This window comes from Cnephaeus nilssonii, assembly GCF_951640355.1.
Source record: "Cnephaeus nilssonii genome assembly, chromosome: 5".
NCBI classification, from domain to species: domain Eukaryota; kingdom Metazoa; phylum Chordata; class Mammalia; order Chiroptera; family Vespertilionidae; genus Cnephaeus; species Cnephaeus nilssonii.
In genome coordinates this window covers 7,797,930-7,937,791 of record NC_137076.1, presented here as the reverse complement: position 1 = coordinate 7,937,791, position 139,862 = coordinate 7,797,930, and the positions used below count along the sequence as shown (strand labels likewise).

The window sequence follows — 139,862 nt, the reverse complement described above, 5'->3', positions numbered from 1 at the left end:
GCATATGCCCTTGACTGGAATCAAACCTGGGACCCCCCCAGTCCACAGGCCAAACTCTATCCACTGAGCCAAACTGGCCAGGGCTCTCCAGAGCCATTTCACTTATCACCTCTACAAGACCCTCGTGTGCTGTCTGCACAGTACGTGTCTGAGGTTTTGCCTGCGACTGTAAACCCCTCTAGGGCCTGCTGTGCCCTCTCCCACCCCTGTGCCGGGCATAGTGCCTAGCACACACGAGGTGCTCACTGGAATATGCCTTTTCTTTTTTTTCCCTCGTCCAAGAAGGGAATATATTGTTTCCATTGATTTTTAGAGAGAGTGGAAGGGAGGAGAGAGTGAGAGAGAGGAGAGAGAAACATTGATGTGAGAAAGAAACCTTCACAGAAGAGCTCCTGGCTCTTAGTAGGTGCTCAGTCAATGTTTGTTGAATGAGATCAAGCCCTGAAGACAAAGAAAAGATGCCTGAGATGTCTCCCATGCTCTCGGAACCAAACTGAAACCACATTGATTTTCCCTTTCTTGTAATATTTTTTTAATTGATTTCAGAGAGAGGAAGGGAGAGAGAGAGAGAGAGAGAGGGATAGAAACAATGATGAGAGAATCATTGATTGGCTGCCTCCTGCACACCCCCTACTGAGGATCAAGCCCAAAACCTGGGCACGTGCCCTGACCGGGAATCAAACCATGACCTCCTGGTTCATGGGTCAATACTCAACCCCTGAGCCACACTGGCCGGGCAGTTTTCCCTTTCTTTTGAGCACATACGAACACCACCAGCAGCAATAGCAGTGGTAACTGATTATGGCCGGATTGCCATATAGCAGGCATATTCTCTCTGATTTCTCATAGTAGCTCTAAGGAGAACACATTATGATCCTCTAGAAGGGGAAACGGAGGCTCAGAGAGGGGTCTACGTTGCACAGCTGCTGGGAGATGGAGTCAGGGTTCATGTCCGTAAGCTTACTCACCGTCCTGTGCTGTTTCCCAGGGGGTGGGTTTGCTGAGGTTCCCGCCATAGTCTGCAGTCCTGGGAGCAGCTCTGATCCCCAGGAAAGAAGTCCTCCCTGGACCTAGAAGGAGCCCCTGGAACCTACTGCTAAGGTGTCCCAAGTCTCACCAACTTAGACTGGCATCAGCCTTCACGCATCCTGGGCAGGAAGGGACCCCTGGCACCTTGGAGTTGGCTGGAGTCTGTTCTGACCTGGATTGTGCCCCGCAACTCATATGTTGAAGGCTTAAGCCCCGGCACTCAGAAGGTGACTCTACAGGCAGAGAGGGTCTTTAAAGAGATAACTAGGTCTTTGGGGGTGATGACTGCTATGCTGATACACAGAGGAAGCTTGCACACACACACACACACACACACACACACACACACACACACGAAAGACCATGGGGAGACGGGGAGAACATCACGTATGTACCAACAAACGCCAAGACCACCAGCAGCTAGGAGAGGGGCATGGGCCAGTCTCCCTCAAGGCCTGGTAAGGAACCAACTCTGTTAACTCCTTGATCTCGAACTTCTGCCTCCAGAACCGGGAGAAAATACATTGCTATGCAGCGCCCCCCGTCTGTGGTCCTTTGTTAGGGCAGCCCCAGCAAACTAATATAGAGCCCTTGGCTGGAGCCAGTGATGTGGATGGGTTGGTGTATCAGTCAGGATAAGTTACAGTAACAAATGACCCCAGAGACTTGAGGGCCTAACACAATTGATTTCTTGCTCTCAGGATATACCCATAACAGGTCACTTGGGAATTTTTCCCCACGTGCCCCACTCCACCAAAGTGATAAAGCAGCCACCACCTGGAATGGTTCAGGCCACCGTAGCAGGGGAAAGAAATCCCTGGGGAAATACTCTGGCCTGGAAATTATACTACCTTTCTGCTCTCTGCTCATTGGCCAGAACAAGTCACATGGCCCTACCCAGCCAGAGGGGGCCTACCCTACCAGTGTATTCCAGGAGAGCGATGTCAAGATTTTTTTTTTTTGATTTTTTTTTTAAAAATATTTTTTTATTGATTTCAGAGAGGAAGAGAGAGATAGAAACATCAATGATGAGAGAGAATCATTGATCGGCTGCCTCCTGCATGCCCCCCACTGGGGATTGAGCCCACAACCTGGGCATGTGCCCTTGACCGGAATCGAACCCGGGACCCCTCAGTCCGCAGACCGATGCTCCATCTACTGAGCCAAACCGGCTATGGCGCGATGTAAAGATTTATTCACATCATTCATGACTAACAGAGTCAGCTGGGTTTCCACTGGAGCTTCCAGGCTACTTCTCTCTGGTTCCAGAACTTGAGGTTCAGCTAATGCCAAGAAATCTTGGGGTTCCAGTGAGGGCCTGAGTTCTAGGTCAGAGGACCGCCCCCCGCATGCAACTCGCAGGAGTTGGAGGACTGACGGGGTCAGGCTCACAAGCGGGGTTGCTGGGTGTGTTTCTGGCCTGGTCTCTGGAAATGGCCATGTAGCGGTCAGACAGGAAACTGACAACCAGATCAGACCCCAGGATCTGGGAAGCTAAGTTAAAAGGCCTCTCATACATGGTGCTACCATAGGGCCCCTCAAACCACTCCTAGGTTTCTACCCAAGAGAAGTGAGAAGACCTGTCCATCAAAATCTTGTACTTGAAAGTTCATAGCAGCATTATTCATATTAGCCAATCAAATGCCTGTCAAAGGATGAATGGATAGCAAATGCCTGTCAAAGGATGAATGGATAAATTTCTACCCATACAATGGAATATTATTTAGCCATAAAAAGGAATGGAGTCCTGATACAGGCCACAAAGTGGATGAAATGTGAAAACATTATCCTAAATGTGCGGAGAAAAAGGAACCCTCGTGCACTGCTGGTGGGAATGCAGACTGGTGCAGCCACTGTGGAGAACAGTATGGAGTTTCCTCAAAAAACTGAAAATGGAACTCCCATTTGACCCAGTAATCCCACTCCTGGGAATATATCCGAAGAAACTAGAAACGCCAATCAGAAAGGATATATGCACCCCTATGTTCATAGCAGCACAATTCACCATAGCTAAGATTTGGAAACAGCCTAGGTGCCCGTCAGCAGATGACTGGATCAGAAAACTGTGCTACATCTACACAATGGAATACTATGCTGCCATAAAAAAAGAAGGAATTCTCATCATTTGCAGCAACCTGGATGGAATTGGAGAACATTATGTTAAGTGAAATAAGTCAGTCAATGAGAGAAAAATACCACATGATCTCACTCATTTATGGATAATAAAGAACATTATAAACTTGAACAAAAAGATAGATACAGAGACAGTAAAGCATCAAACAGACTGTCAAATTACAGGGGGAAGGTTAGGGAGAGGTGGGGGAGATAAGAGATCAATCAAAGGACTTGTATGCATGCATATAAGCATAACCAATGGACGCAAAACACTGGGGGGTGAGGGCATATATGGGAGTGGGGTGGGGGGGGCAATGGTAAGATATGTACACATATAATACCTTAATAAAAAAATTGAAAAAAAAAAACAAAACAAAAAAACATTATCCTAAATGAAAGGAGTCAGATACAAAGGCCACATATTGCATGATCCCATCTGTATGAATGATTTATTTGTGTGAAGTATCTAGAATGGGCAAATCCCTCGAGAGAGACAGTAGATGAGCAGCTGCCAGGGGATGGGGAGGGGGGATGTGGAGCGACTGCTAACATGTATAGGGTTTCTTTTAGGGGTGATGGAAATGTTTAAAAAATTTTTAAATATATTTTTATTGATTTCAGAAAGGAAGGGAGAGGGAGAGAGAAATAGGAACATCAATGATGAAAGAGAATCATTGATCAGCTGCCTCCTGTATGCCCACACTGGGGATTGAGCCCGCAACCCAGGCATGTGTCCTGACCGGGAATTGAACCGTGACTTCCTGGTTCATAGGTTGACGCTCAACCACTGAGCCACACTGGCTGGGAGAAATGCTCTTCTTTTCAGCTTTATTGCTGTATAATTGACAAACAAAACTGTATAATATATAAAGTGCACGATGTGATACGTATGCATTGTGGAAGGATCCTCCATTGAGTTAACACCTGTTTACCTTATTTTTGGTGAGTACATTTAAGTGATACTCTTAGTAAATTTCAATTACCCTACACAGTATTATCAACTCGTGTCACAATGGTTCACATCAGGTCCTCAGACCTTAGTCATTGTATAGCTGGAATTTGGTGCCCTTTGACCAACCTCTCCCTATTTCTCCCACCTACGCCCCAGCCTCTGGCAATCATTTTTCTATTCTCTGTTTCTATGAGTTCTACTTTTTAAAAAATGTTTTTATTGATTATTAGAGAGAGAGGAAGGGAGAGAGAGATAGAAACATCGATGGGAGAGAAACATGGATTGGCTGCCTCCTGCACGGCCCCCACCGGGGATCAAGCCCGCAACCCAGGCATGTGCCCTGACCAGGAATTGAACCAGCGACCTTGTGGTGCATGGATTGACGCTCAACACTGAGCTACACTGGCCGCATGTTCTACTTTTTTATTTTAGAGTCCATATGTAAGTGCTATCATGAAGTATCTACCTTTCTCTCTCTGACTTATGTCACTTAGCATAATGTCAGGTTCACCCAGGTTGTTGCAAATGACAGGATTTCCTTCTTTTAAGGCCGAATAATATTCCATGGTGTGTATATACCACAGCTCTTTCCCCATTCATCCAGCCACGGCTACTTCGGCTGTTTCCATGTCTTGGCCATTGTGAGTAACGCTGGAATGAACATGAGCAGTGGGCAGATCTCTCTGCGAGATGAAGATTTCATGTCCTTTGCCTCTGTATCTGGAGGTGAGATGGCTGGACCATCTGATAGTTCTGCTTTTAATTTCTGGAGGAAGCTTGATGCTGTTTTCCATAGCGGCTGCACCAAAGCACGTCCCCAACAACAGTGCACGGGAGTTCCCTTTTCTTCACATCCTGTGATGGAAACGTCCTCAGATAGCGGCGATGGCTGCACAGCTCTGTGAATACCGTGACACCTCTGAATTGTACACTTTCAGGGGGTGAATTATATGGATGGGACTTAGACCCACAGACAGGACAGGGAACTTTTGGGAGCAGAGCATTCAGAGATTAAAAACAGGCATCTGCCCTGACCGGTTTGGCTCAGTGGATAGAGCATCGGCCTGCGGACTGAAGGGTCCCAGGTTCGATTCCGGTCAAGGGCAGGTACCTTGGTTGCGGGCATATCACCAGTAGGGGGTGTGCAGGAGGCAGCTGATGGATGTTTCTCTCTCATCGATGTTTCTAACTCTCTATCCCTCTCCCTTCCTCTCTGTAAAAAATCAATAAAATACTTAAACACACACACACACACACACACAAAAAAAAAAAAAAAAAAAAAAAAATCAGGCATCTGGCCCTGGCCAGGCGGCTCGGTTGGTCGGCGTGTGGTCCTGTACACCAAAAGGTTACGATTTTGATTCCCGGGCAGGTGAGGGCACATACCTAGGTTTCAGCTTGATTTCTGGTCGGGCACTTATGGGAGGCAGCTGAATAATGTGTTCTCTCTCTCTCCCCTCACCCCCTCCATTCTTCTCTCTCTAAACATCAATTTTAAAAAACCATGCCCAAGGTTGAGGATTAAAAATAAAACAGGAACTTGGACTTTTCTCAGAGCTAGGGGACTCTGCCCTTGTCAGGTGGGTGACTCCGATGTCCCCCCTGTCTTTTATGTAATTCAATCCCCAACTCAAAGGGTTGCTTTGTGATTTAGATAAAATGAAAGAGATTCTTAGAGGAAGGGACATGAGCGCACACAGGCACGCACCCCTTCCTGGATGGCCACCAGGGAGCGATCCTGCTGTGGAGTTCGGGTAGGTTGCTGCAGAGTGGAGGTTGCAGGGAGTAGCTGTCTCCTGCGGCTGTGGAAGGGTTTAGTGTGCAGCAGTTGACTAACTCCTTGCTTTTTTTGTCCTTTAGGGTAAACAACATTTATTGGGGAGTAGGTAATGCTTTTTTTTTCATTATGTATTAAATGATTACCATGTGCTTAAAATAACATTTTAAAACAAAGCATAAAAGTAAAGGTAATATGTGTTCATTGGGAAATATATATTCACTAGAGGCTCGGTGCACAAAATTCATGCACTGGGGGGGGTGTCCCTCAGCTCAGCCTGCACCCTCTCAAAGTCTGGGAGCCCTGTGATCTATCGCCCTGCAGAGGGAGGCCCCGCCCACCCACCACAGCCTGCCGGTCAGTAGCCTGGGCCTCCCTCTGTGGGCCAATGGTGAGGCGATGGTGGGGCCCCCAACCAATCACATCGCACCCACCTTGGCTGGCCTGGCACCAGTGCATCATCCGGACAGTAGTTCTGCTGTTTGGCCATTTGGTCGATTTGCATATTACCCTTTTATTATTATAGGTGATGTATGTTCATTAGAACATTTGGAAAACAGTATAAAAACGAAAACAAGTCATCCAAATTTCACTGCCCAGACATAACTATTGCTATTTTCTTCTCTTTTTCCAGTTTCTTACTCTAGGTTCAGTTTAAATGTCTGGTTTTGCTTTTACTGAAACTCAGAGCCATGAACGGAAAGATGGACAGATCTGATGCCATGACAAAGACAAAAGACCGACAAAGCAACAGCCTGGAAGGAAATATTTGCAAAATAAATTATAGGCAAAAAGGTCAATAATTGCTCATGTTTATTGAATGCTTACTGTACACCAGGCAGCTGCTCTAGGTGCTTTATATATGCACAGTAATTTCATGTTCAATCCTTTGAGACAGATATCATTATTACCTCCATTTTACAATGAGAAAGAGAGACACAGGAGTTAAGTAACTTGCCCAAGGTTACACAGCCAGTAGACATCAGACCTTAACCCAAAGCCGCTTGGCCCCATGGCACATACTCCTAGTCCCCACGTCATTTTGGGGTCTTTATATGGCCTAGGTTGACACTGGAACTATGTAAACAGTAGAAATACAGACAATATGTAACAGTAAAAATACAAACAGCAAAAAAATAACAACAACATGCTCAACCTTCCTAGTAACCAGACATATTTTAGTTTTCTTTCTTTTAGTGTTTTTCTGTTTTTCTTTCCCAACTCTTAACTATAGTTTCCATTCTTTAATTAGGAAAATGTTAAAAATATTTAAAACGTCAAATTTTAACAGAGAATTGGATGAATGATCAGCATTGCCACACTGCTGGGTGAGGAAATGTAAATTGTTGAACCTCTTGGGAGGGAATCTGACTGTGGTTGAACAAAATATTTAAAGCACATCACTGATGCGGCCATTCTACACCCAACAATTAATTCCATTCATGTAGGTGCCTGATGCTGTGTGCTCACTGCAGCCTGGCCTGCAATGATACCAGTGCTTGTAAAACTGAAGCAGAGAAAACAGTCTCGATTATTGGCCATAGGGGCATAATTAGACAAATTAAGGCGCGGCATGCTATGGGAACACGCTGCAGCCATGAGAGAGAGAAAGAGGAGAGAGAGAGAGAGAGAGAGAGAGAGAGAGAGAGAGAGAGAGAGAGAGAGAGACCTAGCTGGTTTGGCTCAGTGGACAGAGCGTCGGCCTGCAGACTGAGGGGTCCCAGGATCGATTCCAGTCAAGGGCACATGCCCAGGTTGCGGGCTCGATCCCAGGGGGTGTGTGTGCAAGAGACAGCCGATCAATGATTCTCTCTCATCATTGAAAATAATTTAAAAAAAAAGAGAGAGAGAGAGAGACAGATTTACATTTCCTGACATAGAAAAATCCTAGGTGTATTGCTCCATGAGACAAAGAGCCAGGGAACACTGTGTACATGCTTACGTTTATGCTAAAAAACACGAATGACACACAAGTATATACACGCATAAGACGCCCTAAAAGTTTGTTCCAAACAGTCCCAGTGGCTCCTCCTTGGGAAGAAGTGGCAGGAGAGGGTTTCAGAGGGATGTTTGCATTTTCCCTTTTACAGTTAGATTGTATTATAGTGAGATTTTTTAAAGCCCCAGATATTCCTTTAAAGCATGCCTCCCTCTCTCTCCCGCTCCCATGACTGTGTCAGTACTTAACCAGTTCTTCCTGGCTGGGTGTTTAGGCTGTTCCAACTGTTCACCATTAAAAATTAAATCGGAATGAATACCCTTGTACATTAATCTTCGTGTGCCTTTCCGGTGATTTCTTTATGCTACCCCCAGATCCTTAGAAGAAATAAATGGACAAGCACATATTATAGGAAAAAAAATCTCAGAGGTAGAATGCTGGATCGAAGTGGTTCTGTTATAGTTCTCGATGCACGTGGCCATGTTACCCTGGGAGAAGGGGTCCCCACCCCCAGGAGTGGACGCAAAGTCCTGCTTCACGGAGCCCCGGGAAGCACCAGGCAGGACCGCAATCGTAAGACACCCACTGCTGCAGCCGAAACCGAAGGCGTGACCTCCACACAGGGTATCACAGGCCAGGCTCTACCCCAGGTGCGCCACACCTCCTCTATTCATTCCTTGCAACAATCTTCTGGAGCTCTTTGTAGGCAGAATGGCTTGAGGCTCTGAGCTCACAAGTACTCTAACGCTAATGTCTCCTCAGCTTTCTCTGTAAAGGGTCAGTAAGTACACATTTTTGGTTTTGTGAACCACACAGTTTGTGTTGTGACCACTCAGCTCTGCCATTGTACGTGACAGCAGCCAGACAATATGTAAATGAGTGGGTATAGCTGTGTTCCAGTTGAACTTTGTGTGAAATTGGAATTTCATATACTACCAGGAGCTGTCAAATATTCTACTTTTTTATTTCAAATGTTAACAGCACTTAAAGGGCTTTCTTCTTTTTTATTTTTATTTCATATATATATAGAGAGAGATTTCAGAGAGGAAGGGAGAGGGAAAGAGAGATAGAAACATCAATGATGAGAGAAATCATTGATGTGCTGCCTCCTGCACGCCCCACACTGGGGATCGAGCCCGCAACCCAGGCATGTGCCCTTGGCCAGAATCAAACCGGGGACCTTTCAGTCCGCAGGCCGACGCTCTACCCATTAAGCCAAACAGGCTAGTGATCTTCTTCTTTTTAAAAAAGCATTTTTATTGATTTCAGAGAGGAAGGGAGAAGGAGAGAGATAGAAACATCAAGGATGAGAGAGAATCATTGATCGGCTGCCTCCTGCAAGCTGCCTACTGGGGACTGAGCCTGAAACCTGGGTGATGCCCTTGACTGGAATTGAACCAGGGACCCTTCAGTCCCCAGGCAGATGCTCTATCCACTGAGCCAAACCGGCTAGGGCAAATATTCTACTTTTGATTTTAATAAATCATTTTAATAAGGCTAAGTCATTCTAGACTTGCAGGTCATACAAAAACAACTGGTGTTCCTGGCCTGTTTGCTCAGTGGTTAGAGCATCGGCAGCACACCAAAGGGTCCCGGATTCGATTTCTGGTCAAGGGCATGGACCTCGGTTGCAGGTTCCATCCCCTGCCCAGTAGGGGCATCAGTGGGAGGCAACAAATCCATATGTCTCTCTCACATCAATTCTCTCTCTCTCTCTCTCTCTCTCTCTCTCTCTCTCTCTCTCTCTCTCTCTCTCTTCCCCAACCGCCCTTCCACTCTATCCAAAAGCAATGGAGAAAAATGCTTTAGTTAGAGATTAAAAATGGCGGAAGCTACACTGACACTCTCCCAGGACCAAACTGGAAATACAAATAAATACAGAAAAGCCACCCTGAACAATCAACTGAAGACTCGCTGGAGAGGCCCTCGCTGGTTTGGCTCAGTGGATAGAGTGTTGGCCTGTGGACTGAAGGGCATGTACCTTGGTTGGGGGCTCGATCCTCAGTAGGGGGCGTGCTGGAGACAGCTGATCCATGATTCTCTCTCATCATTGATGTTTCTATCTCTTCCTCTCCCTTCCTCTCTGAAATCAATAAAAAAATATTTTTTAAAAAGAAAAGAAAAGACTCGCTGGAGAGAACGCTGGAAACCAAGGAAGGGAAGTGAAGACTGCACAGAGTCTGGTAGGAGGGGCAGAGACGCGAAAGGCTGGCCGGGCTCCCATAGGCAGCAGCTGAAGGTCCGGAGGGATATCTGAGCTGTGGGGGTTCCCACTGAGAACTCTGGGGTCTAAACCCCAAGCTGGGCTCCGCAGCCCAGAGAACCAGAACTGAGAAAGGTGCCCACATAACATCCGACTCTGAAAAGCAGCAGGGTTGTCTGCCTGCTAGAGACAGCTGGAAATTCAGGCACCCTCTTAAAGGGCCAATGCACAAAATTTCGTGTGCAGCCACTCACCTTGTGCTCTGGCAGAGGGAGGGCAGAGTGGACTGGAGCTGTGTGAGGAGAATCCAGAGTTGGGGGCCTTGGGGTTGGAGCTTGGAGGGCAGCCACCCCAGTTCCCCCTGCTGAGTCATTCCCTCTCACTGCCGAGGACATCCTTCTCTGATGGACCTTGGCTATCCAGGCGGGTTTTGCCTGGGGAGGGAAGGCAGTTGCCCCACCCTGTTGAAAAAACTCTCGCCCCACTCTGTGGTCAATAGCCTGCGGCAAATAAAAACTGAGTGTCAGCTGGACTGCAAACAGAGGCGGGTCTCTGGAGGCTTTGAGTCTTTGCCTGATCTCCTCTGGGCCCAGGGCTAGGAAAAGCAGACCCTGGTGCCCATGTTGGTCCTTTCCAAAGGCTCCCAGCCCCAGCAGAGGGATGTCCATACTACCCACGGCAATCTGCAGATTCAATGCCATCCCAATTAAAATACCAACAGCATAGTTCACAGGTCTAGAACAAACACTCCAAACATTTATATGGAATAAAAAAAGACCCTTGCCAAAACCGGTTTGGCTCAGTGGATAGAGCGTCGGCCTGTGGACTGAAAGGTCCCAGGTTCGATTCCGGTCAAGGGCATGTACCTTGGTTGCGGGCACATCCCCAGTAGGGGTTGTGCAAGAGGCAGCTGGTCGATGTTTCTCTATCATCGATGTTTCTAACTCTCTATCCCTCTCTCTTCCTCTCTGTGAAAAATCAATAAAATATATTAAAAAAAAAAAAAGACCCTGGATAGCTGCAGCAATCTTGAGAAAGAAGAACAAAGTTGGAGGGATCACAATACCAGATATGAAGTTATACTACAAAGCCACTGTAATCAAAACAGCCTGGTACTGGCACAAGGGCAGGCATATAGATCAATGGAACAGAACAGAGACCCCAGAGATTGACCCAAGCCATTATGCTCAATATTTGACAAAGGAGGCAAGAGCATACAATGGAGTCAAGACAGTCTCTTCAATAAATGGTGTTGGGAAAATTGGACACACACATGCAAAAAAATGAAACTAGACCACCAACTTATACCATACAAGGAATAAACTCAAAATGGATAAACACTTAAATGTAAGTAGTGAAACTATAAAAATCCTAGAAGAAACCATAGGCAGCAAAATCTCCGACATCTCTCACAGTAATATGTTTATGGATACATCTCCTAGGGCAAAGGAAACTAAGGAGAAAATAAACAAATGAGACTAACTCAAAATAAAAATCTTCTGCACAGCAAAACAAACCATCAACAAAACAAAAAGAGAGCCCACTGTATGGGAGAACATATTTGGCAATGATACATCTGATAAATGGTTAATATCCAAAATATATATGTAACTCATACAACTTCACAGAAGGAAGATAAACAGTACAATTTAAAAATGGGCAAAGGACCTAAATAGACACTTCTCCAAAGGGGACATACAGATGGCCAAGAGACACATGAAAAAATGCTCAAAGTGACTCATCATTAGAGAGATGCAAATTCAAATGACAAGGAGGTATCACCTCATATCTGTCAGAATGGCTACCATCAACAAATCAATAAATGATAAGTGCTGGCGAGGATGTAGAGAAAAGGGTATTCTAGTGCACTGCTGGTGGGAATGCAGACTGGTGCAGCCACTGTGGAAAACAGTAAGGAGTTTCCTTAAAAAATTAAAGATGGAACTGCCATTTGAACCAATGATCCCACTTCTAGGAATATATCCTAAAAAACCCAAAGCACCAATCAAAGAGAATGTATGCACCCCTATGTTCATAGCAGCACAATTTACAATAGCTAAGATCTGGAAACAGCCCACGTGTCCATCAGTAGACGAGTGGACAAAAAAAGCTGTGGTACATTTACACCATGGAATACTATGAAGCAGTACAAAAGGATCTCTTACCCTTTGAGACAGCATGGAGGGACCTGGAGAGTATTTTGCTAAGCGAAATAAGCCAGTCAGAGAAAGACAAGTATCACATGATCTCACTCAGATGTGGAATCTAACGAACAAAATAAAGTGATGAACACAATAGATCCAGAGACATGAAAGCATGGAACAGACTGTGTAATCTCAGAGGGAAGGCAGGGGAGGGTGGGTGGGAGGGAAGAGATCAACCAAAGCACTTGTATGCATATGTGCATAGCCCATGGACACAGACAATAGGGGGCTGAAGGTCTGGGGTGGGGTTTGGGGACGGGCTAGAAGGGGTCAATGAGGGAAAACAGTAATATGTAATACTTTCAACAATAAAGACTTAATAAAAATAAATAAATAAATGCAATAGAAAAATATCCTCTGATGAGGATTAAAAAAAAAAAAAAAAAGATGTCCATGACTTGGCCCTGGCTGTGGCTCAGTTGGTTGGAGCATTGTCTGGTACACGAAAAACAAAAGCCAAAAACAAGTAGTGGATGCCATTGGTCTATGAGCCATAGTTTGCTCATCTCTGTTTTAGTTATTCACTATATATCAACGATTTTAACCCATTGTGATTTATATTACAAATATTTTTATACCAGCTTATTTTATGGCTTCATTTCTTTTACTCGTGGTTCTTTTATCAATCTTGAATTTGTTTTTTTATATGATTTGTGGCAGGATTTTAAAAAATATATATTTTATTGATTTTTACAGGAAGGAAGGGAGAGGGATAGAGAGCTAGAAACGTCGATGAGAGAGAAACATCGACCAGCTGCCTCCTGCACACCCCTACTGGGGATGTGCCCGCAACCAAGGTACATGCCCCTGACCAGAATCGAACCTGGGACCTTCCAGTCCGCAGGCCGACGCTCTATCCACTGAGCCAAACCGGTTTCGGCTATTTTATTGATTTTTTACAGAGAGGAAGGGCGAGGGATAGAGAGTTAGAAACATCGATCAGCTGCCTCCTGCACACTCCCCGCTGGGTATGTGCCCGCAATCAAGGTACATGCCCTTGGCCAGAATCGAACCTGGGACCCTTGAGTCCGCAGGCCGACGCTCTATCCACTGAGCCAAACCGGTCAGGGCATGTGGCAGGATTTGAATTAACTCTTTTCCCAAATGGTCTACCAATTGTTCATGCCATATTTATTGAATATTCTATCCTTTCTCTACAAAGTTGAAGTGCTATCTTTATCATGAAATATTAAATACTAGAGGCCCGGTGTATGGCATTCATGCACTGGCGGGGGCGGTCCCTCAGCCCGGCCTGCTCCCTCTTGCAGTCCAGGACCCCTCAGGGGATGTCCACCTGCCAGCTTAGGCCCACTCCCTGCGCAGTCAGACATCCCCCGAGGGGTCTTAGCACTGCTGCAGAGATGGGAGAGGCTGCCACCACCGCTGCGCTCACCAGCCGTGAGCCCGGCTTCTGGCTGAGCAGCACTCCCCCTGTGGGAGCACACTGACCACCAGGGGGAAGCTCCTGCATTGAGCATATGCCCCCTGGTGGTCAGTGCATGTCATAGCAACCGGTCGTTCCACAGTTTGGTCAATTTGCATATTAGCCTTTTATTATATAGGACTAGAGGCCCAATGCACAAAATTCGTGCAAGAGTAGGGGTCTTTCTTCCCCTGGCTGCCAGCACTGGCTTCCCTCTGGCACTGGGGACCCGGGCTTTCCTCGCAGCCCCAGCTTTGTCCAGAAGGACAGCTGGAAGGACATCTGGTCTAATTAGCATATTATGCTTTTATTATTATAGGTTATTACTTTAATGTACTTTTATTTATTGATTTTGAGAGAGAGAAGGATTGATTCATTGCTCTATTCATCCATGCACCCATTGGTTGATTCCCTTATGTGCCCTGACCAGGGATGTAACCCACAATTCCAGTGCATGGGGATGACACTCCAACCAACTGAGCTCCCCGGCCAGGGCTGAAATATTAAATTTATTAAAATGCATAATACTACATATTATAGGTAAGAAGGATTCTAATATATATATATATATATATATATATATATATATATATATATATATATATATTAGAATCTGTGTAACCACATAAGAACTTCATTTCTATAATATGACTTTTTCCTTAATCCAAGCTAGCTTTGTCCAGTCCAATAGCACCAGGACTTGCTGCATGTCCATTTCCCTGGTTATTAAGCCCCAAGGACATCGGTTCTAATCAGTGCCAAACTGTCGTAAGAATAAAGCCTCAGGTCTGCTGGTCAAGGGACTAGAGTTCTGGTCAAACTGAAGATGACATCTTGACCTCAGCTGTGTTTCAGCCTCGGCCCTTGAAAGCTGAGCTGGCCCTACTGACCACACCCTCGTGAAACCAGACAGAACAACGCCATGGCTGACACCAGGACCTGACGCAATGATTACTCCCTACCCTGGCCCAACCAATCAGTAGAACCTCTGACCCCAACTCCCATAGTCCCATGATGAATGCTTTTCCCTGTATGTAATCTGTCCCCATTTAGACCACCAAGGAGCAGGGTCTTAGAGCACTAGCTCACCTGTGTATCGGGGCTTAGTGCCATTTCCTTAAATAAACCTTTACCTTTTTGCTGCAGACTCTTAATTTTTTTTTAAATCTTCACCCGAGGATATTTTCCCATTGATTTCTAAAGAGAGTGGAAGGAAGGGAGGTGGGGAGAGAGAGAGAGAGAAACATCGATGTGAGAGAGACACATCAATTAGTTGCCTCCCGCATGCGCCCCAACCGGGACCGGGGATCAAACCTGAAACTGAGGTACGTGCCCCTGACCGGGAATCCAACCCGGGACCGTTTGGTCCCAGGGTTGACGCTCTAACCACTGAGGAACGGGCCAGGGTTTTTGCTGCAAACTCTTGTTTGAGTTTTATTGGGCTTTGATGCACTCAAGCAAATGAACCCCTTTAGTTTGGTAACATCTGTTCTTTTCGTTTTTAATAGTACCACCCAATTTCTATTATTGTCATTTTATGGTACTGTCCTTCTGCTTTTCCGAAAATTTATTGTGATGTTCTGACCTCTTTATCCTTCCGATATTCCAGGTCAGTCTCCCAGGGCTTTCTCCAAACAGCTTCTCCCACGCCCACCGGAATTTTTATTTGAGAGTATTTTAAACCTACAAATCAATTCATAGAATATCAGCAACCTTATAATATAAAGTCACCCATCCAGTAATGGCTTTACTTCTCTATTTAACTGAAGCCTTCATTTATGTCTCTCATGATATCCTGTCCTACCCACTTCTTAATTTCATATTAATTTTTCTTACTATAGTGAATGAGCCTATATAAGCTGATCAATTATCACTGGCATTTAGAAAAACTATTGAATGTTCTACTTTTATTTTGTAGCTGACCGCACTTACTAGTTCTAATCATTTTCAGTTGGTTTTCTAAGCAGACAATCATGTCAATGATGAATCACCTCTGTTCCCCAATAACTGTATGTAATTTCTGATTCCTGCCTTATTGCATTGGCTAGCACTTGTAGAAACAACTGGACTCTACAGATCATGTTTATCATCATCATTATTATTATTTAATCTTCACCTGAGGATATGTTTTATTGATTTTAGAGAGAGGAAGAGAGAGAGAGGAGAGGGAAACATTGATGTGAGAGAGAAACAGCGACATTGCCTCCCATATGTACCCCAACTGGGGACCAAACCGGAAACTTAGGTCTGTGCCCTGATGGGAATTGAGTCTTAAACCAACCAAGCCCCCTGGTGATGCTGTTATTTCCTTTTAATTGTGGGAATTCACTATGAGCATGATGTTGCCTTGGATTTAAGAGTTTTTAATCAGGAAAAAGTGTTACATTGACGGGCCCTTTCCAAAGTGTGCGGACGGTACGGCAGGTGCGCTAGGCTGGCAGAGTTTCGTTTGAAGGTGGTCTTTATTACTCAGGGATCCGCTCACCTCTCATAGATTCTGAGAGCGGCCCCATCTCTCTGTGACAAATTTGGGATTGTCTCACTGAATGAATTTAGACCAGAATTTCCCAATCTGAATTCCTTATATTCTTTCTAGGAGTTAGGTAAAGAGGGTCCGTGGACCAGTAAGTGTATACAACTGGAGCTTAATTCGGTTCTCCTGATTCATTCAACACATGCTCACACCAATTAAGTGCAACTACTTAATTGGAATCTGTGGTTACAATGATGAGAAATTAAAAAAAATAGTCCCTGCCCTTACATTCCTGTGGGAAAGTGAAAGTGTTGTGTAAGATGATAGTGTATGTTTAACTTTGTAAGCTGCCAAACTTTTTTCAAAAGCGGCCACACCATTGCACATTCCCAGCAGCAATGTATGAGTAATTGCTCCACATACTTGCCAACTTTTGGTATTGTCATATTTTATCCTTTTCCTCCCTGTTCTCGTGGGCATGTAGTGGTGTCTTATAGTTTTAATTTGAATTTCTCTGATGACTAATTATGCTGAACATTTTTTTTCATATACTTATTTGCCATTTATATAATTTGTTTGGTAAAGTGCTCATTTAAATCTTTTACCCATAGTGGAAATGGGTTGTTTGTCATTGCTGATTTATAGGAGTTTTTAATATATTCTGGATACAAGTCTTTTATCATATACTAGTGGCCCGGTGCATGATATTTGTGCATGGGCGTGGGGGTGTCCCTCAGCCCAACCTGCACCCTCTCCAATCTGGGACCCCTCAGGGGATCGGGTCTAAACCGGCAGTCGGACATCCCTCCAGTTTTATACACTTACCGGTGGCTCCTAACTGCTCACCTGCCTGCCTGCCTGATCGCCCCTAACCACTTTGCCTGCCTGCCTGCTCACCCCCAACTACCCCCCCCCCACCAGCCTTCTTGCCCCCAACTGCTCCCCTTGCTGGCCTGCTTGCCCACAACTGCCCACCCCTGCCGGCCTGATCGCCCCCAACTGCCCCCCACTGTCGGCCTACTTGCCCCCAACTGGCCCCCCTGTCGGCCTGCTTGCCCCTAACTGCCCCTCCACCCCCCGCTGGCCTGATCACCCCCAACTGCCCTCCCTTCCTGGCCTGATCGCCCCTAACCGCCTCTGCCTCGGCCCGGCCACCATGGCTTTGTCCAGAAGGACGTCTGGAAGGTCTCCTGGTCTAATTAGCATATTACCCTTTTATTAGTATAGATGTGTTTTGAGAAAATTTTTCCAATCTCTGGCTTGTATTTTCATTTTCCTAACAGTAACATTAAAAGACCAAAAGTTTTATATTTTTATTAAGTTCAATTTGTCATTTTGAGTGATCTATTTTTTTTGTGTCCTACATAAGAAATATTAGCTAAACCTACAACATGGAGATTTACTCTTATGTTCTCATCTACACATTTTCTTGGTTTATGTCTATGATCTATTTTCAGTTATTTTTTTATACATGGTGGAAGGTAAGGGTCAAAGTTCTTTTTTTTTTTTTTTTGCATATACAGTAGATACATAATTGTTATACTATTTGTAAAAACTATCCTTTTTTTTTTTTTTTTTTTTTTTTTTTTTTTGCCCTAGCTAGGTGGCTTAGTTGGTTGGAGCATTGTTCTGTACAGCAAAAGGTTGCTGGTTTGATTCCTGGACAGGGTCTTAAGGGAAGATATTCCTCTCTCACATCAATGTTTCTCTCTCTCTCTCTCTCTCTCTCTCTCTCTCTCTCTCTCTCTCTCCAGCCTCTCTAAACATATCCTCAGGTGAGGATTAACAAAAATAAAAATGCTAACCTTTTCTCATTGAGTTATTTTGACACCTTTTCAAGAGCAGCTGATTGCTCAGTGGCAACTTGGCTCAGTGGTTAGAGCATCAGCCCATGGACAAAAGGGTCTCAGGTTCGCAGGTTCGATTCCCAGACAAGGGCATGTACCTCAGTTGTAGGTTATCAGAGATGATCTCTCTCTCTCTCTCTCTCTCTCTCTCTCTCTCCTTCCCCCTCCTCCCTCACTTCCACTTTCTCTCTAAAGATCAATGGAAAAAATAGCCTTGGGTGAGAATTTAAAAAAAGAAGAGCAACTGCCCTAACTGGTTTGGATCTGTGGATAGAGCTTCGGCCTGTGGACTGAAGGGTCCCAGGTTCGATTCCAGTCAAGGGCATGTACCTTGGTTGCGGGCACATCCCCAGTAGGAGGTGTGCAGGAGGCAGCTGATCCATGTTTCTCTCCCATCAATGTTCCTAATTCTCTGTCCCTCTCCCTTCCTCTCTGTAGAAAATCAATAAAATACATTTTTAAAAAGATTGCATTGTTGTCTGGTTTACCTGTCTGTGCCTCACCCTACCCCTGTTCCTCCCGGTGCACTCACCACAGCTGTAGTTAAATGATCGTGTCTTTAGCTGTTCAATGTCTGTGTCCCCACTAGAACAGAAGCTCTATGGGGACAGAGACTCTGTCTTTTTTATTTATTTATTTATTGTCTAAAGTTTTACATATGTCTCCTTTTTCCCCGATTGACGCCCCCCCCCCCCTCAGCCGTTCCAGGCAAGCCCCCACCGTCCCAGTGTCTGTGTCCATTGGTTATGCTAATATGCATGCACACAAGTCCTTTGGTTGCTCTCTAACCCCCCCGCCCCCCCCCCTGCCATTTCTCTCTGGATCTATTCTTGTTCATCAAATTATGTTGATCATTATATCCCACATATGAGTGAGATCATGTGATATTTCTCTTTCTGTGACTAGCTTATTTTGTGTAGCATAATGCTCTCCAGTTCCATCCAGGCTGTTGCAAATGGTAAAAGTTCCTTCTTTTTTACAGCAGCATAGTATTCCATTGTGCAGATGTACCAGTTTTTTAATCCACTCATCTGCTGATGGGCACTTAGGCTGTTTCCATATCTTAGCTATTGTAAATAGTGCTGCTATGAACATAGGGGTGCATATATTCTTTCTGATTGGTGTTTCTAGTTTCTTGGGATATATTCCTAGAAGTAGGATTAGTGGGTCAAATGGAAGTTGAATTTTTAGTTTTTTGAGGAAACTCCATACTGTTCTCCACAGTGGCTGCACCAGTCTGCATTCCCACCAGCAGTGCACGGGGGTTCAGACTCTGTCTTTGCCCAGGTTGTATCCCTAACCCCTCGCGCACAGCCGATGCTCTGCTAACCAAGGTGTCTAAACGAAAGCCTACGTTGCTCCACCCCGACAATTAACTCCATGTCTGGGGCACACACTCTCACAGGCAGGTTGAGAAATGAGGAGGGGGGCAGGGAAACAGATTCCACCAACCTGACCTGAGCACCTACGATAGGCGTGATTCTGCCCAAAGAACCGCCGCGTCCATCAGGTCTAGAGCGGCTGCTTCTCTCAGCCGTGGGCTCCCTCTTCCTGGGAAGAACCAGGCCGGGCGGGACGAGAGGAGGCCAAGGGGCCTGTGTGAGCTCCGAGTCAGGTTTGGACTAACGGGTGTGCTCTGCCCTTCATCGCCCACCACCTACAGCTCCCGGCAGGGCTGCGTTTAAGGCACAGTGCGAAGTAGAAGAGGAACGCCGAGGGCTGACCCGGGAGGCGGGACGGCTGGGTGCGGGAGAGGAGCTCGGAGAGAAGAGGAGGGACGCACGGCGGGCGGCTGGGGAGGCGCGAGGTCTCGGAGGGAGGTTTTCGGTGACGTTTCCCCGCCCTCCCAGCTTACTCGCTTCTTAGTCTGCCCCCTTCTTCAGCCCCCCCACCCCCACCCCCCGGACACACACTGTGGAGACTGCTTCCTTCAAGGTCACTACCGAGCACCATGTCCCTGTGTCTGCCCTGAGTGTTTGCTAGTATCTTACGAACCCTCCAGGCCAGTCCTGAGCCCCGGGCATCACTCCCACTTGGCAGACGCCCTCCCCGGGGCCCTGTCCTCGTTATCCAAGGGGCATCCGTTCCCTGACTCCCACGGGCCAGATCTGCACAGCCCAGGGCTCCGGAACCACGGGGTCCTGTCAGACCAAACCACCGTTTGTATGTGTTTTTATTTCCCCCTGTGTCCCTCCCTGCAGCCTCCGGATTGACAAGGGCCGGCAGGCACAGCGATGATGATTCCGGAACCTTCTTCTGTGTCAAGTCCCCACTGGCTTCACCAACATCACAGGAGCAGCCAGAAAACCCCTTCTCTCTACACCGCTTTCTCCCCCTCCTTCCCTACAGCCACCTTGATCTTGTTTTTCATTTTTAAATATGTTTTTACTATCTTAGAAAGAGAGGGAGAGGGAAGGGGGAGAGAGAGAAGCATCGATCGGCTGCCTCCTGCGTGTGCCCTGACTGAGGCTTGAGCCTGCAACCTGGGCACGTGTCCCAACCAGGAATCAAACCTGGGACCTTCCGGTGCGCGGGACGATGTTCAACAACTGAGCCACACGGGCCAGGCGGTCTTCCTTTTTGTCTTTGTTTGGTTTTTATTGATTTCAGAGAGGAAGGGAGAGGGAGAGAGCGCTAGAAACATCCATGAGGAGAGAGAATGCCCCATATTTGGCACCACGCCCACAACCAGGACATGTGCCCTGACCGGGAATCTAACTGTGACCTCCTGGTTCAAAGGTCAGTGCTTAACCACTGCGCCACGCTGGCCAGGCCTGTCTTCGTTTTTTATACTTGTGCAGTCACTGCCTCACTTCTCTCTGTCCACAGACCTCCTACCAGGGGGAGGACAGGGAGGACGTGGACAGGACATCTCTTCCCGTCGAGGACACCAAAGGAGAGAAATCTCTCCCTCGGCTGACACCAGGTCAGAGGACGTGCGTGCGTGAGTGTGTGTGTGTGTGTTTACAGCAGTTTCAGGTTCACAACAAAAGCAAGCAGGGCCGAAACCGGTTTGGCTCAGTGGATAGAGCGTCGGCCTGTGGACTGAAAGGTCCCAGGTTCGATTCCGGTCAAGGGCATGTGCCTTGGTTGTGGGCACATCCCCAGTGGGGGGTGTGCAAGAGGCAGCTGATCGATGTTTCTCTCTCATCGATGTTTCTAGCTCTCTATCCCTCTCTCTTCCTCTCTGTAAAAAATAAATAAAATATATTAAAAAAAAAAAAAAAAAAAGCAAGCAGGAAATGCGGAGATCCCCATCAGCTCCTGCCCGCACACGGGCCTGGCCTCCCCTTGTCCGCTCCCACCGACAGCGCACCTGTCAGCAGGAGGCGCCCTCACGCGCGGTCCCCTGGTCCGGGGCTGACGTCAGGCTCCCGGTGCTGCACACGCTGTGGTTTGGACAAAAGCATCCTGACACGTCCTCGTCATCACAGGGTCGGGCACACGCCTGGGTGGCGGGCTCGATCCCCAGGAGGGGGCGCGCAGGAGGCAGCCGATGGATAACGTTTCTCTCTCATTGATGTTTCTCTCTCTCTGAAGCTCAATAAAAACATGTTTTACAAGTAAAAATAAAAGTCCTCTGTGCCCAACCTATTCACCCCCCCCCCCCCGCCCGCCTACCCCCTCCCCTCCAGGCCCTGGCGGCCACGGATCCCTTTGCTGTCTCCTTAGCCCCACCTCCCGATGCCACAGCGTTGGAGTCACGCAGTGTTAGCCTTCGCAGACTGGCTTCTTTCACTGAGTAACTCACATTGACCTTCCTCCTCCAGGTCTCTCTGTGGCTGAGGGCGCATTTCCTTTTGGAGCTGAATAACGTCCATTGTCTAGATGTAGCCATTCACCTGCCGGAGGCTCCCGGTGGCTGCGTGGGAGAGGACCGCCGGGCTACCCTTGGGGTGCTGCACATCTGTGGGCGCCACAGGCACCTCTCATCACAGCGTGTACCAGGTTGTGAACTTCTGCTCTCCTCCTGGCCCTCTGGGACCTGAAACTCAACCTGTTCCAGGTGCAATGTATCCTCCTCCCTCCCTCCCCGACCTGTGTCCGCCTCAGCACAGGAACCACCACTTACCCAGGGGCGCAAGGTGGTGACGGGGATCTTCCCCAGCTCCTCCCTCCCTGTCCTTGCCTCCTGCCCTGACAATCAGCAAGTCCGGTCAACTCTGTTTCCCAAACACATTCTGGGTTCTGGGTTCTCTCTGTCCCCGGAGCCATGCCCAGGAGGGCCTCCTGAGGGCAGTTTCGCCCCACCCCCACCCCCAAGCTGGGTTGTCTTGGCCCCTGAAGGCAGCCCTGAAGCTCACAGATGTGCGTGGCTCTTTCCCGACCGACTCCACAGTTTTGAGTGTGTCCCCTGCACGTGCCATGGTGTCCAGCAGGGGATGGTTCAGCCGGCCCGGGGCAGCTGGCGACGCGGGAGACGTGGGTGGTTGTCACCGTGGAAGGGGAGTGCTACCAGCATCTAGTGGACGGAGGTCAGCGACGCCGCTCAGCCCCCTGCCAGGCACGGCAGCCCCACGACAAAGCATGGCCTGTGCCCTGAGGTCAGCAGAGCTGAGAGTGAGAGCCCCGTTCTAGAACTACTCAGCGGGATCCACAGACAGATGGGCCCCTGCCCACGGATTACCTGTCCATATGAGGCAGAAAGTAGTAAGTGCTGAGAAACTCTATAGTATCTTCTTTGTTGTTGTTAATCCTCACCCGAGGATATATTTCCATTGATCTTTTAGAGAGAGCGGAAGAGAGAGGGAAAGACAGAGAGAGACATGGATGGGAGAGAAACACATCCACTGGTTGCCTCCTGCACGTGCTCTGACCAGGGCCCAGGCCAGGGAAGAGGCTGCAACCGAGGTACATGCCCTTGACTGGAATCGAACCCAGGACCCTTCGGTCTGCAGGCTGATACTCTATCCACTGAACCAAACCGGCTAGGGCAAGAAACTTTATAGTATCTTAATACAGTCATTTTATGACTGTTGGGCTCATGTTTTGTATTTTTAAAAAATATATTTTATTGATTTTTTTACAGAGAGGAAGGGAGAGGGATAGAACGTTAGAAACATCGATGAGAGAGAAACATCCATCAGATGCTTCCTGCACACCCCCTACTGGGGATGTGCCCACAACCAAGGTACATGCCCTTGACCGGAATCGAACCTGGGACCCTTCAGTCCGCAGGCCGACCCTCTATCCACTGAGCAAAACTGGTTAGGGCATGTTTTGCATTTTTGAAAATTCTTTTTTTTATTCATAGATTTTTAGAACAGTTTTAATTTAAGGCAGTTTCCATATACTCCCTCCCCTAACACACACACACACAGGAGTTCCCCCTACTTGTAACATCGTATGCTAATTCAAGACATCTGCTACAATTTATGAACCAGTATGGATACATTGCTATTACGTAACGCCTATGCTTTATTCCCATTTCTCCAGTCTCCCCCAGTGTCTTTTTCTGGCTCAGGACCCCACACGCCCTTCGGGTGCCCTGTCCCTTAGGCTCCGGGCCGGGCGGGTTCTTGAGCTGCCCTGGTCTGTGACGGCCGTGGCGGTGCGGAGGCATGTCGGTCAGGTTCGATGGAGGATGCCTCCCTGAGGGACTCTTCCTGATTGTTCCCTCACGATTAGATTAGGGCTATGGGTTTGCGGGAGGAAGTTCACAGAGGCAAAGTGCCATCTTCATCACACATCAAGAGTATCTATTATCGCCCGGCCAGTGTGGCTCAGTGGCTGAGCGTCGACCTATGAACTAGGAGGTCACAGCTCCATTCCCAGTCAGGGCACATGGCCAGATTGCTGAGGGGCGTGCAGGAGGCAGCCCCCATCATTGATGTTTCTATCTCTCTCTCCCTCTCTGAAATCAATAAAAAATATACATACAGCCCTGGCCGGTGTGGCTCGGTGGATAGAGCGTCTGCCTTCGAACTGAAAGGTCCCAGGTTCGATTCCGGTCAAGAGCATGTACCTTGGTTGCGGCCACATCCCCAGTAGGGAGTGTGCAAGAGGCAGCTGATCGATATTTCTCTCTCATCGATGTTTCTAACTCTCTGTCCCTCTCCCTTCCTCCCTCTATAAAAAAATCAATAAAATATATATATTTTTAAAAAACTATATATATATATATATATATATATATATATATATATATATATTGAGTGGCCAGATTATTATGATCTCTGAACGCATAATAATCTGGCCACTCAGTGTACTTCTCTTGAGTACCTCATTTATTTGATATCAAAGATACTATAAATCATGCATCTGATCAGTTTTCCCCTTTGCACTGGCTGATAGAAAGCTAAGGCAAATAGGTGGTTGATCTCCAGCAAAAGTCTAGAATACTTTATTTTTCTAGGTCATTTTTATTTATTTTTAATTATACTTTTATTGATCTCAGAGAGAAAGGGAGAGGGAGAGAGTAGAATACTTTTGGTACCCATTTGAAGATACAAATACACTGAGTGGCCAGATTATTATGCGTTCAGAGATCACAGTAATCTGGCCGCTCAGTGTATATATATTATCAACCTGATTATGACTGTTGCTGATGACCTTCATCACCTCGCCAGGAGGCACAGCGTCTTTGTCAGGTTCCTCACTCTTTCCCCCCTCCTTTCGAACTGCACCTTTTGGGAGGAAATCACTGAACGAAGTTCCGCCCCTCCTTGAGGGTGGAGTGTTTACACAAAATGTTTGGAATTCCCTGCCCTTCAGGTGTGCCTCCCCTCCTTCACCTGTAATGCATTTGATCGTGTGTTGGCGCCCGCGGGGACTCACGGCTGGTTCTTCTATTCTTGGGGTCAGAGCCACCCTCTCTCGGAGCTGCTGCTCACGCGGCTCCAGCTCCGGCCACTGGGAGCTCCTGTCCTGGTGGGATGCTCCCCGCTCTCCGGCACTGTGCCTGTCTCTTTCATGTCTGTGCTCCTAGAAATCAATGTTCATTGCACTTAATGGATCCAGCGGGGGGTCCCTTCACTGGAGAGAAGGAGAGAAGCACTCCAGAACCTTCCAGCATCTCCCTCCATGCGCCTCCCTGTCCTCCAGCCGCAGTGGCCTACCCAAGGCAAGCTCGTACCTGCCCCAGGGCCTTTGCTCTTGCAGGTCCCTCTGCTGGAATGCGTCCCCTTCAACGGCTCCTTTTCACCATTCCTGTCTCTGCTCATCTCCCCTCCTCAGAAAGGCCTCCTCCTCCCAAACCCACGCAGCCCCGCCCGCCGGCCGTCCAGCCCCTGCTTTATTTCCTCCTCATCCCCGCGCCTGTTCCTCGCCGAAATGATCTCTTTTGACACATTTGTTTCTTGCTTCTAAAGGCAAGTGGCATAAGGACAGGGTCAGCCAACCCTGAGCACGTGCGATACTGCTAGTTCGTTTAATTATCTTGAAATATTTCAGAAATGTCTCCCAGCGATCCCTGGGGTCTGAGAGTAGACTTCCTCTACTCTGGCCAAATTTCAGAGAGGCCCCCACGGGACCCTGGGGGGCAGGGAGGGCCAAAACAGTGGCCAAACCTGGGTCCCATCACCGCAGCTCACTGCGGGCCGCAGGTATGGAGAGGGGACCCCAACCTCCGCTGTTTGGAGATCCCCACAACCACAGGCCACCCCCACCCCCGGCGGGGAGCTCAGGATGTGTAAAGAAGGCACAGCCTCCGAACGGAAGGGCAGCAGAGGGGTGCAGGGGCTCAGAGCCTCCTCCCGTTCTCCTTGGCTGGGGGTGTTGTGAGGGTTAAATGAGATTGGCTGGACAGAAAGCCCCTCAAAACTTGTTGCCTGTTAGTATGATTCCAGAAGTACACACACACGGAAGTGTGCCGACGATTTTGGAGGTGTTCATACACTCCCCCAAATCTATTCCTGAACGCTTGACCTACAAACACTCTGAATTATCCCCACATCCCCACCCCCAGCTGGTCCATGGCAGCTGAAGGAAGCCCCAGGCAGAGAGGAGGCAGGAGGCGCGGAATCAGAGAGGGCACAGGGGAGTTGGGGGGGGGGGGGGGGGGCGCTGGCTGGTGCACTCGGGGGGCTGGTGTGTCTGCACCTGCCTAGGCCCAAAGAACAGACCCCGGGGGCAGGTGGGACCTGCTCCTGGCAGCCCTGTGTGGGTGGGGAGGCCCTGCCCAGCCCGCTGTTCCAGTCGGCCCGGTGTGGGGGCTGGGCCCCAGGAGGCCCTTGATGCTGGCGCTGGCCCTGGCCCTGGCCCTGGAGAAGAGGGTAAGGCCCAGCTCCTGCTCCTAATGCCCCCAGGCCCTTCCGGCCCAGGAGGAGAGACGAGGGCCTGTGGACACTCTCCTGGGCTGGAACCTGTCTGTGTGTTTACCGCGCGTCCCCCTGCGGGTGGATGCTAGCGAGCAGGGGGCACCACCTTCCCCTGTGTTTGGCTTTTTGGCCCACAGAGGGCATGAGAACCTTCCCCGGAAAAACAAACACGCATATGAGCTGGCTGGACACGCCATGCTCATAAGAGGAGGAGGGCACGACAGTAGGCACACCGTCAGTGCCAGGATGCCTTCCCATGCCAGGAGCCCCAGGTCCCCCAATGGTGCCACAGAGGGGGAAACTGAGGCCCAGTGGGGAAAGGATTTGTCCGGGTCTTTCAGGGACAAGCGCTGGGGCACGTGTATCACACACCCTCACGTGTGCGCGAATGCACACACACTGGCCTCTTTGTGCGCCCACACCCTCTCCTGCACGGGCACATCCAGACAGGAGGGCCCACGCCCAGCTCCCCTCCCTGGGCGCACCCACCATGCCTGGTCACACACTCTGGACCTCACACACACATGTGTGATGTATGTCACAGAGACATGGGACTTCCTACAAAGGGTGGTGCTCAAGGACCCCATCTGGGCTGGGGGAGGGCAGGAGCTCGGGAGCTGGCCGGCTGTCATGGTTTTTCATCTCATAGAATGTCATCTAGTCAAGAAAACACTGAATGTTCTGTGCTGATGGAAACCCCTCTGTAGCTGTAGATACACCGACTCACACTGACATCCCCTAAGTGGAGTTCACCCACCCGTCTCACTTACATACGATGCACAAATGCATCCAGACACAGAAAAATACCCATAGACACCCACAGACATTCCAACACAACTCCCGGCACATGCATACCTACACACAACAACAGCTGCATATTCCCAACCAGGCACACCCAGGCCCCACAAACGCACTCATGTGTAAAGAGATGTGTTCAGATACTCGATTTGCATTCAGAAAACAGGTACCCATACATGTGCACCTTGTCACACACACACACACATGCAACATCCACAAATTCACAGATGTAAGCACCAGCTTCATATACACAAATACGCTCAGAAAGTGACACATGTCAACACTCATATAAACAAATAACATACAAGCCCTAACACATATGTATACTTATACATACACAATTACCCCCAGATAAACACACCTAGACATACAGGCCCACAAAGACCTAACACACAAACACTGTGCATTCACTATTGCACACAGCTAAGGGCACACAGCAGATGTTTTGACGTAAACACACAATGGAACCCACAAGCAAATATTAAACAAATATCCACAAATAGGAATATACCCAGACATTTAGAAATATACCCAGTAACACGCACCCAACTGCACTCTGTACACAACTATAGTCACACACACCTCCATGCTGACATACACAATCAGACTCATAGCACACACAAATATATTTACTCACAAATATTCAATTCCTAAATAAATATGCACACTAATAAATGCACCCAGAAATGGACATTCTTACACAGTTGTACCCACTTCCACAGTTTACATATCCTGTCACTCGGGGCTGACACCATATACGCAAGTGCAGTCACCCACAAATACACTCATGTGAATACACATAATGCATAAAAATACAGTCCCACATACACACGTATGTGTACACACAACACTCAAATACTCATATACAAATACACTTGGACACAAATACATCCCCATCTCCACACGATTGGAGCCTCAACAAATTCTGTTGATACCACAAATGCACGTGCAGATATTTGCAATTATACCCAGTAGCAGCCATTCAAATGCATTTATTGATACAAGTGGTCACAAGTACACACACTCTCAGTCCCTCAGATATTCCTTCATTGACCTTAATCAAACCCTTGTACAAAACACAAGTACATTTAGGTGTTCACAAATACACTCACAAAGCCACCGACACAGATACACACTCACCATCCTAGATCCTCAGGACACAGACACCTACACAGTACAGCTCCTCATACACACAACACACATGAAAAACCCCACACACCTATGCGCATCCACAGGCATCCTCAAATACACCCGATCAGCACCTAAACACATCCGGGGACACACACATGGGCACAGCACACACGTTTCTGTGTGCTCATGGCCCCCAGGCAGAAACAGGTGCACCCCGCAAGGTGCCTCCCGCGCAGGGAGACGGCCCGCACCAGTGCTCACACTCACATCCGAGGATGCACACTCGGGCCAGCTCACACACTCACAACAGAGGGCCCCTCATCCTCTCCAGTGCGCCCACAAGCACACACACAGGCGCGCACACGAGCGCGCGTGCACACTGCTCCGCAGCCTCCGCCCCACCCTGCGGCGAGGACCGGGCGAGGCGCGGGCACCGGGCCGGGGGCGGGGCGCACCTGGGCTCCGCCCCGGGGCGGGGCCGACGCAGCGTCGCGAACGCCGGCGGCCGCACCTGGCTGGGAGGCTGCGGCGGCGGCGGCGGCGGCGGCGGCGACCCGGGCGGAGCGCAGCGCAGCGCAGCCGAGCCGGCGCGGAGCGGGCGCCCGCAGCCCCGGCAGCGCCATGGTGGAGGCGGCGCCCCCCGGGCCCGGGCCGCTGCGGAGGACCTTCCTGGTGCCCGAGATCAAGTCGCTGGACCAGTACGATTTCTCGCGGGCCAAGGCAGCGGCCAGCCTGGCGTGGGTGCTGCGGGCCGCGTTCGGGGGCGCAGGTACCCGCTGGGGGCGGCAGGTGCGGAGGGCGGGCCTGGGAGGTCGGGGCCGTGGGAACAATGGCTTGGGCCGCCGGGGTCCCCGGGCCTCCGGCTGGCTGCCCGGCGCGGGCCGTGGACTTTGGCCGCCCGGCTGCGGGAGCGCGGTGGGGGTGGGGCCGGCGGCCCAGCTCCGCGCCCGGACCCCGGCCTCGGGGTCCCAGGTGAGCGGGGCGGTGTCTGCGCGCCGCCCGGGGTTTCCAGCGGGGCCTTGTCTTGCACGCCCTCCTCCCCTTTACACACTCGTATCACGCGCGCGAGGACCCCCCAGTGCACACCCCGGACACACTCCCGGAGGCCCGGACTCACACCCGCTTACGCCCTGCCTGCGACGCGGGCGACGCGGGGAGCTCCGGGAACCCCTTCTTTCGCCTCCACCGCCCAGGCCAGGCCCGGGCTGGCAGCTGTGACTTATTGCCCCATTTCTGCCTGGGAGGCCGGGAGCCCAGCGGAAGGGAAATGGCTTGTCCAAGATCGCCTGTGGCGGGGGCCCAGGTGCACTCAGGCCCGCCTGTGTGAAGAAGGCGGGCGGAGGGGGGCGGGGGGACGTGGGTAGGTCCCCAGCATTGGAGGCCCTGGGCAGGCTCCGTCAGGGCCACTGGCCAGAGCTGGGAGCCGGGGCCCGACCGTGGGGAAGAAGGGGTTAATTAAGGACCGGGCCTTCCTGTGGGGACGCCCTGCCCACCCACTTGCCCTGCCCACTGGTCTTGGCAGCAGTCGGGCACAGCCCATCCTCCCTCAGTGGCCTTCCCAGATCAACCTGTTCTGGGTGTGGGTCCCGGGGATCTCGGCCCCTCTCCTGGTTCCGCTCAAGCCTGCCTCCTTCTCCGTCTCTCTCCCTGCACCTGGCAGGAGGGCCCTCTCTGGGGCCTGCTTGCCCCCAAGGATCTGCTTGAGGAAGAAAGGTGGTTGGTGGAGAGAGACTCGGGTGGTCCCAGCCCCTCGCATCCCAGGGTATGAGGCCGTGGAGGGCTCACCTTGGGGGATCGGAGCAGGGTTGAGTCCTGGCTCCACCAGATTGTGGACAGATTCTCCCAGTCTCTAAGCTCCCATTCCCCGCTGTAACAGAAGGCATTCCTTCACTTATTTATCCATTTCGCAAATGTCTGTGGGACACCCAGGGCACCAGGACAGTGCAAGAATGATTGGAATCCCAGTCAGCACCTTCTTCACGGGGCGGCGGGGAGGCAGAGGCCCGGCCACCGGGTTCTTCGCTGTGTCTGGCGCACAGGCCGCTACCTGGGTGCTTGCTGCTACTGCTGCCGGCATCGTATGATGTTTTTATTTAATGATATCAGTGTTATTCATTGTCCCCTGGCCAGCGGACAGCAGACATTACTATCCCATTTCACAGAAAGGAAAGTGAGGTCCCCTGAGGAGGCGCACGACCCAGCTCCCTGCGCCCTGTGACACCTCCCGAGGTCTTCCCCACCCGCCTCCTCTAAGCAGAGGGCCGAGGAAGGTGGGGCGCCAGGCCCGGACGGGAAAGTGGGAACAGAACGCTGTCTGGTTCATGCGCTCTGGGACTCTACTGGTGCCTTTTGGGTGCCAGGCCAGTGCTGGGTGCTCGGGATGGATGGGGGCTTGGATGTGGGAGAGGGGGATGTGGTACATAAAACCGTATCATAGCTGCATTGAGTGATAAGTAGAGGGGGCAGCAGAGCTCAGGGAGGGGGAGATCCCTGAAATCCTCCTGGAAGGGGGAGGCGAAGGGAGGCCTCCTCAGAAGGAGGGCTTGAACCTTGAAGTATGCATAGGAATGTGCCACGGGGAGGAAGTCACACATGCTGAGGCACGGGGTATGGACCAACAAGGAGTTCTCCGAGAACATGGGGGTCCTGGCCGCCACTGAGGGAGGCTGAGGGTGGGGAGGCAGGGGAGACAGGAGGGCTCTCGGGCCCTGGGGGCGGGGATCTGAGGGCACTGGGGACTGATGAGATGAGGTCAGAAGCCCAAGTGCCCGGGGGGATGGTGGCCGGGGAAGGGGAAGTCTGCGACCCTAAGGCACAGGCGTGAGGAGGCTGGCAGCAAGGCCGGCAGAACTGGAGCTCGGAGATAAGACAGGAAGGGTGCCCTCTTTAAGCAAGTTTGGGAAACGGCACATGCAGTCCCATGAGCTGTATGTTGCACGGGAACTGGGTTTACGGCAGCTCTGCCGTTCATTAGCTATGTGAGCGTTGGCAAGTTCTGTCGGCTGCCGCGCCTTGGTTTTCTCACCTGCACAATGGGCATCAGAATGTAAGTCCTGTAAGGACTAAATGACCAAACGGACGAAGGTGGTCGTGGTGTAAATAAACGCTAGTGGTGCTCGGAGTCACTGTCCCCCGTGGCCGTGCGGAGTACGCGTGGCTGGGCTGAGCCACGTGAGCTGTAAAGGTAACATGCGCAGTGGCTTCCGAAGACTTGGTACAAAACACCCCACGCTGTGGCTCACAACATTGGTTCTGTGTTGACTACGTGTTGAAATGATAATGTTTGGAAGGTACAGGGGACCCTGAACAGCACAGGGGCTAGAGGCACGGCTGGGAATCTGTGGGTAACTTTTTGTTGTTGATCCTCACCCAGGGATATTTTTCCCCTTGATTTTTAGAGAGACCCGAAGGGAGAGAGAGAGGAGGAGAGAGGGAGAGGGAGAGGAAGAGGAACATCGATGGGTTGCCTCGGGCGGTGGATAACTTTTGACTCCCCAGAAACTGAACTGCATTAGCCTACTGTAGACTGGCAGTCTTACTGATAACATAAACTATCGAGTAACATGTATTTTGTGTGTTCTATGTATCACATATTGTATTCTTACAATACAGTGAGCTAGAGAAAAGAAAATGTTATTAATAAATCATAGGGAAGAGAAGATGCATTTACAGTATTTATTGAAAAAAAATCCATGTATACATGGACCCATCCAGTTCAAACCCATGTTGTTCAAGGATAAACTGTATATTAGGTTAAATATATTACTAAATTAATGTTGCTTGTTACTACTTTTTAAATATGGCTATTGGAAAGCGTAAAACTACATATATGACTTGCACTATATTTCTATGGGACAGCATGTTCTATAGTAAATGCTTAGTAAACATTTTCTAGCACAGAGCGGTGGGCCTCGGCCAGAGGTGGCGGGGGGGGGGCTGATTTCGGCTCTCAGGAGGGAGACCTTTGGCACTGTCTGGAGACGTTCTCGGTTGTCGCCACTTGGGAGGAAGGTGCTACTGGCATCTAGTGTGAGAGACCGTCTTCCAGCACAGGACAGCCTCCCCCGCCCCTCGCTGAACACAAAGAATTACCCGCCCCAAATGCCAACAGAGCGAGGTGGAGGTGCCCGGTGCAGAGGAAGTGCTTGTTAAACATCAGCAGTCTGCAGCAGTATCTCTCCTCATGCTTTCATTTTGAAGGAAAAGAAACTTGTTTAATTTTTGTTGATGGGAGCAGGAAATGAGTAGGAGCTGGAGAGACAGGGAGGAGGGTTTGGCTTTGAAAGATGCCAGGAGGTCAAGATTGATTGAAGGAAGGAGGGATGGTGATTTCTCACTGCAATGGGGACAGAGAGAAGGAACAGGTTTGAAGCAAGAAGCTAAGGATTATGGGAGATGCCAAGGCTACAGCAGGTGCTCAGATGGTAATGGAGGCCATCATAGTGTGGGGGTGTGGGGGGGTGGGCATGTCCATTCATTCACAGGCTGCCGAGACAGAGCTGTCAGGAGCTGTGCCCTGAAGGGGCAGGTGTGGAGGGGGCTCAGTTTGAGTGCTGGGGAACCGGGAGGCGCTGGGCAGCGGGGCGAGGCTTCCCGAAGAGGGAGGCCCTGGGCAGGGAGCCCAGGCGAGATATGGGCCCACGGGGGTGTTGGGTGGCCCGTGCTGGCCTTGAGGAGGCTGGGAGCTGGCAGGGTTGGAGCCAGATCAGGGAGGTTGGGTGGGGGTGAAGCCTGGAGAACTCGTCTTTCAAGGAGCTGAGCTGAGAGGGGCAGAGCACAGGCACAACTCTCCACAGAGGTGGGGCGCTACGTGGGGTCAAGTGTGATTTTAGGGGGCGGGGAAAGAGCCCTGCCCGGGAGGGACTGGAGGCAGGGATGCCCAGGTCCTGCGGATGGGAACCTCTGGGGGCACGGCTGAGAAGAGGCCAGAGGAGGGCTGACAGGTGCGAATGTTCTAAGCAATAGAATCCTGCCCCTGTTCCTTCAAACCCACACAGAACCCACCTCCCCACTCCCCACCCCTCAGAGCACATTCTCCGGTTGGAATAAGCCTTGGGCCTCCCTGGAAGAACCCCGTGAGGGCAGGCCCCCCCGCTGGCCTCTGGCACCGCTCCCCAGCCTGCTTGGGGTTTTCTGGCAGTTTATTCTGATCTGTCTCCTCTCTACCCTTGGGTCCTGCTTGAGGCCCACGTGGGGCTTCCTTAAGCCTCTCCCAACTCTGCTGTCTCACTCAGGGTTTTCGTGGCTCTTCCGTGGCCTGGTCTCCCTGTTCTGAGTCCCAGCCCCTCATACTCAGCCTCCTGTACCTCCATCTCAGTCACCACCCTCTCTTCCCCATCTTCCTCTCAGGCCCCTGGGGCCTGGCACCTCCTCTCCCTCCTCCCTTCAGTCTCCAAAGTCAGACCCCTGACACCCCCCCCCCCCCCCCCCCGCAAGGTGTCTACAGTCTGTCCACCTCCCCTGTTGGGTGCCCTGCCAGCTCACCCCACCCCAGCCTCCAAGCTGAGGTGCCAGTTCCCTCATTGCCAGCTGGGTGGCCTCAGGCTGGTTGCTGTTCTCGGTGCCTGGGTTTTGGAGTGCCCAGTGGCTCCCTGGCTGCTGGTCCTAGGGCTGCAAGGTGTGCAGGAGTCTGCAGGGGTGCTGTGGAGCACCCGGGGAAGGCGCTAAGCTTATTGTATTGTTATTGTCCTCCCGCCCCCAAGCCCCCAACAGACCCCTCCAGCCAGCCCTCCCCTGAGGCACTGCTGTCTTCCACCCCCCACCTGTGCTTGCATAGCCCCCCTCCTGCCGGGAACGCCGGCACCCCTTCTCTGGCAGACTCCTCCCACTGCTCTCCGGTCCCAGCCAGGCCCCCACTCCCTCTCGGTGCCATCCTCCCTACATTGGAGCCGGGTAATCACCTGTGTGTGTGTGTGGGGGGGGGGATCCCTGGCGGCCCTGACCTGCCCCCCCGCCCTCCTGCCCGCAGAGCACGTGCCCTCGGAGCTGTGGGAGCCCTTCTACACGGACCAGTACGCGCAGGAGCACGTGAAGCCCCCGGTGACGCGGCTGCTGCTCTCGGCCGAGCTGTACTGCCGGGCCTGGCGCCAGGCGCTGCCTCAGCTGGAGGCGCCCCCCGGCCCCGCCGCCCTGCTGGCCCTGCTGGCGCGGAGGGGCATGGTGCCCGCGCTGCCGGAGCGGCCCGTGCAGGAGGCCGACCTGAGACACCAGCCCGTCCTCATGGTAGGCCCCGCCCCCCGGGTCCGGCCACTCCCCGGGCCCCGCCCACCAGGCCTGGCTCCTCCCCCAAAGGCTCCTCCCCCCAGGCCAGGCTCCTCCCACCGATACCCCTCCCACCAGGCGTGGGTCCCCCCAAAAGATACTCCTGTGGCCCTTGAGGACTTGCCTACAATGCCCCCCCCCAGCCTAAGACCTAGCATATGACCTCACAGCCCAGCCCCCCGGAGTGGCCTTCCAGGACCCCGGACGTGGCTCCGCTCCTGAGGCCCCACCACCAGCCCCGGCCCTGCCCCTCAAGCCCCTCCCACTTCCAGATCCTTCCCCTTTATTCTGTCCGGTCTCACCTTCAGACCTTGTCCCCACAGGGAGCCCACCTCGCTGTCATTGACGCCCTCATGGTGGCCTTCGCCTTGGAGTGGACTAAGACGCTGCCCAGTCCTTTGGCGCTGGCCAGCTTGGAGCACAAGCTCCTCTTCTGGGTGGACACGGTAGGCGGGGCTGGGCCGGGATGGGCTGGGGGCCAGGGCTGCCCAGTGACCAGAGCACTGACCCCTCCTGGCCCCCCAGACAATCCGGCGGCTGCAGGAGAAGACGGAGCAGGAAGCGGCCCGGAGAGCATCGCCTGCGGCGCCTGCAGATGGGGTGGCCCCAGCGCAGCCCTCGGTGAGGCTCGGGCCATAGATGGACGGAAGGACAGACAGTCGAGGGCCGGGTGGGCAGAGCGGGCCATTCCTGCACTGAGGGTGTTAGAGGTGACTCTCTCTGTCTTCCTCCCTCTCCCTCCCCGCCCTCCCCTCCCCTGTGCCTGCTCCTCTCATCTCTGCCTCTCTGGCCTCAGTGCCCCACACGCTGGTACTGGAAGCTGGTTCCTGTAAGTGGGGCCCTCTCTGCCCCGTCTGCCTGCCCTGCTTGTCGCTCTGTGTCTGTCTGCCTGTCTGCTCCTCCTCCTACCTCCCCCCAGCTGTGAGCAAAGGAGGTGTGACCCCCAGCCCGGGGGGACAGAGAACCCTCTGTGAACCAAGAGAAGGGGGAATCTCTGCTGCTCACTGAGAGGGCAGACCCCTCCCATCAGTCAAAGGGTAGATCTCCCTCTGTTAGCTTGTCAGCCTGAGCTGAGGTGGGGGAGTCCTCCCGTGTTTCTGAGAGGCGGACCCAGCCCCTCAGACACACGGCCCTGACCCTAATGGGGCAGGCACATGGATGGGACCCCTTCTAGCGCAGGGGAAGGCCCACACCCAGAAGGTGGCAGGTCTTCCCGGGACTCCAGTTTCCTGGGGATAGATCTCAACCTTGGGGGTGGGAGGTGCCCATCCCTGAAGCACAGGGGGAAAGTGACCACTGAATGTGGGGGGAGGCCTTGGGCTGGATGGGGTCCCTGCCTTTTCTCACTCCAGGGCCTCTTTCCCCAACCTTGGGGTCTAGGTTGGGGGTTCCTCTCCTTATGCTTACCTGCTTCCTTTCCCTGAGCTGGGCCTGGGTCTTTTGTGGGGGGAGGATTCCCTGCATGGAGGCTGCTCTGTGGGGTCCCTTCAGGCTGGGAGGAGCTGGGGTCCCCAAAGCCGGCCAGAGTGCAGTCAGGGAGCTGGACGGCCAAGGGCTCAGGACTGGGCTCAGGGCTTTCCTCCCCCTGCTCCCGGAGGTGTGCTTGGGTGCCCAGCAAGTCAGCACCCCTCCCACCCCGCTGACGGCTGCTCCTCTCCCCCCAGCACGCAATTGCCTTCTGTTTGAAGGAGTCGGGGAGCAAACCCCCCATGGTAATGTATCCCCCACCCCAGGCCCCAGGAGCCCCTGCCCCAGCCCCCACTGCTGGCCTGGCTGCTCGAAGACACCTCCCTCTGCCTTGCTGCTGCCCTTCCCCCGCTCCAGGCTGGCCCTCACTCTGGCTCTGGGACCCCCCCGCCTCGTGGCGGAAACCCCAGTCTTCCCTGCCCAGCCTGCATGACCACTGACCTGAGGGCCAGCCTGACCTCTGACCTGACCTGACTCCCACCCGCAGATCCGGTATCGCAAGGACCGCACTGCGGCCCGATGTGCCCCCTGCTTTCCCACCGTGACTGGCCTGCAGGACCTGGCGAGTGGGGCCGCACTGGCCGCCACGATCCACTGCTATTGTCCCCAGCTGCTGAGACTTGAGGGTGAGTGACTAGGTCTGGGCCAGACGCCCTCCCCGGGGCCCAGCATCCAGGTGTCGGTTCCCCGAGTGGCGCAGCCACTACCAGTGCAGCTTCCAGAATCGGCAGACCTGGGTTTAACCTCTTCCCCTAATAGCTGTGTGACTTCCCATAAGTGTCTGAACTTGTCTGTGCTTCATATGATTCATTCCTGCAGCAAATATTTCTAGAGTGAACTGTGTGCCAGACTTCATTTTAGAGGCCAGGGATCCAGTGGCTCACATTCTAGTTTGGAGAGAAAGACAGCAAGTTCATCTGGGAGAACATTCCAGGGGTCAGGTGCCCGGAGAGTGCTGGGCAATCAGGAAAAGCTTGTTTATTTAAAGTTTTTAGAGAGAGAGGAAGGGAGAGGAAAACATGGATGCCAGAGTGAGACTCATGCACACCCACTTCTGGGGATTGAGCCCACAACCCGGGCATGTGCCCTGACCGGATGGAACCTTTCGGTGCATGGAGGACACCCAGCCACTGAGCCACACCAGCAGGCAGGAGTTGGGTTCTTGGGGAACTGGTGCCCTAGGTTTTGGAAGTAGCCAGGCAGAGACCTGTCCCAGTACCTGTCTCAGTACCCCCCTGGTGAAGGGTGCCTGGCCTAGACCCACAGGAGGCCTCCTTTTTCTGGGGCCCCTCCTCCTCATAGACCGGGCGTTCTGTCCCCACAGAGGTGTGCCTCAAGGACCCCATGTCGGTGGCGGACAGCCTGTACAACCTCCAGCTGGTGCAGGATTTCTGCGCCTCCCGCCTTCCTCGGGGCTGCCCACTGTCCCTGGAGGACCTGCTTTATGTGCCGCCACCCCTCAAGGTAAGGCCATTTCGGGCGTGTGGGCATGTGGGCATCCAGGACCGCGGGTCCCCTGGGCTCACCCTGCCTTCCGCTTCCAGATCAACCTCGTGGTGCTGTTGGCTGAGATGTTCATGTGCTTTGAGGTGCTGAAACCCGACTTCGTGCAAGCCAAGGACCTGCCTGACGGTCACGGTGAGGCCTAGCCCGGGGTCCAGGTGGGGGCTGGGGGCCGATCTCTGACTGACGCTCCTCTCTCTGCTGCAGCCGCCTCCCCCCAGGCCACAGAGGCCTCCACCCCTCAGAACAGCAGTGGCAGTAGGTACGCTTTTCCCATTGGGTGAGAGCCCACAGCCATGACGCTCCTCCTCCCGGCTGGTCACTGGGACCGGCTCAGGGATGCTCGCTGCGCCCCGGGAGAGGTGAGGGAGGGGTCCCATGGCTGACGTGCATCTCTTGGCAGTTCTCCTGTCTTCAACTTCCGCCATTCACTCCTGTCACCTGGTGGCCCCCAGTCCCCACTCCGAGGATCCACAGGTGAGTGCACAGGGATGTCCCTGCAAACCCCCGCCCAAAAGCCTGCCCCAGCTGATTCATGTTGCCACCTTTGACCCCTCCACTGGGTCTCTTTGGCACGTGGTAACACTCATTGACTGACTCAGTGGCTCAACAGGACTTCCTAGTAACATTAAATGGCCCCCCGCTATCCATCCACATAATGACCCATCGGTGACTCACCCAGTGAGACCCCCTGCCTATCCCACCCATGGCCCCCAGTGACCCCACCCCCCTAGTGGCCAGTGAGTGACCTCGCCCCCCCATAGTGACCACCAAGTGACCCCTCCCCAACCCTCCCCAGGCTCACTGAAGTCCTCCCCATCCATGTCCCATATGGAGGCCCTGGGCAAGGCCTGGAACCGGCAGTTCAGGTGAGTGCATCTCAAGGGCCTGGGCAGTGGAGAGGGCTGGGCCAGCTGGGGCTGGGGTGGGGCCGGGGCTTGACCCAGGGGCTGACCCCTCCCTCTGGCCGCCCAGCCGTCCCCTTTCCCAGGCTGTGTCATTCAGCACCCCCTTTGGCCTGGACAGCGACGTGGATGTCGTCATGGGAGACCCGGTCCTTCTCCGCTCTGTCAGCTCTGACAGCCTGGGCCCCCCGCGCCCCGTGCCGGCCCCGGCCCCTGCCCACCCGCCCCCGGAGCCTGGAGACCTGCCTACCATCGAGGAGGCCCTGCAGATCATCCACAGCGCCGAGCCCCGGCTACTCCCAGACGGGGCCGCTGATGGCAGCTTCTACCTCCACTCACCTGAGGGGACCTCCAAACCCCCGCTGGTCTCCCCCTACCCACCCGACAAAGTACCTGCCTACTTGCCCCACGAGGGCCCCTCAAAACTGTCTCCCTGCCTGGCAGGGGAGGTACTGAATCCACCGGCCCTGTCTGAGGGCTCCCCGAAGGTGGGGCCTTCAGCCTCAGCTGCCAGCAACTCTGAAGTGAAGATGACCAGCTTTGCTGAACGCAAGAAGCAGCTGGTGAAGGCTGAGGCCGAGGCTGGAGCGGGCTCCCCGGTGTCTACCCCAGCGGAACCAGCGGCTCTGAGCTCCGAGATGAGTGAGCTTGGAGCCCGGCTAGAGGAGAAGCGGCGTGCCATCGAGGCCCAGAAACGGCGGATAGAAGCGATCTTTGCCAAGCACCGCCAGCGCCTGGGCAAGAGCGCCTTCCTGCAGGTGCAGCCACGGGAGGCCGGAGGGGAGGCCGAGGCCGAGGTGGAGGCAGAGGCCGAGGCAGAGGCAGGCCCTGCCCCCGGTGGGGAGCGGCCCGCGGGGGAGGGCCAGGGTGAGCCGTCCCCACGGCCCAAGGCAGTGACTTTCTCACCAGAACTGGGCCCAGTGCCCCCCGAGGGCCTGGGGGACTATAACCGGGCGGTCAGCAAGCTGAGTGCTGCCCTGAGCTCGTTGCAGCGGGATATGCAGAGGCTCACAGACCAGCAGCAGCGGCTCCTGGCCCCGCCCGAGGCCCCCGGACCCACCCCGCCTCCTGCTTCGTGGGTCATCCCTGTCCCCATGGCGGGTCCCAAAGCTGCATCTGCCAGCCCCACACGGCGAGCCCCCGCTGTCCGGCGCAGCCCCGGGCCTGGCCCCAGCCCAACCCCCCGCAGCCCGAAGCATGCGCGGCCAGCAGAACTGCGACTGGCGCCCCTGACGAGGGTGCTCACGCCTCCCCATGACGTAGACAGCCTCCCCCACCTGCGTAAGTTCTCGCCGAGCCAGGTGCCCATGCAGACGCGCTCCTCCATCCTCCTGGCAGAAGGGCCACCTCCAGAGGAGCCCGTGGCCAGGCCGGGCCTCATCGAGATCCCCCTGGGCAGTTTGGAAGAGCCCTCGGCCGAGAACGAGGGGGATGGGAGCCCCCCTGGTGCTGACGATTCCTTAGAGGAAGACGGGTCTTCAGAGGGAGTTCCCCGCACTGGGCTGGGCTTCTTCTATAAGGTGAGCCACCTTAGCGGGTGCGGGCTGCGATGCATGGATGGATGGTCAGGGAGCGGGGGGCGGTGCTGGACTGGTGGGTGGACGCATGGTCAGGCGGATGGACAAATAGATGGAGTTGGTGGATGGGTAGAAGGTGGGTGGATGGGGGCTAGGTAGCCACATGGGAGTGGGCAAAGTGTGTGCGGCCAGATGGACAGATAGGTGGGGGGTGTGGACACACAGGGTAGATGGGTAGACAGACAGATGGGGGTGTGCAGATGGATAGATGGGTTGTGTGTGTGGACACACAGGGTAGATGGGTAGACAGACAGATGGGGGTGTGCAGATGGTAGATGGGTGGGTGATGGACAGAATGGACAAATAGGGCAAGGGTCGTCAATGACATCTCCTTCCCCCTCCTGCTATCTCCTTCACACGCCCCCTTCCTTCCCAGTGGCCTTGCCAGTTCCCCTTCCTGACCCTGTCCTATATCCCATTACTCTTCCTCATGGCACCCAGCCTGGGCCACATCTCTCACCTGGACACCTGCAGTCACATTTAAAAAACAGGATTTTTTATTGATTTCAGAGAGGAAGGGAGAGGGAGAAACATCAATGATGAGAATCATTGATCGGCTGCCTCCTGCACATCCCCACACTGGGGATGGGGCCCACAACCCGGCCATGTGCCCTGACTGGGCATTGAACGGTGACCTCCTGGGTCATAGGTTGATGCTCAGCCCCTGAGCCACGCCGGCCGGGCTGCAGTGATACTTTGACTGGTGTGCACTGACCCCCTCCCCCAAACACCCGCCATTTCTACCTGAGCAGCCGGATGTTCCGAGTGCAGATTGGGCCTGGTCACTGTCCTGTGAAAACCCTTCTGGAGCCCCCTTGGCTCTGAGTTAAACCCAGGCCTTAGGCCCTGCTCCATCCTGTGCAACGCGTCCTCCCAGCCCCGCGTCCCCACGGGCCTCCTGCTGCCCCGCATGCTTGCTGGGCCAGTGCTGCCTCAGGGCCTTTGTACGTGCTCCCTCTGCTCTCCACCCCTCCTCCGCTGGGCTGCTCCTTTAGGAAGCCTGGCTTGGTGCCTCTCTACATGCAGACTGGCAGCTGCCGGTGGTGTGACAGCACATTGCCTTCCCCACTGGGTCAGTGCTTTCTGGGAGCAGCACCCAGGTCTGCCCTGCCCTGTGTGTCAGTACCCAGCACGTGGGGCTGTGCATAACGTGGGCACCAACTAAATGCCTTTAGAACAATTACAAACCGAAAGTACAGGTGAGTGGCTGGCGGGCTGGGCTGACTGGTCAGACTGTAGCTGTGCCGGGGGGACACCAGCTGGACTCAGTGCCTGCCCCCAGGATGAAGACAAGCCCGAGGACGAGATGGCCCAAAAGCGAGCCAGCCTGCTGGAGCGGCAGCAGCGGCGGGCGGAGGAGGTGCAGCGCCGGAAGCAGTGGCAGGAGGCCAAGAAAGAGCAGCAGCGGGAGGAGGCTGCGCGGTGAGGCTGGGCAGTCCAGGGACCCCTGCACCCGCGACCCCGTCACCTGTCTGACCGCCTCCTCCCTCCACCTGTAGGCTGGCCCAAGAGGAGGTGGCCCCTGCCCCCCTGGCCCCCGCTGCCAGGGCCCCAGCTGAAGAAGAGGTGGGCCCCCGGCGTGGGGAGTTCACACGGCTGGAGTATGAACGCCGGGCCCAGCTGAAGCTAATGGATGACCTGGACAAGGTGCTGCGGCCGCGGGCCTCGGGAGGGCCCGGCCGGGGTGGACGGAGGGCCCCCCGGCCACGCTCTGGTTGCTGTGATGATTCTGCCCTGGCTCGAAGCCCCGCCCGTGGCTTGCTGGGTGAGGACCCGGTGGGGAAGGGGTGGATATATTGCAGGGGGCCTTATGTGGGTGATGAAGGTCTCAGGTAGGACTATCCTGCCTGCTAGGTGAACACTTCCTGGGAGTGTGGGGGTTGCAGCAGGGTAAGGGCTGTTGGGCAGAGCTGGCTTAATAGATGAAGCCCCTTGGGTGAGGCTTTGGGGGCAGGGATGACCTTGCATTCCCTCCCATCTTCCAGGCAAGGCCCCACTAAGCATTTCAGGAGATAAGGGGGCTTTGAGTGGGGTCCGACCCAATGCACTCTATCCCTAGGTTCCCGGCTCAGCAAGGTATACTCCCAGTCTACCCTGTCACTGTCCACAGTGGCCAATGAGGCCCCCAATAACCTCGGCGTGAAGAGGTCCACGTCTCGGTGAGTTTGGCCGGGGCGGGTGGCCTCTCAAAGTCCGTATGTGCATGTGTGTGAGCTTTTGAGCGTGACATGGCATGAGTGTGTGTATCTGCCGCTAAAGGCTGAAAGGGCACCTGTAAGGACAAGTGGGAGTGTCTGTACTGAGGGACAGGACCTAGGGATGTGCCCGAGGCCGCTGAGCGAGGGCACTGCATGCACTTGGGAGTGTGCAACGTGCACGTACGTCTCCCCTCTGCAGAGGGCTGCAGGCTGTTGCTTCCCTAGTCCCACTGCACATTGGCAGCTTCCCTTCCCCAGCCCCCACTGACTGCATCTCCACCCATCCCTTTCCCTGTAGGGCTCCATCCCCATCAGGCCTCATGTCCCCAAGCCGCCTTCCTGGTAGCCGGGACTGGGAGAATGGCAGCAATGCCTCTTCGCCTGCGTCAGTGCCTGAATACACAGGTGAGTGGGACTCCAGGTGGCCAGTGCTGGGCCCTCCCTTTCCCTGGCCATCCCTGCTGACTACCCTGCCCCCCAGGTCCCCGGCTGTACAAGGAGCCCAGCGCCAAGTCCAACAAGTTCATCATCCACAACGCCCTGTCGCACTGCTGCCTGGCCGGCAAGGTGAACGAGCCGCAGAAGAACCGCATTCTTGAGGTATGTGCCCAGGGGTGGGGTCCCGTGGGCGGGGTGGGGCCTGGCTGTGCTGGCTGACTGCCCCCTGCCCACCAGGAAATTGAGAAGAGCAAGGCCAACCACTTCCTGATCCTCTTTCGGGACTCGAGCTGCCAGTTCCGGGCCCTGTACACGCTGTCCGGGGAGACAGAGGAACTGTCCCGGCTGGCAGGCTACGGCCCCCGCACGATCACGCCCGCCATGGTTGAAGGCATCTACAAGTACAACTCAGACCGCAAGCGCTTCACCCAGATCCCCGCCAAGACCATGTCCATGAGCGTAGATGCCTTCACCATCCAGGGGCACCTCTGGCAGAGCAAGAAGCCCACCACCCCCAAGAAGGGGAGCAGTACCCCCAAATAGCCCTGCCCGGGTGGTGCTTGGCCACCACCCTCTCAGAGGACGTTCAGGGGGGATTCCTGGGTCCTGTCTGTCCCTAACCTTGTCTGGGTGGGGCTGGAGTCCCCACCCTCTAATTTTCGTCTCATCCTGCTGTGGGGGCTGAGCTGGGAGGTTCAGGGACTCAGGGCTCAGCTTGGTCCCCCGTCTGTCCTCCTACTTTCTTGAATAAAATAATTTAAAGTGACCTTGAGCGCTGGCGTCGCCCGAGGCTGGCTGGGGCACCTGGTGGTATCTGCCTGAGAGCGTTTCCCAGTTTCCTGTCTCCTATTCACTCCTGAACCTGTCCGTCTCTTCAGCTCCCTTGCTGGCCCTGACACAGCTCTGGCCAAGGCCACGTCTTCCCTGCCAGCATCCCCACCTCACCCCATCCCATCCCTATAGCCATTTCTCAGCCCTTTCCTGACCTCTTGGACACAGGCTTCTGACCAGCCCTCCTCTCCCCGCGGCCTTCCCCATCCCTGCTGTTTTCCTCCCCAGCGTGCCTGTTGTTATTTGCCTCTCCTGGCACTTGGTCTGTGGCCAACTGCTAAACTGGATCGTCTCTTCCAGCTGCCTGCCTACATTTCTAGGCTGGTTACCGCCCCGAGCCAGGGATCCCCGTGTTGTCTCCTCAGAGCTCCTGGCATGGCCAGATGTCTGACAGGCCCTACCCCATAGCCTGAGCCAGGCTGGGCTGTGTCTCCCTATAGCTCTGGCATGCCAGGGAGGGACCAGCTTCCCAGTGCCATCCAGTACTGCACACTTCACCCCCTAAGCCTCTCCTGTGCTTTATCGCTTCTCTGTCCCCATGACCCCACCCCCCACCCCCCAGTCCAAGCCAACAGCCTGGGCCTCCCCATACTCCCAGCCACCTCCTAGCACAAGCCAACCCCCCCAGCAGCCTGCATGGCCTATTCAGGACACAAATCTGATTACATCCCTAAATGCTTAAAATCCCTTAATAGCTTAGAGCCTGCTAATGGCTTCCCAGAGCTTAACTTAAGGGCACACCAAGGCGTGGCCCAGGGCTGAGTTCTGGCTCCTGGCCTCTGTCCAGGAGAGAGGTGCGTTGCTAAGTCTCAGGGACTGTCTACCTCTCAAGCTGGCTGACCAGTCTTCCCAAGGAAAGCTGGGGATCTCTACCTGCTGACTAGGGTGGCAAGATAGACACCTCAGGAGCAGGGGCTGGTGAGACCTGGGCAGATGGGGGCAAGGCCCCGCCTCTCCCAAGGCTCAGGGATCAAAGAGGCCTCAGGCAGCCCAAGTCCAGAACTGGCTCTGCAGGGTGAGGATGGGCATGTGCCCTGGCCCAAAGCCCAGTTGCACCACCTCCCACACCAGCCAATCTGGGGGTGGAGGGGGCAGGGCCAGAGTGAGAATGAGCTGGCAGTCCTTGCAGGCACCTGGGTGGCAGGAGGGGCAGGCAGGAAGGAGGCTCAGACCAAGTCATACAAACAGGCTTCATTGTGAGCGGGGGTGGGGGTGGGGGTGGCAGTGCGCATCAGTCTTCCTTCAGGCTCCCGAACACAGCAGCCGGCACACTCTGCTGCTCCAGCCGCACCTCTGGAAGGTGGAGAGGAATGGTCACTTGGCAACTCTCCAAAAGGGGGCCCAGCTCCTGCCTCCCCTCACCACCCTGCTGGGCTGGCTGGCCCCTCACCATTGGGCTCCAGGTCCATCTCGTCCTCGTCCTCATCCTCCCCCAGCTCGATCTCCTCCGGGTTGGCCTGTTGCGCTAGCTCAGCCAGTTCCTCCCGGGACGCATCGCTCCTGGGGCGGGTGGGAATCACACTGTTCAGTGGCCACCTCTCTGGCCTCCCCAGCAACCTCCCTCCTGAGGAAGAACTGGCTTGCTCCCACCCCACCCCCATCCGCCCATCCTCACCTCACGAACAGGATCTTGCTCTGGGCCCGTGGAGGCTGGTCGTGCTCGGCCTCGGCTGCCAGCTGCTCTGCCCGCTGCTCTAGTAGCTTCATGTCATCCATGCCACTCTGCCCGGGGGCAAGGTCGGACACTGGGAAAGCGGGAGGGCCATCAGACACGGTGGAGGGCTCTCTCCACAGCCACACCATGTGCTGAATGACCCCCACCTGTCCCCGAGGCTCCAGCCCTCAAGGAGTTCCCATTTTCAAGCAGGGAGGTAGAGAGCTGAACCTGCTGCTCCCAGTTCCAGGAGGTCAAAGCTGGGTAGAGGGCAGAGGCAGGACCCAGAGGCCCTGAGACAGGGGAGTGTGTTGCCCCAGGGTGGACCCAACCAGGGTGAAGGGTGGCTGCAGCTGCTCACCAGTGCCTGTGGCGCTGCCCGACACCTTGAGCATCTGTGAGGCCATGAAGTTGACCTGTGTGTTGTAAGTGGCCTGCACACTTCGGCGGATACGCAGCATCTCCCGGATGGTGTCCTCGTTGCCATGCCGTACCTCGAAGTCCTTCCATGTTTGCCAGAAGGCCCCAGTTGTCTGTGGAGTGTGGGGGTGCCTGTGTAGGAGCTGGCTAGCTCAGCTGCCGCCTCCCCACGCTCACCCACCTGCCCTGGGCTCATGCCTACCCGAGGGTCACAGATCTGGGAGCAGAAGCTGTAGATGGCCCGGGCGCGGTCAATCTCTCCAAGCTTGCACTCCATGTCCGCAAAGCGCAGGCACATCTCTCGGGCGTGCTCGTCCGACAGCACCTGGGTGATGCCGATCACCAAGAACAGCATGAGGTGGGAGGAGAGCTGCCACAGGAGATCCCAACACAGCAGCTGGCCCCTGAACTTCCAGAATGCTCTCTGCCAGCCCCCAGGTCCAGGCATGCTCAGATCTGCAGCCGGCAGGACCCCTCCCATCTTCTAAGGCAGCGGTCGCCAACCTTTCGGACCTCACCGGTTGGCGACTACTGTTCTAAGGGACCTGCAGCCCCCTGCCCCATGTCCCTGCAGTGGGCACCTCAATGGCCTTCTGGTAGATGCTACGGGTGTGGGTGACTCCATAGATCTCCGCTGCCCGCTTGATGTAGATGTTGAACATCTCGTACTGCTGGGCGGGCTCCACGGCCTGGGTGGCGCGCTCGTACACGGCCATCGCGTGCCGGGCCAGGCCCCACTCCTCCTCCAGCTGTGCGTACAGCAGGTACAGGGCTGTGGTAGGACAAAGGCAGGTCAGAAGTCTGTGGCCTGGCCCCCTGCCCTACCACCCTCCACTGAGCCACCTGGCCCTCCTCACTCTTTGCATATTTGGGGGGGCAACCATCCAGCGCCTGCTCGAAGAGATCCCGAGCCCGCTCCAGCTTGCGGCCCCCATAGCGGGCGATGAATTTGGTCAGATAGGTGCTCCAGATGTCAGACACATTGGGCCACTTGAACAGCGAGATGCCACGCTCGTACGCCTGCCCAGAGAGGGGGAGTCATGTGTGAGTCCTCAGGGCAAGGACAACCCACATACCCATCCCAACACCCTCCCTCCCCCTCACACACACAGAGGCAGGACTCCGTGCTTGGGATGGAATGAACTATGACCCCTGAAATTCATGTTCAAGCCTAACTCCAGTATCTTAGAATATGACTATACTTGGAGATAAGGTATTTAAAGAAGTAATTAAGTTAAAATGAGGTCATTAGGGTGGCCCCTAATTTAATATGATGGGTGTCCTTATAAGAGGAAACCTGGACACATGGAGAGACACCAGAAACATGCACAGACACAGATGAACAGGTGAGCACAAGAACAAAGATGGTCATCTACAGGCCAAAGAGAGGCCTCAGAAGGAACGAACCCTGCTAACACCTTGACCTCAGACTTGCAGCCTCCAGAACCGCACGATAATAAATTGCTGTGCGTCAGCCATGGCACTTGGTTACAGTAGCCTGAGCAAACTAATTCAGGGTCCACCACGGTGTCAGGGTAGGAGCACTGCTGTCTGGGATGTCCTGATGGGCTCTCCTCACCTTGAAGCTCTCCTCGAAGTACTTGTGCTCCTCCAGGAACATGGCGTAGTTGATGACGATCTGGGGGGTAGCGATGCGCAGGTCCAGAATACGGTCATACACAGCCTTGGTAGACTGCAGGGGCAGGGGCAGGGGCAGGTCAGAGCACATCCTGGGGCTGAGTTGGCAACCCCACCACTCTCCCATGATGCACTGGGCACTGGTAGCTCACCTGAAAGGTGCCAAGGCTTTCCTCCAAGTCGGCAAGCATGGACCACACCTTTAATGATTTGTACACACGGTTCTGCACAGGCTCCGAGCCATCAAAATACTCAGCCCGGCGGGCGGGCAGTGCTGTTGCCTTCTGAGAAACATACCAGAGGGGAAAGCTGGGAGGGTGGGTCCAGACTGGGTCACACACCCGCATCCTCCCCTCTCCAAAACCCCCAGGGTGTTTACCCGCAGCAGCCGCAAGGCCTGGTCGTAATTCTCGTGCCGGAGCTCCAGCTCACCACACTCACACCACACACTTGCCAGGTCATCCACTTGCTTGAAGCTCACCTTGGTGGCCTTCTCCAGGATGATGCGGGCCTGATGAGGCAGGCAGAGGTCGGGCTGAGACCCTGCCCGCCCACCTGCCTGAGTTCTCTGAACAAGGACGCATCTACACACATACACATTGCACATGGACTCACATCATCCAGCTGCCCATTGTCCTCATAAAACTTGGCAAAGGCCACCCAGAGCGTGTGGGGCTTGCCCGTAGCCTTGAAGGGGTCCACGGTCTGCACAGCCTCCGTGTACGTGTTGATGATCTGTGCCGGGGGGCAGGGGTCAGGCTGGACGACTGGGGCCATGGCAGGCGAGGGTGGGGCGGGGCTTTGAGGGGGCAGGGCCATCACGCACCTCCCGGGGGCGGCCCTGGTGCAGGGCCACACGCTTGTGCCACTCATGGACATGGTGCGGGTTCTGGCGCAGCAAGACGCTGTTGAGGAGCAGGGGCCGCCGACTGATCAGCTGCTCAAAGCGGGCCAGGCGCAGCTCCAAGTCCACGTCATCTGGGACCATGGGGAGGGCCAGGGGAGTGGGGCTGAGGGACTCGGCACACACTCACTTCCATCTCCCTGCCCTCCCGCCCTCCAGCCCTTGGCCCAGTGCTCGGACCTTCCAGAGTTGTCCCCTTGTCCACTCTGCACTCCTTCCCTGAGCTGCCCCAAGGCCATCCTGACCCCAGAGCGTGTGGGGCTTGCCCGTAGCCTTGAAGGGGTCCTAGCCCCTGTCATTCCCCCTAGCCCTCCTTCCCTGCTGCCCTCTGCCATCCTCCAGCCCTCCCTCTCCACCCAGCCTATGTCCAGCCCAAGCTTGAGATGTATCCTCAGTTGGGGTTACTCCTCAAGATCCCCCTGCACTGTCCACCCATCTTCCCTCCCTGCTGGCCCGGCTGACCCCAATACATACCTCTCCACTGCCCCAGCCCCTTGGATCTCCCCCAATACCTGCAGACTATCCCAGTCCACTCTCCCTACCAGCCCAGGACTGCCTCACAGCTCACCCTCTTCTTCCCGCCCCAGCTCCGAGGTGGTCTCCATCTTCGCTGCAATCATGCTCTCCTCGAACTGGGCATAGCTGTCAAACACCTGGGTGAAGTCCCGCACGGTCATCACGGTCCGGATGGCCTCCTCGTACACGTCCCGAGCCTGTGGGTGGGTGTCGGGAGGGGTGAAGTGCTGGCATGGAAGAGGCATGGTCCCCTCCCCCCCCAAATAGACACAGAGAATCCAGCAGTGCTGCCCTTGGCACCAGTCCCAAGTTGGAACCCTGGAGGGCCTTCCCCTGGGCCTGCTTGCTCCCTGGAGCCTGCTCAGCTCCATCAGGCTCTGAGCAGTGATGCTCAGCAGAGCCAGGTTGGAGCCATCCCCTTCCCTGATAGAGTGATCTGGGGACCTTGGCTCCTCCTCAGAAAACCGAGTGACAACCCCTCATGCACAGTCACTGTGAGGTGCAAGGAAGACACGTGTCAAGAACCTGGCACCCGGGGCCACATTGCAGGGACTCTAAACTCAGCTCAGCCACAGAAGGCTCAATTGTTGCTACTAAGCACCGTTATGCCCACCTGACCCCCCTCCTCCAAGCTCAAATTCTCCCAGACACCCTGGCACCCCCAAGCTCAGGCCCCATCTCTCCACTCTGCTCCTGACTGGTCCTGCTCCTCTGCCTCCACCTGGCTGCTGGCTTGTCTCCTGCTGCTAGCCTTGGCCCGAGCATTCTACTGGAAGTGGCAGCCTAAATGGTCATTGTACAATGGATACCTGGTCACGCCTCAAGACTGGCTGGTGGCTCCGAGTGGGACACAGCCAGTCTCCCCTCAGCCTGCAAAGCCCTTCCCACCATTCCTTAGCACTTCGCCGCCCACTTTCTCCACTCAGCCCAGCTCCCGTCTACTCCCTTTCCCCAAAGCTCCAAAACCTCATGCCAGTTCCTCTGGGGATCTCTCAAAGCCCTACATTTCTCTCCCCAAGGATGAGGGCAAGATAAGATGGACACTGTAAAAAATAAATGGCCCTAGCCAGTTTGGCTCAGTGGATAGAGCGCTGCCCTGCGGACCTAAAGGGTCCTGGGTTCAACTCAGGTCAAGGGCACTGATCTCGGTTGCAGGCTCCTCCCTGGCCCGGGCCCCGGTTAGGGCGGATGCAGAAGGCAACCAATCAATGTGTTTCTCTCATATCGATATTTCTGTCTTTCCCTCTTTCTTCCACTATCTCTAAAAATCAACTGAAAAATATCCTCGGGTGAGGATTTAAAAAAAAAAAAGAATGAATGAATGAATGAATGAATGAAACCACTTTAAAATGGAGATGGAGCCTGGCAGCATGGCTCAGTGGTTGAATGTTGACAATGAACCAGGAGATCACGGTTCAATTCCTAGTCAGGGCACATGCCCGGGTTGCGGGCTCGATCCCCAGTGTGGGGTGTGCAGAAGGCAGCCAATCAATGATTCTCTATCATTAATGTTTCTCTCTTTCCCTCTCCCTTCCTCTCTGAAATAAAAATTAAATTAAAAATAAAAATGGAGATGGAGCTTCCATCTCAGAGGAATTGCCTTACATATCTCACTCCTCAAACCTTTGGAATGTTAAAATTGGGCAAAATAATGTTTGGATTGGGCCTAAGAGCACCAAATAACTGTTTGCAAAAATAACAATAAAGCAGATGTGATGACTACCAGACTGAAAATTAAAAACATTCTGTGGAATTAGCACCACTATGTTAGCTAATTTGCACCCTTTCTCAAAAACCCATTGCATGTCTCCTAATCAGAACACTGTTTGGGTTTCTGCCCGAATCAGTGATTCCTGAATAGGTATTCTTTTGGATCTCAAATAAATGCTTGTTGCTTCTCACTTTGGCCTTTTATTCTTAGGTTAACATTTCTGGTGTCAGAAGTGGGATCTAAAGTGGCCTTACCTCCATGGACTGGCGTTCCCTGGAAGAACTGGGTACCTACTGGGCCTAGTTTGCACACACTGCTTCCATGGATAGCTGCTTCCCCAACCATGAGAGCCTCTTTGGTGTGAAAATCCCTCCTTTTGATTGAGGTAAAGGACTTTGAGATCAGGAGGGGTTTCTGCCCCAGGGATGACTGTCCTAATGCCAGCAGGAATTTGCTACTGCATGAGGGCTACAACTTGGAGCCTGCTACCACAGAAGAATATTTTTTCCTCTGGAAGGACTTTTCACGGCCCTGACACTTGTAGGAAGTGCCTGGGAGGTGAGCAGCCTGCAGGGATCCTTCCCTGATGGGTAAGCACTCATTTTGTTGCTCACTCATTCGTTTCCATTCCTTTTCTTTATTATGTTGTCATAAGAAAGATTTCATAGGGAAAGACACATGAATCCTATAAATCCTTGTCGAGGCCAGCCCCCTCAAAATGATGAGTTTGTAGACCTCCCAGACCGGCATCTACTTAAACAAACGACCTGAGCTTTCAGTTAACATCACTTGTCTTTACGTTCCGCCACAGCGACTTTCAGGAGACTTTGTCTCTACCACTGGATCTTCACCTTCCAAAGTCCTCAAAAAGTACCTTCCTTGAAGTTCTAGCTAAATATTTAGAGAAACATTTTGGTCCCTCGTCTGTGCCTTTTGAATAAAATAGGCCAAATTAGCCAAAGTAATTTGAAATTCTTAACAGCCATTCAGGAAATCCTCGATTTTTAACTCTATCTCAACCTTCTCTCCTCTTAAAAGAGAAGATTCCAAATGTCTTGGGAACAAGAGAATACACTCTTTAGTTGATATACAGAAGCTTATGAAGGACAAAACAGGGTCTAAAATGGCATGGTGTGGGAAGACGGTGAACTCACATTCTTCCATGGCACACTGAAACACACTATATGTAGAGCAATTACTCCTGAGAGACAACTGAGGGATGATGGAAGAGCTTCTGAACAACAAATGAGAGAAAGAAACCAAATAGAGAAGGCTGGAAACCACAGTGCTTTGGGATCTGCAGGAACACTAGAATCAGAGGTGCTGGTGAGTACCACTGTTGATGTCCCACTCCACCGCAGTAGGGCGGGCAGGAGCTCTAGCCAGGCGCTTTGGCCTACTTCCAAGATTGCTGCAGCACATTCCTTGCCACACTGCCCAGAGCCCGTTCTGGCTCTGAACGAAGGGAGTAAGCAGAATCAACAGGGCATCACCACACCCAGCCTCCCTGCCTGAAGCTGCGCCAGCACTCGGGGCACTATAGGTCCCTGCTCACCTCCAACTGGCTTGCAAAAAGCACCCAGCACACACAGCCTACCACAGAGGTCACTTCTACACAAAGTCACATTTTAAGACTGGGAGAGATAGTTATTATGTCTAATTAATATAAATATAGAAAATCAAGCAATGAGAAGATGCCAGAATATCTTTCAAATAAAAGGAAAAAATCCTAATGAAATGGAGAGAAGTAATTTGCCCAATAAAGAATTCAAAGAGCCCTAGCCAGTTTGGTTCGTCAGCCTGCAGACTGAAGGGTCCGGGCCTGATTCCAGTCAGGGGCACATGCCTGGGTTGTGGTCTCAATCCCCAGTAGGGGATATGCAGGAGGCAGCCAGTCAATGATTCTCTCTCATCATTGATGTCTCTATCTCTCTCTTCCCTCTCCCTTCCTCTCTGAAATTAATCTATATTTTTTTAAAAACTTAAAAAAAATGAATTCAAAGAAACAGTCATGAGGATGCTCACCAAACTTGAGAGTGAAATAAAGGAACTTGCAGATTAACCAATACAGAAGAATAGATCAGTGACGTCAAAGACAGGCAAGTGGAAATAAACCTATCAGAAGAGCAAAAACAAAAAGAATTTTTAAAAATGAGGATAGTTTAAGGACCCTTTGGAACAACATCAAGCACCCAAGTATTTGCATTATAAGGTTCCCAGAAGAAATAGGGAAAGGAACAGAACCTTTATTTGAATAATGGCTGAAAACTTCCCTAACCTGGGAAGGAAATAGACATCCAAATCCAGGAAGCAGAGATCCAAACAAGATGAATCCAAAGAGACCCACACCAAGACATATTGTTATTAAAATGGGAAGTTAAAGATAGAGAATCTTGAAGAAAGCAAGAAGGAAACAGTAAATTATGTCAGAAGGAAATGCCAAAAGGCTTTCGGCTGATTTTTCAGCAGCAACTTTACAGGTCAGAAGGGAGTAGCAGGCCATCTTCCAGGTGCTGAAAGAAAGAAATCTACAACCTAGAATAATTTACCTAGCAAGGTTATCATTCAAAATTGAAGGTTAAAGAGTTTCTCAAAGTGAAGTATGTTCCATTTCCTGCTATAATTATTTCTCAGTCAGACTGCAATGTCAGCAGTTACTGCCTCATTCTTGTCAGCTTAAACACAAATGTCATCACGTTTTCTTGAAAAGCAATTTAAAACATAGGTATTTAAAAAAAAAACAAAACATAGGTATTTTGAAGTGCTAGGCTTATGCTTCATTGGAATAGATGTGTACAGCAATAAGCAGGTTTTCAAATCCATTACTAGTTTGTGTACAAATGTAATTATGTTCATTGTATATGTATTATACAATGAGCACATGTAAGTAGTAAAGGCTACTTACTATTGTTTAAATGCAAATGATCACATCTCATTTCTTTTTTATCATCCTGTATAATAAAAGCCCAGTGACCAAGCGGCGGAACGACCGGTCAACCAGTCGCTATCACGCGTACTGACCACCACGGGGCAGACGCTCAAAGCAGGAGCTGCCCCCTGGTGGTCACTGCACTACCACAGTGGGAGCGCTGCTCGGCTGACGGGAATGAGTGGCTGCTCCCGCTGCAAAACCTGGGACGCCGGGCAGGAACCCGGGTTGCGATCGTCACCTCCTTGCCCTAGGCTCCTCCTTCTCGCTCCCTGCCGCCTCCTCTGGACGCCCACAGAGCTGACCCCGGAGGCTGGGAGGCGGGTTCATGGGACTGAGGCCTACTCCACCGCCTCTCCATGCTATTCCTGGAGAGGCTAGTGCTCCAGCTCCACGGAAGATGCTGGACCAGGGAGCAGCCACTTAGAAGGCGGGTCCACAACTGTTCAGCTGACTGGGATGAGCGGCGCTTTCACAGCGGCCGATCCCTGCAGGCCACGCCCCCCCACCAGGCACGAATCCCGTGCCCTGGGCCTCTAGTGTTAAATAAATGTTGAAGTTCTTAAAGCTACTACGAAGGTCAAAAGACAAAAGTAAAAACCTCAACTGAAACTACAATAAGTAGTTAGGAGATATACACAACAACATGATTTAAAATATGACAAAAAACATAAAGCATGGTGGGGAAGTAAAAATGTAGTCCTTTTAGAATATTTGAATTTCAACATCTATCAGCTTAAAATAGACTACAATAGAGAATGGTACACATAAAAATGGTAACCAGAAACCAAAACTCTAAAGAGAAAGGAACTCAAATAAAACACTAAAAAACAAAACAAAACAAAAAATTCCAACAAACCACATGGAAGAGATAAAGAGAAAAATAGGACCAGAAGAGAACTACAAAAATAACCAAAAAGCAATTAACAAAATGGCAATAAATACATAGCTATCAATAATTACTTTATTCTTTTTATCTTTTATTTTTTTGTTAATCCTCACCCGAGGATATTTTTTTCCTGGAGAGAGTGGAAAAGAGGGGGAGAGACAGAGAAAGAGAAAAGTCAATGTGAGAGACATACCTCCTGCATGTGCCCCGACAGAGGCCAGAGATGGAGCCTGCAACAGAGGTACGTGCCTTGATTGGAATCGAACCCAGGACCCTTCAGTCTGTAGGCTGACACTTTATCCACTGAGGCCCATCGGCCAGGACTACCAAAAATTACTTTAAATGTAAATGGCTTAGGCTAGCCAGTGTGACTCTGGTTGAGCATCGACCTATGAACCAGGAAGTCACGGTTGGATTCCCAGTCAGGGCTTGATCCCCAGTAGGGGGCGAGCAGGAGACAGCCAATCAATGATTCTCTCTCATTATTGATGTTTCTATCTCTCCCTCTTCCTTCCTCTCTGAAATCAATAAAAATATATTTTTTAAAGAAAAGACATGGGGTATACAAAATGATACTGAATGTAAACTGTAATTGAAAAAACAAATTTAAAGACACAGAGTTGAATGAATTAAAAACATTACCCATGTATATGCTGCTTACAAGGGACTCACTTCAAATAGAAAGACACATATAAATTAAAAGTGGAGGGATGGTAAAAGATATTCTGTTTAAATAGAAATGAAAAGAAAGCTGAGGTAGCAATACTAGCAATACTCAGATCAGACAAAACAGACATTAAAACAAAAAACAAGTAAAAAAAGAAAAAAGATAAACAAGGACATTACATAATTATACTGGGGTCAACAGAAGAGAATATAACAATCGTAAATATCTATGAACCCAGCACAGGAGCACCTAAATATATAGAACAATTACTAATAGACATAAAAGAAGATATTCACAATAACAACAGGGAATTATTTAATATACTTTATCTAATATATATTTTTCTGTAGTTGTTAAAAGCATAGGTTTTAAAATAAGACAGATGTGGGTTCATATTTTAGCTTTGTAAATTTTTTTTGAGTCAGTTGTCCAACCAGGTAGATCTACCTTTTCTTTTCTTTTTTTCCAAGAAAAACAATCTACACTAATAAAAGAGAAAAATGCTAATTGACCGTACCTTCGCTATGCCCACAGCCAATCAGAGCAAGTATGCAAATTAACCCAACAAAGTTGGTGGTTGATTTGCATATGCTGAGGGAGGGAGGAGTGAAGACTGAAGACAGCATATAAGGAAGAGGGAGGGAAAGCGGAAAGCAAGGCGGCTGTGGGAGGGAAAGTGCGGGCGGGTTGGGCAGTGGGCAGCAGGCGGTGAAAAAGTGCGGGGCGGCAGGGGAAGGGAAAGCACAGGGTAGCGGTGGCAGTGGGAGGGAAAGCACGGAGGGTGGGGGGGGCGGCGGGAGGGAAAGCGTGGGGTGGGGGGTAGGGGGCAGAGGCACAGGGAAAGCGCGGGGGGGGGGGGGGGGGTGCAGGAGAGGTGGCGGTGGCGGGAGGGAAGCCCACTGGAAGCCCTGTTCTTGCAGGAATCTTCCTGCAACGGGCTTCTAGTCTTAAATATAATAATGTTACACGCAATAAACCTTAATATCTCAAGAAAAAGGATTTTAAATATGATGTTACATGCAATAAACAATTATTCAAGAAAATAATCTTACATATATTACATGCAATAAACACTAATATTTCGAGAAAAGGAGTTTAAAATATAATATCACCAAAACTGTACTATCATGGTATCACAAAAGTTGTAGGAAATATTAAAAACCTGCAAATAGCAGGATTACTTCTATTATATTCTAGAATATTTTCCCCCCTCTGGCTCTATTTTTGTTCATCAGTTTATGTTGTTCATTATATTCCACAAATGAGTGAGATCATATGATATTTATCTTTCTTCGACTGGCTTATTTCACTTAGAATGATGCTTTTAAAGTCTATTTTGTCAGATATGAGTATTGCTACTCCAGCTTTTTTTTCCCCTTTTCTATTTGTATGGAAAAAATTTTTCTGTCCCTTCTTTCATCCTGTGTGTGTCTTTTGTTTTGAGATGGGTCTCTTATAGATAGCATATAGTTGAGTCATGTTTTTGTATCCATTCAGCTACCCTACACCTTTTGATTGGAGCATTCAATCCATTTACATTTAGGGTTATTATTTTGAGGTACTTATTTATAGCCATTTTAATTCTGTATGACTAGGTTTCTCTCTGTTTCTTCTTTTCAGCAATCCCTTTAGCATTTCTTATAATGCTGGCTTGGTGGTGATGAACTCCTTTAGCCTTTTTTTTTTTTGTCTGGGAAGCTCTTTATTTGACCATCTATTTTGAATGACAGCCTTGCTGGATAGTAATCTTGGTCTCAGATCCTTGCTTTTCATTACCTTGAGTATTTCATGCCATACCCTTCTGTTCTGTAGAGTTTCTGATGAAAAATCAGTTGTCAGCCTTATGAGAACTCCTTTGTAGGTAACAGTTTCCTTTTTTCTTACTGCCTTAAGATTCTTTGTCTTTAATTTTTGGCATTTTAATTATAATGTGTCTGGGCGTGGGTCTGTTTGGATTCTTCTTGTTTGGGGTTCTCTATGCCCCTGAACTTGTGTGACCTTTTCCTTTATCAGGTTAGGGAAGTTTTCTACATTATTTCTTCAAACACCTTCTCTATTCCTTTCTCCCTCTTCTGGCACACCTGATATTCTAATATTGTTATGTTTCACATTATCCCACAGCTCCCTTAAGCTGTCCTCCTGTTTTTTAATTGTTTTTTCTTTTTGGTTCTCTAATTGAGTGATATTTTCAACTCTGTCTTCTAATTCACTGAGTCGATCCTCAGCTTCCCCTAATCTTCTGTGTATTCCTTCCAATTTGTTCTTTATTTGTATTATGTCATTCTTTAACTCAGACTGTTCTTTTTTCATAGTTACTATATCTTTTTTCATACTGTTGAGCATTTTTAACATCATTACTCTGAATTCTGTTTTAGATAAATTTCTCATCTCTGCTTCATTTATCTCTTCTTCTGGAGAATTCGTTAGTTCTTTCATTTGAGGTTTGTTTCTTTGTTTCCTCATTTTGGTTGTCTGTTTGGGTTTGTGACTATGTTTTAGGTAGATCCTCTATACCTCTCAATCTCTAGTGCAAGACAGTGTTAAAGGCTGTTTATGACTTATTGGATTAGGCAAAGACTCAAAAGCCTTCAGGACCACCTCTATCTAATGACTAATAGGATTCAGACTTGAATTGCTCCCAGGCAATCGTCCTCAGGTGTAGCAAGAGTTTTTTCAACAGTGTGGGGCAGTTACTTCTGCCTGGAGGCTAATTGTTACTTTTAATCTCTTAAGTGGCCTCAGGGCAAGGTGTTTTCCAATAGGGTGTGTCAACTGTCTTCCCCCCCAGACAAGGCAGATGTCTATGTGGGAAAGATGTCCTCCACTGCGTGAGGGAATGACTCAGCACAGGAAACTTGGGGTGTCTGCCTTCTAAGCTCTATCCCCCAAGTCCCAGTCCTGGGTTCTGCTCTTGCAGCTCCAGTCCACTTCACCCTTCCTCTGCCAGAGCACAAAGTGGTGGTTCAACAGGGAACTTTTGTGCATTGGCCCTTTAAGAGGGTGCCCAAACTTTCAGCTGCCACTCCCTGGCAGACAGCACCCCACTGCTTTTCACAGCTAGATATTATATGGGTACCCTCCTCAGTTTGGTGCTCTCTGCTGAAGAGCCCAGCTTCGGGATTAGATCCCAGAGTTCTCAGCGGCTCCCCCTATAGCTGATATATCTCTCTGGGACTTCAGTCGCCATCTGTGGGTGCCCGGCCAGCCCTTTCGCACCTCTGCCCCCCCTCCCAGTCTCTATGCGATCTCCACCTTCCACAATAGGGGATTTTAACATCTCCCTCACATCAACAGACAACTCACCCAGACAAAAAAATCTATAATTATAAAAGCATAATATGCTAATTAGACCAGACAGCTGGACGTCCTTACAGACGACCTTCCGGATGAAGCAAGGGCCGAGGCAAGCCGCTGTGGCTTCGAGGGCCAAGCTCTTTGCACACATTTCATGCATTGGGCCTCTAGTTAATAATAATGGCCTCAAATGTCACTTTAGACCAGAATGACTTAATAAACATTTAAAGAACACTTCATACATAAACTGCAGAATACACTTTTTCCCCCCAAGGATACCTAGAACATTCTCCAGAATACATCACATATTAGGTGACAAAACAAGCCTCAATAACTTAAAAAAGACTGAAATCACATCAAGCCTCATTTTCAACCATAATTTTATGAAACTAGGAATCAACTACCAAGCACACAAACGTGTGAAAAAACAACATGCTACTAAACAACAAATGGATCAAAGAGGAAATCAATAACCTTGAGATAAATGAAAATAAAAACATAACTTTTCAAAGTTTATGGGATGCAGCAAAAGCAGTTATAACAGGGAAGTTCATAGCAGTACAAGCCTACATCAAGAAACAAGAAAAATCCCAAATAAACAATCTCTAACTTTACACCTAAAAAGACTAGAAAAAGAAGAACAACTTGCCCTAGCTGGTTTGGCTCAGTGGATGGAAGTGTCAGCCTGTGGACTGAAGGGTCCCAGGTTCAATTCCAGTCAAGGGCACATGCCCGGGTTTTGAGCTCGATCCCCAGTGGGGGGCATGCAGGAGGCAGCTGATCAATGATTCTCTCTCATCATTGATATTTCTATCTCTCTCTCCCTCTCCCTTCCTCTCTAAAATCAATTATATATATATATATATATATATATATATATATATATATATATATATATATACACACATACATATATACACATACATATACACACACACACACACACACACACACTAGAGGCCCGGTGCACGAAATTCGTGCACGGAGGGGGTTGTCCCTCAGCCCAGCCTGTACCCTCACCAATATGGGACCCCTCAAGGGATGTTTAAGTAAACGGGCAGTCGGACATCCCTCTCACAATCCAGGACTGCTGGCTCCCAACTGCTTGCCTGCCTGCCTTCCTGATTGCCCCTAACCGCTTCTGCCTGCCAGCCTGATCACCCCCTAACCACTCTGTTGCCAGCCTGTTTGCCCCCAACTTCCCTCCTCTGCCGGCCTGGTCACCCCTAACTGCCCTCTCCTACAGGGTTGATCACCTCCAACTGCCCTCCTTGCAGGCTTGGTCCCTCTCAACTGCCCTCCCTTGCAGGCCGGGTGCCTCCCAAATGCCCTCTCCTGCTGGCCATCTTGTATCCACATGGGGGCAGGATCTTTGACCACATGGGGGCAGCGATATTGTGTGTTGCAGTGATGATCAATCTGTATTAGATCTCTTTTATTAGATAGGATAGAGGCCTGGTACAGGGGTGGGGGCCAGCTGGTTTGCCCTGAAGGGTGTCCCTGATCAGGGTGGGGTTCCCTTGGGGCATGGGGCGGCCTGAGCGAGGGGCCTGTGGTGGTTTGCAGGCCGGCCACACCCCCTGGCAACGCAAGGGTGAGGCCCTGGTATCTGGAATTTATGTTCCTTCTACAATTGAAACTTTGTAGCCTGGAGCAGAGCCAAGCCTGGGGCTCCCTCCGAGGCCCCAGCCATTTGTGTTGGGGTTATAATTGAAACTTTGTTGCCTTAAGCAGGTGGGCCCGGCCAGGGTGTGCGGAAAGCTTTGCTTCCCCTGTTGCCAGCAGCAACCCTGGCCTGTTCTCTCAAGCTCCATTCTGCCGCTATTTGTTTGAATTTGTTTACCTTCTATAATTGAAACTTTGTAGCTTGAGTGGAGGCTTAGGCCTGGCCAGGGCAGGTGGAAAGCTTGGCTTCCTCTGTTACCTAGGAAACCTTGCTCTCTGTGGCTGTAGCCATCTTGGTTTGGGTTAATTTGCATGCTCGCTCTGATTGGATGGTGGGCGTGGCTTGTGGGTGTGTCAGAGGTATGGTCAATTTGCATATTTGTCTATTATTAGATAGGATATATATATATAAAGAACAAAACTCAAAGTAAGCAGGAGTAAAGAAATAATTAGATTTTAAAAAAACCAATAGGAAAGATAAATTAAACTAAGAGCTGATTCTTTAAAAAGATAAACAAAATTGAAAATCCCTTAAACTCTTCAAAAAATAGAGAGCCCAAATAAATAAAACCACAAATGAAAGAGAAGTTACAACATAAATACAAAGAATTGTTAGAGTACTACAATCAGTTAAATTTAAACAAATTCAACAATCTAGAAGAAATGGATAAATTTTTAGAAGTATATAATCTTCCAAGACTGATCCAGGAAGAGATAGAAAATCTACACAGACCGATTACTAGCAATGAAATCGAAGCAATAATAAAAAACTCCCAACAAATAAAGTGCGGAATCAGATGGCTTTACAGGTGAATTCTATCAAACATTAAACAAGAATTAATACCTATCCTCCTTAAACTATTTCAAAAAATTAAAGAGGGAGGAACATTTGCAAACAAACTCATTCTACAAAGCCAGCATTGCTCTGATACCAAAACCAGACAAAAATATTACAAAAAAAGAAAATTACAGACCAATAAACCTTGATGAACACAGATGCAAATATTCTCAACAAAGTATTAGCAAACCAGATTGAAAAATACATTAAAAGGAATATACACCATGACTAAGTAGGATTTATCCCAGGGATGGAAAGATGGTTTAAAATCTGTAAATCAATCAACGTGATACATCACATTAACAAAATAAAGGATAAATATCACATGATCATTTCAATAGGCACAGAAAAAGCATTTGATAAAACTCAACATCCCTTTATGATGAAAACTCTCTATAAGTGGGTGTAAAAGGAACATACCTCAACATAACAAAGGGCATATATGACAAACCCACAGCTAATATCATATTCAATGATGAAAAGCTGAAAGCTTTTCCTCTACGGTTAGGAACAAGACAAGGATGCCCACTATCACCCGTCTATTCAACATGGCATTTAAAGTCCTAGCCACAGCAATCAGACCAAAAAAATAAATAAATAAAAGAAAGAAAGAAAAGGCATCAGATAGGAAAAAAGTAAAACTCTCACTATTTGCTGTTGATATGATACTATACATAAAAAAGACTCCACCATAAAGAATTAAGAAAACACTCCCAGTTACAGTTGCATCAAAAATAATAAAATACCTAGGAATAAATTTAACAAAGAGGTGTACTCTGAAAACTATAGGACATTGAAGAAAGAAATTGAAGAAGACACAAATAAATAGAAGGATATACCATGCTTATGGACTGGAAGGATTAATGTTGTTAAAATGTCCTTACTATCTAAAGCAATATACAGATTCAAAGCAATAGCTGTTAAAATACCAATGGTATTCTTCTAAAAACTAGAACTAATCCTAAAATTTATATGGAACTACAAGACACTAAATAGCCAAAGAAACCTTGAGAAAGAACAAAGTGGGAGGTATATATACTCCCTGATTTGAAACAAAGCTACAATAATTAAAACAGTATGGTACTAGTATAAAAGCAGATATATACTAGCAGAGAGCCCACAAGCAAATCATCACTTATATGATCATTAATTTATGGGAAAGGAGGCAAGGATATACAATGGGTAAAGTGAAATAAATCACACATTAAGCCACAAAACCAGTCTCAATAACTTACAAAATATTGAAATCATGCCAAATGTCTTTTCAGACCATAATCTCAAAACATTAGAAATCAACTACAGGAAGAACATTGGAAAGCACACAAATATGTGGAGAAAAAACAACATGCTACTAAACAACAAATGGATCAAAGAGGAAATAAAGCCCTGGCTGGTATGACTCAGCTCCCTGAGCCTCGTTCTGTGCATCAAAAGGTCATGGGTTTAATTCCAGTCAGGGCACATGCTCAAGTTGTAGGATCCTGGGTAGGGGTGCATGTGGGAGGCAACAGCTCAATGTTTCTCTCTTACCTTGATCTTTCTCTCTCTCTCTCTCCCTTCTTTTCTCTCTAAAAATCATTAAAAACATTTTTTTTTAAAAGAGGAAATCAACAACCTTGAGACAAAGCCCTTCAACAATTGGTGCTGGGAAAACTGGACAGATACATGCAAAAAAGTAAAACTGGACAACGTTCTCACACCATATACAAAAATAAACTCAATACAGATTAAACCATTAAATGTGAGATATGAAACTATAAAACTCCTAGAAGAGAACATAGGCCAATAAACTTTTTCAGTCTTTTTTTTTTTTTTTTGAATAATTATCTTTTTAAAAAAATAAATTTTCATTGATTTCAGAGAGGGAGAGGGAGAGGGAGAGAGAGATAGAAACATAGAGAGAGAATCACTGATGGGCTGCCTCCTGGACGCCCCCTCCTGGGGATTGAGCCCGCAACCCAGGCATGTGCCCTTGACCGGAATCAAACCCGGGGCCCTTCAGTCCGCAGGCCGACGCTCTATCCACTGCGCCAAACTGGCTAGGGCTCTTTTTCAGTCTTAATGTCTTTTTGGATATATCTCCTCGGGCAAGGGCAACAACAATAAAAATAAATAGGACTACATCAAACTAAAAGTTTTCGCAACCATCAACAACACAAAAAGATAACATACTGAATGGGAGAAGATATTTGCAAATGATACATCCAATAACACATTATTATGCAATGTATATACTGTATATATAAGGAACTCATATAATGTAACACCAAAAAAACAAACAACCCAATTAAAAAATGTGCAGAGGGCTTGGCTGGGCTCAGTTGGTTGGAGCATCATCCCATACACCAAAAGGTGGCAGGTTCAATCCCAGGTCAGGGCACATAGCTAGGTTTCACGTTAGATCCCCATTTGGGACTCGTGGGAGAGGCAACCAATCAATGTTTCTCTCTCCCTCCCCTCCTCTGTCTCTAAGAAATCAATAAACATATTCTTGGGTGAGGATAAAAAAATAATTAGTAAATAAATAAAAATTAAAAATGTGGACCTAAATACACATTTCTTCAAAGAGGACCTACAGATGACCAAGACACGAAAAAAAAAAAAAAAAAAGCTCAGTATCACTACTCATCAGGGAAACACAAATCAAACTACAATGAGATATCACCTTACTCTTATCAGAATGACTATCATCAAAAAAATCAACAAATACCAAGTACTGGTGAAAATGTGGAGAAAACGGAACCCTCGCGCACTCTTGGTGGGACTATAAATTGGTACAGCCAATATGAAAAACAGTATGGAAGTTCCTCAAAAATTAAAAACAGAACTATCTTATGAATGGGTATTTATCTAAAGAAAACAAAAACAAATTTGAAAAGATATATACTCCTGTGTGTTCATTGTAGCATTATTTACAATAGCCGAGATAGGGAAGCAGCCTAGGTGTTAATTGATAGATGAATAAAAAGATGTGACACACACACACATAGTTGAATATTATTCAGCAATAAGAGAATGAAATCTTGATATTTGTGACAGACCTAGAAGGTATTATGCTAAATAAAAAAAGTCAGACAAACACCATATGATCTCATTTATGTATAGGATCAAAAAACACCAAACATGAATAAACAAAACAGATACAGACGCACAATATAAAGAACAAACTGACAGTTGCCAAAGGGAAGGGGGGTGGTCAGGGAATGGTTGAAATAAAAAAAATTAATTCGCCGAAACTGGTTTGGCTCAATGGATAGAGCGTCGGTCTGCGGACTGAAAGGTCCCAGGTTCGATTCCGGTCAAGGGCATGTACATTGGCTGCGGGCACATCCCTGGTAGGGGGTGTGCAGGAGGCAGCTGGTCGATGATTCTCTCTCATCGATGTTTCTAGCTCTCTATCCCTCTCCCTTCCTCTCTGTAAAAAATCAATAAAATATATTTAAAAAAAATTAATTCATTTTTAGAAATGACAAAATTAAGAAAAAAAAAAGCTCTAACAGGATCCTGAGTCATCTGAGTAGGTGCTTTAAAATTTATTTGTCCCGTCTGAAACCTAACAAGATATTTCAAAGTGTTTAATAACTCTATGATTAGAAATTTAGCAGAATTAAAAGTTTAATAATGATTTTTTAAGCCTTTTCAGGCACTTATCCTGCCAATAATCAGAAATCTAGAGAGAAACCAAGATGGCGGCATAGGTAAGAACCTAAACTGCTGCCTCGCACAACAATTTCAAAACTACAACTAAAAGACAGAACGGACATCATCCAGAACTACAGGAAAGCTGGCTGAGTGGAAATTCTACAACTAGAAGGAAAGAGGAAAGCTCACGGAGAATCAGAGGAGCTGCAAAGGGCTGAGGTACAGAGACCTGCGCAGAGAGGAAGGGCAGCTGAGTGCCTGGCTGGCTTTCTCTGGCGGGAGGGGGAAGAAAGCCCCTGACTGCACTGAACCCCAGTTCCGACTGCACTGAACCCCAGTTCCGGGCGAAATCCCATGGACCCAGGCTCATACGGGGAGAGTCTGGACTGTCAGGTAGAGAGAAAGGCACACAGAGACTCGGAGACTCGGGGGAGCCGCAGTGGGCAGGGGTCTGGAGGTGCGTGCACGCACAAGACTGACTGCGGAGGTTGCCACTGGCTTTACCTAGTGGAAGGGAGTCGGAAGGTCCTGACTGCACTGAACCCCAGTTCCAACTGCACTGAATCCCAGTTCCGGGCGAACCCCTGGGGACCCACGCTCCTATTGGGGGAATCTGGACTGTCAGGCGGAAACTCAGGGGAGCCGCAGAAGACAAAGGTCTGGAGGCGCGCGCGCAAGGACAGGGTTGACGGGAAGCCAAGACTGTCTGCTCAGCCCTGAGACTCCGCCCCATCCAAGCTGAGCACAGAGGCTTTTGCAATTTTGCAAGTCTGGTCCTATAAGGCTGTCTCCAGCACAAAAGGTCTTCCATTATAGACACAGCGGGTCCTCACAGCCGATTGGCCTGGAGGTCAATTCCTCCCAGTGATACCAACAACAATCAAGACTTAACTACAAGAAGGCTGTACACACAGTCCACAAAGGGGTGCACCAAGAGTGTCCACTTCAGGTAACTGGGGAGGCCGACCCACTGGGCCATATAGGAAACCTAGCACACAAAGCTACCCTACCAACTCAGGGAAGTAGCGAAAATGCAGAGACAAAGAAACAGATCACAAATGAAAGAAATGGAGGAAAACAAATGACTGGATATAGAATTCAAAACCATGGTTATAAGGTTTTTCAAGAATTTCCTAGAAAAGGCCGATAAATTTAGCGAGACCCTCGAGGATATGGAAAAGGACCAACTAGAAATTAAACATACACTGACTGAAATAAAAAATATTATACAGTGACCCAACAGCAGACTAGAGGAACGCAAGAATAAAGTCAAAGATTTGAAATACAAAGAAGCAAAAAACACTCAACCAGGAAAGAAAAAAGAAAAAAGAATCCAAAAAGATGAAGATAGTGTAGGAAGCCTCTGGGACAACTTCAAGCATACCAACATCAGAATTATGGGGATGTCAGAAGAGAGAGAGCAAGATACTGAAAACCTATTTGAAGAAATAATGACAGAAAAATTCCCCCACCTGGTGAAAGAAATAGACTTACAAGTCCAGGAAGCGCACAGAACCCCAAACAAAATGAATCCAAAGAGGACCACACCAAGACACATCACATCATAATTAAAATGCCAAGAGCAAAAGACAAAGAGAGAATATTAAAAGCAGCAAGAGAAAAACAGTTACCTACAAGGGAGCACCCATACGATTGTCAGCTGATTTCTCAACAGAAACTATGCAGGCCAGACGGGAATGGCAAGAAATATTCAAAGTGATGAATAGCAAGAACCTACAACCAAGATTACTCTACCCAGCAAAGTTATCATTCAGAATTGAAGGTCAGATAAAGAGCTTCACAGATAAGAAAAAGCTAAAGGAGTTCATCACCACCAAACCAGTATTATATGAAATGCTGAAAGGTATTCTTTAAGAAGAGGAAGAAGAAAAAAGTAAAGATAAAAATTATGAACAACAAATACATATCTATAAACAAGTGAACCTAAAAATCAAGTGAATTAAAAATCTGATGAACAGAATAAACTGGTGAATATAATTGAATCAGGGGCATAGAAAGGGAGTGGACTGATAATTCTCAGGGGGAAAAGGGAATGGGGGGGCAGGAAGAGACTGGACAAAAATCATACACCTATGGATGAGGACAGTGGAGGGGAGGTAAGGGCAGAGGATAGGGTGGGAATTGGGTGGAGGGGATCTATGGGGGGAAAAAGGAGAAACAACTGTAATAGTCTGAACAATAAAGATTTATTAAATTAAAAAATAATAATAAAGTTACATTCTTTGGGGGGAAAAAGAAAAAAAAAAGAAATCTAAACACAGCTCACAACAGCCTGAAAATAAGGAAATGGGAGCAAAAAAGCCTAAAAAAATTTTTTTTAAATATACTAGTATTTGTATTGATTTCAGAGAGGAAGGAAAAGGGAGAGTTAGAAACCTCAATGATGAGAATCATTGATGGGCTACTTCCTGCATGCCCCCTACTGGGGGATCAAGCCCAAAACCTTGGCATGTTCCTAGACTGGGAACTGACCTGGTGACCTCCTGGTTCACAGGTCAATGCTCAACTGTTAAGCCACAGGGGCCAAGTGCAAAAAGCCTTTTAAAAACACAATTGAGCCTTTTAAAAACACAATTGAGCCCTAGCCAGTTAGGCTCAGTGGATAGAGCATCGGCCTTTGGACTGAAAGGTCCTGGGTTCAATTCCAGTCGAGGACACATGCCTGGGTTACGGGCTCGATCCCCAGTAGGGGGCATGCAGGAGGCAGCTGATCAATGATTCATTCTCATCATTGATGTTTCTCTCTCCCTCTTTCCACTCTGAAATCAATAAAAAATATTTTTAAAAAACCACAATTGACTGAAAAGATCCCCTTACATAAGCACCTGTCCCTCAGCCTCACTAAAACTTGTTTCTCAAGGACAAATAAAAATCTTAAATTTCTTCTCTGATAATAGTAAAAGCCTTACTGATCTGGACAAATTTATTCCAACTGTTACAAATTAGTGGGTTTTTCCTTTATTGTACCTGTCTCATGGCTGAATTTTAAAATTGAAACTATCAGATCTCTCTCATCATGGATGTTTCTATCTCTCCCTCTTCTTCCTTCTTCTCTGAAATCAATAAAAATATATTTTAAAAAATGATTTCCTGTGCTCTTCATCATATCTTAACTGTTTAAGTAAACAAAGTCTTCGTACTAAGAGAACTAAATTTTGCTTACAACTACTAGTATTTAACTTTCTGTATTTGCCTGTGTCATCTTTGTCACCATGATTAAGTATCCTTACACAATTACCTATGATTGTATTTGCCCAAATGTTTTTTTTTTTCTTTATGTTTTAAGACTTTTGATATGATGTGGAATCTAATGAACAAAATAAACTGACGAACAGAACAGAACAGAGGCATGGGTACATGGAACAGACTGACAGCTGTAAAAGGGGAGGGGAGAGTGGCACTGGATGAAAGAAGGTGAAGGGATTAGCCAGAAAATATATACACATAGCACATAGACTCAGACAACAGTGTGGTGATAGCCAGAGGGAAAGGGGGGTGGGGACTAGGTGGAGGTGGGCAAAGGCGGGGAAATGGGGACGGAAAGAGACTTCCCTTGGAGCAACTGGTGCACAATGCAGTGTACAGATGATATTTTATTGAGTTGTACACTTGAAACCTGTATGGTTTTGCAAACCAATGTCATCCCAATAAATTCAATTAAAAAAAAAAAGTTCTTTCGACACCTAAAAAACAAAAACTTTTGATATGTTTGACAAACTTCCCAAAATTCGAAAATTAAATAGAATTATTTTCTTGATCTGAAAGTGAGATTTTCCAAAAAAGGACTTTGGAACATTTCAAAGGATATATCTCTCTCACTCTCCCTCCTTATAAAAGAGAAATATTGCCCTGGCTGGTGTGGTTTACTTGGTGGGGCACCGTCCCATGCATTGGAAGGTGATCTCCAGTCAGAGCATGTGTGAGAGGAGGATATCAATTTATCTTGCTCACATCAATGTTTCTCTCTCTCTCTCCTTTCCTCCTTCTCTAAAAATCAATTTTAAAAAAAGAAATATTAAACCAACTAGGCTTATTTGGTATATTAAATTACATGGGAAGCATCGTCAAATAAATGATGCTAACTAAAACTTTGATTATATTTGTGTAGATGTTATTAACATAAATATCCTATGTAAAATTCCAAAAAATCTGATGTCTTAATATGTTAGAAAACTTACATTCTTTCTGTCTCAAAGTTGTCCTTCCAGTCTCTTAAAGTTGTAAATGTTAGCATGTGTTTCAACTGTAAATATCCAGGAGCTAGCCAAAACACTGCCTACAGAGACTGAAGGAAAAAAACTAGAGAGACTTTTTAAAGGTACAGACTACGATATAAGTTCCCTTGTATAAACTGATTAGTAAAAGAGCTAAGGTTTGTGTTTTTTTTACAAAACTATTTTAAAAAATAAAGATGAGCCCAGCTGGTGTGGCTCAGTGATTGAGCGTTAACCCATGAACCAGGAGGTCACAGTTCAATTCCTGGTCAAGGTACATGCCCGACTTGGAGGCTGAACCCCAGTAGAGGATGTGCAGGAGGCAGCCGATAGATGTTTCCCTCTCATCATTGATGCTTCTATCTCTCTCTCTCTCTCCCTTCCTCTCTCTAAAATCAATTAAAAATATATATATATTAAAAAAATAATAAAAAGATGAAAGAAAAATGACTGCATATAGAAAGCAGGACATATGTTTTCCGTAAAAGAAGGTATAAGAAAGAAGATACACTTTTGTTGAGGGAAAGGAAAATAGATGTTTTTTGGATAAGGAAAGATATAAAGGACATGGGTTCTTTGTTGTTATTCTTTTGGTAAAGGAAGAAAAAAAGAAAGTAATTTTGTCATATTTTGTTTCAAAATAAGAATAAAAGTAGGACAAAAGCTGAAAGGTGTATGGAAGCTGCAGAAAGTTTATGAAAAAGGGAAGGTCAATGGTGAAAAAGGAGACATGTAATATTTTAAACAATAAAAAATATAAATATAAATAAATAAAATAAAATACAGGTTTCTGATAAACTTCCAGATTGTATCATTAAACTGGGTGAGGATTTGCAGAACACTAAGAAAAACTGAATTCATAAAACTGCTGACAAAAAGATCAAGATCAATAGGAACTGACCTAGCCAGTTTGGTTCAATGGACAGAGCATCAGCCTGTGGACTGAAGGGTCCCAGGTTTGATTCTGGTCAAAGGCATGTGCCCATGTTGTGGGCTCAATCCCCAGTAGGGAGAGTGCAGGAGGCAGCCAATCAATGATTCTCTCCCATCATTGATGTTTCTATCTCTCTCTCCCTCTCCCTTTCTCTGTGAAATTAAAAATTATATTTAAAAAAAATCAACAGGAATTAATAGCACGAGGCTGAATGAACTAGTGAGGATGAACATAATTTTTATGTTTTTTTTATATGAAATATTACTGGGCTTTTTAAATCTTTGTTTTCCAGATATAAAATTTTTTTCTCCAAAGCTACCCATGACCTACAACAATTTAGTCAATTTTACCTTTGGTAAGCAGAACTGAAACATCTATCTTTTTCTCCCTACCGGGATCCCTCTAAAATTTATAAACTCTTAGCATAAACCACACCTTCATTTTTTCTTTTCCCTTACTTTAGTTCCTTTCTAGTTCCTTTAATATGTCACAAATAATATGCAAGGCCAAGCACTCAATATAAGTAGCTAATGTTTTCCCTTTTCCCTTAATTTCTACCTGGGAAGATAACTCAACCTACTTCACAGGCCAAAATGTGCAACTGGTTGCACAAATAGTCAAGGATTTCAATGCCTGGGAATGTCAATTCCAATGAAGGTACCAAATTTGGAAGAAAACTTTTTCCTTGGGCAGGTACTGCAATTAACAAATACATAATTAAAACTTATCACAAACCTTAGAGAAAACTGCTGAAGCTAGCGCCAAAGCAATAGCCAACGAGAAAAACTTTTTAAATTCCCTTGCACAAATTATACTAGATGATAAAATTGTGCTTGACTATATTCTAGCTGAGCAAGATGAGGTTTGCTGTGTTAATACTTCTTGTTACACTTGGATAAAACACCTTTGGTGAAACAGAGATGGAACTAGATAAAATCTGGACACTGGACACAGTCAAATGATTAACCACTGACACATCCTGGTTCTTTAATACCTTAGCTAACTTCCCTCAAGCATTCCTCCTGGTTCAGATCTATTCTTCAATTTGAACTTAGCCTTTTATTTATTATAGACACTAGAGGCCCGGTGCATGAAATTCGTGCATGGGGGACAGCGAGGGGGTATCCCGTCAGCCTGGCCTGCACCCTCTCCAATCCGGGACCCCCTAAGGGGATATCTGACTGCTGGTCTGGGATCGGGACTAAACCGGCAGTCGGACATCCCTCTCGCAATCTGGGACCGCTGGCTCCTAACCGCTCAACTGCCTGCCTGCCTGCCTGCCTGCCTGATTTCCCCTAACCGCTCTCCCCTGCTAGCCTGATTGCCCCTAACTGCTCTCCCCTGATCACCCCTAACCGCCTCTGCCTCAGCCCCTGCCACAGTGGCTTTGTCTGGAAGGATGTCCAGAAGACGTCCAGTCTAATTAGCATATTATCCTTTTATTAGTATAGAAGATTTCTGCAGTTATAAACTTGTGTTTTGCATAGCTCAATGTCTTAAAAATACCACTCAGATACTAGTTGCTCAACATTTTGAAATGAGCACTAAGGTTTATGAGACTTCATATGAGAAGTCTCAAGAAACTACAAAAGAGTTTGCCTGTGGAGGAACATGATGATAAAGCTTTCCTCTGTTCCTCTTGTTGCTCACATGTGCCCTAAGGCGCCTAAAAAAAACCCCCGAATTTCCCACCTATATGGCATATGGCATACCAGCAAGAGCCTTCCTAGTGATGAGGAACTGACCATGGCATGACATACTGAAAATGAGCCTTCTCTGCCCTAGCCGGTTTTGCTCAGTGGATAGAGCATCGGCCTGCAAAATGAAAGGTCACAGGTTCGATTCTGGTCAAGGGCACATGCCCGGGTTGTAGGCTCGATCCCCAGTGGGGGACTTTCAGGAGGCAGCCGATCCATGATTCTCTCTCATCATGGATCTTTCTATCTCTCTCTACCTCTTCCTTCCTCTCTGAAATCAATAAAAATATATTAAAAATAAAAAAAAATTAAAAAAGGCCAAAACCGGTTTGGCTCAGTGGATAGGGCATCAGCCTGCAGACTGAAAGGTCCCAGGTTCGATTCCGGTCAAAGGCATGTACCTTGCTTGTGGGCACATCCCCAGTAGGGGGTGTGCAGGAGGCAGCTGATCGATGTTTCTCTCTCATCGATGTTTCTCTCTATCCGTCTCCTTTCCTCTCTGTAAAAAAATCAATAAAATATATTTAAAAAAAGAAAGAAAATGAGCCTTCTCAGCAATGAGGGACCAATGGTGCTTTTAATAACTGATCAGTACTGTTTTCCAGCAACTGATCAGCAATGCTTTCAAGGAAAGATCTCAATCTAAAGGAAGAAAATGTCAAAAATAATATAAACTGAGCCAATTTAAAATGGAGTTGGAACTGCCATCCCAGAGGGACTGACATGCACATTTTACTCCTCAAACCTTTGGAAGGTTAAAACATGGCAAATAACCTATGGACTGGGCCTAAAGCAACTTGTTTCCTAAACAACTGTTTGCAAAGATAAGAGAGAAGATATGATGACTACCAGACTGAATATTAAAAACATTCTTTAGAATTAGCACCACTATGTTAGCTTATTCACCCCTATAGATATTACTCTCATCTACTGACATAGTTATTCCGCATCCTTTACTCAAAAATACCCCTTGCCTTCACTCCTAGTCAAAATACTGTTTGGAATTTTGCCTGAATCAGTGCTTCCCGAATAGCTATTCTTTTAAATCTCAAACAAATGCTTGCTGCCTCTCACTTTTGCCTTTTATCTTTAGGTTAACAACACCAACATCTCGGGAGTGGGGAGTGATCAGCAAGTCAGGCACCTGCCCGGCACCTGATTCCCCACAGGTGAGGATATGACTGTTACTCAATTCAATTTTTCAAATTGAGGCTTAGGGGATCCAGGGCCACACAGCCATGGAGAACCCAGGCCTGGCTGACTCCAGCAGGCCTTCGGCAAGATAAACATGTGCATGAGGTGTACATGTGCGCGCGCTGGCACACCCACACCTGCAGGTGTTTCCTGCTCACGCCATGTCCACATGTGGCCTGAGTACTGTGCTTTGGTGGGAGACTCTGCCCTGCACCCAGTGTACCCACGCACCTTCTCAAAATGGCCACTGCGGATGTAGTAGTCGGCCAGTGAACACCAGAGCTTGCCCAGCTGGTCTGTGAAGCGGGTAAGGCCCCCTCGGATGATGGCGTCCACGTTGAGCGACTGCACCTTGTCCGGGTTCTGGGAGATGAGGTCACAGAGCTCGTGCCACAGCTGCAGGGTCCAGGAAGGAATCTCAGCCTTAGTCCCTGGGCGGGTAAGCCCTCCAACCTGGCCCCCGTCTCCCCATAGGCCCACCTGGTAGTTGGACTTGCCAGCCTTGGAGACGAAGCGCTCATCATTCACCACAGTGGCCAGGCGCTGTGCAGCCTCGTCCAGCCGGTCACTTGACTTGAGGTACTCGATGTATTCCTCTGCGCTCTCGGGGCTCAGCTGAGCACCCACGAACCATGTCAGCAGTCAGTGGGGCCACAGAGCCCCAATGCTGTGCCTACCTCCCCACTCAATGGCTCTGAGCCACCCGTTAGCCTACTACCACTGTCCTGGCCACACCTAGCCACGCTAGGCCCTAGTAGTCTAGTCTCAGCCCCACGGTTTGCACCTTGACCTCCACACTGCCTGTTACACATTTCCATAGCTGTATGTCTCCCACGGCTGCAGTTTTACTCTGGTTTTCAATATGGTCAGCTCATGTGAATCTGTCTACCCAGTTAGACTAACAGCTCCCTACAGGCAGGGACTGTCTTAGTCACACTACCCTAAACTCTTTAAAGAATAAACAAATAAACTACAAACAAAAGCCTGCCTTTCTCAAGGAGCCTTTTTCTCATTTATATCTGTTAAGTGACATCCTGCATGGGACTAGTGTCCCAGTGAGCCAGTGGGAAACTCCTGACCTGGGGACCTGGCCCATCTGCCTGAGGCTGACCTCACCTCACCCCTCCATGGGCTTACCTTGAGGAAGCGCCGGTAGCCCCGCACGGCTGTCTCAGGTAGAGGGTGTGAGCGCAGGAAGCGCAAGTACAGAGGCCAAATACGAGAGTGCTGTGTGATGGGCAGCGCCCGGAGGGCACGGTCGAAAGTGCGGCGCGTGTGAGTGATGCGGCCTTGGTCCACCAAGAACTGACAGTAATCTAGCCATAGACGTGGCATCTAGAAGCATGAGGAGAGGCAGGGTCTGAGTTGCTGGCCCTATAGCATGGCTACAAAAACACCAGACGTCCTATGGTCAAGCCAAAATGCAGCAGGACCCAGAACGCTATCCCTCCGGGACTAAGTCTAGCTCAACCTCAAGTGCACAAAGGCAACAGGACTCCAACCCTCCTGCTTCATCCACCTCCCTACTCATCCCCTGGCCCAGTTCCCCCCCGCCTCCAACCTTGTGCATGAAAACAAAGGCCCTCTCGTGGCAGTTGTTGACATCTTCATAGGCAGGATCAGTCACACAGCGATGCTTCACCTGTGCCCTGCGTGCCTTCAGGTAGCGGTACCAGAGTTTGTAGCTGGAGGAGGCAGACATTGGTTGGTCAGCTTCATGGAGCACCAGAATCCTTCACCCTACCCCATAAGGCAACTGCTGGGAGAAAGAACCTGGGAGCAGTGACAAGTATCAGCATTGGGGGGATGGGCTGGGATATAAGGGAGGGCGTGCTGACCCATCAGAAGATATACACTCAGTGACGGAACACATAGCAACCACTTGGGACCTACTGGCCAGCTCTGTTACAACTGGACTGGTGGGGTTGAGGTTGGGGTAGGTAGGGCAGCTGAAGCCGTTCTCACCTGCAGGGCAGCAACTTCAGCGCTCGCTCGTACAACTGATTGAGCCTGGGCTTCGGGGCCCCCTGCTTGAACTCAATGTAGCGGAGCCAGCATTTGACAGAAAACTGGTTCCGCATAATTTCCTCCTCATAGGGGAGGTCTTCTTCATCCTGACAGGACAGGTAATGGGGAGAAGGAAGAATTACCATCAGAACCTCAGCACAGCACCATCCACTCCAAACTCCAGACCCTTACCCAGATCTTGGTGCCCACCCTCAGAGCCAGGTCCCAGATGCCCAAATAGGACTCTGGTCCAGACTTAGCCTTCAGAATTCTACTGCCACAATATAACCCAGATCATCAGACTCCTCAGTCATAGGATTCCAGGCCACATATAGACTGTCACCCAGACTTCACTTTTTTGGTCTTCCAAATGAAGTTACCCACTCTCTGGCCCGGATACCAGACTCCTTACGCTGTCTTGTCCAACACCAGCCCTCTGCCCTGGACAGTAAGCTTTATCTCCTCATGCCTTTCCCTAGCCAGTGATGGCGAACCTATGACACGCGTGTCAGCACTGACACGCGTAGCCATTTCTGATGACACGTGGCCGCTGAGGCGGCCGCATGCCGAGGATGAAACATTTGCGAAATAATGTTTTTTCCTCAAAGTGACACACTACCCGAGTTATGCTCAGTTTTTTGGCGAAGTTTGACACACCGAGCTCAAAAGGTTGCACATCATTGCCCTAGACACCAGGTCTTTGGCACTTCTTCAGGCTCCCACTAGCCAGAGTCTAGCTCAGCTGTGCCCCAGAACTTGGAAGCTAGACCTTTACTCAGAAGACAGGTAAGGACCAGACACACAGCTTTTAGCCCTAGACACTGGGGAAGAAAGTGAAGAAATAGTGAAATAAATCACACATTAGGTGACAAAACAAACCTCAATAACTGAAAAAAGACTGAAATAACATCAAGTGTCTTTTCAGACTACAACTTCATGAAACTAGAAATCAACGACAGGAAGAACATTGAAAAGCACATAAATATGCATGCTACTAAACAATGAATGGATCAAAGAGGAAATCAACAACCTTGAGACAAATCCCTTCAATAACTGGTGCTGGGAAAACTGGACAGATAAATGCAAAAAAACTGAAACTGGACCACTTTCTTTTCTTAAATATGTTTTTATTGATTTTAGAGGGGGGGAAAATAGAAAACAGAAACATCAATGAGAGACAAACATCCATCCATTGGCTGCTCCCTGCACGCCACCTACTGGGGATCAGGCCTGCATGTGCCTACATGTGCCCTGACCAGGAATCGAATCCCAGAGACCTCTTAGTGAATGCGCCACCCTGGCCAGGTGAAACTGGGCCACTTTCTCACCCCATATACAAAAAGAAACTCAAAACAGATTAAACCTTAAATGTAAGGCATGAAACCATAAAACTTCTAGAAGAAAACATAGGCAGTAAACTCTTTGACATCAGTCTTAATATCTTTTTGGATGTTTCCTCGGGCCAAGCAACAACAACAAAAATAAATGGAACTACATCAAACTAAAAACTTTCTGCAGCCCTAGCTGGTTTGGCTCAGTGGATAGAGCGTCGGCCTGCCGACTGGGGGGGGGGGGGGTGTCTCGGGTTGCGGGCTCCATCTCCAGTGGGGGACGTGCAGGAGGCAGCCAATCAATAATTCTCTCTCATCATTGATGTTTCTTTCTCCCTTCCTCTCTGAAATCAATTTAAAGTTTTTGCATAGCAAAGGGAACCATCAACAACACAAAAAGACAACATACTGAATGGGAGAAGATATTTGCAAATGATACATCAACTAATGCATGAACATCCAATAGGAACTCATACAACTGAACACAAAGAAACCCACAAGCAATCCAATTTTTAAAATGTGCAGAGGACATAAACAGACATTTCTTCAAAGAGAACATACAACCTGAAACACCAATCAGATAGAATATATGCACCTTTATGTTCACAGCAGCGTTATTTACAACTAGTGGCCCTGTGCACTAATCCATGCACGAGTAGTTCGCTGCCGCTTGCCTCAGTAGCTCTCAGCTGCAGGTAGCTTGCTGCCCCGCCTTCCTGTAGCTCTCCCCCGTTTGTAGCTCGCTGCCCCGCCCTCCTGGTGATGGGTCGTTCTGCATCATGGAGTAACAACCATTTGCATATTACCTCTTTATTAAATAGGAGGATAGCTAAGATCTGGAAACAGCCCAAGTGCCCATCAGTAGATGAGTGGGTAAAAAAGCTGTGGAATACTATGCAGCTGTAAAAAAGAAGAAGAAGAAGAAGAAGAAGAAGAAGAAGGCTCTCTTACCCTTTGAGACAGTATGGAGAAACCTGGAGACTATTATGCTAAGTAAAATAAGTCAGTTGGAGAAAGACAAATATCACATAAATATCACATGATCTCACTTATATGTGTAATCTAAGGAACAAAATAGGTCCAGAGACATGGAAGCATGGAACAGACTGACAGAACTCAGAGGGAAGGGGTGGGGGGGTGGAGGGAGAAGGTTAACTAAAGAACTTATATGCATGTATGCATAGCCCATGGGCACAGACAATAGTGAGGTAAAGGCCTGGGGTGGGGCAGGAGCTAGGTGGAGGAGGACAAAGGAGGAGAAATGGGGGACATTTGTAATATTCTCAACAATAAAAATTTTTAAAAAGAGGCCAATAGACATGAAAAAATGCTCAGCATCACTAATTATCAGGGAAATGCATATCAAAACCACAATGAGATATCACATCTCTCTTGTCAGAATGACTACCATAAAAAAATCAACAAATTGCCCTAGCCGGTTTGGCTCAGTGGATAGAGTGTCAACCCTCAGACTGAAGGGTCCCAGGTTCGATTCTGGTCAAGGGCATGTGCCTCAGTTGCAGGCTCAATCCCCGGTCCTCATCGGGGCCCATTCAGGAGGCAACCAATTGCTGTGTCTCTCTCACATCGATGTTTCTCTCTCTCTCTCTTTCTCTCTCTCTCTCTCTCTCTCTCTCTCTCTCTCTCTCTCTCTCTCTCCCCCCCCCCTTCTCCTTCTCCTTCTCCTTCTCCCCCCCTTCTCCTTCTCCTTCTCCTTCTCCTCCTCCATCCCACTCTCTCTAAAAAATCAATCAAAAAATATCCTCAGGTAAGGATTAACAACAACAATAAATCAACAAATAAGGCCTGGTGAGGATGTGGAGAAAAGGGAACCCTTGCACACTCTTGGTGCAAGGGCACAGCCAATATGGAAAACAGTATGAAAGTCTCAAAAAATTAAAAAGAGAACTACCTATGACCACCTCCGGTATTTATCTGAAGAAAACAAAACCAAATTTGAAAAAATATATGCGCCTATACGTTCACTGTAGCATTATTTACAAAAGCCAAGATATGGAAGCAACCTAGGTGTTAATAGATAGATGAACGGATAAAGATGTGGTACACATATATACAGTTGAATATTATTCAGCAACAAAAGAGAATAAAATCTTGATATTTGTGACAACATGGATGGACCTAGAAGGTATTATGCTAAGTGAAATAAGTCAGAGAAAGATAAATACTGTATAATCTCACTTATGTGTGGAATTTTAAAAAAAAGAATAAACAAAACAGGATATAGACCATAGATATAAAGAACAAGCAGATAAAACACACACACACACACACACACACACACACACAAGCTGATAGTTGCCAAAGCAGAGAGGTAGGGGGATTGATAAAAAAAGAAAGAAAAGAACATCCCCCAAACAAGAAAAAAAGTAAATAAAGTTGGAGTCACTATAATCAAGCTGCTAAATTACTAAAATCAAGTAGGTTGAGACATGAGGAAACATTCTATTCTTTTAACTATTCTGGGAACTTGACCTTTTGAACTTGCCAGTCCTGTGCCACTGCCTGGATAGACATCAGTTCCCTGTGTATCAATACCTGGACACACACCAGACCTCCAATGCCCCTCTTACTACCCCCTGAAGGACTCATTATCCAGATAACCAGACCTGCCCGGCACCCATACTCTAGACTACCTGGTGCCCAATCACCTCCCAGACCATCTGACATCTGACAGGTAACTGTTCTCTTATCTCTCTTTGGCTCTTCTGGGTCCCATTGGCCATCGCCTGACCTGCTCCACACCAGCAGCTCTTTACTTCTGACTCCAGGGTTCTCCTAAGCCACACACCAAGCCCTTCTCCCAGATACTGTCACGCTCAGGACCGTTACCCAGAACACCAAGTCTTAGCACAGAAACCAGAGCCCGGTCACCTGGTTTGGTGCCTTTACTTCAAACACCAGACCTCTCAAGATTCGGCAATTGGAATTCTCTCCTCTCCCGCTCCCCGCGCGCTCCCATTTCCGCGCCAGGCCCGGGACGCCAGGCCCTTCACCTCCACAGCAGCGCTTCACTCAGGCCGCCCGGGCTCCGGCACCAGACGTCCACTCCTGGCCAGCCTGGTCCGGACTTCGCCTCGAGCCCGTTAGATGCCTCCCGCCCTAGGGCCGACATAGCTTTGGCCTAGATCCCCGGGGGGTCAGGCCCCGACCCCCGGAAGCATCCAGGCTCTCTGTCCCGTTCCAGCGGACTCACAAAGACAAGGTCCGGCCGCTCCTGCCGCGAAAGTCGCGCCATGACCACCATTTTGCCAGCTCTCCAGCTACAGCCAGAAGTCGCGTTATAATGACGTCTCTATCTGAAGCCCCGCCCTCCCCGAGCCAGACTCATTTCCTATTGGCTAACCACGTTCGGAGCGTGCAGTCGGGGTCTCGACTTTCCGTCATTCTTCTTCAGCGACCGGAAGTAGAGAGTGAGAGCCGGAGATGATGTCATCAAACGCGACAGCTCCTCGGCCAATCAACTTCTGCGGTCGAGCCCGTGAGTTCTAATACGCTGCTGTCTGGAGGCTTGGCTTTGGGCAGGAGCGACTTTGTAGCCTCAGAGAAGCGAAATGGGAGTGAAGTTGGAGGTGTTTCGGGTCAGTGGGCCCCGAGCGGGTGGGCGGGGCGGGGTGTCTTCCAGGATCTGCAGAGGAAGCTCTGAGGAGGTATTCCAAGAGAGAGGGCGCTCTGGGGACAAAGATCCCGAGATTTGAGAAGGCCCTAAAGGTTGGAAACCCAGAGAAGGGGGCTCCTGATGAGGGCGGCTCTAGTAGGGCTGGTGTGAGGAAGGGCCTCCTGAGAGGGGTGACCAGAGGAGGGGGCTCTAGAAGGAAGAAGGCTCCAGACTCGGGAAGCTCTGAGGCTCAGGATGGTGGGTGTGTGTCTCTGGTAGGGAGACTCCTGCACTAGGGAGTAGACGCTGAAGAATGAGGGGTTCGGAGTGCTCCCGGGATCTTCCTTTGGGGGCGGGGGCAATGAGGTAGGAGCTCTTGTGCTCCTGGGGCCAGGTTGTGTGTGGCCTCTGAGAGTCTCCCAGAATGGGAGGGAGCTTTCAGAAAAAAGGTCTCTTGGATTATGGCGACCAGGTTCTTGGGGGGCCCTGAGGAGGCGCTGCTGGGCTGTGCTAGCGGATGGTCTGCAGGCTCTGAGCAACCTCTGCTCATCGCCTTCCCCCTTCCAGATGACACTGTACCTCACCTTCCCTGTGGCTATGTTCTGGATTGCCAACCAGGCCGAGTGGTTTGAGGAAAACGTCATACAGCGAAAGGTGGGCGCTGGGAGAGTGTTCATGGGTTTATGGGGGTGGGGGAGGGCAGGGGGCACCAAGGTCTGCCTTCCATGAGCTGACCTGTCACAGGTGTGGGGCTCTGGAGGCTCCTGGTTCATCTGTGACTTTATCCCCACAGAGGGAGCTGTGGCCACCTGAGAAGGAGGACCAGGTAAGTGACATACTCTTCCTCCCACCGGAGGGACAGAGGGGCCTGGCTCCCTGTGACCAGGATGGGTTGGAATGAAAATGTTACCTGGTCGTGCGTGAGCAGGGAACTGAGAGCAGAGGACCGTGAGGTTTCCTTACTGTCCTCTCCCCAAATGATGAAGCTGATCCCACTTGGACCCTGCTTATAATTGGCACAGGGCTTCCAGTGTAGACGCTGAAGTCTAAAGCCATGGCGTGGGGGAGTGGGAGGCAGGATGGTGGGAGAGGGGTCCAGGCTCTGAAGTGTGTCCCACCTCTTCCTCACCATTAGCGCCAAGAACTAGAAGAATTCAAAGCGAGGATACGGAAGCAGCGGGAGGAGAAGCTCCTTCGCGCTGCCCAGCAGAGCTCCTGAAACCCCCAAGTGCCTGAGTCCCACCCATAAAACAACGCACACTCAGTTCTTTCTCCTGGAAGTGTTTTATTGTCTGCTTTGGGGGGGGGGCCTGAGTCGGGTGCAAGATGGCTCAGGCCCTCACGGGGCTTGTGTCTGGGGCTGGGGGCTGCTGTTCCGACGGAAGCTGAGAGCAGAGGGGTCCGGAGGGGTGAGGAGGGGTTGGGGGCTGTGGGTCCCAGCTCGTTTCTGCACTCCGTCCTGTGGATGAAGAGGGGTCAACCAGAGGGAGAGGCCAAGGGCAGCGCTGGCCCGAGGTGACACAAGCATTGGAAGGAGGGTGCAGGTGGGAACCATTGATGCATCTCCCGCCATCTGCCCCCACCATCCTGGAGCTTCTACATACCTTAGTTACTCAACACTTAGGGTGCTATTTGGGTGTGAGGTGGGGGATCTTGGGGATCCCACTGGAGTCTTGATCAGAACCCAAGCTGTGCATGATTACACGTGATGTAGACACACATGAGTGTATGAGCTCGTGTGCCCTCCTCCCCGAGGATGTCTTCCCAGGAGAGGGGTTTATTCTATCAACCCTCCCTGACCCCCTCAGTTATGGCAATAGGAGCCATGAGTTCCAGCCATGGCTCTGACTTAATGTGCCCTCTGCATGACCTTGTGGCCCTCTTGACCTTGTCTGGACCTTCGTTCTCCTGTCTAAAGTCAGGTATTGGATTGGCCAGGGCCTTGGGACTGGCAAGGACACAGGCAAGCACTCCTACCAGGCACTCATCTCTAAGGAGCACATGACAGACCGGTGGGGGTGGGGCCCCATTCCCTCCGGACTGGGGGTGAGAGGCAGGATTGGGGTACTCAGCATGGCTGGTCTCCCTCAGCCCCAGCAGAATATCACCTACCTTGGGGCCCACAGGCTGGAAACCAGGCAGGGTGCTGACTGTCACACGCTGGTCATCCATGCGGCGACCCTGGGTGCTGGCCACCATGTCTATGAGACTGTCCATCTCCGGCATGGGGCCACTCTCTGCAGGGAGCACGAGCAGGTGAAGATGAACACACACACAGATGCCAGGGAGCACAGCCCAGCTGGAGCCCTCAGCCCACCCTTCCCTCCTACTTCTCCAGGAAGTACGCTCGGCTCTCCCCTGCCAAGCCTTGCCCCTGGACCCACAGGCATCTGTGTCCCCGGGTGCCCGCTCCCTCTCAGACTCTTGCCTAGATGGTAACTTGTCCAGTACCGCTACACCCTACGCCATTTACTCCTCCAGGCAGCACACCCTCCCTACACCCCCCTGCCCACTCTCACGGCTCTTGGAGATGGTGCCTGGCTCTGCCTGCAGCGAGCAGCGCTGCTCCTCCATTCGGTCGCCCTGCACATGGCTCAGCAGGTTGAAGAAGCCTTCTTGGTCTGGGGAGCCCGCCTGGGAGACAGACACATCTGGTCCAGCTGGCCCTTCAGTTGTGGGACCCCTCACTAGCTCCCACCTTGACCCCGGCACCTGCCCGCCCCTCCGTAGCTCTCACCATGGTCCCCGCTGATGCGCTGCTCTGCAGAGCTGCTGTGAACAAGACAAGAGTCTCCTTCACAATCCCAGCCCCCGTGGTCCGGCCATCAGTGCCACGGCACGTGGTGCTGCCTCAAGGGAGAAGCTTCTGCCATTCTAGATTGGGGCCTGGCTATAGGACACCAGCCAGGAAAACATCTCAGGGGCCTCCTGGAAACCCCAGGAACGCACCCCCCCCCCCCCCCAGCTCACCGGACCATCGCTGAGCGCACTGACCTCTGCCCTGGGGCTCTGTTAGGCACTTGGACCCTCATGCCCACCAGTACGTCCTTGGGCAGCAAACTGGGTCAGGGATCCCAAGAGACTCAATCACTAATTAGATGCCCTACAAACTAGTTATTGTCATTCACTGCTCTTGAGGAGTGGAATGTGTGTGTGTGTGTGGGGGGGGGGTGGAGAGACCTGCTTACCTTGACACAGGGAGCTGAACCCCCATCCACCTCTTCCCCGTCCATCTTTGCTCCTGCTTCCTGGACGCCATCCATTCTCTGCTGGCCTCTGGCCCAGCCCCGGGCCGGAAAAGGCTTTTTAAAAGACAGACGTGGGGGCAGTGGACACCCAGCCCCAAATCCCCAGCTCACACCCCATCTGCTCCCACCCAAGCTTAAGCCCCATAAAGATGATCCAGATGATTGTTTTTGCCGTGCACTGCTGGGTCTGCTGTGGGGGTAGGAAGCCGGTGACCTGGGTTGGGACCTTGCTGACCTGGCAGGACTCTCTGTGCCTCAAGAACTCTCAGGTGGGATACAGCAGGCCAGAGGGTGCCCCGCAGTGGGTCGTGGGGGCTGGCTGGGCCCCATGGGGAAGAACAGGCCAACAGGGCCTCTCAGGTGGGGTCCGCAGCCCCGCAGCGGGAAGCAGTACTGGTGGTCTCACCTGGCAGCAAGGCAGTTGCCATCTGCAGGCGGCAGGGTAAGTCGGACTAAAGACACACACCCCCACCCCCCCACCGCAGGCACTACCTGCCCCCTAGCTCTCTCCCTGCCTCCTGGCAACCGCTGCCCCTACGCACTCCCTGGGTCTGGTTGCCTCCCATAGGCCCCCAAGGCAAGGTTTGGGATCTCCTGTCTCCCCAGTTCAGCTGTCTCTGATTTGTACGCCCAGCCCTGCCTGGGGAGGGAGACGAGTAGGAAAGCCCGGCCCCTGCTCCCCACCTCCTCCCACCCCCACAGCTATGGCTTCCTCTCCCTCAGTGGCTGGGAGGGGATGTCCCTGGGAGGCGCCCATCCACACACCCGCCTCCCCCCAAGATGCCTTTCTAGAAACTAGTGAAAGCTTCTTCCTGGAGTAAATGGCCACATTGTCACCACCCCTGCCTGAGTGCAAAGCTTGGTCCCCCTCCTCAGGCAGCCCTTCCCTTATTCAGGGTCACACACTCTCCATGGCCTCAATCCTTGATGCCAACGTGATATCCTGCTCCACACGGGCGTGTTACTCTCCCGCGGCTGCCCTGTCACAGCCGGGTAGCTTAGGACAACAGACATTATTGTCACAGTTCTGGAGGCCAGGGTCTGAAATCCTGAAGCTTGTGGGGGAGGGAGGGTCCTTCCTGGCCTCTCCCTGCTTCTAACGGCTGCTGGCAGGCCTTGGTGTTCCTTGGATTGTAGCTACAGGACCACACTCTCAGCCTCTGTCGTCACATGATGCTCCCATGTGCCCTTGTCTTCACATGGCTGTCCTAAGATATGGACCCCAGTCATTGCATTAGGGACCCACCCTACTGCAGTACAACCTCATTTTTTGTAAAGATGTCTTTTTTTTTAATATATTTTATTGATTTTTTACAGAGAGGAAGGGAGAGGGATAGAAAGCTAGAAACATCGATGAGAGAGAAACATCCATCAGCTGCCTCTTGCACACCCCCTACTGGGGATGTGCCCGCAACCAAGGTACATGCCCTTGACCGGAATTGAACCTGGGACCTTTCAGTCCGCAGGCCGACACTCTATCCACTGAGCCAAACCGGTTTTGGCACAACCTCATTTTAACTCACCTGCAATGACCCTGTTTCCAAATACGGTCATATTCTGAGGTCCTGGGGGTTAGGATTTCCTTTTTTCTTTTTATTGATTTCAGAGAGGAAGGGAGAGGGAGAGATAGAAACATCAATGATGAGAGAGAACTATTGACTGGCTGCCTCCTGCACGTCCCACACAAGGGATTGAGCCTGCAACCCGGGTATGTGCCCTGACCAGGAATTGAACCGGCGACCTCTTGGTTCATAGGTCGATGCTCAACCTGTGAGCCACATCAACTGGCCGGGCTCAACATACTTTTTTTTAGGGATGAAGGGGACATGAGCCCATTCAGCCTGTAGCAGCTGAAAAGCCTGGTCACCCTCACAGAGGATAGGGTGGGGCGGCAGGCCCTACAGACTCTCAGCCTAGGGGACAGGTTATGAAGCTGGAGTTGATCCCAGCTGCTTCATGGTCTCCCAGAGGCCCCCTGGTCCCTGCAGTTTGTCCTCCCCCACCCAGAAGCTGCAGGGGTCCCTGCTTTCCCTGCTCAGAACTCTCCCTTGGTCCTCACTGTCCTCAGGAGAAAACCCAAACGCCTTGGGGTAATGGACATATTCTAGAATGGACTGATGATGGCCGCGCAACTCTGAATATGCTAAAAGCTGTTTAACAGTGGTACTAATATGTGATATCATAACTCCGTGGTCGGCAAACTGCGGCTCGCGAGCCACATGCGGCTCTTTGGCCCCTTGAGTGTGGCTCTTCCACAAAATACCACGGCCTGGGCGAGTCTATTTTGAAGAAGTGGCGTTAGAAGAAGTTTAAGTTTAAAAAATGTGGCTCTCAAAAGAAATTTCAATCGTTGTACTGTTGATATTTGGCTCTGTTGACTAATGAGTTTGCCGACCACTGTCATAACTGAATAGAACTGTTAAAGAAAAGGAAAGGAGAGGGAGGGAGGGAGGAAAGAAAAACAAGGAAGGGAAGAAAGAGAAGAAAGAATGAAGAAAGGGAGGAAAAGAAAGAAGGAAAGGTGGAAAAAGAACCCAAATCTCTGTCTGGAGTGGCCAGCCCTGGTTTGCCTGGAACTGTCCCCCTTTATCCGGGTCCTGCACCCTAGGACCCTCTTATCCCAGGCAGATGGGGCTGGCTCAGTCCTACACTGTCCTACAGAAAGCTGGCAGCTCCTCCAGCTCACCTCCTGCCCAGCCCCCTGCCCCACCATCACCTGCTCTTCTCTGCCTGGATCACTGCATGGCTGCTGCCTGATGTCATTCAGGTTCAGTCTAAAGGCCACCCCCTCAGAGGGTTCCTCTGGTTGCGACTCCGTGAAAGGACCTCATTTCCACGCAACAGTATCACCGCCAATAAAGAACCCCCTCCCCCACGTGGCGTTGCTACTGCTGCACATCTCTATTTGTTTCCTTTAGGGCAGAACTGGTTATTTTCTTTCCCCTCCCTCCTGAACTCAAGGGTAAGTCCCACATGGCAGACCTTCTGTGGTCTGCCCACGCCTGTCCCATGGCAAAGGGCCGGGTAGCTGGTCCACTGAATAAACACTGAACGGAGGAACGGTTCATGGCTCTGCCTTCACACACGTGCATCACCCTTTAAATCCGAGACCGCATCCTCATGGGGGCGGCTGGACTGTGCCCTGAGACAGGGTCAGCCTTTCACACCGCAGGAGCCGGCCCGAAATTCCGAGTCAAGTGTGAATTGCGGTGTGTGTGAGCGTGCCGTTCAACCCACGTGCCTAACAGCCCAGGAATGTGATTGTCACCTCTGAGGGGGTGCAACCCGGCTGTGAGGAGCACCTCCCGGGACCCTCTCCCCACTTTGTTTTCTTTTTTTTAATATATTTTTATTGATTTTTACAGGGAGAAAGGGAGAGGGAATAGAGAGTTAGAAACATCAATGAGAGAGTAACATCCTCCTGCACACCCCCTACCGGGATGTGCCGGCAACCAAGGTACATGGCCTTGACCGGAATCGAACCTGGGACCCTTCAGTCTGCAGGCCGACGCTCTATCCACTGAGCCACACCGGTTTTGGCTGTCCACTGTGTTGTCATCCTCACCTGAGGATGTAGGTGCTGATGTCGGCGAGGGAGGGAGCGGGGCGCGCGGGGAGTGCGGAGGGGGCCTGGGCGGTGCGGGCTGTTTGGGTGCCTCCACCACCTTCCTCCCCGGGGAGCCGGGCGGCGCGGGGCGGGGCCGGGCGGGGCGGGGCCCACGTGAGTGGCGCGCGGGGCCACGCCCCCACCTTTGACAGACCCGGAAGCGGCGGTGCCCCTTGGGGAAGATGGCGCCCTCGGGGCTGAAGGCGGTGGTGGGGGAAAGTGAGTGTCGCCCCGGGCCGGGCTCTGGCGTCCCCTGGGGGGCGGGGGCCAGGGGCGCCCGGGCTCTGGGACCCCGGCGGCGGCCAGGTGGGGCCGGGCCGGGCGGCGCACCTGATCCTCGAGGGGGCGGGCGGGAACGGGGTTGCAGCTGGACAGCCCGGCTCTGAGCCGGAGTCGAGCCAACCTGGAGGACTGCGCTCCGGGAGCCCGAGGGGCGGCGCCGGCCACGGCTGGGCGTCCAGGCCCCCGGGTCCCCGCGCGGGCAGCGTCCCGGGGGCTGGGTTCTTGGGGCCCAATGCTGCAGATTGGGGCCGGGCTGGGCGCTCTGCCCAGCGACCCCAGCTGGGGGGAGTGCTCAGGGGGTGTGTCCAGGCCCCCGTTCAGGTCCAGGGGTGGGGGACCTTCCTCTGAGCCCCATGCGACGTGAGGACCCAGGCGTCCAGGCCGTGCGGGTCTGGGCTTGGGGGAGGGGTGAAGATCGCCGGTCCTGGGCCTCGGGGAGTTCCGGCCTCAGCTGCTCCTTCCGCCCTGGCTGTCCAGATAACAGTGGTGACACTCGACAGGGCGGGGCCAACCCTTCCCTTGTCCCCCTTCCGCCGGGCAGGCAGAGTGCGTGCAAACCCCCAGCGCCCCAACTGAAAAAGGAACCTCCAACATGGTGGTTAAAGGGAGCCCGGAACGCCACTGATTCCATTGTACAGATGAGGAAACTGAGGCTGGAGGTTGGGTGATGGAATGACCATGGCCAGGCACATTTCAGAGCGGGGGGCCAGGGGCTCCTGCATTCTAGCCCAGTGGAAACTGATGGAGGTGGAGTGGGGACTCTAGTCAAAACCGCCGCACCAGGAGAAGTTGAGGTAGCCCATGGTGAAGCCAAGTCCATTTCTGGAGGCAGGAAGACCTGTATGGAGCCCTGACTTTGCAGTTATTGCTCATCTGAAGTATAGTTTCCGGCTACTTATGTAACAGGCTCTGGGCCGCTCAGTCATTCAGGGTGCTTAGTCTAGTCACTTGCCCTCTTTGAACCTCAGTTTCCCTGTTTATAAGTTGGGGGTGACACCAGGAGCTACGTCACAGAATCGGGGGAGGGGTAAACAGGAGTGAAGATGGAAGTCCAGCCTGGAACCCGGATGGTTTAAGGTGTGTGCTGGGCAGAGGACCCAGCATCCTAAGCCCACCCTCCCCTACAGAAATTCTGAGTGGAGTCATTCGGAGCGTCAAAAAGGATGGCGAATGGAAGGTAGGAGTGAGGCAGAAAGGTTTGTGCAAACAAATGTGGGGTGCCCTGAATGTGAGGCACCCCCAAACTCCCTGAGGGGTCTGGGTGGGTCTGATGCGTGGGGGTGGGGTCCTGGGTCCTCCCATCCAGCTCTTGAAGCGGACAGTCCTGCTCACCACCCAGCCCCACCTCTGGGGCAGCTTCAGCTCCTCTTGCCCGCTTGTCTGCCCATCGCCCATCTCTCTGTCCATCCGGACAGGTGCTCATCATGGACCACCCAAGCATGCGCATTTTGTCATCCTGCTGCAAGATGTCAGACATCCTGGCTGAGGGCATCACCAGTGAGTGACACCCCCCCTCCCCCGCCCCTGCTCTCCAGATGGGACCTGAGTGAGGGAGCCGAGGATGGGCAGACCCCCACACAGGACTCCCCAACTGTGCAACCCCTGTGTGTGTACTTGTGGAGAACCCTCAGGGTGAACTCAGTGTAGGGCCCCCAGAATGCATAGCCCCTGGGGTGTGGCTGTGGGACCCCGAGGTGCAGAACACGGCCAATGTCTGACGTGCTGTGCGCCACAGTCCCAATGCTGCCTTCATGTGTCCCTCCCTCTGTTCCTACTAGTTGTGGAGGACATCAACAAGCGGCGAGAACCCATCCCCAGCCTGGAGGCCATTTATTTGTTGAGCCCCACGGAGAAGGTGCCTATGTGAGCGAGTGTGTGAGTGCATGGGTGCATGCCTCTGCACGTCTGCATGTGCGTGGCAGCACAGGCCAGGCTGAGGGGCTGGGGCAGAGGACAGGGGGCCCCAGGGGGCGCAGGGCCAGGCCTGGAGATTGATCTGCATTCCCCAGTCGGTGCAGGCCCTGATCGCAGACTTCCGGGGGACCCCGACCTTCACCTACAAAGCGGCACACATCTTCTTCACGGACAGTGAGTGAGGATAACCGGAGGCGAGCGCAGCAGAAGGGGCCGAGGCTGGGGTGTGGGGCGGGCTCTGGTCTAATGTGCCCTCTTGCCCACCCTAGCCTGCCCTGAGCCTCTGTTCAGTGAGCTGGGCCGCTCCCGCCTGGCAAAGGTGGTGAAGACGCTGAAAGAGATCCACCTTGCCTTCCTCCCCTACGAGGCCCAGGTACAGCCCAGCCTAGTCCTGGGCAGGTGGTGGGGGGTCTGTTACCCAGAAACCCAGGTTCCCTCAGAGACAGGCTCAGAGACAAGTCAAGGGGACAGCGCATCAGAGGAGAGGAGCCAACATGGAGGGACTGGGGCACCTGGAGCTGCGTCCACTGGGGCAGCTGCAGGGGGCAGATAGCGCAGCCCCGGAGTTGTCCTGCCCCGGGGCGGGGGGCGGGGTGCTGGGGTATTCCTCCATCTCCTCCTCCAGGCGGGTGCTGGAGGCCGGTGCTGGCAGGGGCACGCCTCGGGCAGCACTGGCACTGGTGTCCTTGCAGGTGTTCTCCCTGGACGCTCCCCACAGCACCTACAACCTCTACTGCCCCTTCCGGGCCGGGGAGCGGGCACGGCAGCTGGAGGCGCTGGCCCAGCAGATTGCCACGCTTTGCGCCACGCTGCAGGAGTACCCCGCCATCCGCTACCACAAGTGGGGACCCCACCCTGATGCTGCCCCCTGCCCCTCACCCCATCCTGCATCCCACCTCTCCCCTCTTTTTGGACCCTAGTCCCAGTCCTCACTCCTAGCCCTAGCCCCATCCTTGACCCCCAGCCTGTGCTTGGCCCCCCCAACACCACTCCCTCTGGCCCATCTCTGCCCATCCCCCCCCCCAGGGGACCGGAGGACACGGCCCAGCTGGCCCACGCCGTCCTGGCCAAGCTGAACGCCTTCAAGGCAGACACCCCCAGTCTGGGCGAGGTAAGGGGGTGCGCTGGCGGGGCGGGGGGGGGCGCGAGGCCCCAGCCAGCGTCAGGGTTAATGTCCTCATCCCTGCCCACCCCAGGGCCCAGAGAAAACCCGCTCGCAGCTGCTGATCATGGACCGGGCCGCCGACCCCGTGTCCCCACTGCTGCATGAACTCACGTTCCAGGCCATGGCCTATGACTTGCTGGACATTGAGCAGGACACGTACAGGTGGGCGGTTCCCGGAAACCCCTTCCCCCCATCACAACTGACCCGGGTCCCTGGGTCCCTGGGCCTCAGCTCGTGCCCCTGACCTTCGTGTCTCCCTCCTGCAGGTATGAGACCACCGGGCTGAGCGAGGCCTGTGAGAAGGCTGTGCTGCTGGATGAGGACGATGAGCTGTGGGTGGAGCTGCGGCACATGCACATTGCCGACGTGTCCAAGTGCGTGTGTGTGGGCGGGCAGTGGGGGTGGGCCCGTCTGCACGTGGTCCCGCCTGTATCCCCCCCACCAGCATCACCACCCTCCCCCCCCCGTGGCCCGGTACAGGGCCTTCCACCTTTGGTGAGTGCTCCCCTCAACAAGCCACGCCCCTCAGCCAACTCTCCAGGTCCCCAGTGTGGGCTTGCACACGGCCTGGTGCGGGGACATGTGTCCCCTGGCTCCCAGCCCTCCCCCCCCCCCAGCTGTGTGACCCCCACGCTGCCCTCAAGCTACATTCTCGGCACCAGCCCCACACCTCACGCCTACCCACCCTCACTGCCAGGAAGGTCACGGAGCTCCTGAAGACGTTCTGTGAGAGCAAGAGACTGACCACCGACAAGGTACGGCCGGCCTGCCTGAGGAGGGGCCGCCTGGGGGTGGGGTCTCAGCCTGGATCCCAAGCCTGGACCCTCACCCCCACTCCGTCCCTAGGCCAACATCAAAGACCTGTCCCACATCCTGAAAAAGATGCCACAGTACCAGAAGGAGCTGAACAAGGTGAGCACAGGCCAGTACCTGCCCCCCACACCTGCCCCCGTCTCCCCTTGGCTCAGTCTGTCACCCCTGATCCCCCACACCTGCCCCCGTCTCCCCTTGGCTCAGTCTCCGTCACCCCTGATCCCCCCACACCTGCCCCCCGTCTCCCCTTGGCTCAGTCTCTGTCACCCCTGATCCCCCCACACCTGCCCCCCCGTCTCCCCTTGGCTCAGTCTCTGTCACCCCTGATCCCCCCACACCTGCCCCCTGTCTCCCCTTGGCTCAGTCTCTGTCATCCCTGATCCCCCCACACCTGCCCCCCCCGTCTCCCCTTGGCTCAGTCTCTGTCACCCCTGATCCCCCCACACCTGCCCCCGTCTCCCCTTGGCTCAGTCTCTGTCACCCCTGATCCCCCCACACCTGCCCCCGTCTCCCCTTGGCTCAGTCTCTGTCACCCCTGATCCCCCCACACCTGCCCCCCCCCGTCTCCCCTTGGCTCAGTCTCTGTCACCCCTGATCCCCCCACACCTGCCCCCGTCTCCCCTTGGCTCAGTCTCTGTCACCCCTGACTCCCCCACACCTGCCCCCCGTCTCCCCTCAGTCTCCGTCACCCCTGACTCCCCCACACCTGCCCCCGTCTCCCCTTGGCTCAGTCTGTTAGGCCTGACCCCCACTCCCCACCCCGCAGTACTCCACGCACCTGCACTTAGCTGATGACTGCATGAAGCGCTTCAAGGGCACGGTGGAGAAGCTGTGCAGTGTGGAGCAGGTGGGCCGCTGGGGGCGGCAGGACAGGGTGGCCCATGGGAAGGGAGGGCTTGTTGGTGGACCGGGTAGAGCTTCAGAGACCAGGCACTGGAAGGAAGCAGCCCCAAGAGCTTAGGAGGGCCCTGGGATGCTCCTGCCATGCTCCCCTCCCCCCCGCCCCGGGCGGCTGACAGGACCCCTGCCCTCCACTCCCCCAGGACCTGGCCCTGGGCTCCGACCCAGAGGGCGAGAAGATAAAGGACGCCATGAAGCTGATCGTGCCCGTGCTGCTGGACGCCGCCGTGCCCGCCTACGACAAGATCCGGGTCTTGTTGCTCTACATTCTCCTACGGAATGGTGGGTGGGGGTGGGGTCTCGGGTACTGTGATTCATCAGGGTCTCCAGGGGTCCTGGGAGTCTCTTGGCCCGCAGTTCCCTGTCCTTGCGTGTCCCCACTGGCCTGGTTCACCAGACCTCACCGGTGCCCCTTCGGGTCCTGGGACCTGCCCCTCCATTGACCTGGGAACCCTCATTGACATGCGAGCTCCATTAACATGGAGGACCCTAAAAATCGATGACTCCTTCGAACTTGGCCCCTCAACTAATTCCAGGGGACCCCCGTCTACCCTGCTCCGTCCCCACCCAGAATTCAATGCCAGGCCCCCCGCTGGCACTGCCGGCCCTGGGACCTCCTCACACACCCTAACCCGGGAGGTCGCATGGCCACCTTCTGCCCCCACCTTCTGTCCCCCTGCCCTCCCAGAGCCTCCCCCATGAGAATCCCACCATGAAAGCCCACCCACCCTCCACCAGGTGTCAGTGAGGAGAACCTGGCCAAGCTGATCCAGCACGCCAATGTGCAGGCCCACAGCAGCCTCATCCGGAATCTGGAGCAGTTGGGGGCCACTGTCACCAACCCCGGGGTATGCGGGGGCTGGGGGGGGGCAGAGTCTGGGTGGGAGGCGGATGTAGGCTGAGTGGGGGTGGTGCCTGTGGAGAGGGCATGAGTCAGCCTGAGCCCTGGGGGGGTGGAGGGCACCTCCAGGGTTGGGGTCCACAGGGTATGGTGTGGTTTTGGGGGGGGGGGCGAGCAGAGAATGCTGTGCAATGATTGGTCTGTCCCCAGCACGGTCACCCGTTAAGCAGGGTGGTGAGGTGCGGTCAGAGCCCAGGTCCTGGTGGCGGCGGCGTGGGGAATGTGGTGCCGGTCCCCACGGCGGGTAGCTCGCCTGGACTCCTGGGCGTCTCAGAGGACTCCTGTGCATCCAGCACACACACAGCAGCTTCCTCTGCTCAGCCTTCTGCTCAGCCCTCCTGTCTCTCTCTGGCCTACACATCCTGCACACCCCAGTGCGCCTCTCATTTCCCATCTCTCCTGGTCCCCTGGCTCCACCTCCCACCCCCATCCCCCTGTTTCTCTCTGTCCTCCCGTCTCTGTCCTCATTTCTCTCTTTGTCCTCTTTCTCTTTGCTCCTTCTTTGTCTCACTGCCTCTGTGTTTCTTCCTCTCTCTCTCTCTCTCTCTCTCTCTTTCTCTCTCTCTCTCTTTCTCATTCTCTCTCTAGTTCTGTCCCTATCCCCATCTTTCTGCAACCGCCCAAGCAGTAGGAGCCCTCGCCTCCTCCTCAATTGCCCCACCGCCTGCCACCTCCCGCCTGCAGGGCCCTGGGGTCTCCAGCCGGCTGGAGCGGAGGGAGCGCTTGGAGCCCACCTATCAGCTGTCCCGCTGGACTCCGGTCATCAAGGATGTGATGGAGGTACCCCGGGGGGCGGGGGGGGGGCACTGGGAGGATAGGGGCTGAGGCCTCACCTCTCCGGCCCCCACCAAGTCCTGCATTGATCCAGGCATCAGCTCAGCCCCTTCATGCTCACAGCCTTGGGGATAATGAAATATCCCTTATTACAGGCATCCCCAGCATCTAGTCTGCCCTGCCAGGGGGGTACCCCAAACCCACACCCAAGGAATTGGGGCAGCAGAAGGGCCCCTTGTGGGAGGGCTCAGTTCCTCTCCACCCCCGTGCCTCCTGTGACCCTCTCCACCCCCTGGTCTCTTCCTCTGTCTCTGGGAAAGCCCCCTCCCCCCTTTGCCTCCCCCTTGCCCATCCTGGGCGCTAAAAGCAGCAAAAAGGAACAGGGCCAGGTCAGGGGCCACCTCCTGGCTCCCGCTGTCCCTGCGGAGTCCTGGCACTTCCACATGCTCGGGGCCCGTGACCTTGGCTCCTCCGAGGACCAGGACCGCCTGGATGCCTGGGTCTCTGAGGGGCACTGGAGTCCAGCAAGGACTCAGGGTCCAGACTCCTAGGTCCCCGAGGGGATGGAGATGCAGATGGTGGCTCCCGTCCGCCAGGATCTTGGCTCCTGAAACACCTAGTGAGGGATCCTGAGCCTGGGCCCCGTCGCCTGAAGCTTCTCTCCTAAGCCGCCCTCTCTGGCCCCAGGATGCTGTGGAGGACCGGCTGGACCGGAAGCTATGGCCCTTTGTGTCTGACCCCGCCCCCATACCAAGCTCTCAGGCTGCAGTCAGGTGAAGGTCCTGGGGACGCCCCCTACTGGTGCCCAGGCCCGTTCGTTGAGGGGCAAGGGGGGGGGTGTCTCCTGCCCAGACTGACCTCTGCCCGCCCCCCGTTGCACCCACACAGTGCCCGCTTCGGCCACTGGCACAAGAACAAGGCTGGTGTGGAGGCCCGGGCGGGGCCCCGGCTCATCATCTACATTTTGGGCGGCGTGGCCATGTCAGAAATGAGGGCCGCCTATGAAGTGACCAGGGCCACTGATGGCAAGTGGGAGGTGCTGATTGGTGAGTAGCCAGCCTGGGGTCCCTGGGCTAGGGTGGGGCCGGGAGCCTGACTCCCCCATGCCTGGGTCACTTGGGCTGGGGCTGGACGCCCAGGTCCTTTAGGAGGGTGGGCCTGACAGCTGGATTCCTGGGTGCAGAGCTAGCACCTGAGAGCCCTGGATGAGGGAAGGGGGCTGGACCTGAGTCTCACGGGGCTGGAGCCTGGGTTCCCCGGGAGGGGTCAGCTGGGGCTGGGTCCCTGTGTGTACCCGGAGTGCTCAGAGTCAAGGCCTGGTCTCCCAGTGACCCTGGCTGGGAGGTGGCAGGGACCGAGGCATCGACCCCAACCCTCCCCTCCTGCCCAGGCTCCTCACACATCCTCACTCCGACCCGCTTCCTGGACGACCTCAAGATGCTGGACCAGAAGTTAGAGGACATTTCCTTGCCTTGACCCTTCCACGCCCACCCTGACCTGACCCTCCCTTTCCAGAGAAATAAAGTCCTCTCTTCTGTCCGGGGCCAGCACCCATCTGCTTTCTTTCCCCGGGAGCGGTGACGTGACGGGCCGGCCTCCTGCTGTCCTGCCAGGGGACATCTGGAGCCAAGTGGGGCTGCGGAACTTGGGCTCTGGTTTGACTATCACCTCCCAGACTGACTAGTTGTTAGGTCCTGGCCAATCCGCTGGGCTCCCCTCCCCAGAAACGGGGCGGGTAATGCCACTGCTCTGCAGAGGAAGTAAGAGATGGCGGCAGAGAGCGGATGGGTGGGTTGCTGTTCCTCCATTGTCACTAGAGTTACCTTGACTGCACCAATGGGAGCAAACACAACGCTCCCTCCCAAGCCCCTAGGAACTGTCCTGAGAGGCTGCAGCCCCACCGGCTGGGGGTCTTCTCCAGCTCCCAGGATCAGACTGCATTTACGCGAGGACGAGCACGCAGCAAATCATGCCTGATTCCCACCCCAGCAAGTTAGAGCTCTCCCTGCGCATCCTCCTCCTTGCCCCAGGGTGTTCCCAGTGCTTCTCCAAGTCACCTAAGCTCCCGGTACAGAACTTATCAGAGCCTTTACTGGAGTGCTCCTTTTCTAGGACTGCCATACGAAGTACCACATTCCCGGTGACTTAAACAACAAAGTTGTTTTCTCCCGGTTGAGTGGGCTGGAAGTACAAATGAAGGTGTTGGCAGGGTTGGCTTCTCCTGAGGCCTCTCTCCTTGACTCGTAGACAGCTGTCTTCTCCCTGCGTCCTCCCGTGGTCCCCCTCTATGTGTGCCCCAATCTCGTAAAAGGACACCAGCCATATCGGATTAGGTCCCACCCTAATGACTTCATTTTAACTTGTCTCTTTAACAGCCCTTTAAATACAGTCACATTCCGAGGTACTGAAGGTTGGGGCTTCACCATATGGATTTTAGGGGGACACAGTTCAGCCCAGAACACAGCTAAAGTGAGATGTGAACCCAGTAGCACTAATAGGACAGATGAAGACACTTGTCTCGGCTACAAATGCACAGCCTGGCAGACACCGCGGCAGAGGGGTCTGTGGGAGGCCCGCCGGGCAGTCAGGGAAGGCTTCGTGGAGGAGGTAAGCTTGAGCTGAGAATGAAGAGGACATTTCACCCCTCCTCCTCCGTGGGGAAGGGAGGAGAGGGCGCGGTGGAGGCAAACGCAGGAGAGTGGAATGAAGCCGGAGGGAGGGTATTAAGAGACCAGTGCCTGGCGGGGGAGGTGAGGATCCCGGTGCTGAGGGAGGGAGGGATGGAGGGGAGGGGCCCTGGGGGGTGGCTGGGGAGCTGGGTGTGGCTGCCCCTCCCCGCCGCGGAGGGCGGCTCCTCTTCACTCGGTCACCTCCGGGCTGTAGCCCGTCCTAGGCTGGGACCGGGCGGCGAGGGCTGAGACGGGACCCCCAGGACCATTCTTTCCTGCTCGCTGAGGACTTGGCCCTGGTTTTGAAGCCAACTGTTCAGAATTCGGGGAACCTAAGGACACTTTTCCTGGAAGGATCGCGCACACAGTTCGTAGGCGGGGGCTTGGCGAAGCACTGAGCTCTGCCTCAGCGATTCTGGGGTTTATCTGAGACTCCAGCCGGGGCAGGAAGATGGTGTGGTGGGGGGTGTGGGAAAGTGGGTCGGTACCACCCCCTGAGACGGCTCTCCGTGGATGCACGGCTCCTCGCGGGTCTCCGGCACGGAAGCGATTTAACTGGCGGGAGGCGGGGGTTGGGGGGGAGACGTTTTTAAGTTAAACATTTAAACTCTCCTCCCTGGGAAGGGGCAGTTTTCCTCCAGGACCCGCTTGTGTAGGTAAGCGCTGTGGACACCAGGGGGCGCTGTGCCTCAACTTTCCGGTTTCTTTGCCCCTTCGCGCCTGTACCGGGAGCTTGGGTGACTCCATTAGAAACATGGAGTAAGGAGGTCAAGGTTTACTCAGTAATTAAGCCGCAACAAAACTCTGTTGCATAGCCGCCTCGACTTTTACCCTTTATTTACACCCAGATATGTCTCCAACCTAAGGATATTTTGATTATACGAGTGTTCATGAGCCCCTATGGGCCACAGCAGCCAGCGGTATCAGGCTCTGACAGCGTCCCAGGTGTCAGGCCAAGCCCTCCACACCCATGACCCAGAGTCCTCAAAACGTTCCTATGAGAATAAAATCCAACCTCCCTCTGCATCCTGTGAAGTCCCCTCCCCAAGTCCATTTCCCACTTGATCAGTCCGTCACAGCTGCTCCAGCAACACTAGTGTTCCTGCCACAGGGCCTTTGCACCTGCTGTTCTCCTTGCCTGCAAGGCTGTTCCTCCTAATTTTCGCATCCCGCCCTCCTCCCCATCTTAGTTCCAATGTCACCGCCTTCGAGAGGCCTCTGATTACTTCCTCAGGGGCACGTTTTCTCTGGGGTTCTCCTCCCATCCTGGGGTATGGGCCCCTTTCTGGACTTGACTGGTTGCTTCCTTGTGATCTACAGCTTGTCCCTTAGGATTTCCCCATCCCAACCGATGAAGAGGTAGCTTTGGTGTCCACCCGCTCTCCGCATGGGGCTGCTAGCAGCCATCCGTTCTTGCCACTGGGCCCATGATCTCTTGAAGATGATTTCCAACCTTCCATTCCTTCTGCTGGAATAAATGAGGTCCTTCTCAAAAGAACTGCCTCTCAGCAACTAGTGGGTTTGTATGGAAACCCGCTAGTTGTATGACTTATTTTCTTACTATTCAAGATCCCCAGGAGGCAACTGGGCACACGAGCTCACCAGGGAGGCCTGGGGCGGGGGCATATCTCAGCGTCTGCAGTGGTCACATTATACGCATATAGGAAGCACCCAGGAACTGCTAGCTGACATAGTAATAATATAATAATGTAGATTATAATAATATCTTCTTGACATAATAATGTTATGATTGTTTAGCACTCTAATGGGGGAGCCCTGGGCTGGGCAGTGGTTCCCAGGGTGCTGTGAAGCAGGCCCACAAGTGAGAAGGAAGGTTTACTTGGGCTAATGTCCACGCTGTGGGCAGTCTGAAGGGCTTCTGGGATGGAGTGAGCACCCATGTTCTTGAGGTCAGGAACACATTCCAGGGTGGGAGTGCCCCACCTGTGCTGTCTATGCAGGGGCTCCTTCTAGAATAATATCCAAGTAACAGGAGGGAAAGATCTGGGGTCTTGAACTGCTCGACCTGAAAAATGTGAGGGTCCTGGGCCAGATGGAGCTGCCAGATGTGCCAGGTGATGGGACGGGGAAACCTGTGAGGGGCCCTTTGGGCAGAAAAAGACATGCCCAAAGTCTGCAGGGAAAGGAGGCTTCGTGGCCCCAGGGCAGGAAAAGGAAGTGACTGTGAGTTAATTGTTAGGGTTTTGGCCGGTGACTCAGGCTGTGGAAGAATTCACAGCTGAGAGAAGAGATGGATGCAGAGAGAAAGTTTATTTTTACTTTCCCTGAAGAGAAAGGGCCAGTGTATTGCTAATCAATACAGAGGCAGGTAATAAACAGGGGCCTACTCTTTTAAAGAGTAATGGCTGCTGTTGCTAGGTGACAAGGAAGGGAGGAGGATGTGGGGCTGAGACAGTCTGGCAGATGTCCTAGGGAGGTGTCTTGTCAGTATTTTTCCCAAGCCTGTAAAACATGCTGAGAGTAAAAGTTATGAAGAGTTCAAAAGAGGCTTGTTTGAAGCGGGGTGGGGGGAGCTTTCCATTAACTAGAGACTCCTTGGTGCGAATTATCCCTGAGTTGTAAAATAGCGGGGAGGAGGGGTATGCAAGAATGTAGCCTTGAGAGTAGCTTATCTTGTCTTACCGTTTGAACTGAGGGGCTGTTTGAATCAGAGGAGCTAACAGTCTTGGGGTTTAATTACCCACGTGCTTCTCATAAATTGTGCAAGCCCACAGCAAGGGAAAAGAGGCCTTTTTCTTGTCCTCACACTCACATGAATGAGCCAAAGAAAGCTTGTGGAAGTGAAGAGAGGGGGAGGCCAGCGTCCCAGGGGAACCCAGACATCCAGGAAGCAAGGCAAACTTCCTGTGTGTATTTTGTGTTTTTTTTTGGTTTTTGTTTTGTAAAGTTGCTCAAAATCTTAAAACACAAGTTAACCAACAGTTACTGACAAGGACATTGTGAAAAGGCATCTGGGGTGAGGAAAGTGCCCTGCTAGTGGGAACGTTCTGCCCTAGTGAGGCCAGAGATGGGGTTCCCTGAGGCTGGAACATTGGGGGCACAGACAGGAAGGGAAAGTCCTGACTGGGGTGACTACAGTTCCCTTTTGGGACCACTAAGAGCCTCAATCCCTGTCGGTGGCTGGGAAATTTTGGGAAAATAATGATGAAAAAAGGCGACATTTATGAAGCATTTACTATGTGCCATACCCCATCTGTATAGTCTAAACAGATTCACATAAAGTGCTTAAGGAAATAAGACAAAGACAAATCCTTTATGATCTCACTTATATGTGGAACCTATTTCCCCCCTCCAGCTTTACTGAGATATAACTGACATAAACCTCATGTAAGTTTAAGGTGTACAGTGCAGTGTTTTGATATATGTATATGTTGCAAAATGACCACCGCAATAAGGTTAGTTAGCACATCCACCCCCTCACATAGTTACATTTTCTTATATATGATGAGAACCTTTAAAATCTATTGCTAGCAACTTTTAAACACACACAGTACAGTATTGTTAACTATAGTCACCATGCTGTACATTAGATCCCCAGAACTTATTTATTTTAAAACTGGAAGTTTGTACCTTTTGGCCATTTCACTAATTTCCGCACCACCCAGCCCCTGGCAACCACCAATCTGTTTCTACGAGTTTTTCTTTTTTTATGTTTATATGTGGAGTCTAAAAAAGCTGAACTCGCCTTGACAGTGTTGCCCAGTGGTTGAGTGTTTACCCATGCACCAGAAGGTCCCAGTTTGATTCCCCATCAAGGTACATGCCCAGGTTTCATGCTTGATCCCCAGCAGGGGGACATGCAAGAGGCAGCCAATCAATGTTAATGTTGATGTTTCTTTCTCTCCCTTCCTTTCTCTCTAAAATCAATAATAAAATAAAATTAAAAAGTTGAACTCAGAAACAGAGAGTAGATTGGTGGTTACCGAGGGCTGAGGAGGGGGAAATGGGGAGATATTGTCAAAGGGTACAAACTTCCAGTTATGAGATGAGTAACTCCTGGGACCTAATGTACAGCAAAGTGATTATAGTTAACTAGAGACCCAGTGCATGAAATTCGTGCACTTTGGGGCGGTGCCTCAGCCCAGATTGTGAGAGGGTGCACCAGGCCGAGGGGCCCCATGGGTGCACGATCAGGGCCGGGGAGGGACGCGGGAGGCTGGCCAGCAGGGGAGGGATTGCGGTGGGGGAGGCTCCAGGGTGTGTCCGGCCTATCTCGCTCAGTCCTGATCAGCTGGACCCCAGCAGCAAGCTAACCTACCTGTTGGAGCGTCTGCCCCCTGGTGGTCAGTGCATGTCATAGCGAGCGGTTGAGCGACTTTAGCGTATCATTAGCATATTATGCTTTGATTGGTTGAATGGATGACCAGACGACCAGACAATTAGCATATTAGGCTTTTATTATATAGGATAATACTGTATTGTGTGCTTGAAAGTTGCTAAGAGAGTATAACTTAAATGTTCTCACCACAAAAAGGAACTGGTAATTATATGAGGTGATGGAGGTGTTAGCTAACCTTATGTAATAATCCTTTCATGATATATACATGTATCACATCATCTCACATCACATGGTATACCTTAAACCTACACAATGTTATATGTCAATTCTACCTCAACAAAGCTGGAAAACTCTTCCATGAAAATGAATGAAATCTTACCATTTGTGACAACATGGATGGACCTAGAGGGTATTATGCTAAGTGAAATAAGTCAGTCAGAGAAAGATACAGTAAATACCATATGATTTCACTTATATGTAGAATCTAAAGAACAAAATAAACAAAACAGATACAGAGGACAGACTGATGATTGCCAGATGGGAGGAGGGCTGGGGGCGGATTGGTGAAAAAGGTGAAAGGATTAAGCAGTTCAGATTGGTAGTTACAGAATAGTCACAGGGATATAAAGTACAGCATAGGGAACATAGTCAATTATATTGTAACTAGAGACCTGGTGCACGAAATTTGTGCACTGGCGGGGGAGGGGAGGTTCCTCAGCGCAGCCTGTGCCCTCTTGCAGTCTGGGAGCCCTCGGGGGATATCCGACTGCCATGGAGGTGGGAGAGGCTCCTGCCACTGCCACTGCACTCACCAGCCATGAGCCTGGCATCTGGCTGAGCGGCGCTCCTCCTGTGGGAGCGCACTGACCACAAGGGGAAGCTCCTGCATTGAGCATCTGCCCCTTGGTGGTCAGTGCATGTCATAGCAACCGGTCATTCTGCCGTTCGGTCAATTTGCATATTAGCCTTTTATTATATAGGATAACATGGGTAAAGAAAATTGCACAAGCCCTAACCAGTTTGGCTCAGTGGATAGAGCGTCAGCCTGTGGACTGAAGGTTCCCAGGTTCAATTCCGGTCAAGGGCATGTACCTTGGTTGCGGGCACATCCCCAGTGGGGGGTGTGCAGGAGGCAGCTGATCGATGTTTCTCCCTCATCGATGTTTCTAATGATGTTTCTAACTCTCTATCCCTCTCCCTTCCTCTCTGTAAAAAAATCAATAAAATATATTAAAAAAAGAAAATTACACAAATATTATAAATGAATTTGTGTGGTATGTTTTTTTGTGTCTGGGCTCTTTTGCTATTATGTTGGTGAGAATCATCCAGATTGTTGTATGTAGCTGCAATCCATACACTGATCCACCAGGGTGGGGCAAAAGTTTTTTTCTGTAAAGGGCCAGATAGTAAACGTGTTTGATTTTTGTGGGCCAACGGGTCTCTGTCACAACTACTCAACTCTGCCACTGACATGCCAAAGCAGCCACAGCTGATATATTAAAAAGTGGGCATAGCCAAAACCGGTTTGGCTCAGTGGATAGAGCGTCAGCCTGTGGACTAAAGGGTCCCAGGTTCGATTCCGGTCAAGGGCACGTATGTTGGTTGCGGGCACATCCCCAGTAGGGGGCGTGCAGGAGGCAGCTGATCGATGTTTCTCTCTCATCGATGTTTCTAACTCTCTATCCCTCTCCCTTCCTCTCTGTAAAAAATCAATAATATATATTTTTAAAAAAATAAAAATAAAAAATAAAATAAAATAAAAAGTGGGCATAGCCCAGCCAGCATGGCTCAGTGGTTGAGTGTCAACCCATGAATCAGGAGGTCACAGTTTGATTCCTGGTCTCGATCCCCAGTGTGGGACATGCAGGGGGCAGCTGATCGATGATTCTCTTCCATCATTGATTTTTCTATCTCTCTCCCTCTCCCTTCCTCTCTGAATTCAATAAAAATATGTATATATTTTTTAAAATGGGCATGGCTGTGTCCCAATAAAAATTTCTTTATGCAGACTGGGATTTGAAGGTCGTATACTTTTCATCTGTCACTACGTATTATATATGTTTTCAATGACATAAAAATGTAAAAACTGACCAGCAGTTCCTGAAAAAAGCTCAACATAGAATTGCCATATAATCCAGCAATTGCAGTCCTGGGTACATGCCCACGAGCATTAACGGCAGGGACTCCAGGAGATATTTGTACACTAATGTTCATAGCAGCGTCATTCATAATAGCCGAGAGGTGGAAACAACCAGACTGCCCATCAGCAGATGAATGGTTATCCAAAATATGACATAAAAGGGAAGTTCACAGAGACAGGAAGCCAGAATACACTTTAAAATTCCCCTGCTCGATATCCTGGTGCAGGTTCACTCTGAAGCTCTCTCTCCCTTTCACTTTGTTATGGCGTTCCAGAATTTATGAGAAGCACCTGGCAATTAAATCCCGAAACTGCTGGCGTCTCTGTTCCAGGGGTGGGGAACCTTTTCTCTGCCAAAGGCCATTTGGATATGTATAACATCATTCTCGGGCCATACAAAATTACCAACTTAAAGATTAGCCTGCTGTATTTGGTCAGACATGTAATTAACTCACCCCTGATGCCTTGACTGGGCCAGACCAACTGATTTTGAGGGCCTTCTACGGCCCGGCCCGTGGGCCTGATGTTCCCCACCCCTGATACTTCAAACAGTGGGATGAGATAAGACTGTACTCCCCCCCCCACCCCCCCGTCAGTTAGTTTCGGGTGATTTAAGCTACGGGTTCTCTAGTTGCATTAAGGTTCCTTCCCTTCCCCCCCCTTCCCTTCCCCACCTCTCCAGCATTCTCTGGAGAGACATCCATTTGCTCTCCAGCTCCCTGGCTGGGGGAAGGTAAGGGCTTGCTCTTTACCAGCTGGTTGCAGGCTGCCAAACTGTTGGGCCCTGTTTAGTTTTCTTGTCTCCGTTTCCCTGTTCCTCCTGCCCTGAAATGTTCCTAGCTTTTCGCTGTCCTGTAACAGGTCATATGAAGATAGATGGTGGGCTGGATTTGCCCACAGGCCGTTGTAGACTGTTCTGCTGCGGAAACAAACTGCAGTTTCATGCACCCATTCTCTGCGGATGGACACGGGTATGAACATAGCCGCACGTCTCACACGGGGGCGTTACTCTGGTCTTGTTCGCAATCCCACCCCTACATGCTCGCTCACATCTCTACCTGTCCCTTGGACGGTGGCTTCTGGAATCATCCCCAAGCACTACCTCCTGGACCAGTCCCAACCAGAGGTGGGAAGGGAGCGTTCTCGAAGGGGGAGGCTGTGGCAGGGAGAGTGACAGCTTCCACCCCTGGTCCCTGCAATCTGCTCCAGGGCTTCCTCTTGGCCCCGGATGTGGGCAGGGAGGGCTAGGGGGCCAAGGGACATATTGCCTAAGACAGGAAACCCTACGCGCAGAAGCCTTAAAGGGAGAGAGATGTCAGCAGCATGGAATTTGTGCCCAAGATTTGGCTTACTGAGTCTGCTGGAAGGATAGGTGACATGTTCTGGGGGCCCGACCCTCCCAGATGGACAGGGGCTGACCCAGCCCCTGCAGGATTGAGGCTCTCTCCCTTCCCCACCTCCCTATCCTGGGGCTGCTGGTGTGGGTCGAATTGCTGTGTCCGTGGACGAAGCCATCGATGAGAAGATCCAGGATGTTGTCAGCTCCCTGAGTAAGGACTTTAACAGACAACCCCAGTGGAGGCCTCAGAGGCCCCTCTGATTCCTGACCTGGAGGGAAGGTCAAGCCAGCCCCAATCCTAACCCAAACCAGAGCTCCACCCCAACCCAACCTAATCTCAACCTCAATCCTAAATAAACCTCAGCCTTGAGCCTAACCCACATGTAAAGTTCAAACCTCAAACCCAACCCAACCCAACCCCAATCCCAACCAAACATCAACCTCGAGCCCAATCCCAACTAAACCTCAAATTCAAACTCAACCCTAAAACCCAACCCCAACCCCATCCAGCTCCAGCTAAATTTAACCACAGCCCCAAGCCTTCCTTCCTCTAAAGCCCCACCTCCAGACAGACCCCAGATGAGCTCTCCACCAGGCCTTCCCTAGGGGGGTTTCCTTGACCCCCTCCCTATCTCCAAGCCATAGGGCCCAGGCTGAGCGAGAATTGGGGAGAGGCAGCATGGTCTCACAGAACCCCCCTCCTGCAGGCCTGAGGCGTAAGAAACATTTGAACTGGAGGAAGGAGTGTCACCTCCGGGGTCCTGCTCACCTGCGGCAGATGAGCACAGAAGTCCGTTTTCCATGCTCTCAGTTCTGTGCCCAGTGCCCTGAAACCCCTTCCCCATGTCCAGCCTCTATTTCTCAAGACCCTGGAGCCCCGGCCTCTACTTCCCTAGGGCCTGGTCCCCATGCCCAGCCTTCTCCCTGCCCCTCTGGCGGGATCCATTTTCTTAGGACACTGATGTCTAGGCCTCCAGCCTCCAGCCTCCTCACAGCCCACAGACCTGGCTTTCATTCCCTGGTGTGGGAGCCTCCAGCCCCCTCCCCCCGCCCCTCCCCACCCCTCACCCCCCCCAGCCAAGTTCCCTCCGCTACTGCCACTGCCACTGCCACAGGCTTCACTGTCACGGCTGCACGTGTGATTCTGTCTGGTCTGTGGCTATTGGCAGGTGCGTTCCGAGACCACCCGCCACTGCCAGGGGCGCGCGGGCGTGGGGCGCGAGGGCTGGACAGGAGCGCACTGCTGGGCGTGCGGCCACCTCCTGAGGTCACTCGTGCACCCACAGCGTACATAACCCAGTGACCGCCGTCACACAGAGACACTGTGCCCACAGACACACATGGACACAGGAAGGCACCCCTGAACTACACAGACAAGCCCACAGGGGGTGGGGCCACAGTGACATAGACACATACACCCTGGGCAGACTCTCGTACTCCCAACGTGAAGTCCCACCCCAGCCTGGATGACACTCATCCCTGTTGGACTCAATGCCCTAAAAGGCAAACCCCAGCATCCCTGGGAGCACAAATCCCGGTGATTCAGGGTCCAGTTTCTTAGGAAGGCTGGCCTACTGATTTGTTACAGGATTCCAGGGCAGGAGGAATAGGGAAACTGAGACAAGAATGTGAAGCCACGGCCCGCGTGGCCTCGGGTTCAAAGACTTGGAGAAAGGGCTGATGCGCAAATTAATACACAAGACCGCGCTTCAAGCTAACTTGAGCAAAAGAAGGAAGGCTCTGGATTATGTAACGGAGAGGCCCAGGGTTCGAGCAACAGGTTCAGGTATGGTCAAACCCAGGGGCTCAAATAATGTCTCCAGCACTCAACTCCCTCTAGTGTCTGCTTTCCTCAGTGGGGTCTCGCTCTCAGCCAGGTCCTCCCCTGCACAGCTCTAGGCTTCCATTCTCCCAGTGTGACAGCCCCCGGGGAGGGGGGGAAAAGAGAGGGTACCTTTATTTCTTGGTTAACCCAACAAAAGTTCCAGGTCTGAGTTTCATTGGTTGAGTCAGAATCATTTGTCTGCCCTTGTGCCAAATCTTAGACTCTGATTGGCTGGGCCTGGATCATGTGCCCACCTTAAGCCAATCCCTGATTATGACACATTTCCTTTCTTTAAGAAAAAGAAAACTGTTACCCCATGAAAGGGGCTGGTCAGGCAACCTCATGGAGCCCTCTCAAGCCACTGTGGCATGATGGGTGGGTTTCCAGTCACAGCCGCCTTCTTCTCAACTCCCAGAGGGCTGGAGCCCAGCCTTCGACCACCTGAGCCAGGGAAATGTGCAAGCCTGTGGCCCTACCCCCTGCACCTGTCCTTCAAGCAGAGCCAGCTCTCCTTTTGTCTGTCTCCTCTGTGGCTATCCTATAGAATAAAGATGTAATATGCAAATGGGCGCTACATCATGAAGCATAATGACCGACCAGGTAATGACCAGAGCACAGATCAGCAGGAGGGTGGGGCAGCGAGCTACAAGTGGGCGGTGGAGAGCTACAGGAGGGGGCAGGGCAGCAAGCTATGAGGGGGGGCGGGAGGAGCTACAGGAGGGCGGTAGTGAGCTACTGGTGCCGGATTTGTGCACAGGACTACTAGTTACATCATAAGGGGGGCGAATTGCTCAATGGCTGGCTGCTTTCTGCCACCAGCAAGGAGCTGGCATTTCACCACTGCTGAGTCCATCTTCCTGTAGCAGACAAGGTTGGCCACAGTTTAGGCAGGAGAACGTTATCCTCACCAGATCTTGGGGGACCATTCCGAAGCTCTCTTGAATTTCATCACGTAATTTAAACAGAGAACATCACACTTCCTGCACATTGTCAGAAAACCTTACCTTTTTCCAAAGAGAGAAACCTCTAACACCTAGACCAGTGCTGTCCAACACGGCAGCCATTAAGCAGCAGAAATGTGGCCCCTTTAAATGGAAAGGCACCTTACATGTAAACACACATTTGATTTTGAAGACTTAGTACCTCCCAAAAGGGGACATCCTCCTATCTAATAAAGAGGGAATATGCTAATTGACCCTCATGCTATTGCAAAGATGGCGGTGCCCACAGCCAATAAGGAGGGAATATGCTAATTGACTGTCCCACCCTCAAAGATGTCAGTGCCCTTAGCCCCGCTGGGGTGGCAGGCGCACGGCAAGGCCAGACCTGCCCCCACTCGGGCCTGGCCACTCCGTGCACCTGCCTCCGGTGTCCCCAGTCCCCTCAGCCCCCCAGCTGCCCAGGGCCGGCCCCAGGCGCAGGCAAGCCTCGGATGGCAGCTGCCCAGCCGCCCAGGGCCGACTAAGGCTCAGGTAACCAGGGCCAGCCGAGGCTTGTGCTGCTGGCAGTGGCAGCAGCAGAGTTGTGATGGGGCATCGCCTTCCTCTGATCGCCAGGTCGCCTCCCGCCCCAGAGGGCTCCCGGACTGTGAGAGGGGGCAGGGTAGGCTGAGGGACCCCCCCCTCCAGTGCATGAATTTTCATGCACCAGGCTTCTAGTATATAAAAAATATTACAATAACACCTATATATTGAAGGGATAATATTTGGGTATATTATGTTAAATAAAATGTTATTAAAATCAATTTAGCCTCTCTCTTTTTATCTTTTTTTTTTAAATATATTTTATTGATTTTTTACAGAGAGGAAGAGAGAGGGATAGAGAGCCAGAAACATCGATGAGAGAGAAACATCGATCAGCTGCCTCCCGCACACCCCCCACTGGGGATGTGCCCGCAACCAAGGTACATGCCCTTGACCGGAATCGAACCTGGGACCCCTGAGTCCGCAGGTGGACGCTCTATCCACTGAGCCAAACCGGTCCCGGCTCTTTTTATCTTTTTAATATGGCTGTTAGAACCTTTTAAATAAAAATGTGGTTCATATTATATTTCTCTTGGAAGGCACTAGACTTACAGAGAAAATTTCCTACACACATCGTCTCATTGTTATCCCCCATTTTCAAGGTCAGATAGACACACAGAGGGTTTTAAGACACCTAGACAGAGTGGAGGCATGTGAATGCATGAGTATGTATATTTCTCGGAGTGAACATGTGTGGAAGCATGTGAATGGGTGTGCTCTGTGTATACGTGACTGCGGATATTCGGGAGTGTGTGTGCAAGTGTGTGTGTGTGTGAGTCTGGTGAGCAGAAGTCTGAATGAGTGTGCTTCTGAGTCTTTCTTCGAGTGGGGTCTCCGGGTGGAGGGAAAGTGGTTCCAGGAAAGGTCAAGGCGTGGACCTGCCTCAGTTGCAGATGGGAGGTGAAGTGCCGGTGGTTAGCACGGCTGGTGGTTAGCACGGCCGGTGGTTAGCACCGTTGCCTCAGATCCAGAGGGCCTTGAAGAAGCGGCATTTCTTGGGGTGGAGCGGAGGAATGCGTTGCGGCAGGAGGAAGCAGGAAGGAAGGTGTGGGGACTCAGGAATCCTGCCTCTGAGACGGTGGCCCCGACCCCTAAAAGGTGGGACTCTGAGGGGCCACAGCTTCTCTCTTGAGAGAAGAGACAGGAGGATGAGGTTCATCCAGATAGACACACACACAGACACGCACACACACGTGTGCACACACAGAGCTTCCTGTAAAGTTCCTGTTTGTTTAGAAAACCTTATTTTTATTTCATACTAGAGGCCCAATGCACGAAATTTGTGTAAGGGGCTTGGCCCCCGCGGCGGCAGCTGCCTCTGCCTCGGCCCTTGTAGCCCCGGCTTTGTCCGGAAGGTCATCTGGAAGGACGTCTGGTCTAATTAGCATATTACGCTTTTATTATATAGGATAATTGACACACAACGTTATACAAATTTAAGGTGTACAACGTGTTGATTTGATATATTTCAAAATGATGCCTGTAGCATTAGCCAACTCCTCTTTCACAAGCTCCGGACCATTCTGGCCTGCCTCCAGATTTACAGGCTTCTTTTCCGTCTTTCCTGAGACCTCTGGCCTCCTCAGACCCCTCTTGATCTGGGGGTACGAGGATGACCCAGGGTGGGAGGTTCTGGATCCCTGAAATTAGGAGGCTGGTCTCTCCTTCCTCCCCCAGACCCCACACCTGAGATTTCCTCATCTGACGAGACACCTTCCGGTGGGTGGGGTGTGTGTGGACAGATTGGCAGAGGCTGAGGAAATCTACATAAACCAGGAGGCCGGTATGCAGGCAGCAGCCTTCAAAGACAAGCAACGGGGGACACCATCCCATAGAGAAGGTTAGGCACCTTGGCATGGGGGGCGGGGAGCCAGGAGGGAGAGGTTGGGATGGGAGAGGTAGGAGCTGAGAGTGGGGGTCAAAGGGCTTCTTCCACTCCCCAAAAGGTGTGAGTGAATGGTAACCCACCCTCTTCTCTTAACCAAGAAGCAAATCTTAGTTAACTTTTATCCCCAGAAATGTGTTGTGTGCAAGGGTTTGGTGAACCAAGACTTCTGAGCCCCCCTCCCATCCCTACCCCGACCCCAAAGCTCCAGGAAGGTTTCCAAACCCTTCCCACTGACCCGCCCACAGGTGTAGATGACCCCAACTATGAGAATATCACTGTGACTTTAAGAAAACAGGATCATCCAAAGGGCAGTCACTCACCCCCCAAGAGTGAGGGTAAGCGGCCCTGCCAGCCCACATCCCACAGCTTTGGGAGGGGCCTGTGGGAGGGCGTTGCAGGGACAGTGGGCAGCATTGGAGGCCAGGATCAGTGGTGTAGGGTGTGGTGACGTCAAGGCTTGTGAGACAGTGGTGGGGGCAGCTCTGTAGGTGGTGATGATGATGGCATGGTGCTGATTGTGTAGGGGGCCGTGTTGGTGAAGGTTGGGATGATGGTGATGGTGAATAGGTGACAATGTAGTGGACCGGGAAGGAATCACCCAGACAGAGTTGATGAGGGACAATGCCGACAACAGTGAGCATTGATGCTGGTGGCTGCTGACAGTTACTGCTGATACTGGCGATTGCTGGTGATGGGGATGGGAGGGGGGATGGGAGGGGGGATGGGAGGGGGCTCAGAAGGTGCTGTAGGTGCCGGTCAGGGTGCATGTTGGTGGCAGTGTTGTTGATGGTAACGGCATTGGGAAGAGTGGGTGAGGGGACAGAGCTATTACGGCGTTAGAATCAGTACTAATAGTTGAACCCTGGAGGTCACCTGCCCTGCCTCTGTCCCAGTCCCAGCCCGGTCCAGGTCATCCTCGGACTCTGCCTGGTGGTTGCACAGAGCCTTCACAAGCCTGTACATTCTTCTCGCCCTGATTTCCATCATTCTGTTGGTCTGGGTTCTGGTGAAGAGTGAGTGGGCTTTCGATTGGGGGGGGGGCGGGGACTGGGGCAGTGTGGAGGGGTCCACAGGAGCTGGGAGCCCCCATGTTCCCACTGTCCCCTTTCCCCTAGTTCCTTTCCCTCCCCGCTCCCCCTGCTCCCAGGGTTGCAGAATTGGGGCAATTCAAGTGTTTTCCTACCCTCCCCCATCCTGAACAGATTCTGAGACGTCCCAGGAGCTGCTGGTCTTGAAAAGGGAGATCTGGAATGGTGAGGGCAGGCCCTGGGGGTGGGGGTTGGGGGTAGAGAGAGCAGCCGTGACACAGACACCCCCACCCCCACCCCCACCCCCACCCGCAGTCTCTATCTCCGCACGTGAATGCGAGGAGGGGCAAAGGCAGGGCTGGAGCGACATCCAGCAGAGCATCATTAATGCCAAACAGCGCATCGACTCAGCCAACCGCAATGTCCAGGCTGGGAACGAGAAACTGAAGAAGCTGACCGAAGGTGGGTGCCCTGTGGACCTCACTCGGGGACTGTGGTGCTGGGGAGTCTGGGGCGGGGACAGCAGAGGTCCTCCCTCCCAGAGCGCAGGGTTTGGAGGCCTGACGTGGGGGTATTTTAGTAACGTGGGGGTATTTAAATGCTGCTGGGAACCCCAAGTGCAGGGCTCTGCAGCACCCAGCCTGGGGGTTTGGGCAAGGTGGGGCCTTGTCTGAGGCTCCACCCCAGTTTTCTCCTGTCTCCTCCCACCCCCAGATGTAAGCCGAATCAAGACTCAATCACAGCAAATCGCTTTGATGCTGCAGAAAATGCAAAATCAACGTAAGTTGGGGCCAGGTGGGGTGGAGCCCTGGGTGTGACCCTAACTTCTCCCCCAGGGGGATCTGCCTGATCTCGGATCTCTACTTCCCTTCTTCACAGAGCCCACACAGCCCACACCTCAGTAATCAAGAAGACATGGGAGCCTGCGTGCAGCTCGGAGGACCGGGCGGTACCTCCCAGTATATATGACACATGGGGGCCAGCCTTGTCTGAACCTGTTCATCATCCCCACATATCAAGTCATATGTCACGGTGAATGAGTGCTGTGGAGTTGCGTGTGCGCATGTGTGTGTGTGGTGTGTGTGGGGTAAGCATTTCATGGAGGGCAGGTATTGGGTGAATGCTGAATGTGGGAGTCACAGAGGGTGTGGTGTGCACCTGTCACTGTCCATGTGATACGTGTGTATCATAGCGTGTGGTGTCATGCACATCGCAGTGGGTAGCTGTGTCAGCAGGGACCACAAAAGTGTGTCACAGTGAGTGTGGGTGTTGGTGACACGTGCTACCCATGCATGTTTCATTCGTTGGTGTGAATATGCATGAATGTCCTGCAACATGTTGTGTGTATAAACGTGTCATGGTGGCAGTGTGTGGGAGCACACCGTGGGAATGCATCGTTGTAATTGCGGGTGTCACGGTGTGTGCCCTGTCACACCCTGTGCCCCCGAGAACACTGTGTGTCCACGTGAGTGCGCCTGCTTGTCACCGAGCTGGGAGCACGTACACACGTGTGCCTGTGTTTCTGAACTCACATTTTGTGATTCGTGGAAGTAAAGGCCAAGGGAAAACAATGTGGCTTTCAGATCTGTTATTGGGGCGACTGGGGGCTTTGGGGAGGGTCTGCAAGTGTTTGGATTTGGGGAGTGGGAAAATCACACCGTGAACAGGTGGACGTATGCCAGAAACGCTGGGGACACGCGGGTGTGTGAGAAGGGCGTCTGGAGTGGGTCCCCGTGTCCAGGAACATGTACCCAGGGAGTGGCTGAGACCCTGTGCCGTGGAGCGTGTGCCCCAGGGGTGTGGCCTGAGATGTACATGTGTACACATGTGCCCTGAGACAGAGACGTGTGCCCATCGCCAAACGTGCACCCTGAGCATGTGACCATCGGTGCCACTGTTCCCCGGAACGGGGCTCTACCAGGGCCAGCGAGACCCCAGGCGCGGGCCGCCCTCCCGGGCCGCCTCCGGGACACGCGCGCCCCCGAGCGGCGGGTCTGGGGAACCGCGGCGCACAACCCGCCCCCGCCCGCCCGCCGCGCCTGCGCACAGGGGGCCGTTTACGACGCCGTAAAGCAGCTCGGCCGAGCCGAGGGCCGCAGTTCCCGGTGAGACCTTGCCCGCCCGCGCCCCTTGCCCGCCGGGCCCCGTGGGCTCCACACCCCTCCCTGCGGACCGATGGGTCCTGGGCCGGGGTCTCGGCGTCCGCGCCCCCCCGCCGCCGGCTCCCCCCAGAAGGACGCAAGGAGGCCGGGCTCCGCGGCCCTCCCTCCGCCCGCCGCGCCGGGCTCTCGGGGCCCCGCCCTGCCGCGGTTCGGCTCGCCACCCCATCGCAGCCCAGCAGAGGGGTGTCAGCACAGCGCTCCCGTCCCGCTCGCTGGGCCCTGCTGGGCTTCCCATCCCCCACGCAGACCTGTCGGGGGGCGTCTCGGCACCCCATACCTGCCGGCCTCAGCCCCGTCCGGCCGGTGGGGGCTGGGTTCTCAGTTCTCCCTTCCGACCTCACCCTGGGCGGCGGCTTCTCACCTGAGTGGGCGAGGGCGGAGGAGAAGAGAGGGTGCCTCGGCGCCCTTGGGGTCCCCCCATTCACCCCCACCCCATCCCCACCGCAGAGCCACTGTGGAGGTCTCAGCAAGCCCTCGGGGTTTTCTCCTGTAGCCCCCCCCCCCCTTCCGAGTCTCCCCCACCGACGGCTGTGGCTCCTAGCGCTGGGATGGAGGATCAAAGCGCCCCCTTGGGGCTCCCTTAAACCCCGGGTCTAAGGTCAGCCTCCTCCCTCCGGTCCCAGCACTTTTCTGGAGAGCATGGGGGTGAAGGGCTCCCAACTCCTCCTCCGCCCCCTCCTCCCCAGTCTTTCTTACAAGTGCAGGTCCATCCTTGACCCAAGGAGGAGTGCTTCGGGCACGCCAAATAGGCGCTGCCTGCGCGCAGGCCGGGGCCCTCTCGCTGTCCCCGCCCTTCCTTGTCCCCTCCCAACCCTAGGTCTGACCTCCCCACCGTCCGGCCCTAGTTCTCTAGTTGCTGCCACAAGAGGTGGAGGGGGTACAGAGGTGCTTTTCACGCACAAGAAATTACCTGGGAGGTGGGGTTTCTGGTGTCCCCACCTTTGTCCCCTCCCCCCTTACCCGTACCCTTAGCTCTCTCTGCCCCCCCATTTGTCCTTCGCTGGAGAGGGGTCCTGGAGACTAGATTTACGCCCAGGCGAATGCCCCCTTTTCCTTCCCTATCTCTTCCCTGGTGGGAGGTCCGTGACCGCACTTGGGGTGGGCTGGGGTCCCAGGGTTCTTCCTCCGGCCCCTCACCCTGCTGCCTGGTCTCCCCCGCAGGGAAGCGGCTGCGGCATGGAGGCGCGCTTCACGCGGGGGAAGTCGGCGCTGCTGGAGCGCGCGCTGGCGCGGCCGCGCACCGAGGTGAGCCTGAGCGCCTTCGCGCTGCTCTTCTCGGAGCTGGTGCAGCACTGCCAGAGCCGCGTGTTCTCCGTGGCCGAGCTGCAGGCGCGCCTGGCCGCGCTGGGCCGCCAGGTGGGCGCGCGCGTTCTCGACGCGCTGGTGGCTCGCGAGAAGGGTGCCCGGCGCGAGACCAAGGTGCTGGGCGCCCTGCTCTTCGTCAAGGGTGCCGTGTGGAAGGCGCTCTTCGGCAAGGAGGCCGACAAGCTGGAGCAGGCCAACGACGACGCGCGCACCTTCTACATCATCGAGCGGGAGCCGCTCATCAACACTTACATCTCGGTGCCCAAGGAAAACAGCACGCTCAACTGTGCCAGCTTCACCGCGGGCATCGTGGAGGCGGTGCTCACACACAGCGGCTTCCCCGCCAAGGTCACGGCACACTGGCACAAGGGCACCACGCTCATGATCAAGTTCGAGGAGGCTGTCATTGCCCGAGACCGGGCCCTCGAGGGCCGCTGACCCCGCCGGAAATAAAGGATGAGAGCGCACCCTTCCCCAGTGTGTCTTGTGTCTTGTGTGGGTGCTTCCCAGATCCACTCAGCAGGACCCAGATCCCTGCCCCCGTCTGCGGGAGGCCAAGGTCCAGGCCGTGTATGCCAGGGGGAGGGCCGGGTTGGACCCAGCCTGGGCTTTCAGGTAGGGCTGGGGGAGTCCAGGGACAGTGGGAGGCAGAGCAGGCAGAAGGAGCCACTGGAGCGGGAGTTGCTGGTAGATTTTGGAGTCACAATCGGAGGCTAACCTTAGGCTGGAGAGGTGTGGGGGGAGGACCGGCTCAGAGACTCCTCTAGGCCAGGGCTAGCACACTTCTTTCGCACAGGTCCAGGTAGTGAACAGTTTGTGCCCCGTAGTAGGTCAGCGATTGGGTATGGCTGTGCGCCTAGGAAACAGGCTGGCCACTGCTTTAGACTTGCTCCTCAAAAGTGCGGTCCAGGGACCTGCAGCATCAACAAATCTGGAAAGTTTGTGGGTAATACACAAGAAACCCCACCTCCCAGGTAATTTCACGTGGGAACCCCAGACCCACTGCCACAGAGTCTGCATTTTAGCAAGACACCCAGGGGTTCCTGTGCACCTTAGTCTGAGAAGCAGCGTGCTAGGGCACAGAGTGTTAAAACGGGTGACTGGGCGCCACCACCCTCCCCTCCCACGTTTCAGATCCTGCAGGTTTGCTGGGCCGGAAGATTCGCTTGTCTAATGAGTTCCCAGGAACTGCTGATGCCCCGTGGGCTACCCTTTGAGCACTAGGGCCGTAGACACCTGCTTTCAAGGGGAAGTAGGTGGGCTCGCTTCAGAGTCATCTGGACGCTTAAAATAGTTTGCAGTTAAGTTCTAAATACACTTGGTCCACAAACATCCGTTGTTTAAAAAAAAATACTACACCTCAGGCAACCCTTTCCCTTCTGCCCACTACCCTGAGACCCTAGTCACTCCTCCCTAAGGGAAAGCGTGCCACTCGTGGGGAACCTTTGCTGGAAACCGGTCATTGTCTCACTGATTAGAAAGGTGTGGACAAGGAACCCGGAAGGCTGGTCAACCTTGAAGCTCTGAAAGGTCAGAGCCAACAACTCCCTAACTAATTAAGACAATGGTAACTGAGGCAACTTCCCCACCAAATAATCATGTAAATCCTTACTGATAAAATAATCTGCCTGTTACTGGAATTACCTGCCTAAGGGCAATGGGTGTATCCCAAACCTGAATAAAAGGGATGGCAAGGCCAAGGCAAGGCCAAAGCAAGGCGTAGTCCTCCCACTAGAGGTGGGCTCCCGCCTTGCCCCCAATATTCCCAAATTAATGCTTTTCTAGTCTCATTTGTGTGCGGCCTTCTCCAGAACCCGAACCCTGAACCGGAACCCTGAACCACGCGGGACGTGAAAGGGGTTCCCACATCTGGCGCCTGAATGTGGGACATCTGGAGGAGATGATATTTTTCGCCTAAGAGCGAAGGAAGGAAAAAATACACCTAGAAAAGGTGTGGAAAAAATTCACGGAGAAAAAGGTGAGGGAAATTCACCGCACCCAAAGCCCAGGGCCAGCTGCAGAGTTGAGATCTGTAAGTAGGGTGGGAACATCTTTTTCAGCCAGGCTAATGGGGAAGAATTAGGTTATAAATATAAAGTAAGCTTTATTATAGACTTTTGGTTTGTATGCTTAAGGAATTAAAAGTTTCAAAGGTATTCTTTTATAGTTTTTGTTTGATGTTATAGAACATAACTCTTGGTTTCCTGAAGAAGGTACATTAGATCTTGATTGTTTGACAAAAAGTTGGTCAAAATTTGAAAAAAGCTCAGCATCAGGAAAAAACTTACCTCAAAAAACTTTCTCCATGGGGAGCACAATATTGTGTTTGCTAGAGCCTTTTAGAGAGGCTGAGGAGGAGCCTCCTCCCCTGGCTCCCTCCGCTCCTAGAGAGAAGCGGGAAGGAAAATTGAAGGAATGGCCTTTATGGCCCCCTCCACCTCCATGTCCTAATCCTGAAACATTTAATTCACCAATAGAATCATCTACAGAGGGCCATCAGATAAGGAATGAAGGGCATGTCGGTGGAAGAAAGGCTTCCTTTTCCTGTAATACAAGTAGCTGACCCACAGCTCCCAAATCTAAGGTGACCAGATCATCCCGCTTTTGGTGGGACAAAACCGATTTTTAACAATTTGTCCCGCGGCCCACGGCGTTTTAAAAAAGTTACTATTTTAGGAGAAACCAAGATGGCGGCATAGGTTAAACACCTAACCTACAGCCTGGCACAACAATTTCAAAAATACAACTAAAAGTCAAAACGGACATCATCCAGAACCACAGGAAAGCTGGCTGACTGAAATGCCCACAACTAGAAGGAAAGGGAAAACCACAAGGAAAATCAGAGAAGCCATAAAAGCTTGAGGTATGGAGACACGGGCGGAGACACGAGCCCGCGCGCATGCGGGGAAGACGGAGCCAGAGAGGAAGGGGCGGCTGACGGCCTGGCTGGCGTTCTCTGGCGGGAAGGAGATAAAAGCGCCAGATTGTGCTGAACCCCAGCTCCGACTGCACTGAACCCCAGTTCCGGGCGAAACCCTGGGAAGCCGGGCTCATGCTGGGGGAGTCTGGGCTGTGGGGCAGAGGCACAGAGGAGTTGCGCCGGAGCCACGCACGGGAATGTGCGCAGAGGAGGGACTGTTGCCTGTGCCGCTGGATTGCCCTAGCGGGAAGGAGACAAAAGCTCCGGACCGTGCTGAACCCCAGTTCCAACTGCACTGAACCCCAGTTCTGGGAAAGACCCGGGGAAGCCAGGCTCATACTGGGGGGAAACTGGGCTGTAAGGCAGAAATGCAGAGAAGCGGCGAAGGGCAGAGCACCGGAGGCGCGCACGGGATTGTGCGCAGAGGATGGTCTGTTGACCTTGCTGCTGAATCGCCCTGGTGGGAAGGAGACAAAAGCGCCAGACTGCGGTGAGCCCCAGTTCCGACTACACGGAAACCCAGTTCCGGGCGAGAATCTGGGAATCCAGATTCATTGGGGGAGAGACTAGACTGTTTGGCAGCGCGCGAAACTCCAGGGCGCTTTTCTCTCAGAGGTGTTTGCTGGGAGTACAGAGGGACACTGAGACACAGGAACCTCATAGGGCGGGGCTGACGGGAAGCCAAGGCGGTAGGCTCCGCCCTGTAACTCCGCCCCATCCAAGCTGAACACAGAGGCTTTTACAATTTTGCAAGTCTAGTTGAATGGGGCTGTCTCCCAGCATAGACACAGCTGATCCTCACAGCCAATTGGACTGGAGGTCACATCCTCCCAGTGTACCAACAGCAATCAAGGCTTAACAACACCAAGACTTTGCACTCAGCCCACAAAGGGGGGTATCAAGAGCGACCACCTAGGGAGATTGGGGAAGCTGAGCGATAGGGAGGCAGCCAAAAGGGGAAGACACCGAAACAGGTCACGAATATAAGGGATGCTGTAATTCCTGCTGAGGGGCCTCAGGCAGTAGCTGACCTACACTCCATTGGAGACCCAGAAACGAGGGCATCTAGTGGTCGGTGTGATATGACACCAGATTTCAACCACTCGCATAAGGGACACATTCAAGAGGCGGACTCAGTGAGCGCCAAAGCCTTGCTGCACCAAGACCCGGCCCATAAACGCATCTCCCGCACAGCAACTCTTCCTTTATAGACACAGAGGGTCCGCACAGCCAAGTGGCCTGGAGGACAATTCCTCCCAGTGACACCAACAACAATCAAGACTTAACTATACAAAGAAGGACCAAGATGGAGGCATAGGGCAGAAGCCTGATTGTTGCCTACCACAACAATTTTGAGACTACGACGGGAGAGCAGAGCAGACACCATCCAGAACCACCGGAGGGCTGACTGAGCAGATGCTCTACAACTAGAATAAAAGAGAGGGGTACGAGGGATGAAGCTGATGCCGGTGACCCAAAGACCACACTTTAAAAACTACGGCTCAGGCGACACAATGGCGGCCTGGAACGTGCTCGGCGCAGTTCCCCCGGCGGTCTCCGGCTGAGGGGAAGGCTCCACTCGCTGCCGAGCACGGACAGACGAGCCCCTGGGAGACATGGGGTGGGAGACTCCGCGCTTGCTGACCTCCGAGTCCTTCAAGAATCTCAACGCCCCGGAAGCGGCCAGGTGCGCACGCTCGGCGACCGGCCACCGCTGCAGACCCAAGGGCCGATGCAGCCACCCCGGACCAGCCCGCCGCCGTGCACCGGGCACACCGGAGCTTCGCTGAGCCCGCCGCCCAACAAGTTCTACGGTGGCTGCCCTGGAGCTCTGAGAAAATGGCCGAAGGAATTGCTGAGAGGGAATTGACCAACAGGAATTGGGATCAAGAAGATGAAACCCCGCTGGGTCCCGGATCCGGGTGAAGCCGCGCGCCCCTGAGTCCGGGTGAGGCTGGGAACTGGGTCAGGGTGAGGCTGGGTCCCGGGTCCAGGTGAGGCCACGCGCCCCTGGGTTCGGGTGAGGCCATGCGCCCCTGGGTCCAGGTGAAGCTGAATCCTGGGTCTGGGCGAGGCCATGTGCCCCTGGATCCGGGTGAGGCTGGGTCCCGGGTCCGGGTGAGGCCGTGGGCCCCTGGATCCGGGTGAGGCCACGCGACCCTGGGTCTGGGAGAGGCCACGTGCCCCTGGGTCCGGGGGAAGCTAGATCCTGGGTCCGGGCGAGGCCGTGTGCCCCTGGATCCGGGTGAGGCTGGGTCCCAGGCCCGGGAGAGGCCACGCGCTCCTGGGTCCGGGTGAGGCCATGCGCCCCTGGGTCCAGGTAAAGCTGAATCCTGGGTCTGGGCGAGGCCGTGTGCCCCTGGATCCGGGTGAGGCTGGGTCCCGGGTCCAGGTGAGGCCGTGGGCCCCTGGATCCAGGTGAGCCTGGGTCCCGGGTCCGGGTGAGGCCGTGGGCCCCTGGATCCGGGTGAGGCTGGGTCCCGGGTCCGGGTGAGGCCGTGGGCCCCTGGATCCGGGTGAGGCCACGCGACCCTGGGTCTGGGAGAGGCCACGCGCCCCTGGGTCCGGGTGAGGCCACGTGCCCCTGGGTCTGGGGGAAGCTAGATCCCGGGTCCGGGCGAGGCCGTGTGCCCCTGGGTCCAGGTGAAGCTGAATCCTGGGTCTGGGCGAGGCCGTGTGCCCCTGGATCCGGGTGAGGCTGGGTCCCGGGCCCGGGAGAGGCCACGCGCCCCTGGGTCCGGGTGAGGCCATGCGCCCCTGGGTCCGGGTGAAGCTGAATCCTGGGTCTGGGCAAGGCCGTGTGCCCCTGGATCCGGGTGAGGCTGGGTCCCGGGTCCGGGTGAGGCCGTGGGCCCCTGGATCTGGGTGAGGCCGTTCCCCTGGGTCCGGCCAAGACCAAACCAGAGGGAGTAGGACCTGCATTACCACCATTTGTCCACCATCCAGAGCTGAGGGGTCAGTGCCGACATGTACTCATAAGGAACTGGTGGACATTGATATTGGGTCTCAAAAGAACTGTTGGTCCAGAAAGAAACTCACTACAGACTGATTCATTTGCCTGTCAGCATAACTATTATTGCTCGTCTCACATTCAATTCTTATAAGTATATCTCTAGTGACACATTATTTCGCTCATCCAGGGGAAATGATGAACAACATAGACTGATGAACAAGAACAGAACCAGAAACAAGGAGGCATCGATCGGACTATCGGGCCTCAGAGGGAGGATAGGGGAGGGTGGGGGGAGGGGGGAGAGATCAACCAAAGGTCTTGTGTGCATGCATATGAGCCTAACCAATGGTTAAGTTCAACAGGGGGTTGGGGCATCCATGGGGAGGGGTGTGGGATGGGAATGGGGGGATGAGGACAAATATGTGACACCTTAATCAATAAAGAAATTTTAAAAAAAAGTTTCTATTTTAAAACGCCGTGGGACACGGGACAAATTGTTAAAAATCGGGACTGTCCCGCCAAAAGTGGGACGATCTGGTCACCTTACCCAAATCAGATAATAAGACAACATGAAAAAAATCGCTTTTAAAGTGATAAAAGCTTTTCGAGAAAGCGTTGTTCAAAACGGTCCAACGGCTCCTTTTACAGGAGAAATTATAACTAACATTTCTGAAGCATTCTTAGCTCCTTATGATTGGTATTCTCTGGCTCCTGCAACTCTGGATGGAGGAGATTATTTACTATGGAAGGGAGAATACTTGGAGAAATGTCAAGAGCAAGCCCGCGCAAACGGAGGGCCGAATGCTCGAATAACTTATGAAATGCTGGCAGGACTGGGACAGTATATGGATGTACCAAATCAGCTACATTAGACTTTGTGGAAGGAAAGCTCGGTGGGCTTTACCAGCAAAAGGGGACCCTCAGGGAGCTTTTTTCAGCAATTAGCTTCTGAAAATGCCAATGCTGATTGTAAGAAATGCCTGACGCCTCTGAGAAGAAATAGTACCATTACAGAGATGATTCAAGCGTGTCAGAATGTGGGATCAGGCACTTTTCAAGCAAATTTACTCGCTGCTGCAGTAACAGTGGGAAATAAGAGGTGTTATAAGTGTGGAAAAATAGGACATTTTCAAAAGGAATGTAGGCAACCGAGAAGGACACAAGGTCGTGAACACTCCGCCTCCAGATTTAAGCATCTCTCGGTGTCCTAGATGTCAGAAAGGGAACCACTGGGCCAGTTTTTGTAAATCGAAATTTCATAGAAACAGGCAGCCTCGAGATCAAGATAGAGGGCATGGTCAACCGCGGGGAAACGGCCTGAGGGGCGCCCCCCAGCCCCGTCATCAATAGGGGAAATCTTCCCTGCAAGACCTAGGGTGGATTCCCTCATCCGAGCAACTCCAGGAAGCGCAGGCCTGGATCTTAACAGCACTATAGCGGTCACTTTGACCCCCGATATTGCTCAGCAAGCTATTCCTACAGGAATTTGGGGACCTTTAGGATTAATCTTAGGGAGGAGTGGAAACACTCTAAAAGGATTAACTGTTCTGCCTGGAGTCATTGATTCAGATTCTGAAGGAGAAATTAAAGTTATACTAGAATGTAATCATGTTATGCAAATTACTCCAGGACAAAGAATTGCTCAGATACTACTTCTACCTTATGTTCAGCAAGGTGAGGCTATAAATAGGAAAAGAGGAACAAAAGGATTTGGTAGCTCGGACATCTATTGGGTACATGAAATTAGCAAAACCCGTCCTATGATTAATTTAAGAATAGAGGAAAAACAATTTAGGGGTCTAGTGGACACTGGAGTGGATGTTAGTGTTATCAGCAAAGAATTCTGGCCTCCAAGTTGGTCCACGGCAGAAGCTATGGGCTCAGTTAAGGGGGTAGGAGTACCTGATGATACACAACGTAGTGCTGCAGTGTTAAGATGGCAAGATGAGGAAGGACAGGCAGGATGGTTTCAGCCCTACATCATCTCTGGAATTGCAGTCAACTTATGGGGGCGGGATGTTTTAGAAGGTTTACAGGCATGTATTATTACTGGCAAAGGACAGCAGTTAATGACTCAGATAGCATATCAACCTTTTTAGGAGTGGTCACTGCTCAATCTCCTCACGCTCATGCTGATCCTATACAATGGAAAGATGATAGGCCTGTATGGGTGCATCAGTGGCCATTAACCAAGGAGAAATTAAGTCATATTCATGAATTAATACAAGAACAAATAGAAGCTGGTCACATAGAGCCTTCCAATAGTCCTTGGAATACGCCTATATTTACAATCCCTAAAAAGGCGACAGGAAAATGGCGATTGTTACATGATCTTAGAGCAGTTAATGCTACTATGCATAACATGGGAGCTTTACAACCTGGACTCCCAGCGCCTTCACAAATCCTTTTAAATTGGTCTCTTATTGTAGTAGATCTTAAAGATTGTTTTTTCACCATTCCCTTGGCACCTCAAGATAAACAGAGATTTGCATTTTCAGTGCCATCTATTAATAATATAGAACCCATGAAAAGATATCAATGGAAGGTTTTACCTCAAGGAATGGCCAATAGCCCTACTTTGTGTCAAAAATATGTGGCTCAAGCTGTTCAGCCTTTAAGGGACAAATACTCCCAATGTTACATTATTCATTACATGGATGACTTGCTCTTAGCAAGCCTACGGGAAGAGCAGACTTTGGCCATGTTTTCCCAATTGGAAGAGGAGCTCCCTAAATGGGGCTTAAGAATTGCTCCAGAAAAGGTACAGAAAGAAACGGCTTTCCAATATTTGGGAACCATAATTGAAAACCAATGCATTAGGCCTCAGAAAGTGGAGATAAGAAAAAATTGTCTTAAAACTTTACATGACTTTCAGAAATTATTAGGGGACATTAACTGGTTAAGACCTTATCTAAAGATCTCTATAGGAGAAATGACAAATTTATTTAATTTACTTAGAGGTGACTCTAATCTTTCCTCTCCCCAAACATTAACAGATGAAGCTAGGAATGAGTTGCTAAGAGTTGAGCAGGCAATTTCTTCAGCCCAAGTAGCACGGGTACAGCCCGAATTACCTTTATTGGGACAAATTAACCCTACTGTAAATAGTCCCACTGGAGTCATCTTTCAAAATACAAGTTCTCCTGCCATTATTGATGGGTCCACCTAGGGCATCAATCCTCTAAAACTGCAGTTACCTATGTAGAACTATTGGCCCAATTATTATTTCAAATTAGGAAACGTTGTAAACAGCTTAGAGGGGAAGAGCCCCAGTGTATCTACCTCCCCCTCACTGGGAAGCAATTAGAAATGTTATTTCAGACTGACATAAATTGGCAAATTGGGTTAAGTGGATATTCAGGGGAACTTAGCTGTCACCTATTATAAGATAAATTATTACAATTTTTATATAATACCTCCATCATTATACCAAAAAATACTAGGCAGGAACCTATTCCTGGAGCTTTAACTGTTTTTACTGATGGATCATCTAATGGGAAAGCTGCCTATCATACAATAAATTCAGACCAAGTCATACTGACCAGTCATACTTCTGTACAAAGAATTGGACTAGAAGCTATTAAGGCTGCATTGCAGGATTTCCAAGAGCCTCTTAATATCATCTCTGATTCCTTTTACGCTGCGAACTTAGTGAATAGAATTGAAACTGCACGGTTGAAATGGTTTAGTGACCAAAGTTTATTTTTACTATTCAAACAAGTTCAGCAGATTGTACAACAGAGACAACATCCTTTTTATATCACTCACATCAGGGCTCATAGTGTCTTACCTGGTCCTTTAACAAAAGGAAATGCACATGCTGATCAATTGGTTGCTTTATTAAAAGAAGCCTTAGAATCTCATCAGCTTTTACATCAGCCTGCCAAAATGCTGTCTAAACAATTCTCAATCACTCGACAACAGGCAAAACAGGTTATTAAGGAATGTCCCACTTGCATGTTACATCTACCTCAAGGGCCTAACACAGGAGTCAACCCTAGAGGTTTGCTAAGAGATCATATCTGGCAAATGGATGTAACGCATTATACTTCCTTTGGACGCCTTGGGGCATTACATGTCTCTGTAGACACCTTTTCAAAAGTAATATGGGCTACTGCATCTATAGGAGAAATGGCAAAACAGGTTATTAATCATTGCCTAGCTGCTTTTGCCATCATGGGAGTTCCAAAAATTATTAAAACTGATAATGGGCCTGCTTACACAAGCTGTCAATTCCAGGAATTTTGTAAAAAGTGGAAAATTCAGCATATTACAGGAATACCTTATCATTCCCAAGGACAGGCCATTATTGAATGACAGCATCAGCGGCTAAAATCCCAACTTGAAAAACAAAAAGGCGGGATGATGGAGAAATCACCTGTGGTAGGCTGCACCAAGCCTTAATTACTTTACATTTTTTCACTTGTGATGCTGATGGAAGACACCTATGGAGCTACATTGGTGTCAGAATAAAACAAAAGAAAGTGGTCTAGTTAAAAGGAAAGATCCCAAATCCGGTTTATGGAAGGGACCTGGTCCATTATTAACCTTTGGCAGAGGGTATGCTTGTATATTTCCAGAGAATTGTTCCAAACCAGTGTGGATTCCTGCTAGAAATATTAAACTGCAACAGGGATCCAAGAGAGAAACTAGCCAGAATAATGAGGACCTTGCGTCTGGAGCCACACCATGCAGCTGCAGACAATCAACCACCTCAGCCACAGAGAGCAGCAACTCCAAGCAGTCCACTGAAGATGAGGAGCAGGAGGAAGACGAGCTGGACAACAAACAGCCCAGAGACCACCTGGGGCATGGTAAAGAAGACGGTACAGAATGCCTGAGAACATCTTTCTTGCCATGCTAGCAGTAATCAGCTGTACGGTAATATTACCTGGGGAAAATGGGGAAGTATTTTGGACTTATGTTCCTGACCCTTCATGGGTAAGAGCCCTTACGTGGGCTGATCCCCGCCTAATGTTGTCACCAATAATACCAAACACGTTGGTCATCCAGGAGGAACATGGATGGGGCAAGAAAGTGTAATTACACAGGTGTTGCCACGCAGCTTCCCTCTTGTATGACACAAAATCAAACCACTGCTCCTTTGTGTGTAAAATTAAAGAGAGGCTTCTGGCTTGCGTGGACACCAAAGGAGGGGAGGCAAAAGCAAAAATATGTCTACTATCACTACTTGCTCCTGGGAGAGGTGCAGAAAATGTAACTAAGACCTTGTCTATACAAAAAGAAATTGACAGCCAGTTTGAAATTGAATTGCCATGGCCTAGAGCAAAGAATATCCTTACATGATATTATTCTACAATGTCATTATAATTTTTGATATTTTACAACAGCATACTGTACAATTATCCCAAACAAGCTTAAAAACTAATTCTTTGAATGCTTGGCAGCAATTTAAAAAAGGACATGAAAGGAATTAAGGCACTGGGAAGGCACTTGAGCATTCTATATTGGCCTCTCTTGCCTAGAGGGACCCTCTTCTCACAATTTAATTGCCCACAGCTGTTGCCTGAGCTTTCTGTTCATGCTGAGGTTGAAGCCTAGTGGTGGCTGGTACCATGTTTCTGTCTCTCGCCCAATGGTGTGAGCTGGGCCCTCCCTGGAGAAGAAACCTGGGTTCCCCAAGATATGTGATCAGTGCCCGGGCCCTGCCAGCAGGTGAGGGTATCCCAAGACAGGTGCTGGGCATGGAGGCCACGGGGGCATAGGCTACCAAGGAGACAGAACTGAACCTCACATCACCTTGCTTGGCCCCGGAGGATGGCTGGTTAGCCAGAAATGGGTAAGATTCCTCAGGGAAGGAACAACCTAAGACAGGCACAGTTGCAGAGGGGCCATCAGGAGAGAACTTGGGGATCAACAGAGGTGGGGCACAGACCCTCATCCCCGCCCCCAACATTGCAGGGGCTTGAACCCCCACCCCTTCTGAGGGAGGTCTCCTGCTCCCATGGCTGCTTCGCTTCCCATGCCCAGCTCTGATAGGGACCCAGGCAACAGAAAGAGACTTGGCCCAGCTCAGATCAGGACCCAGGTAACAGACAGAGACTTGGCCATCAGCAGCTGCCCTATATCTAAATCCAGCCTAACACCAGGAATGCTCAGAGCCTACTCAAGAATGCAAAAAATTCTTTCCACTAATATTTACAGGGTAAACTAAGATTGTTGTTAGAGTATTAAATTTGACAGTAAAATAGTAGTCAAGTTTTCAGATTAATTTAAACTGGCTAATTGAAATAAGTGAATATTCAAGAAAAATTAATTGTACTGGACAAAGAGCTGTTCCTAAAGTATTAACTAAAATTTCTATTGGTAGTTCATTTCATGGTAAAATTGCTTAACATGCAATGAACCTAAAGCAGTCATATTTTTGTGCAAAAAATTAAAATTTAAAGTTATCAAGACTGCATTATAAAATTTTCCAAAAGCCTCCTAATAATTAAATTTAAAAAAAGGGGGGATAGTGGAGTAATGTTAGGTAAGGAAAAATATCCTGTAAGTAAATTACATCTAGAAAAAATTTTTACTTTGAAAATTAATTTTCATTTGTAATGCTAACAGCAAGACACCCATGAAAAACACACATGGTGTCAAAATAAGCCAAAGGAAAATCATTTGGGTAAAAAATAAAAAGGATCCCAAGTCAGATTTATAGAAAAGATTCCTTTATTAACTTTTGGTCGAGAATATATTTGTATATTTTCAGAAAACAACTCCAAGACCATGTGGATTCCTGCAACAGAGAGGAATTGACAGAAATGCTCCAGCCATGAAGACAAGAGGAGAAACAGTCCAGAGATGGAAGATGCTGATGACGCCTTGCCATGCTAGCAGTCAGCAGCTGTGCATCAGTGCAGGTTGCCCAGGACCAAACAGAGAGGGTCGGACCTGCATTACCACCATTTGTCCACCATCCAGAACTAAAATATCATTGCTGACATGTACACATAAGGAACTGTTTGACATTGAAATTGGGACTCAAAACTATTGGACATTGAAATTGGGACTCAAAAAACTGTTGGCCCAGAAAGAAACTTACTACAGATGGATTCATTTGCTTCTCAGCATAACCATTATTGCTTGTCTCATTTTTTGTTCTTATATGTCTATTTCTAGTCTGCAGATGCAAGATTTTTTAAAGAAAAGAAATGGGGGAGATGCTGGAAACCGATCATTGTCTCACTAATTAGAAAGGTGTGGACAAGGAACCTGGAAGGCTGGTCAACCTTGAAGCTCTGAAAGGTCAGAGCCAACAACTCCCTAACTAATTAAGACAATGGTAACTGAAGCAACTTCCCCACCAAATAATCATGTAAATCCTTACTGATAAGATAATCTGCCTATTACTGGAATTACCTGCCTAAGGGCAATGGGTGTATCCCAAACCTGAATAAAAGGGATGGCAAGGCCAAAGCAAGGCGTAGTCCTCCCACTAGAGGTGGGCTCCCACCTGGCCCCCAATATTCCTAAATTAATACTTTTCTAGTCTCTTTCATTTGTGTGCAGCCTTCTCCAGAACCCAAACCCTGAACCGGAACCCTGAACCACGCGGGACGTGAAAGGGGTTCCCACAAACCTTGTTCAAGTTCCCGCTGTCCCCTTACCGACAGCACCTGAACAAGTCTGTTTCCAAAGGGGACCTCGGGTGCTTCCGGCTGAGCCCCCTCTTTGCCTACGGAGGGCAGGACCCCGCACCTGCCCTTTGGCCACTCGGGCAGGCAGCATCCCCTCAGTTAACAGGCCACAAAGAGGTTCCCAGGAAGAGGTCATTTACCCACGGTCATGCATTAATTAATTTGACAAGTATTTATTGAGTGCCTGCTATTTGCCAGGTGTGGGGGACACAGCTGAGAACAAAACAAAGGTACCTGCTCTGAAGGTAGAAGCTCGTGTTCTAGCCAGCAGAGACGGGCATCAGACAGATCAGTAAATTCAACATTTTGTTAAAAGAAGGAGTGCCGTGGTGAGAAAGTACAGCGGGCAAAAAATCAGAGTTGGGGTGTCACTTTAAATGAGAGGGAGAGAGTGCTCAGGATGGGTCTAGCTGAGGGGTGTGGGGAGGGGACAGCCGCCGAGGCCCTGAGGCTGGAGGAAGCCTGTGTTGAAGGAACAGTGAGGAGGCTGGGTGGTGGGAGGAGAGAGGAGATGAAGCTGGGGAGGTGAGGCGCATGGGAGGGATTCTGCGATGGCAAAGGACCTTGAACTTGGCTTTTTTTCTGAGCTAGAAGGGAACTTCTGGAAGGTTTGGGACAGTGAAACGTGAGACCACACCAGTTCGGGTGGAGCGAGGAGGGGTGAAAAGTGGCGGGTTCTGAATATGGCGCGATGGCAGAGCCCATGGCTGTCCTTACGGGTTTGGAGGGAAGGGATGGCGGAGATGACCCCACTGCTGGCCCGAGGGACTGGGAGAGTGGAGTCATGAGTTCCCACCTGGAACCTTCTGAGGAGGGGCCTGGGGGAGACCAATCTGGGGGTGGGCAGCAGGGGTCTAGCTCTGTCCCTTACTTTTCTGAGCCCCAGGACTCCCAGGTGCCAATATAGTGCCCTCCCCAGGCCCCTGGGTCGTGGCTGGCCCTTGGTCTGGCCCTTGACTCCCAGGGTCCCAGGTGGTCCAGTGTGGGCACCTGCCATGGTTCCTCCTCCTCCAGGGGACCTGAGAATCACATGAGCATGCCTGGCTCTTCTCTAGGCCAGGAACTGGGGGTGGGGCATTAACGAGGGGTGGCCTGAGATCCTGGTCTGCCTCCCTCCTGCCTGGTGCTGCCTGGGCCGCTGAGTGGGAGTGGGGCTGGAACCTCTGGACCTCAGCGGGCTGCCGGGTGACCAGGCCACCTCCCCCTTGGTCTCTCCGGCTGGCTAGCACTTAGCACCTTCTGTGTACTGGGCTCGGCGTGGGCCTAGGTCTTCTCTCCAGCAGCCTGGGCAGGGGCACGAGGGTCAGTGCAGTCAGTCAGTCCACAGCTTCACCCCGCAATGTTCCGGGGGACCGGGGGTGTTCTGTGCTCCACTGGACCGCAGAGTCCTCATCTCCAGCCCTGACTAGTAAATGCTTCTTGTAATGAAGTAGGGAAAAAAGGTGGGGAGGGCCCTGGCTGGTGGCTCAGTGGTTAGACCACTGGCTCACGGACCAAAGGGTCATGGGTTCAATTCCCTGTCAAGGGCCTGGGTTGCAGGTTTGATCCCTGTGCAGGAGGCAACCAATTGATGTGTCTCTCTCCTATTGATGCCTCTCTCACCCTCTCTCTGTCTCCCTCCCTCCCTTCCAGCTGTCTAAAAAGTCAAGATATCCTCAGGTGAGAATTAACAACAACAAAAAGGTGGGGAGGTGCAAATGCCACTTCAGCTGTTCCCCATACTCAGAGGGCCTCAGGCATTAGGCTCTGGAACGCCCAGCTCCCACCTTCCACACCTGGAAACCAGAACTCGTGAGGCCCCTGAGGAGGGGCGTGCGTGAGGGGCTGCCTTCATCCCATTTTCCTGACGCAGGCAGGAGGGCGGGAGGAGCCAGGACACAGGGCCTGCATCTGGGTCGGACGAGGGCGAGGTCCACTCCCGACTCCAGCAGGTGGGGAGGTGGGGACGACGGGGTCCGTGATGGCCTCTACTGCTCCCCGGAAAGCGGGGCTGCCAGGCCCTGTGCCCATCGGGGAGGGAGCGCCCAGCCCTCAGGCTGATGGGCAGGGGCTCTTGAGGTGGGAGCTCTGAGCACTTGAAGGCAGGGAGGCGGCGACAGCAGGTTGGGTGGAGGGGAAAGGGACAGGCCCTCTGGGGAGCTGGCAGGAGCCGGGGACGGATCAGCTGTCCTCTGGGCGGGGGAACATGTCAGCAGGACTCTTCAGCCATGAAAGAGGCAGCCAGGCCTCGGTGGGGTCCTCAGGGTCCCAGGTTGGCCCTAGCTGTCCCCGTATTTGAGGTGGGGGCGTCACAAGGAGGGGTACATGTGGAGGGTAGGCAGGGGGCTGTCGGGGTCCGCGTCTGGGGACCGCGGCGGCAGGCGGCAGTCAGCAGGTGGCCAGCTGGTCACACACCCAGCCGTCCAGGTAGCTGCCGCAGAAGGCGTCGTTCCACTGCCCGGAGCCCAGCAGCATCACGCAGTCCTCGCCCTGGGCCCCGTTGTTGGGCTCCCCGGGCCGCCAGTTGCTGCAGCAGAGGCTCAGGTTGGCGCAGGGGGAGGGCCCCACTGCCTTCAGCCTTTACTCACCCCTCTGAACCTGGGTCCGTCACCCCACCCCGGGGTCCCCACCCCATCTCGGTGCAGCTCAGAGACACACCTGCCTTCTCTCATCCCAGCCCAGGCCTCCCTCCCACCCTGACCACCTCCTGCCGTGACGTCCAGAAGCTCCCCCAGGTCTGGGCCTGGGGCACGTGCCTCCAAACACCCCCCCTCTATCACAGAGACGCCCCCTCTCCGAGTCAGCCTGGGGCCATCTCCCTCTCCTTCCCCTTCTCACCTATAGTCCAGGGGGCTCTGGTCCATCCAGACAAATTCTCCCTCCCTGTCCAGGTCCCGGAGGCCAATCCAGGAGCCCTTCTTGTTGCTGTGTTTGGCCAGGAAGTCCTGAGGAGCAGGGCCGGGCTGGAGGGCTGCCAAGCTGAGCCTGGGTCCCTCCGCCAGCCAGGCGGCTGTCGGGGCTCCCCTCCCCCTGATCACACGCAAAGCCCAGGCCCACCTGCTCCTCCTGGCTGTGGATGCTGACCAGCCTCCCCCGGAGCCGGCGGCAGGCCTGCCGCGCCTGGAACCACCGCTTGGCGCCCTCCCCGAAGTAGTAGCACTTCCGCTGGAAACTGACCCACTGCTCAGGGCACGTGTTGCACACGGAGCCTGCGACGGGGGAGAGACTCAGGGGCGGCTGTGGGGGGCACCGGAGTGGGTGTTGTGGCTGGTGCCTGGCGGGCACCGTGGCAGGCACGGCGGGGGGCAGCCTGCTGGGTACCTTGCTGGGTGCCCTGGGTACAACGGGCAGATGGGGGGGCAGCATGCCTCCTGGAGTCACACCCCGGGGCCTAACAGAGGGACGCGCCGGCCCCCTGCTGCCCTGGGCCTCGGAGGCTGACCGGTAAGACCAGCCCCCACGCAGGAGCACCTCAACTGCCAATGCCAGCTCCACAGAGGGCCCCCAAGAGCCGAACATCCATCAGCCACCGACGCAGCTGCCATAGAGCCCTCGGCCACCAGCACGTCAGTCATCGATGATGCCCGCACAGCTGCTGCCGCTGCACAGCGCTCGCCCGCGTCGCCAGCACAGGCCGCAGCGCCTCCGTCACCGCATCCTGACCACAGACGTTCTCCTGGCCGGGAGCACTCGGCCACCAGCACCGTGACTGCCAATGCCTCCAGAGTCAATGGCATCTCATCTGCCACACCATGTCCCCAGGCGCCACCTCTGCCAGCAACACCTTCATCACTATCCTCACCGCAGCGCCGGCACCCACTATGGCCAGCAACATCTGTCCACCACCAACACCATGGCCGGCACCGCCCTCACCAACACCAGACCAGCCATGTTTTTGTTTTTTTCTTACAGAGAGGAAGGGAGAGGGATAGAGAGTTAGAAACATCAATGGGAGAGAAACATCTATCAGCTGCCTCCTGCACACCTCCTACTGGGGATGTGCCCGCAACCAAGGTACATGCCCTTGACCGGAATCGAACCTGGGACCCTTCAGTCCGCAGGCCGACACTCTAGCCACTGAGCCAAACCGATCAGGGCAGACCAGCATGTCTTAACCACCAGTGCTGACGGGGGCGCTGAGACCAGGCCCCTGCACTGTCCTCGCCAGCTGCTCCGATGACAGCCCCGCCGCCATCACCGCCAGCACCCCCAAACCAGCCCGTGGCCACTTTCGGGGATATTGTGATTTTCTTCTCATTGGCCAGGCGAGGCTGTGGGAGGGGGGAGGGGCTGAAGGGTTGGTCCCCATGGCCTCGACCGAAGGCCACCTTGGTCTCTCCCGTTGCTCCCGCCCCAAGCACACGCTCAGGCACTGTCTCTGCCCCCAGCATTCCCAGGGGGAGGGCTGAACCCTGTTACTGGCCCACTCACGCAGGATCTGAATCGATTTTCTTCGAGTGGCTTTGTGTGTGTGTGGGGGTGCTGTAAGGAGTCTGGGGTCCACAGGAGGTTGTGAGCCCTGGGAGGAGCAGAGCTGGGGGTGCGTCTCGCTCACGAAATGGCACCCGGCACGCAGCCCTCGGGGTGCGATGTGAAGAAGCAAGAGAACATCGCTGGTCCCTTGGGGAAAGGGTGGGGAAGGTGTCGTGGCTGCGTGCCACCTCGTCACTGAGAGACAGCCCGGGAGCTGGCCATCCATCAGCGGTGATCCCTCAGCGTGAGCTGGCCCAGACCCCCCTCCCAGCCTGCCCCGGGGCACTGGGGCTTCCTGCTGGAAATCCCACGGCAGGCCGCACCGTGTCCCCGGGGACAGCACTCCGCCCCCCGAGCACAGAGCCTTCCTCTTCTCTCCCTCAGCCGGGCCGCGGGGCTTCCCAGACGTGGAAGACCAGAAGTCGGGGGGTGGGTGGAGGGGACCTCAGGTTAAAGGCACAGTGACTGAGTATCGACTCCCCCTGCAGCGGGCTGGCCTCCATCACTGCCACCTCCGGGGCCTATGCCAGGAAGCTCGGCATCCCCACAGCTGCAGCGGTGACCCCGTGACGCCCTCCGGCTGGGCCACACCATCTTCTGGGGGGCGGGGGCTGTGGCTGAGGGCATCCTACTCATGACCCTCTGCTGAGCCATGGTGGACAGAGGACTGGGAGAACCCAGTGACTGCTTTTACCTGGGGGAAAACATGTGGGACCCCCACCCTCAGGTGTGGAGGGGCGCAGCTGGACTCAGAACCGGCTTCCTCGTGTGCCCTCCGTTAGCCGTGCCACACACATACACACATACCCCTCCACATGGTCTTCACATTCATGCACCACCACCACACACCTGTGTTGTCACATGATTATATCAACACGCCTGTGGGCTCAGACGCACGCACTCACCGTTGGACACTCGAAGCTCTATCCACAGCTTTGCCACCTCCTCCTGGAGTCTTTCCAATGAATCCAAGGCCGTGCGTCTCTCATTTAAGCCTTGGGTGGTTGGACGGGGGCAGTGGTCACAGACAAACGTGTGGGCCTCTCCTGGTCCCGCCCATCCCCGGACCCTCCCGAGCCTCACCCTGGGACTTGAAGTTGCTCAGGTCCTCTAGCAGTCCATCCAGGTTCCGAGAGAGCTCAGAGTCTGATGGGGGGGGTGGGGGGGGGCAGGACGGGTGTCAGGAATGATGCCTGAGGGTCTCGAGGTCCCCATGGCGCTAGGACACCCCCCCTCTGCCCCCAGCTCTCACCCTGAATTTCCATTCTCTTCTGTTCTGCTTGGATTTCCTCCATGCTCTGCAGCGCCTGGGCCACTGGTTGCAGGGCAGAGGCTCAGTGGTGAGCAAGTCCGTCAGGGCCACCCATTCCCCACACAGGCCCCTGGGCTCCTAGCCGGGGGCTTAGGGCCGCCTGCTCACCGTGCAGCTCACGGGTGGCCGGCAGCACTGACTCCGCATGCTCACCCAGTTCCCTTCCTCCCTCTCCCCCAGGCCCCCCGCTGAAGCCACTCACCCTGGGACTGCTGGGCCATCTGGTCACCCTTATGTCTTTCCACGTCCTTGGAAACCCGAGAGACTGGGGAGGGGCGGGAACGTGTGTCCTCAGGAGCCAGGCAGGCAGGCCCTTGAATCCCCCAGCCCCAAGTGCAGGGACCCCCTCACCTAGTCACAGTGGCTGCAGCTTTTGGTTTTAATTCTGGTGGCAACAGTACTCAGGCAAGTGCCGGCAGTAGGAAGAATCTGTGTGCCTTTCCTCCCTTCAGAATTAAATGTCAAAGCAGCAGGCCTCTGCTGAAAGCTCACTGGATGCTTACTAGGGGCCTTCTAAGTGCCGCACAGCTCTCAGCTCTCAGCGCTGAAATGATGCCCATTTTGCAGGTGGCTAAGCTGAGGCACGGAGCAGCTCTATAACATGTCACCAGGCGCTTCTCAGGGCCCTCCCCTGCCCTCCAAGAGTCACTGGGCTTACCCCCCACATGGGGAAGGAGGAACCCAGGCTGACCCTTGAGTTCCTGGGGGGACACTGGAGCCCAGTTCTCCTCCCACATCCCACAGTGGTCAGTGGCAGAAGCAGGACAAGAGCCTGGTTTCCTAGCCCTTCCCACGCTGTCCCCCCCACCCCCACCCCCCCACATACCGTTCCGGGCAGCGATGTCCTCCAGCTGTCTCAGGCCCTGCACGGTGTCCCGGTCTGGGCAGGGGAGAGGGCAGGAGAGGAGAGGAAGGGGGTTCAGCTTGCCCCACCCGCCCACAGCCTACCTGCCAGCTGGGGATGGAGGCCTCGGGGATATCATGTGGGAGGTGCCCAAAGGGTGGGAGATGGGGTTGCCGAGTGGGAGTGGGGCCCCTGAGAGTGGAGCAGGAGACAAAGTGGGAGATGTGATGGGAGACCGGCTCGAAGGGATGTGTTGGGCCCCCAGGATCTTGGAGGGGGTGTCTGGGAGGGAACATGAGGGGTGGCCCGTGGGGCTGGGGATGCTCTCACGCCACAGGAGAAGCAGGGTCAGCAGCCCGGCCCACAGCGTGGCCGTCACCAGCCCCAGCAGCACAACCTGCGTCCCGCGCCTGCAGCACGGCCGCCGCCCTCTGCGAAGCTGCAAGACATCTGCCAGGAGAGGGGCCAGGAGGGGCGCGGGTGAGGCTGGGCACCCGCTCCATCCCTCCCCCAGGGCTCAGGGCCCCAAGGCCTGGGAGCCTGCCAGAGCCCACCCCTTCCCCTCACTCTACATTCATGTCCATCTGCGCATCTCAGCCTGTCTCTCTGCCCATCCAGCCCAGGATCTGCCGCTCCTTCTGCCCCAACTGCAGCCGGCAGCGAGCCTGACTCGGGGCCAGGCCCTTCCAGAGAGACCCGCGGGGCTGCGGCGGGGGTGGGGGGTGGGGGGGGGGCTCCTCCGTGTGCTCCTCCATAGATGGCCGAGTCCACCCAGCCCTCCTGCCCCTCTTCCCTGGTACAGGTTCAGCCACCCCCACTAACGTCAGAACCCCCAGGCCTCACCCGAGCTCCTGCCCCCACAAAACTCTACCTTGAGGCTCCTCTGCAGGTCCAGCCCCCCTCCCCTCATCCTGGCTGTGAGGGTTCATCATGCTGAACCTCACTTGCTCTGAGTCCCCGTGGGACCTGCTCTTCCACCCCGTTGGGCCGCGGTGCCCCAGCTGGAGCGCCTTGCTGTTGGGAGGCTGTTGAGTCAGAGAAGGGAGCTAGCCCGGCTTCCCTTTCTGAGTGGCTCTGTGCCTGCCCCCCCATAGCGGGCCTTTCCTAGAAATTCACTCTTCTTCCCAGGGAGGGGCCCGGAGCCCGGGGTGGAAGGAGGAGGTCAGGGCTCTGGCTTTTGCCAATGTCAGCTCCAGAGCCCTCTCACCTGAGTATGAGCTTTCCTCCATGGCAGTGCTGGTTGGGTGCTCCCCACCAGCCAAGACTGTTCACTGGACGGGCTCAGTCACAGCGGCGGCAATGGGATCTGTGATCTAACAAGGGTTAGGGTTAGGCGTCCGCCCTGGGTCCTGGCCCAGGACGGTATCCGAGGGTCGAGAAGCTCCGTGGGCGCCAGCGGATGCTGCTTGGTTCCCGGCCAGGCGTCAGTGTCGCCCGTAAGGAGACACAGCTGGTGTGAAGGGCCCCGGGCCCATCCCAGGTGAGGGACAGGGCACGTGCTCAGGAAGCGTGCACCCGTGACCTTGGCAAGTGGCTGAGCCTCAAAACCAGTCTTTGTAACGTGACTGTGTGGAGACGCCCTCTGCTGCGGGGAGTGCCGGCTCTCTCTGAACGTGCAGCGCGCTTTGGACAAGGCCTGGCACGGAGTCCTCTCCTCAGCACTTGTCAGCCTTGCTGCCTGTGCACCCTGGGCCCGGGACACAGCCTTCTGAGCCTCCGTTTCTTCCTCCCTAAAACGGGTCTGGGACAGTGCCCGACCCGGGAGGCCACGGTGGGATCGCAGGAGAGAAGACTGCACACGAGGCTGTCAGCACAGGCTGAACACACGGGTCTTCAGATACGAAGCCTGTATCAGGCATCTGCTCTGTGCGGTCCTGCTGGGGGTGCAGAGCCCCGTCAACAGGCCACAGCTTCCTCTTCTGCCAACCTTTCCAAACACCTTTAAATCCGCTTGATTTTATTTAGTTATTTTTTTTTGGTTAATGCTCACTGATTTTTAGAGAGAGTGGAAGGGAGGGAAAGAGGGGGAGAGAAAAACGCTGATGTGAGAGAGACACATCAATTGGTTGCCTTCAGCAGGTGTAGAAACCAGGCCGTTTGTCCAACAGGAGAACTCTTGCCTCTGCTTACAGCCTTCCACAGCTCCCCAGGGCCCTCCATCATCAGCCCCTGCACACGCCTCACTCATCCTTTTGCCTGGCTTCCCCTTTGCCCCGCCAGGCCCCTGCGCACCTGAGAGTCCGCCCAGGACCCCCTCACACTGCCCACTGCCCTTCCTCATACAGCTCCCCTCTTGGCTCTCCCTCGAGACTCAGCCCAGAGCTCGTTTCTTCTAGGAAACCCATGTCCACTTCCCACCACCAGCCCCGGCACACACACACGGAGTCACACGTGTGCACACACATCCACACACACAGGCACACCCTCAGAGGCACACGCACACAGACACACATTTGCACAGTGACGGCGTCACACATTCCCACTCACCCCACTGCACAGGCTGTGTTCTGCGAGTTGCTGTCCTCCTGGCCCGTTGGGGCCACCGGCAGAGGCCCCCGCGGTGCGAGGCGTTGAACCCGGAGGCACACTTTCTCCTGAAAGCAGAGCCACCCCAGCTCTCTCTCCACAGACCTCCCTGTGGGCGCGCCCAGATGATCGCGCCCACGCATGGCCCATCTGGGGCGCCACAGCCCGGCAGAGGCCCTTCTGTCATTATCTCCACGTCTCAGGTGAGCGAACAGGTTCAGAGACGCCGCCCCGCGTTCCCAAACTGCTAACGGAGGTGAGTGGTAGGGTCAGGGTTTGAACTGGAGTGACTGGGCAGGAAGAGGGGAGAGAGTGGGAGAGGGAAGGAGAAAAGAGAAAGAAAGACATGTGAGATAAATGTTAAAATTGAGGTCCGATATTGGCAATTTTGTTGTACAGTTTAATTTAGTAGCAACATGCACTAAGCACACTCAGCAGCCTAGAGGTAGTGACACATTTAATGTTCGTAATCACCCTATAAGGTAGATGCTTTGTCACCCAGGCTGCCTTATGGGTGAAGGATATAAAGCACAGAGAGGTTAAGTAACTTACCCAAGGTCACACAGCTCATGCGTGGCAGAAGCAGGATTTGAACTCAGGCAATGTGAGTTTCAAGTCTAAAGCCCTAACCATCATGCCACCTCGCCTTGTATTTACAGGGACTCCTTGGCACTTTACCCACCTCCCTCTTTATCCCTACACCAGCGGTCGCCAACCTTTCGGACCTCACGGACCACCAGTGGCCCGCGGACGACCAGTTGGCAACCGCTGCCCTGTACCATGTCTCCTGACCTTTAACCCATCCCCACTCTCCATTGGGGACTGCCCAGTGCCACACACCCTGCCCCCGATGGCCCGCCTTCTCGCCCCAGGCTCCACACCCTGGCTCTCACTCTGGAGGGTGCCCCCTTGTGCCCATGCCCCAACCAGACCTGAGCGAGCAGCCACCACCAGATGGGGAGGGTCCTGGCTGGAATGTCCCCGGGGGCATGCGCTCCATGACAACAAGCACGGCACTGCCCTGTCTGTCACCTGTCTCCCCAGCATGGGAACCGGGAGCCCTCTGCTCATGTCTACTGAATGGATGGCCGGTGGGCTGGGATACTCCTTCTGCACCCCACCTGGATCTGGGCTAATTGAGGGGGCTTGAACCATTGCGTGGCTGCCAAGGGACAGAGGGTGACCGCTTTAAATAGGGAAGAGTGTCGAGTGGGCATCAGAGAGAGGCCTTGGGGGCTGCTGGGTGGACAGAGGACAGCATGAGGCCTGGAGGGACCTAGGAGCTGCGGGGGGAGGGGGGAAGGGGAGGGCGAAGGGGGATGGAGGGGGAAGTTGTGAGGACTGTTTTTGGAGGGCCTGGCAGGGATAGAGACACGATGGGGGCTGGCGCTGGGGCCAGGGGCCAGAGGGGGTAGCCGGGAGCAGCAGCCCGGCCCCCAGTGGCACCTCTCTCCTCCCTCCCACCCAACAGCGAAAACCAGACACGTCTCCAGGTGCTGCCAACTTCCCCCCGGGGGCAGGATCACCCCGGGCAGAACCACTGCTTGGAAGCGCAATTTAAGGAGGAAGGGAAGGTGCTGGCTTTAAGCTTCACCTCCCATTGTTTCTCTGTTTGCATTTACCTCTCTATCTACAGATCACCTCTTTCCTCTTTCACTCCCTCAGCCGTGATTGGCCACCTGCTGTCTGCCAGGCTCTGGAGACAAGCTGAAGCCCCAGTTCTCCTGAGGGACGAAGACAGAATTTTGTTTTTACCTGTAGTAAAATACACATAAAACTTAACATTTTAATCATTTTCAGTGGCATCAGGTACATTGTTGTGCAACCATCCCCACCACCCGTCTCTAGAACTTTATCATTTTCCCAAACTGACGCTCTGTCCCCACTAAACACTCATCTCCGCCCCCCCCCACCGCTCCCCGGCCCGGCTCCCACCATCCACTCTGTCGCTGCGGCTCCGTCCCCGAGGGCCCTCCCAGGAGTGGGCCCGCACAGTGTCTGTCCTGTCCGTGACTGGGCTGTTTTACTGAGCATAATGTCCTCAGCGTTCATCCATGTTGTAGCAAACGTTAAAACCCGTAAGTCCGCAATTTCAGGGGGCGGAACGCAGGAGGGGGGATACCTTGGGCCCGAAGAAACCTGGGCCCGGGGCACCCTCTGAGCAGGCCACTCGGGGGAAGCGGAAGCTGCGGCTCCATTTTCATCCTCCAGCAGCCCAGGTCCTCCCCGGGGCTTTGCGGCCTCAGAGTCCGGAGCTGGTGCCACACCCTTCCCGCCCGGGACTCCGCACACGCTCCCCGAGGCTCCTCACCTGGAGCAGGGCCAGTGGCCTTTCTGTCTCCCAGACTTGACCAAGGGGCTTAAGCAGCCTCTGTTCTTTGGGGGCCTCAGTTTTCCCCACAGAGAAGGGCCTGACATCGTCCAACCTCCTCAGATGCCCCCAGAACTGCTGAGGGAGCGGGCAGTGCTAGAGAACTGGGCCGGCCCAGGGACAGCGCTGCCACTCGGGAGGGTGAGGGACGCAGCGTGTGGGGCTCTCACCATGTAGATAGACAGACACACGCACACACATGTTCACAAAGGGACGCAACACCGTCACTTACAGTCACACACACAGACAGACATGGACAGGCACTGCACAACTAACATGCACAGCATATACACACAACACATGCACACAGACACAATACAAAAAAAGATCGACAGGCACTACACAACTAACATGCACAACACATACACATACACAACACTTGCACACAGACACAATACAATAAAAGCAGACACAACACCACACACATGCAAAGATTCGGACATGTAGACAAATGCAACACAATCCAACCACATCACACACACACCACAGACACAGACACAACTCAGGGATGTCTACACAACACATACACAAAGACACACACTACAGGACACTACCAAACCACACACACATTACATAAGACACACACATAACATACATAATCCATGCACACAGATACACACAGATACAGACAAATATAAAAGGAACAGACACAACACAAACAAGCATACACACAACACCACAGACCACACATACGACCCATAGACTTTTATGCAACACATACACAAAGATGCAGTTCAAACGACATACCCAATCCACAGTTGAACATCCACACGCACACAGATACAACACAGTAAAACCATAGCCACGCACAATACATACGCATGGAAACATAGATACCGACAAATGCCTAGACACCCACAGAAGTACACACAAAGCACACACATATAGACACACAGATATAGACATGACACAATTAATCTACAGGTACAATATAGACACAACCTATGTGCACATAGATACACACACAACACAATTGCATGCACAAGCCCACAAACACACACAGGTACAGAAATGTACACACACACAGAATGCACACACATGCAGAGACACAGCACACAGATATGAGCACTGCACAGACACGCATCTGCCTTCTCTAGCCTTCTGCAGAGCTGGGGTGCTGGCTGGGCAGAGCGGCGCCCTCCCCACCTGCCGCCCTGCCTGACTCGGCTCTCTCTGCTCTGCAGGCCTCACTTCCCTCAGGACCTCCTGCTTAGCCTCTTCACAGCCCCTCACCTCCAGCGTCCCCGTCCTTGCTGACTCCCCACATCTCTGTTCAGTCCAGCCCCATCTCCCGAGCTTCATCTGTGATGCACCGACTCACTCACTCGTTCATCTATCGAGTGAGGCGCTGGGCACTGTACTGGGCAGCTGGGCCACCGTAGTGAATAAGGCAGACAGAAATCCCTCTCCTTGGGTCTGCCCTTCTATCCGGATGGATAGATAGATAGACAGACAGACAGACAGACAGACAGACCAATAGCAGGTGGTGGCAAGTGCCGTGAGAGCCATGGAGCAGGCAGGACTGGGGAGACAGGTGCTGTTTAACTAGAGTGATCAGGGACGGTCCTCTGAGTGGGGGGTGTTTGAGCTGGGACCCCTAAAGGGACCGAGAGAAGCAGCGGGAAGGGTATCCTTGGCAGAGGGCACAGCAAGTGCAAAGGGCAATAGCCTGCAGGCCGGGTGTGGCTGTCACTCCCCATCCTGGTCCCCCCTTTGCTTGGCTGGGGATCACTGGGTGGGCTGCACATGGTGTGTTGGAGACCCATCGAGGAAGCCAGTGACTGGAGTTGAGTGAGCCCAGATGAGGTCGCTGCCCCAAGCTGGTACCGTATCACCATCACCACCCACCATCCCCACCCTCCATCACCACCCACCATCCCCACCCTCCATCACCACCCACCATCCTCACCCTCCATCACCACCCACCATCCTCACCCACGAT

At 52.4% G+C, this 139,862-nt stretch overlaps 8 protein-coding genes across 12 annotated transcripts; 5 read left to right on the top strand and 3 right to left on the bottom strand.

Moving 5' to 3' along the window:
- Positions 1–28,679: 28,679 nt before the first annotated feature.
- Positions 28,680–43,816, top strand: CAMSAP3 (calmodulin regulated spectrin associated protein family member 3). 3 transcript variants are annotated; one of them, XM_079771624.1, is made up of 18 exons: positions 28,680–28,918; positions 34,118–34,371; positions 34,734–34,856; positions 34,936–35,031; positions 36,075–36,122; positions 36,365–36,503; positions 37,202–37,341; positions 37,422–37,515; positions 37,588–37,642; positions 37,784–37,857; positions 38,180–38,249; positions 38,407–39,805; positions 41,145–41,284; positions 41,362–41,627; positions 41,922–42,021; positions 42,359–42,465; positions 42,542–42,660; positions 42,736–43,816. In XM_079771624.1, the coding sequence occupies exons 1-18, from the start codon at positions 28,771–28,773 to the stop codon at positions 43,039–43,041; spliced, it is 3,678 nt and encodes a 1,225-aa protein (XP_079627750.1). In that variant the 5' UTR covers positions 28,680–28,770; the 3' UTR covers positions 43,042–43,816. The 3 variants fall into 3 exon arrangements, with proteins under 3 accessions (XP_079627750.1, XP_079627748.1, XP_079627749.1); XM_079771622.1 differs by having other exon boundaries at positions 38,356–39,805; positions 42,736–43,815; XM_079771623.1 differs by lacking the exon at positions 36,075–36,122 and having other exon boundaries at positions 38,356–39,805; positions 42,736–43,815.
- A 291-nt stretch (positions 43,817–44,107) lies between these two features.
- XAB2 (XPA binding protein 2) lies at positions 44,108–78,780 on the bottom strand. The gene is made up of 19 exons (XM_079771802.1): positions 78,709–78,780; positions 74,122–74,270; positions 73,718–73,841; positions 73,294–73,491; positions 72,637–72,771; positions 72,388–72,552; positions 48,514–48,658; positions 47,868–48,019; positions 47,657–47,776; positions 47,421–47,552; positions 47,194–47,325; positions 46,983–47,096; positions 46,261–46,423; positions 45,985–46,175; positions 45,606–45,728; positions 45,345–45,516; positions 44,945–45,074; positions 44,720–44,829; positions 44,108–44,622 (listed from the first exon to the last, which is right to left on the bottom strand). The coding sequence occupies exons 1-19, from the start codon at positions 78,757–78,759 to the stop codon at positions 44,561–44,563; spliced, it is 2,568 nt and encodes an 855-aa protein (XP_079627928.1). The 5' UTR covers positions 78,760–78,780; the 3' UTR covers positions 44,108–44,560.
- A 196-nt stretch (positions 78,781–78,976) lies between these two features.
- On the top strand, positions 78,977–80,384 carry PET100 (PET100 cytochrome c oxidase chaperone). Its single transcript, XM_079772394.1, has 4 exons — positions 78,977–79,093; positions 79,678–79,764; positions 79,904–79,936; positions 80,246–80,384. The coding sequence occupies exons 1-4, from the start codon at positions 79,067–79,069 to the stop codon at positions 80,327–80,329; spliced, it is 231 nt and encodes a 76-aa protein (XP_079628520.1). The 5' UTR covers positions 78,977–79,066; the 3' UTR covers positions 80,330–80,384.
- A 65-nt stretch (positions 80,385–80,449) lies between these two features.
- PCP2 (Purkinje cell protein 2) lies at positions 80,450–81,738 on the bottom strand (the record flags this gene model as incomplete). 2 transcript variants are annotated; one of them, XM_079772399.1, is made up of 3 exons in its annotated part: positions 81,624–81,738; positions 81,223–81,347; positions 80,450–80,569 (listed from the first exon to the last, which is right to left on the bottom strand). In XM_079772399.1, the coding sequence occupies exons 1-3, from the start codon at positions 81,682–81,684 to the stop codon at positions 80,450–80,452; spliced, it is 306 nt and encodes a 101-aa protein (XP_079628525.1). In that variant the 5' UTR covers positions 81,685–81,738. The 2 variants fall into 2 exon arrangements, with proteins under 2 accessions (XP_079628525.1, XP_079628526.1); XM_079772400.1 differs by having other exon boundaries at positions 81,630–81,738.
- A 4,384-nt stretch (positions 81,739–86,122) lies between these two features.
- Positions 86,123–94,252, top strand: STXBP2 (syntaxin binding protein 2). The gene is made up of 19 exons (XM_079771789.1): positions 86,123–86,184; positions 87,375–87,424; positions 87,663–87,744; positions 88,026–88,102; positions 88,257–88,335; positions 88,431–88,534; positions 88,854–89,002; positions 89,188–89,272; positions 89,358–89,488; positions 89,593–89,700; positions 90,024–90,081; positions 90,173–90,238; positions 90,906–90,986; positions 91,183–91,321; positions 91,778–91,887; positions 92,625–92,720; positions 93,402–93,487; positions 93,603–93,760; positions 94,105–94,252. Exons 1-19 carry the CDS (start codon positions 86,148–86,150, stop codon positions 94,188–94,190), a joined length of 1,782 nt encoding a protein of 593 aa, XP_079627915.1. The 5' UTR covers positions 86,123–86,147; the 3' UTR covers positions 94,191–94,252.
- A 13,870-nt stretch (positions 94,253–108,122) lies between these two features.
- On the top strand, positions 108,123–111,535 carry MCEMP1 (mast cell expressed membrane protein 1; the record flags this gene model as incomplete). The annotated part of the gene is made up of 8 exons (XM_079772698.1): positions 108,123–108,139; positions 108,253–108,350; positions 108,644–108,733; positions 109,298–109,411; positions 109,601–109,651; positions 109,742–109,888; positions 110,141–110,206; positions 111,348–111,535. The coding sequence occupies 8 exons, from the start codon at positions 108,123–108,125 to the stop codon at positions 111,533–111,535; spliced, it is 771 nt and encodes a 256-aa protein (XP_079628824.1).
- On the top strand, positions 111,488–113,359 carry TRAPPC5 (trafficking protein particle complex subunit 5). Of its 2 annotated transcripts, none has more exons than XM_079770570.1 (2): positions 111,488–111,531; positions 112,750–113,359. In XM_079770570.1, exon 2 carries the CDS (start codon positions 112,765–112,767, stop codon positions 113,329–113,331), a length of 567 nt encoding a protein of 188 aa, XP_079626696.1. In that variant the 5' UTR covers positions 111,488–111,531; positions 112,750–112,764; the 3' UTR covers positions 113,332–113,359. The 2 variants fall into 2 exon arrangements, with proteins under 2 accessions (XP_079626696.1, XP_079626697.1); XM_079770571.1 differs by lacking the exon at positions 111,488–111,531 and adding an exon at positions 111,538–112,186.
- Positions 113,360–128,782: 15,423 nt separating this feature from the next.
- FCER2 (Fc epsilon receptor II) lies at positions 128,783–134,252 on the bottom strand (the record flags this gene model as incomplete). The annotated part of the gene is made up of 10 exons (XM_079772697.1): positions 128,783–128,921; positions 129,233–129,339; positions 129,452–129,603; positions 131,773–131,862; positions 131,951–132,013; positions 132,120–132,182; positions 132,382–132,444; positions 133,006–133,059; positions 133,354–133,473; positions 134,231–134,252. 10 exons carry the CDS (start codon positions 134,250–134,252, stop codon positions 128,783–128,785), a joined length of 873 nt encoding a protein of 290 aa, XP_079628823.1.
- Between the last annotated feature and the right edge of the window lie 5,610 nt (positions 134,253–139,862).

Coding starts and splice junctions, on each gene's coding strand:
- XAB2 (XM_079771802.1), bottom strand. CDS start 78,759: ATGGTGGTCATGGCGCGACTTTCGCGGCAGGAGCGGCCGGACCTTGTC. Junction 47,097..47,193: donor AAAGCCTTGGCACCTTTCAG/GTGAGCTACCAG, acceptor CTGCCCCTGCAG/TCTACCAAGGCTGTGTATGA. Junction 46,424..46,982: donor ACTTCGAGGAGAGCTTCAAG/GTGAGGAGAGCC, acceptor CTCTCTGGGCAG/GCGTACGAGCGTGGCATCTC.
- CAMSAP3 (XM_079771622.1), top strand. CDS start 28,771: ATGGTGGAGGCGGCGCCCCCCGGGCCCGGGCCGCTGCGGAGGACCTTC. Junction 36,504..37,201: donor CCAGCTGCTGAGACTTGAGG/GTGAGTGACTAG, acceptor CTGTCCCCACAG/AGGTGTGCCTCAAGGACCCC. Junction 38,250..38,355: donor GCCTGGAACCGGCAGTTCAG/GTGAGTGCATCT, acceptor CTGGCCGCCCAG/CCGTCCCCTTTCCCAGGCTG.
- STXBP2 (XM_079771789.1), top strand. CDS start 86,148: ATGGCGCCCTCGGGGCTGAAGGCGGTGGTGGGGGAAA. Junction 89,273..89,357: donor ACACCCCCAGTCTGGGCGAG/GTAAGGGGGTGC, acceptor TGCCCACCCCAG/GGCCCAGAGAAAACCCGCTC. Junction 90,082..90,172: donor AGAGACTGACCACCGACAAG/GTACGGCCGGCC, acceptor CTCCGTCCCTAG/GCCAACATCAAAGACCTGTC.
- PET100 (XM_079772394.1), top strand. CDS start 79,067: ATGGGAGTGAAGTTGGAGGTGTTTCGG. Junction 79,094..79,677: donor TGAAGTTGGAGGTGTTTCGG/GTCAGTGGGCCC, acceptor TCCCCCTTCCAG/ATGACACTGTACCTCACCTT. Junction 79,937..80,245: donor CACCTGAGAAGGAGGACCAG/GTAAGTGACATA, acceptor CCTCACCATTAG/CGCCAAGAACTAGAAGAATT.
- TRAPPC5 (XM_079770570.1), top strand. CDS start 112,765: ATGGAGGCGCGCTTCACGCGGGGGAAGTCGGCGCTGCTGGAGCGCGCG.